At 40.1% G+C, this 125283-nt stretch overlaps 5 protein-coding genes, 1 long non-coding RNA gene and 2 pseudogenes across 17 annotated transcripts; 4 read left to right on the top strand and 4 right to left on the bottom strand.

The window, feature by feature from the left end:
- The first annotated feature begins 6754 nt into the window (after nucleotides 1-6754).
- On the top strand, nucleotides 6755-28925 carry cbfb (core-binding factor subunit beta). 4 transcript variants are annotated; one of them, XM_029154264.3, is made up of 7 exons: nucleotides 6765-7374; nucleotides 7859-7945; nucleotides 12131-12247; nucleotides 22021-22137; nucleotides 22510-22605; nucleotides 23525-23594; nucleotides 26980-28925. In XM_029154264.3, exons 1-6 carry the CDS (start codon nucleotides 7297-7299, stop codon nucleotides 23552-23554), a joined length of 525 nt encoding a protein of 174 aa, XP_029010097.1. In that variant the 5' UTR covers nucleotides 6765-7296; the 3' UTR covers nucleotides 23555-23594; nucleotides 26980-28925. The 4 variants fall into 4 exon arrangements, with proteins under 4 accessions (XP_029010095.1, XP_029010094.1, XP_029010097.1 ...); XM_029154263.3 differs by having other exon boundaries at nucleotides 6768-7374; nucleotides 26975-28925; XM_029154262.3 differs by lacking the exon at nucleotides 23525-23594 and having other exon boundaries at nucleotides 6755-7374.
- Nucleotides 28926-32382: 3457 nt separating this feature from the next.
- Nucleotides 32383-41421, top strand: LOC114857305 (phagosome assembly factor 1-like; annotated as a pseudogene).
- A 4279-nt stretch (nucleotides 41422-45700) lies between these two features.
- On the bottom strand, nucleotides 45701-48761 carry LOC114857412 (UDP-GlcNAc:betaGal beta-1,3-N-acetylglucosaminyltransferase 9-like; annotated as a pseudogene).
- Nucleotides 48762-50272: 1511 nt separating this feature from the next.
- Nucleotides 50273-51748, bottom strand: LOC114857413 (uncharacterized). Its single transcript, XR_003786199.3, has 2 exons — nucleotides 51604-51748; nucleotides 50273-51287 (listed from the first exon to the last, which is right to left on the bottom strand). It is a non-coding gene; the product is annotated as an uncharacterized LOC114857413 (long non-coding RNA).
- Nucleotides 51749-80899: 29151 nt separating this feature from the next.
- LOC114857846 (core-binding factor subunit beta-like) lies at nucleotides 80900-88097 on the top strand. 4 transcript variants are annotated; one of them, XM_029154723.3, is made up of 5 exons: nucleotides 80927-81084; nucleotides 81196-81312; nucleotides 81691-81786; nucleotides 82706-82775; nucleotides 86159-88097. In XM_029154723.3, the coding sequence occupies exons 1-4, from the start codon at nucleotides 81043-81045 to the stop codon at nucleotides 82733-82735; spliced, it is 285 nt and encodes a 94-aa protein (XP_029010556.1). In that variant the 5' UTR covers nucleotides 80927-81042; the 3' UTR covers nucleotides 82736-82775; nucleotides 86159-88097. The 4 variants fall into 4 exon arrangements, with proteins under 4 accessions (XP_029010554.1, XP_029010553.1, XP_029010556.1 ...); XM_029154722.3 differs by having other exon boundaries at nucleotides 80929-81084; nucleotides 86154-88097; XM_029154721.3 differs by lacking the exon at nucleotides 82706-82775 and having other exon boundaries at nucleotides 80900-81084.
- Nucleotides 88098-92337: 4240 nt separating this feature from the next.
- phaf1 (phagosome assembly factor 1) lies at nucleotides 92338-104669 on the top strand. 4 transcript variants are annotated; one of them, XM_029153453.3, is made up of 16 exons: nucleotides 92338-92808; nucleotides 92964-93046; nucleotides 93573-93656; nucleotides 93987-94030; nucleotides 94310-94389; nucleotides 94581-94675; nucleotides 97891-97955; nucleotides 98218-98330; nucleotides 98469-98602; nucleotides 98752-98835; nucleotides 99232-99314; nucleotides 99414-99457; nucleotides 99553-99602; nucleotides 99893-99951; nucleotides 100052-100124; nucleotides 100306-104669. In XM_029153453.3, exons 1-16 carry the CDS (start codon nucleotides 92745-92747, stop codon nucleotides 100399-100401), a joined length of 1251 nt encoding a protein of 416 aa, XP_029009286.1. In that variant the 5' UTR covers nucleotides 92338-92744; the 3' UTR covers nucleotides 100402-104669. The 4 variants fall into 4 exon arrangements, with proteins under 4 accessions (XP_029009286.1, XP_029009285.1, XP_029009288.1 ...); XM_029153452.3 differs by having other exon boundaries at nucleotides 97858-97955; XM_029153455.3 differs by having other exon boundaries at nucleotides 92338-92821; nucleotides 97858-97955.
- On the bottom strand, nucleotides 104657-107820 carry b3gnt9 (UDP-GlcNAc:betaGal beta-1,3-N-acetylglucosaminyltransferase 9). Of its 2 annotated transcripts, none has more exons than XM_029153450.3 (6): nucleotides 107569-107820; nucleotides 107357-107476; nucleotides 106943-107275; nucleotides 106319-106560; nucleotides 105965-106220; nucleotides 104657-105891 (listed from the first exon to the last, which is right to left on the bottom strand). In XM_029153450.3, exons 1-6 carry the CDS (start codon nucleotides 107674-107676, stop codon nucleotides 105553-105555), a joined length of 1398 nt encoding a protein of 465 aa, XP_029009283.1. In that variant the 5' UTR covers nucleotides 107677-107820; the 3' UTR covers nucleotides 104657-105552. The 2 variants fall into 2 exon arrangements, with proteins under 2 accessions (XP_029009283.1, XP_029009284.1); XM_029153451.3 differs by having other exon boundaries at nucleotides 104657-105843.
- A 1404-nt stretch (nucleotides 107821-109224) lies between these two features.
- On the bottom strand, nucleotides 109225-117567 carry bbs2 (Bardet-Biedl syndrome 2). 2 transcript variants are annotated; one of them, XM_029154658.3, is made up of 18 exons: nucleotides 117412-117567; nucleotides 116809-116938; nucleotides 116381-116608; nucleotides 115945-116070; nucleotides 115793-115855; nucleotides 115523-115600; nucleotides 115223-115327; nucleotides 113623-113709; nucleotides 113357-113492; nucleotides 113106-113245; nucleotides 112735-112864; nucleotides 112474-112645; nucleotides 112236-112365; nucleotides 111963-112082; nucleotides 111687-111824; nucleotides 111066-111178; nucleotides 110555-110703; nucleotides 109225-110238 (listed from the first exon to the last, which is right to left on the bottom strand). In XM_029154658.3, the coding sequence occupies exons 2-18, from the start codon at nucleotides 116923-116925 to the stop codon at nucleotides 110132-110134; spliced, it is 2139 nt and encodes a 712-aa protein (XP_029010491.1). In that variant the 5' UTR covers nucleotides 116926-116938; nucleotides 117412-117567; the 3' UTR covers nucleotides 109225-110131. The 2 variants fall into 2 exon arrangements, with proteins under 2 accessions (XP_029010491.1, XP_040927241.1); XM_041071307.2 differs by having other exon boundaries at nucleotides 117517-117550.
- Nucleotides 117568-125283: the final 7716 nt, after the last annotated feature.

The following is a 125283-nucleotide window of genomic DNA, read 5'->3' as shown; positions in this document are numbered from 1 at the left end:
TTGCAGTGTTTTCAACTTCCTTCCCTGCATTATTAAATCCAACTAGAATGAAGAAGAGAGAGGCAGCAGAGATCTGTTCAATAACAGGTGGTGAGGCAGTGATTCAGTCATTGATTTTTATTTTCATAGGGTGGCCAAGGTGGCACATAAAAAAGTAGTCATGGCCAAAAATATTAGCACCCTTTTAATAATAATAACAAAACATTAGATTAGATTCAACTTTATTGTCATTACACTTGTACAAGTACAGGACAACAGAATGGTTAACATCTAACTAGAAGTGCAGTAAGTGCAGAATATACAATGTCTACAGTTTATGGGACCTACTAAGATGACTCAGTATTACTTCTGATGGAGAGATGCTCTGTTGATAACAAACTCATCCTGTTCAGAGTCAGCAGGAAACCACTATGAAATGACAGCATATTAGAAAAGGGTGTTCAGAAAAAAATCCTGTTGTAGTAGTTCAATTACTATTATTCGCTGTCCCTATTGCCTTGTACAGTGTAGCGATACATGCGGTGTAGAGCTACATGCAGATGAAGGTTGTACAGTGAAATTATGATGTGGATGTCATGAGGAATAAAAGATTCTTCTCTCTGGTCACGTTCCTCTTTCATTTATATTATTCATCCTGAGCAGGGGAACACACAAAGAGCACTGCCCCTGGCTTTACACCAGGCCAGCCTCTCTGGCCTCTGTTCCCTACACTCTGTCCTTCTTGTTCTAACCCTTTGCTCTCTCTCTCTCTCTCTCTCTCTCTCTCTCTCTCTCTCTCTCTCTCTCTCTCTCTCTCTCTCTCTCTCTCTCTCTGTCATGGATTTTCTCCATGACAGTGGAACAGGTGACCCACCTTGTGGTGAGGCGGAGGCAGTGCACCACCACACCCATAGAGCTTGAGCTGCAGGATGAGTAGTCCTGTGTCACGTTGGCTATGTGGTGTGGAAACACAGACAGTAGCACATCCTCAGAGCTTTTGATGAGTGGCTTTGGATTTCATGCTATTACACCATGTCTGGATGGATGGATGGATGGATGGATGGATGGATGGATGGATGGATGGATGGATGGATGGATGGATGGATGGATGGATGGATGGATGGATAGATAGATAGATAGATAGATAGATAGATAGATAGATAGATAGATAGATAGATAGATAGATAGATAGATAGATAGATAGATAGATAGATAGATAGATAGATAGATAGATAGATAGATAGATAGATAGATAGATAGATAGATAGAGTCCCTCACACACACACTTAAAGGTATTTATAGCACTCGGGCAGCAGTCTGTTGGTTGCTAGGATACCAGCCGGCTCAGAATTCTCAGACACGCAGTTTAGCTTCGTTTATATAAATGAACATGTTCAGTATGTTTTGTCTGACTCACACAAAAACACGCACATCCACATACACTTCACAGCCTCACTGGATCACGTTGACCACTTACACCGAGGTGACAGAAAATGTAGTGGGAGTCCAAAAACATGCAAGCAAAAGCGGGTAAAATGCTGACAGTAATTATTCCATGCTCTGACAGTCTATGGTACCTGTCCTGGTTTGTCAGCAGGATCCCATGGGTAACGGGGGTGGAGGTGGGCAACCAGTGGCTCTTCATGTGGAACCAATTGCCCATATCGCCCTCTACTGGCCATGAGGGAGTTTAGCAGGGGTGATTTAACTTTTCTTAGAACTGGTGATACCAGCCACAGTCCACACGATCAAACCCTAAATGTTAGTTTATTTATTGAGTGTCTACACTCGTAGTTTGTATTTTTCCTCAAGGATTCTTGTTATATTTGTAGTAAAACTAATTTCTCTCATACTCTTAATCTAGTCTAGTGTTTTCAGTAGGATACTAACTAAGGACTAAAGTGATGCTCTTGCCATTTTGAAGTTGATCTTCTTGTGTTTATTACAAGCACTAAATGTTTCCATCTGCAGCCACGTCTGACTACATATTTGTGTGTGGTGTGTGTGTATTTTTTGCTGTCATGAGGAGTAGGAGACCCCACACGTCTCCTTGGTGGGCTGACGAGTAGACAGACAGACAAACAGAGCGGCAGACAGACAGGCTGGCTCACTGTAACACTGTAACTGATAAACTAAAATACTGGACCACGCGCCGTTCCAAATCTGTCCTCCAGCCACGGGATCCCGCCGTCTGACCAGGAATAAACACACACACATCCAGGCGTCTCCCTCTCGCCATACTGTACTCTCACGTGTGTGTGTGTGTGTGTGTGTGTGTGTGTGTGTGTGTGTGCGTGCGTGCGTGCGTGCGTGCGTGCGTGCGTGCGTGTGTGTGTGTGTGTGGGTACCACAGTTAGTGATGCAGGAAGGAGGCTGATTCTCAGTCGCTGATCTAAGCAGACAGGCAGAGTTGGGCCACGTGCAGCCTCTTTGTGGAGCCGCCTGGTAAATCCTGTCTGCTGCTAATGGTCATTTAATCCTAATGTTGTTGCAGTGTGGGTCCACTGAGCTGAACCTTTGTTGACCTGCTCTTCTAATCAAAGAGTTTGTTGTATAATTTGTTGAAGTCTTTAGTCCACAGTGAGTACTGTCAAAGGTGTTTTTTGTGAGGAGAAAGAGGTAAAGAGACATTGATTGTATGACTGAGAGAATAATAAACAGCTAAGATTCTGAACGGGCAATTTGTCTGGAATATCCTTCCCTCATACATGATGTATTTGCTTCTTTCCTTTTGCAAGGAGAGCACAATTGTGTAGATAAGTCAGATGCCTTTTCAGACTCACTTTCTCAGTTTTGACACACTATGGACAAACTTGCAAAGACTCTATTTCTGCGCTACGTTGCTTTTGAGAATTATTGAAGAGGACGACATCAGGCGCAGGCAGCTGCGCCAGAAATGAAAACTGAACTTACTTGCTCTTGCTCACTTCCTTTTTTCATACAAACATCAAAGAGATGAGCGGAGAACGGCGTCTCCAGTCTCTCCTCTCTGCACACGCAGATTGTCTGGAGTCAGCTGTGTTCCTGCAGCATCATTAGCTTTTCACGCTGTTCCTGCTTTATTGATGCATTTTAAATATTTATTAGACCACTTGCACTGCAGCAGCATCTCCGAACAAAGCCGTGATATATCTGTAAGTGTGTTTGAATAACAATGAGCAGGGACAAACCTACAGTGTGTGATATATGTTAAGTAGGGCAACGTTTCACTTAGCGTCTGACTTCATCCACAGAAAACTCAAGCTTTGTGTTTGTCTGGCTCCAGTCGGTTGTTGAACTTTGTCCGACCAACAGTCCACAAGCCATGATGTTTATTCACAATTATATAAAACAGAGATATCAGCAAAGTCCATTATTATTTAGAGAAGCAAAACATTATTCTTTGTACAAAAAAGGCAAAATACATCTTTAGGGCTCAATCAAAGCATGAGAGCTTATGTAAGAGATGTGTTACGTAAAAATCTGAGTTTCAACATAAATTGGGTGTTTGCAAGTAGGTGTGTGTCTAGAGATGCTGACATTTACAGATACATTTGAAAGGACAACACAAAACAAAATGTAAATGCAGGTTAACATTAACATTAACAGTTTTAGACATATTTAATTTACCCATTAAAAGGCCTGACTTATCAAACCAATAAATCAAACCATCTCTGTAAATGTGGGGCCTTTGCTAAAAGGAACAACTAAACATTCATTCAACATTCATCAATGTTTAGAATTAATCACTGACTGATTTTAGTTTCAATTATAATTTTTAAATTTTAAATTGAGCCAACAACTCAAAACATGCTTGTAAAATATTTAAATAACATCTTTGAGAATGACATCATTATCAGCATCGTCATTAGAAACAAGTGAAGGTGCCATGATTAGATTTTAAAGACGCACGGACCAAAAGCATAGTCAGACGCTGTCAAGTTACAACCTCCACTGCTTCATCCAGAAGAACATCTTCAAGCTGTTTAAGCAACGGATCAGATCAGTCCACATGGAAAAAATGAGAAACATGTACTGTAGACAGTGACAGTAGCAAAATAGTAGCATGGTTGTGACTTACAGTATGTGACTGGGATACAGGAAAAAGGCACCAAGAGCTGCAACCAAAAAGCTGCTGAGATTTCAGTACATACAGTACTACACGCTGAAAGTTTCCATGCCAGCATTCCAAGACATACATCACTAATAACTAAGAAGCACAAAAGAAGCTGACCGCAATATGCTGCAAGGCATATAATTAGGACTTAGAAGTTCTTGGATTGTGATCTGTTGAGTTCTGTGAACCAGTGTGGAAGCAGAAGGATACGCTGACCAGAACGTTCTGCCTACAGGGGTTGTGCTTGGCAGGAAGAAGACAATGGCATGCTCTCTTTGAAGAAGCTAAAGCCTGGGTGGACTTTTAACAGATTCAATGAACCCAAGGATACGTTACAGTCCACCAAAGGTTGGTTGGAGAAGACATCCGTCTGATTTGAGGTCCTTAGAAAACAGAGGGATTTCCAAGCAAAACTAGAGCAACGGGAGTCTGGTGCTCATGAGGAGTGGGAGATCCCCCAGGAACTCTGCCGTCTAGTGTATTTAGCAAAACATTAGAAATAAAATAAAACTATGGAAAACCACTGTGTCAAGCATGTTGAAACTTTACTACTCTCACTGCCTGGTCTACTTATCTGGGACATGTGCAGTTCAGTACACAGGGGCTGTTGACTGTCTCCTTGCAGAGGCTTCCTTTGTTGAAGGTTGACGAAGAAGATGAAGCAGGTACGCAAACACAAAGAGCAGACATTTCTCATGAGCATAACCTGACTGTCGAGTCAACGACTTGACTAAACGTCACACTTAGAAACAAAATGATGCAAACAGAGTTTACTGTGCTGTGTGAAGATGAGACCATGATGGCGTGTCAGAACAATTCGCCATGGCAACCACAGATTATCTGATTAATTAATGAACCTTTTACTGCGTCACCAGCTCCAGTTGTTAATCATTCACGCACTGTTTGGCCTGCAGCTACCACACATGCTCCACTGGCCAGTTTGAGGCAGTAGAGTGTGTGTGTGGTGGTGGTGTGTGTGTGTATGGGGGGGGGGGGGGGTCTGCAGGCTATGTTTGGTGGAAATCATTGACATGCAGTCATAAAAGGAGTATTTTATTTTGTAAAAAGGAGCATATGCCAGAGCCCCGAGCCTTGTTTCCCACTCTGGAGCCCTTGTTGAATGAAAAGTAATCATTTAAACATTTCCCCCTTCGTCCTCCACAGACACACTATAACTAGGTCAAAAGTGTTTTTCTTGTTGGTGTATCTGTATGATTAAAGTTATAAATTATCATTTTCTCTTGTTTTCATCTCAGGGGAACTTTGATGCAAATACATATTTCACTACAAACACAACCTCACAACCACCAACAAAGCAAACAACAAAACGTGTCACGGCAGCCAAACACAGTTTGAGAATGTAATCATGTGTACACTTCCAACCTGCAGGTTCTTGTTCATAGTTTAATTAAGTTCCATCTGGGTGATTATGAAACTCCTATAAACTCACACAGGAGTCTAATAATCCTATTTACTCAGTTCATTTGTGTGTAGGTGTGTTGACTTTGTGCTGCGGCACGTTTTTATCCTGCTCGTTTCATAATCATCCAGTCCTCATTATGTCGCAAATGCCAGTATGTCTCCGCTGTACAGCTGTAAACTAATCAGTGAAAAAAGTCACTAAACCATGTGATCATGCCACCTTATGCAAATTTCAAGACATAACTGCCTCTACTGTAAGAGTAAGTGCATGGAACATGGACAGTCCCCTGGTCCATGACAAAGCAACAATAATCCCTAATCACTAGTGATTATCTACACCTTCTATGAAGTGTCTGTCAAAGTTACAGCCTTGCCTCCAGCACATACACCACACCAGAACACCAGAAGGAATACTGCACTACACACACACACTTCTTGCATAATTTGCATAACAAGCTATTTCAAATTACCCCAACATTCTTTCATTTTTTTCAAATATTTGCAGAGGTTTCTGGAGAATCTTGGGATTTAGTTTAGCTACAAACACAAACAGTGTTCGGGGCCCACCTCTTCGGCCTCACCCTGTGTCTTACATGTCTCATTAAAGGATACTATAAAGTTTCTCTGGTCCAGATCAGACGCATGCGCAGTCGGTGTCGCGCGCGTGCCGTGTGTAGTAGTATTATTATTGTGAATGGGGGCTGGAGTGGTGGAGTGGGGGGTGTGGTGGGTGGAGAGGGAGGTATTTTGGGTGTACAGTCATAAGAGCGACTAGACGGAGCCAGGAAGTAGACTGCCGATGCATTCAAAGACTTACAAAAAATGTCGTAAATTTGAAGTTTGATACCCGTGTCAGAACAAAGGGACGGAGTGTCAAAGAAATAAAGAAAGAGCAAAACCTGAAGAAATTCATACTGTTTTGTGTATATTGATGCATTTATCTGCTAGTTTATTATTAAATTGTAATTAGTTTTTCATTAATATGTTTTTTTTATTTAAAAACCAACCGTATTTAAAACATGATGTATTTTGTTGTATGTTTATTTTGTAGCGTCCTGTTGAAACATATGTAACTTTTGAAGGGTGCGTGATAAAAATGCAAATTAGGCTGCATATGATCACGGTTGTATCCTTCCAATTTAGCAAACAGTTCTGAACCATATGATGCATTACTGTAATTGAAACGTACAGGAAGTTCACCCAGTGATCCAGTGCGTAAGTACCTGAGTCTCTCGAAATTACGACTGTTCTACGGGCCCACCGAAAATACTTACAGGTAGACTAAGAGAGCGAGAGAGAAAGAAAGAGAGAGAGAGAGCGGGAGAGAGACAGGGAGAGGGGGAGCTCGTTTGTTGCCACTCGTCTAAGATCACACGCCCGTCAGGAGAAAGAGAAAGAGAGACCTGAGAAGGAGGAGGAGAAAAGAGAGAGAGAGAGAGAGCGAGAGAGAGAGAGAGAGAGAGAGAGAGAGAGAGAGAGGTCGGTCAATTTTAGTTTTATCTTAGCAGTGGGTCATTTGATAAGATCCATTTGGAGCCAGGAGCGACCCGCAGCGCGCAGGAGCCGCAGCCACAGGCAGATCATCTTAATAAGAGCAGCAGTCATAATTTCAGAGGCCAGCAGCAGAGAGCACATTGCTCCACACAGGGAAAGAAAAAACACAGCGAGAGAGAGACGCGGAAGAGAAGTCAGTGAAAGAGGCTGAGTGAGGGACGAACGGCGAGACGCAACTCTTCCTGTGCGGGATCGTTCTAAAAAAGTAAAGTCAAACTGCGAAAGCTGGAAGAGCGTCGGTGAAGATGCCGCGGGTAGTCCCGGACCAGAGGAGCAAGTTTGAGAATGAGGAGTTTTTCCGCAAGTTGAGCAGGGAGTGTGAGGTGAGTCTGTGTTTGTGCTTCAGTCAGACGGAAACACTGTGTCGTCTTGAGTCCAGCCGCACGCTGGCGGCTCGAACGTCTCCAGGCTTCAGCTTATTTCATTCATTGCGCTCAGCGGGATCAAACCCTCGGAGGTGTGAAAGGCTGTAGCTCGCAGAGAAAAAGCTCACTCAGCTATTTTCTATTTTGTCTCATAATTCACTTCAGTTCAACATAAAGCTTAATGCTCTGTTTCCCAGTTTTAGCAGATTTATTTTTTCTGGTGGAGAGCAGAGACAAAGCCTGATGCTTTTTGCATTAAATCAAAATTCCTGTGGCTTATCTTTAAACTGCAGCCTTCTGGTGCCAGTGAGCATTACCGTCCATTTTCAAATGCATTTGAAGGATTCTCATGTATACCATATGTGATATAATCATTGTATTGCTATACATGTGTGGATATATACTGTATGCCTTTGTAAGGTCTGTTTTCTCTCTGCTGTAGATTAAATATACTGGGTTCAGAGACAGGCCCCATGAGGAGAGACAGGCTCGCTTCCAGAATGCCTGCAGGGACGGACGGTCAGAAGTAGTGAGTACAAACTGGATTTGTCTTTTCCCTGAGTGTTAGAATTTACTGTAGAGAGACTTGGAGCTAATGTCCTATTATGCTATTATTATTTGACACAAGTAGAAATAAATACATCATCTGTGTATTTGTAAGCATTTGCACATTAAGGAAACGGGAAAACTAGACAAAGTGTTTCATGTCTTCAATGATGGAGGCAGATGTGTGTTTCGGTAAATAAAACACACTGGAAGGAAACTTAAAAAAAACCCATAAAAGCCTCTGAGGCAGCAGACGTTTATCTCAAGGCTGTCTCCACTTTAACAGACAAGTGCGTCGCTTTGATGAGAAACTCTGCCTTCAGCTCATTGTGTGCGCTGGTGTTTTGATCTGTCCAGGAAGTAGACGTGTTATCAGACATGCAGACCCACTGTGCTTAACCTCACACACACACACACACACACACACACACACACACACACACACACACACACACACACACACACACACACACACACACACACTCATAGAACTTTTTTTCTTTATTTATTGTGCAGCTGCAGTCATTATTGTCTCTGCTTTGTTTGACAGAAGCATGAACTCACAATAGCCATTTAATGGTTAGAACAAACACTGCTGGAGCTGTAATTTGGGGCCTACACATAGTCACCTGCTGTGTGTGATCGTGAATATACAGTAACAGAATAATGATCAACACACAGCACTGTGATGATGAGTATGATGCCAGAACACAGTCAAATCTAAATGTCTTTATTTGTCTTGTTTCAAAGGTAACAATAGATCCTTCATGAACTTCAAAATAATGCAGAGCAGCCTTCTTTTGAATTAATAAAACAGAATGGCGTTTTTCTGGTAGTGGTTGCAGGCGGAGATAGTTTGTGGTGACAGTATCGCAGTTGAAGAGAGTCAGCGTGTTTCCCTCCATTTCCAAACCAAACTCCTCTAGCACCGTCTTCAAATTCAGATTTTTACCGAAGGTCTTCATCCAAATACAGGTTCACAATTTCACATCAGATTTACCTAAATTACTTCTCCAATACATTTAATTTACAGCTTGAGTTACTGGTTACTAGACTTTTTTAAAGTAAACCTATTCATCTCTGTGTCATCATCTTCACATTATTAATACTCTCACTGACGACCTAATTAAAATGTCGACAGTAGACACAGAATTGTTTTAAAAGTAAACTCATGTAAAATAATATTCAGATAGCAGAATGTTTTGCATTTGAATTTGAATTGAATTTTGAATTTGTTGACAATAACATTTTATTAATTTGTTCCTTGAAGTCATTTTCTCATTTGATCTACTTTATTTTGCATACTTCAAGCTGGTGTTTGTGAAGTTTATGAATGTAACGCAAGTCTGAACCCATTTATGTTTTCATTATGTACCTCCTGCACGCTTACATTATGAAATCTGTTTAATACATCTGAATCCTGCCCTCGACGTAAAAGCCCGCAGGCTCCCGGCACAAACGCAGGCAAACACAGGCCAACTTCTGCTGTCTTAGTCATCCTGGAGGTATTTTTCACAAACACACTGTCATCGTTGTGGGGGCTGGTGAGACATATCTAGTTTTACCTTCTTTTAGTAGGCCATGATGTGTCTGTCTGTCTGTCCTCACAGTATTTATAAGCAGCTCCTCTGCAGTGAGAATTGATGGGCATGGTTTTAATGGTTTGACAGCAGCCGTGACATCATGTTGCTGATTTATCCGTTGGCCAGACGCCGCTAAAGACCTTCTGCTATTTTAATGGTCGGTGTGAACAACGATCACACACAATGGTAGCTGACCGTGCCATCAAGGGTTGCATTTATACACGAGACGCGAGTGTGAAGTGTCCCACATGAGGCCGCAGCCTGTCGAAGTAAGACCAAACGAACATCATCTCCAAAGCTGCTTTGTGTGACAGTTTGTGCAGAGTTTTCACGTTTTTCTCTCTGCTCACCTCTAACAGCCCGTCAATGTGCCACGTGTGTTTGATGTGGAAACAGAAATACCCAACTCACACACACAAAGAATTGACCTTGGTGAAGTGGCAGATACAGTAGTAGACACACTTCTAATAAGACAACAAACTTGTGCTGCCTTTTAATAATAATATCTGTGCATTTCTAGGAATCACACACACACACACACACACACACACACACACACACACACACACACACACACACACACACACACACACACACACACACACACACACACACACACAGACAAGACTGTAAAATGTTCAGGATTCATTTGATAAATGGGACAATAATTCAAAGTAAATTATCTTTAGCTCAGCTCATTAGAGATGAGTCGTTTACTAAAGTGCTATTGATTTTCATGCTGCTTTGCTCCCATCCCTCTCGCTCTCTCTTTCTGTCTGTTGGCTTCATTTCCTTTCCTTCTGTTTTCTCTGTTTGTCTTGTCTGTAGTTGTCTTTATCTCCTCCACTAACATGCTTTCCTTCTCCTTTTTCTCTTTGTCTGATTAAGCTGTTTTCCTTCCTCTCTTCCTCTTTCTTACCCCCCTCCCCACACACACTTCTCTGTTTCCCTCTTTTTCATTTTCCTCCTTTGTCTGTCAGTTTCCCTCCATCCCTCCCCTGCCGCTGCCTCTCCGTCCCTCTTTTTTTTCTTCAGCAGTAGTAGGCAGCAAATTAGTGTCAGATGGTTGTAATCCAATACTTCAAATACAGCAGAAATGATGACTTGGGTGTTCTTTGAGCTCTCCTTTTTGTGTGCTTGTGTGTATTTTCCAGTGTTCGCTCGTTTTCTTTCTCTCCTTTCTTATTCTGTTTTTCTGCTCTTTCATTCACATCTTCTACCTCGTTCTCTCATGGTCTGATGAGGGACGCATTTAACGGGGTGCATAATTCATATGCTTCCATCGCAATCGCAGCCCTGATGCCCTTAGTATTGATCTTTCTCAGCAAAAACATTGTGGTTGTGTGTACACACACACACACACACACACACACACACACACACACACACACACACACACACACACACACACACACACACACACACACACACACGCAGATACTGGCAAAAACAAGACAACTTGATTTTCTGCCTCTCTTTAATTCCTTTCTTATTGCAGCACAGCAGAGAAATGCATTATGTTGATTCCCATATGTGCATGCATACAGTGTGTTTGTGTCTGTGTGTTTTATCTCAGCAGCATTGTCTTCCATTACAGCAAGAAGCCATTTCACAGAAATGGAGCAAAGCTCCAGTCTGTGATTATGTGTGTGTTGGTTGAGCAGGGCAGCGGTTCACTTCAGTTAAACCATAAAGAAACAGAAAGCAGCCTTGGGCAGGTTGAGAAAACAGGAAATAGAACAACAGTTTATCAAACATCTGCTTTTCAGGGTTTGATCCAGGCATTTAGGACTTGATCAATGACTCAATCGAGATATTTTTAATCAGTAACAGGGAAAATCATCCTTTCGTCAAGACCTATTGTAACTTAGACTCTTTGGTCAATGTCTCCTTTGAGATTTCCCCAAATTTCCCAGTGACTTTGATCACACTTAATTTAATATTGAATGAACTACATCTGCTGCTGTTGCTGTGTTTAAGGCTGAGCTGTGTTTCAGTTGATGTTTTAACTTCCAACGGTTATGAAGACAAGGTAATGGCGATAGAATAAAAAAACTTACCCTGGAATAATGAATGAGATGTGGGTTTCTCCTGTGGTATAAGTCCCGACAGTGAAGCTCACTACTTGCATGTTTCAATACTCCAGGAAATCCAAAAGACCACAGTGACCACTGTGATTGTAAAATAAATTTAACATTGTTGTTCTTGTTGTTCTGATTCGCTTTCACCTGCATAGTGACTTTGCTGACCTCACCTGCTGCACTGTAAAGTGAATGAAGTGTTTGTGTGCTCACATGTACCTGAGCACTTCCCGTGTGAAGTCTGCTTTTCTGTTGCATGGAATAAACTGATGCTCAAATCCAGTGGATGAGAAGCTGCTTGTGAAGAGGAGGCACTGATCTGTCTATACTGTATCAAGAATTTGACACTTTAGTGACTGACTAGAAACTTGGAGGAATAAAACAAGCAGGTGTTACAGGTTAGATGAGGCCAAGGCAGCCCAGTGAGAAGGACACACGGGTGCAGCTTGTGGATGTTATGATCTTAATGCTCACATCTGACTTGTCTTTGTTTTTTTTCTGCAGGCCTTTGTCGCTACAGGTACCAACCTCTCCCTCCAGTTTTTTCCAGCCAACCTGCTGGGAGATCAGAGACAAGTTCCTACGAGGGAGTATGTTGACTTTGAGAGAGAGACAGGAAAGGTAGGACAAGAGAAGAACATCCATCCACCTCCTCATATTCAGACTGTTGCTCTTCACCTGTTGCAGAGGTTTTATGATTCAGAATGGAAAAAGAATGGAAGAAAAAATTGAAGAAAATGTCATTTCAGACATTTGCTGAAAAAAACCCTCATTGCAACATCGGTTGGCCTGAAAACATGCTTGTCATTTGTCCTGCTTAAGTCATGTGCTTCCAGGCTGACTTGCTGTCACACAATAGAGTGTGAAACCTCTGTAGATTAGCAGAAGCACATGTGCTTTGACTCTTTCTGTTCCTGTTCCCTGGATCGGCGCTTGGTGTCCAGCCTGTTCAGTAACTCTGACAGTAAGTGTCAGGTTGAGCACAGCAGTAAAGAAATCATGAGCTAAAATCTGATATAAATGTGGCGTCACAGCATGCCTCACAACGTGCCCATCCTAGTCATAGAGGAGGAATTACAGCTCAGTAGTTCTCCTGGTCATTTAGGGTACGGTCAAAGTCAAAGTACTTTAAGAGCAAACATCCAAAGATGTTCATTTGGTGTCGTTGTCAAGGTGATCCACAGTACAGTGGTGCTGCTGCTGTGTTTACGTGTATGCTAATTGTCTCCCCTGGCGCTGAGAGTGTGTGTGTGTGTGTGTGTGTGTGTGTGTGTGTGTGTGTGTGTGTGTGTGTGTGTGTGTGTGTGTGTGTGTGTGTGTGTGTGTGTGTGTGTCAGAAGGCGCCGCACGGACACTGGCCAGCTGACATGAATGCCGACTGGCGGCTCATTAAAAATGCATTCTGGGGAATCGATGGACCTCCGTGCCCTAAGGCTGACAGACTAATCTCTCACTGTTAATTATTTAACACAAGTGCTCTGAAGGTGTGTGTGTGAGTGTGTGTTTGATGTGTGCAATTTTGTGTGTTATAAAAAAGGGAGTGTGTGTGTGTGTGTGTGTGTGTGTGTGTGTGTGTGTGTGTGTGTGTGTGTGTGTGTGTGTGTGTGTGTGTGTGTGTCTGTATGTGTGTGTGTGTGCGTTTGCAAGACGATATCTTCTTCTTTGTCACCTCGACGGTGCTCACAGATCTATGAAGTTTTAATGAGGCCAGAGCCGTCAATGCAAAGCAGTTTCAGAGTGTTCAGTGTTGAGGCCGGTGCGCACACACAAATCTGAGGCTCCACATAAACACGCTGACAATCTCCTATTCATCCTTTAAACTACAACACAAGTTAGTCTATACCAGCGGCCAGAATAACTTCAGATTACAACTGCTTTTCATGCAGCTTTAACGTACAAACACAAGTATTAGGTTTCAGCCTTCACTTTTCTGTAATATTCATTTATTCCCCAGGCATAAAAAAGACAGGCCAGTATAGAATGTGGTTTCCTCAGTGCAGAAGAGAAAAATACTGTTTAGAAGAAAATGGACAATTTTACCAACTGTTTTAATTATGTTGGCTTGCAGTGTTGGTCGAGCATGCATTTAAGAGACACACACACACCTACACACAGACGCACACACAAACACACAAACACCTCCTTATCCCCCCGGACCCTTCAGTAGAGTACAGTGTCAGGCCAAGGTAGAAAACTTGTGTATGCTGCAGCTTTTCCTCCTAATTACCGTCACAATAGTGTTATAACACACACACACACACACACACACACACACACACACACACACACACACACACACACACACACACACACACACACACACACACACACACACACACACACACACACACATGAATGCATGAATGATACAAATGACAAATGTACAGTGTTTAGCCAGCGCAGATGAGGACTAAAAGTCTGATTGAGGGCAAATAGAGAAGTGTGAAACCATATACAGTAACTAGGAATCTGGTGTAGGTTTCCAGTTTCTGCCCTGCTTCTTTGCTTTTATTACCATTGCCTTCATATTTTTTCTCAGCTCCGGCTCCTTCTTTTTCCTCTGTATGTTGTTCTTGTGGTATTTTATGTCAACATCCACGCTGCTTCTCCTCCATCCTTCCCGTCCTCCCCGAGTCCATTCCCAGTGTGCTGACTCGCATCCTCGCTCCTGCCATGCTCCCCCGTCCCACCATCCCTTCAGCTCTGCTTCCTGTGTTTTTAAACACAGACTGAGCCAAACCAAAAGGGCCGCGTTGCCAGGTTGAACTTGGCAGCTTCATATATATTTGTGTGTGTTTAAGGGAGAGACAGAAGAAAGAGCAGCAGTATAGACTCTCATTGCAGTCGAAGGTTAATAGAAACCATCTGTGGGTTAATTTCAGCATTCACAGCTGGTGTTAAATGTTTTATTCTGTAGCTGTACTTAAACCATGGACATGCACTGTATGTTAGCCTCCCAAATTCAAACATTCTTCTCTTTTATTTATTCATTGACTTCTTGCTTTTCTTTGTGGTTTTGTTTATGTGGCGGAATCTCTACCGTCCTCCTGATAACACACACTGGTCTTTCCTCACTTCCTGTCTTGCACTCTGTTCCTCCCAGTTGCCCAAACATGTCATGTGTGTGTAAAACAGAGAGAGTGAGTGCAATGCATGAAGCATCTTGGTTCCTTCAGATTTTCATTGATTCTCTTAATGACTGCTTTTTTTCACCCATTGTGCTTTGAAGTGTTGGGGTTTCGCAAACAGACACATACACCAAATAAAAGTTAGGATCAGACATGTATAGTTCTAGGAGAAACCTGAGGATGTGACTTTAGTTGAGTTCCAAACCACAGAAATTTCCATTGGAAGCTTCGCTTTGTGTGTCCGTCTGTTGGTGCACAACTCATGTATGCTGATTAGATGAGGCGCCATACTGATTGCTAAGCCGCATGCACGCTTGCACGCACGCACGCACGCACGCACGCACGCACGCACGCACGCACGCACGCACGCACGCACGCACGAGTAACTAAGTACAGTAAAGCTGAGAGAAGAGTGTAAATAAACTGAACGTGGTTGTTGAGGGGCTCAGTGTCACACGGATGCAGGATGTCTTCATCCATTCTCAGCATTCTTTTTATGTAAAGAAGTATGTTTGTATTGATTATGAGTAGTTTGAATTGTACAGCTTTTCTCAAATACAGCTTGACTTACACTGTACATCTAAACCTAAAGACAGCAAAGCATTTAGCTGTTTAGGTGCTCATTGTATTGGTGCTTGGTGCTAACCTTTGCTCCAATCTGAACCAAAACTCAATTCTAACCTCAGCCCTAAACTCACATCTTAAAACATCTGAAAACATAGGAAGATATGTTTTTGGTTGTAGCTTTGATGCAAGTGTGTGTGTGTGTGTGTGTGTGTGTGTGTGTGTGTGTGTGTGTGTGTGTGTGTGTGTGTGTCTGTGTGTACACACACACAACCTTTTCAATCGCTTACTTATCTGATGTCGTTTCCCTATAATTTAGTCATCAGCTTTAACCTTCCCATCGTGTGCGTGCGTGCGTGCGTGCGCGTGTGGTATTGCGTTTCTCTTTGAACGGAAGCTGTGCCATCAGTGCGTGACTTGTCAGTGACATCATCAAAGCCAGACCACTAATTGGTTCCCTCTGCTACTGCTGCTCTCCGTCTGAGTGTGTGCCGTTTGTGTGCTTCCCAGTTCACACAACCTGTGTGACTGTGTGACGAGCATTTTCGTGTTCGATTGAAAACCGTGTCAGTAAAATTTCTTTGGAGGCCTGCAGGCAGAGTCTGTGTGTTAGGAGACGTTAATACGTCCAAAACGTCTTCCATGTACATACACACATCCCTGCAGTATCGACGCTGCCTCCTCCCACAGGGTTTCATATTTCCTGCTCCAGGCTTTAGATCAATGGCCACACCCACTCCCATAATGCACTGTAGCACACACAGACAGGCTCCTTGGCTCATCTGCTCTTTGTGTGAGTCACAGTGTTTTTGTGTTTGGGTAAATGCCCACACAAGTTCATTTGTGCTTATTGTATAAAAGCAGGAAGAGAGTGTGTGTATTTGTTCAGATCAGATGTGAAGAAAAAGCAATGAGACTCCACTTTGGGATAGAAAACTGCAGAGTGAGAGATCAGGATGGTGAGAAATCCAGCATGTGTGTGTTAGTTCTCATCACTCTATTCTTAGTTCTCCAGCAACTGTTTGCTGGTCTGGACTGAAGAATGTAACACTGCTCACCTGAACGATCCAGCTCCCACAATGCCCTGATGTGCATGCATGGATAGTTATGAGTAAGGAGGCCAGTTTGTGGCAGGAATACTTACCTTAACATGGGAGCTATGAGCAAATAGGAAATTGCATGCCATGATGATGCTATAGGACAAATGGCAGCACAGATAGACATTGTTGTCATAGTAATAATGATACAATTGTAAGGGAGTGTTGTCAGGTTAAGCTGAAGAGACTTAAGACTTAAGGCTTAAGACTTAAAATACTAAGAGAATCGTTTTTACCAAACTGCACACTGACCCATCAACTAAAGCATAACTAGAGTTTGCACTATCCTGCTGGTAAAGAAAATGTATGAGATCACGACGGTCACCACAAATGTGTTCATAGTTATGTTTAGGCAACGAAAAGCACCCAACAAATCAACACATCAAATTCTTGACTGACACAGAAACACCCAGATTGTCTTAGTTGAGAGTCTGAAAGCAGAGTAATAATCTTAGGCAGGAGGAAGGAATGACTGTTTATCTGTTAGGACTCAAGTGAAATAGACAAATTCTGGCACTTTTCAGGTTTTGGCTATGAAGGAATCCTCGTAAAAAAAAAAAAAAAGCAAACACAGGAACACTGTTACACCCACTGCCACCCATATACTCTACCAGCCCTGTCTGGTCGTAATTCTATCTGTACCTGTGTGCGTATTTGCATGATATTTCCATGATTGTGCACCAAAGTGCCAGCAACCACTGCTTGTCCCTATGGCTCTCACAAAGAAAGGAGTTTGCATGGCAATGATGCACATTATGTATCTACAGGCAGTTAGAGACTCAGACAGGGTCAGCAACAATTTCATCAAGTCACGATGGAAATAAAATGGCCACTGAATAGAAAACACATGTTCTGACAAAGGTTTCCATTATTTTCAGTCTGAACATAAAAACAACTGACACGACTGAAAAATAAGACTTGAGTCATTGTGCTTTGTTGCTGCTAGTTCGCAATTATTTCAGTTAATCGTGGAGAACAAGTGATAACAAAGGATTATCTCCAAAGAGAAACGCACTAGTGTGAAGATGTAAAATGTTAAAATCACATCTGGCCATGAGCAAGCAGCATCAGCTTCTGTGACCTGACTGTCGCTGTGTGTCATGGGATGTGTGCATGTGGGCGTGTGTCTCATGTTGTTTTCCAGCCATTATAATTAGAGGGTGGGGAAGCAGAAGAAGGGAGAGTGATGATGATGTGGAGAGTACCGTGCTATTATACTTCTGCTGCTCTGGCAGGTGGTGTGTGTGTGTGTGTGTGTGTGTGTGTGTGTGTGTGTGTGTGTGTGTGTGTGTGTGTGTGTGTGTGTGTGTGTGTGTGTGTGTGTGTGTGTGTGTGTGTGTGTGTGTGTGAGTGAGCAGGTGGAGATAAAGCACGCTACTGGCCTTCTGTTCCTAATCTTAGAGTGAATACTGCCCAACGTCATATGGCCTTTTGTCACAAACACAAGAACAAAATTGTTCTTATATGGTGTTGAGTTGAAACAAATGAAGTTTCCACTAAGTGTAAAATTGTTTGGATGAACGTCATGTCTCTGTCTTTGCTCATTTATCTGACTCAACTACTTTTCTTTGAAAACCACACTGTTCCAGTGTGTGTGCTGCTTCACAGTTCATATCATAATTACATTTTTTTAAATTGTTTTTGCAAAATCGCTCTCTCTGTTTCTCTTCTCTCTCCTCCCTGATCTCTTCCTCTGTCTTTATTTTTATGTCTTTGTTGTTGGTCATGAAAGAGCCGCTGTGTGTGTGTGTGTGTGTGTGTGTGTGTGTGTGTGTGTGTGTGTGTGTGTGTGTGTGTGTGTGTGTGTGTGTGTGTGTGCGCACAGTGGAGGAGGCCACGAGTCAGGAATGATTAATATGATACACATTTGAATGCCATACTGCAGTTAGTCTGTTTGCAAAATGTTCAAGAAAGAAAGAACGAACAAGCGAACAGCCAAGCATGAGTCGTCTGTGACTGGGTACTGACTCACACTCAAGCCTTTTATCATGGGGATATAAAGTCACTAGAGCTCATCTGTGATCTAAATGGTGCTCACATGGCCTCTCAGACACATCAACAGCCACCACTGGATAATAATATAACTACTCCTCTTTCTTTGTCTTCCTTCCTGGCCATGACGCGTTCACACACACACACACACACACACACACACACGCACACACACACACACACACACACACACACACACACACACACACACACACACACACACACACACACACACACACACACACACACACACACACCAAGGTCAAACATACCTGTTTGAATTCTTTTCCAGTCTCTAGAGTTATTCTCGTGTGTGTGTGTGTGTGTGTGTGTGTGTGTGTGTGTGTACAGTACAGTACATCAGAGGGCAGTTGTGCTGACTAGATAGTTGGCACCATGCTGAATGAGAGGCTCTGTGCCAACACATCCCTCTACATCTGTGTCACACACTGTCGGCCAACACACACTCCGCATGTGTGTGTCTGTGTGTTTCTTCACACACCCACACAGTGTAGGAAGCATTTACACTTGTGTGTTAATGTCTTGGTTGCTGCTTTCAGATTAAATTTTATGCGTTAAGTCAAAGACAAAAGCATAGATGACCAGAACTCATATAGACACAGATGTGCAAACTCACTCAGAGTTCATTTAGAGTTTGAGACTCTTGGTAAAATTGGTCATAACTCAACTAAATAATATTGTGACAAATATTTAAAAACAAGGATGTAATTCTGATAAAGTTGGAAGACTGAAATCGCACTGTGTAGAAAAGCTGATGCACACAGTTGCACATAGGAATCAGGCCTTTACACTGGGTCACCTTTACACTGCAAACTATGGAATCAGTTTGACCTAATATTGTAAGCATCACAAACAGACATGAATGCACCAGACTGGTGAACACAAGCAGTACGATAACAGAAACCTTCCCGCGTGGCATTTGAGACTAAACCTGTGAGAAGTTTTCACGGCGTTTACGTGGCCTCTTCTCCTTATTCGCGGCGCTGCAGTGTGTTACAGAGTCATCCTGCTTTCACACGTGTGTGCCTGTGCGTCAGTAAATGGATGTGGGGGTTGACATGGTTCTCTCTCACAGAGGAAGTCTGTGGTTGGGCCGTTTCTACATATTTTCCCTTCACACACACACACACACACACACACACACACACACACACACACACACACACACACACACACACACACACACACACACACACACACACACACACACACACACACACATTTTTCTATAGTTGTAAGGACAATCACCATAACGCCATAACGTAGCATTCTGTATCTATTTAACCTCACTTTCACTATCACATTCAACTTGCAAAACCCAAACCTTTACCCCAACTTTAAGCAGATCTCATGAGCAAACCTCCTCCAAATGTTTGTATTGAACTATACTACACTACATAAGACCAGAAAGACATACACACAGACTCACACTTCCCCAAAATGAAGCTTTCTTTATAAATACAGCCCCACAGATGTGGAAGCTATCTCTCTCTCTCTCTCTCTTGCTCTCTCTCTCTCTCTCTCTCGCACACACACATAGAAAAACATTCACTCGAATAAACACCAAAAACCCACAGTCTCTTGGGGTGCGGTCTCCCCTGCAGCCCCGGTGCAGTGTGGGTAGCTGTGGTAAAGGACGTCCCTGTGAGAGGCTGTCCAAAAATAGCCTGAGTAAAAAATTCAGTAACGTGGCACTCGCCCACTGTCACACACAAAAAAAATCAGTCTGTGTGTGTTTATATGTGTGCGACTTTAGGGGCGTGTTTATTCCTAAATACTTGTTTATCTGGATAAAAATATCCCTTTAAAAACAAACCTCACTAGCTCACTCTTCGTGATGGAAATCAGTATTGTGGTACCAAAAAAAACACAAAGTGAGCAAATTTGATCTTAACTCAGTCACTTCACGTCTTCTGTGTTGTGTTTAATCATGCGTTTTAAAGTTTATTTTGTCACATGGTGCATGAAGATCCACCCAGACAGTCGAGTTCCAGATCATGTGCCAGATATTTGAGTGTATATTTACTCTCAAACAACCTTTTCGGGGTGTGTTCAATTCTACTTAAACTTCTAAGCTTTCTGTGGTTTCACATATGTAGGTAAAAGAAATGCGTTCACACATCAAAGGAGGATATTGAATCATATCAATACCTTTTAGGTTAATATGAACTGTTACAAAATAACCCCTCAAGCTGAGTAGTAGTAGTTTTTTTTTTTTGTGACAATGAGTGGGTTCTCCTGATTTTCTGTCTGGTCACTTTTGGTTCAATAGCCCTGAGGAGTTGGTGAAGGCCAAATAGGCCAAACTAACTGTATCAGTTTATAAATTGCATCTGCTCCTATTGGCCATGAATGACAAAAAATTTGACAAATATTGAGAAGAAGTGTAGCCTTTATTGGAGCAGATTGGATCTATGCTTAGCAGCACAAACAGTCTAGATCAGTAGATGTTACATGCTTATTTTAGAAGAGAAGTGCTCTCTCCCATCAGTCCATCGTTGTATTGTGTGAGGTGACGACACTAACGTACTATATGTGATCTTTCCACATGACTTTTGCAGTCCACTCTTTTAGATGTGTAATTTTGTTCACCTTGTGAACACAAGCACCCTAACTCACATTTGCTGGTCACACTGCTGGACCAGAGCCATACTCATGAAATAAAATCCGGCACTGAGGAAGACACTGACACTCCTCTGCCTGTGCAGCACTTTGACTGAGGGCTGACTGAGACATTTCTAGTTCTTTATTGTTGTTTCACATTCTCCCTTTGTCCTTCTGTCTGGACTACAGACAAAACAGCTGCTTAGAAAGGTCAAACGATGCAGTCTGATCTGTGAGCAGCTCATGTTGTTTCATTCTTTATCATCCTACTGAAAACAATCGGGGAACATTGCATCCATGTCCAGTAAATAAAACGCAGGCTGTAAGAACTGTACAGGCTGAAGTTGGTATCAGCTGCCAATGTGTCAGTAGGCCATTTAAAAAAAAACAGACCCTGGTCAACGGTCATTGAAACGACACACAACAATGACAGAAATCCTTTAGGCGTATGACATTTAGTTTGAGACACCCTGTTCAGTCACGCCATCCTCCACTAAAGCAGGAGCAACAGCCTGCAGCAACAACCAAGCTCACACACAAATAGCCCCAGTTGAGTGTGTGTGTGTGTGTGTGTGTGTGTGTGTGTGTGTGTGTGTGTGTGTGTGTGTGTGTGTGTGTGTGTGTGTGTGTGTGTGTGTGTGTGTGTGTGTGCGCTTGTGATTTATTAGTCCTACACTCTGTTGTGCTGCAGAGGTCTTGACGTACTTAGTGGCTTTTCCTCCTTCACAGCAGGCAGAGTGGGAGCAGGGAAACACAGAGCTTTTTATTTTCCGGAGATGCAAGCAGCTGAGTGTTTGATTTAAGAATTGTAATAGTGTACGAGCCTTAAAGTTGCATGAAGCTTCTTCCTTCCCTAAGGCACATGCAACACAAGCCAGTAAGTCATGGGAAATGACAACAGATACTTATTGTCGTACTTAATTTATCACTGTTTTATGCATGCTTGAGACTCACTGTAACATTTCCCTGTTTCTCTTTGTCTCTTCAGGTCTATTTGAAGGCACCCATGATCTTGAATGGGGTGTGTGTGATCTGGAGAGGCTGGATTGACCTACAGAGGCTGGATGGGATGGGTTACCTAGAGTATGATGACGAAAGGGCACAGGTAACGCAACACATCTGCACACAGGTTTAAGGCCTGACATAAGTATTAGTGTCAGTAATGCGCTTCTTTATTTTGTGAACCTTTATTTCGTGAATTTCGCTATTGTCCCATACACAACGATACCATCTCTTAAGATACTGGAAAATGAGAGTGAAAAGCTTACACAACTGTCCAACTATAAAGATAAAATAAGATATAGTAAGAGTAGAGAACAGAAACAATAATTAAGAATATCCAAAGAGAGTCCAAATCCTGAAAACTTTCACCAACAACTCCTCTATTTGTGCTTGCCAAACCTCTTTGCCATATTAGACATTTCTTTATATAGCAGAGACTACAGCTAAAAACGTCCCTCTGTCTGTGTGTATGCAGCATGAAGACGCTTTGGCCCAGGCAGCATTCGAAGAGGCTCGACGCAGAACAAGGGACTTTGAAGACAGGGACCGATCACACAGAGAGGATCTAGAGGTGAGGGGGCCTCGTTAAGGCATTGCACTGATTCTGCTCTGTCGTCTCAAGTATAGTAGTGAGGTGCCACACATGTAACTTAGTGTAAATGAAAACTTAACCACATGGGGCGTCCACTTAAATGTGAGAATGGATTCATGTCAATGTTTTTCAACTTTGGACTATAGAGTCAGACAAGTCTGAGCTTTGGCAGACGACAGTGAACTAAAGCTAGACTCTAGTTTGTCTGCTGGCTTTGCAGGACTGCACCAACCCAACTGAAAATTTGAAAATAATATTTTGAGATTTACAATTTCAAGAAAACACACAAAGCATGTTAATTTTTTTTAATATTTTATTTTGCCATTACAGTGAAAGATACACTGATTGGTCGTTGAAGGTCTAAGACTATGCTTCATTGAAGCCGCAGCTTCAAATTTCCAGTTGGATTTTCTTTGCTGAGTGCTTGAGTGGCGGGTCACGGTTGTGTGATGTGTGGTTGTGTGCTTCAATTTATTTTATTCAAATAGAATTTCTGCAGTTTAATTCTTAGGTTTAGTGCATGAACAGTTTGACAATAAATCTAATAATTTCATTTTAATCTAATCTGATTCATTTGATTCGATAATATTTTTTGTAATATTGAATGAGTGATTAAGTTTTGTCAGGTGTCCCGAAAGCCTCAGAGGGGAAAGTAGTTTATAGACTAAAATGCGAAATGTCTGATAAGAGCTGTTCTTACATTGCTCTCAGGTTTGCAGTGTCTAATGAAAGTATCAATTCAGGTTCACAAATTTGTGTAGGTTTGAATTACACACAACTGTCCCAACTGAAATTCCTTGACTTTTGACTTACTTTCCCAGCAAGGCTTTGGGGAGATCAGTGGCATCCTTCCTAAGTTCACACCATAAGAATGAACCCCAAATTGTTTATTTTTTAGGACCCTGTGGTTTCTAAAATCTGGGACTGATGACACACAGACAGACAGACAGCCAGCAGAAAAGAACAGGGTCTGTGTCCTTTGTTTCTCACCGTCTATCACACTGTCATGCACTAAACCACCCTGTATGTGTGTGGTTGTGCCCACCTGTTTCATTTATATGCGTCCTTGTGTTTGTTCTCTTCTGTCTGTGTTAGTCTATGAGCACAGGATGTAGTAATGTTTGTAATATACTGTGCATGTGTGTGTCTGTGTAAATGATGTGCATGCATATTTTATAAATATGCACTAGCAGTTCCAATAAATTATATGCCTTAAGACCGGCTCCGGGTTCTTTACCAGGTGAGTGGTAGAAAAAAACCAAACATTATTCCATAACTAGTTTCTCTCTCTCTCTCTCTCTCTCTCTCTCTCTCTCTCTCTCTCTCTCTCTCTCTCTCTCTCTATCTCTCTCTCTCTCTCTCTCTCTCTCTCTCTCTCACTCACTCACTCACTCACTCACTCACTCACTCACTCACTCACTCACTCACTCACTCACACACACACACACCACCGCCTTAGTAGCCCACAGTGCTTGACATTAGAGTAGGAAACTCAGCCGGTCAACAGGTCAGGTTTATACTTAAGGCCGTATTTTAACTGTCTATTTAGAAAGTGTGTCCCAAGTATTAAAAGCGTCCTGTTTTTACTAGGTCATACTATACTCTATTGTACCTGTCGTGACTGATGTCCTGGTTTGACAAGTTTTAAAAATATGCCTTACATAAAGCTTAATTTCATCGGCATGCAACAAGGCCTCAGTTGAGACCACAGAATGCATAATTAGCCTAGTTTCTCCACCTAAACATGTGGTTTTCTACTGAGCTGCTTCGAATGCTTGAAATACTTTATTTATTTACAGTGATTTAACGAGATAAAAGGTTAAAGAGGTAGGAGAATAACTTTAAGAACAAAAATGCTTCTGTTGTCTTACCAGTGATTAGCTGCAAGTTGCAAAACATGGTTCATAACATGAAGTCCATGAGAAGAGCATTTTTAGAGTTAGGATTGATGGAAACAGTCGCAGTGGGATACCGTAAATCTGCTCAGAGAGTTTGGGTGTGACTGACGAGCAATGCTGAATAGCTTTACAGACTCAGCCTCTGCATTTCTGTGGTGCGAACTCCACCTCTCCTCCTCCTTTCTGGCTTTATACAGTAACTGCTGATCTAGTTGTATCTGTGCCTAAACACAACGTCCACACTGGCAATCAAGTAAGATTAAGTATTCAACAATTGATGTTGATGAAATTATCACGTTTCTCTCTAACTTCAGTTTCTCTTAACGGCATTTTTTCTATTCAACACAGTAAAGCTTAGCAAAATAAAACTCTGATATCTACTTTCACGGGATGCTCACTGAATATGAAGCCACTTCTCCCTCTGCTGCTGAAGCCTTGTCATTTGACAGACACAACATTTTTCATCTAGAATCAGTGATAGTCCAGGTATTCAAGGTTATAAGGTATCTGTCAGAATGATGGATGGGGCAGGAATAGATCAAGAAGAAATGTATCTTTTAACTGCAGCCCACGCTAACACACACACATCTCTGAGTGCTCAGCAGAAATGATGAGCTGGCACTGAAAGCATTAATATATCATTAGTATTGATTGTCATCAGAAACCCCTGCTTTACCTTCCAGACACACACACACACACACACACACACACACACACACACACACACACACACACACACACACACACACACACACACACACACACACACACTGTGGGCACAGGGGTACACACCAGCAAATACGGTAATGTGCTTTATTTTTGTCACCCCACACATACGCTTGCACTGCCTTAGTGGTTGTGGTTAGTGGCCAAGCAGACTTCCATCTGTGTGTATATAGAGAAAGCTCTCCTGGTTGAAAGATCCCTCCCTGCTTCACAAAACAACTACTAAACACTAAGCGACAACAAAAATAATAATAATAATGATAATAAAAAATGGTGCAAAGAGGGAGAATATTACTTAAAATCTCTGTGACAAATTTCACTTTTTACATACTATACAGTAGGTAGGTAGATAATAGGTAAAACACCATAGGTCCTCAGTAAGACGTTTACGCTATATTGTTAGTCTAAGTCAGGCTGCTAAAGCATTATAATATATATTAATATTGCTAATTATTATTATTATTAATTATTATTACACTGCTTCCCCTCAAATGTTAATTTCAGGAAATACAGGAAAAGACAGTGTGAACAGGATGAAACATTCATCAGTGACAGGCGCACACAGGGCTCTTTACTGAACAATCAACCTTCACTCAAAACAAAGTAGTTCTGAGTGAAGGGCACATGAAATTTAATGGGAGCAGGTCTGATTTAAAAAAAAAAAACACAAAGAGGTTCCCTGAGGAGACGGAAGCTGGAGTCAGTCTGGCTGTGAGAGGTCAAAATGGTAGTATGACATACTGTGTGTGACTCTGTAGGTTTCTATTATGGTGAGTCACTGAGATGACACAAACTACATTCCAATTGACCTAAGCAACCCCTCCACTATCTCTGTCTGCATTTCTGTCTGCCTCACCTCTCCCAACACGTTCTCATGTCCCTCTCCTTTCTCTCCCCTTTCTCCCTCTCTTGCAACACTGCTAAATTCCCTCCACTATCACTTAGTCTGAGGGTAAACATATAACCACAAATATTTTTTACAGCAGCAGCAAGTCATTCCACAGGCACACGCACTACACCCAGTCATGAAATATATTTAAATGTCTTCTAACACTGACCTAACGATGCCCTTGGAACGTGTGAGTGTGTGTTTATCTGTGTCACCGTCTGTATGTCTAAAAGTTTGCATCTTGTAGACATACTTTGTCTTGTCTTGCCTCAAATATCAACTTCAGTGAAATGTATAAACAGCAACTCTAAGCTTTGTAAAAAAGCCAAAGTTCTCTGGCCTCCTCTACTGGTGGTGTGAGGAACCGCAGGTAATAATTTGCTTTGTCCCACATCAGCTTGTGCAAGTTTAAAAAAAACAGGAAAAAGCAAAGAGAATCAACTCTAGCTATACATTAACGAAGACATGAGTCAAATGAAAGTCGATTGCATTAGAGGATTGTTGTAATATTTTGGCCACAATAATAAAAAAAAAATGCAGGGGCCAAAACATTAGAACCCGCTACAGCGATTAGTGATGTGTGTGTGTATACATATTAGATTTCATCATTCCGGTTTACTACGCCTTTGGTAATTCTTTGCTTTATACAAGGTTTCAAAGTTTTCTAATTGCTTTATAATATCAGACGTTTTTAACTTAAAAAGTTGTACTTAACGTATTACTGTTTTCCCTCTGTCCCCTTTTCTGCTGTCCTTCACATCTTTATGTGTCACCTCTTGCCCATTCTCTCTTCTCTCATGCCATCTTTCATCCTTCCATCCCTCTCTCTCCCCAGTCCAGACGACAGCAGGACCCCAGCCCTGGCTCAAACATGGCCAACGCTGATGTGGAACACAAAATGCGCTGAGGATAAAAGGAAGGAGGAAGAGCAGTTCAGTTTCAACACAATCTGCTGAAAGTATTTACAGTTGTAGGCCAATTGTTCACTACTTTTTCCTAAAAAATATAATATTATTTGAATGTAGAAGAGAATAAATTTACAATTACAAATTGATTGATTTGAAAGTGAAGAAAGCCCCTGAATAGAAAGATCATAATGTTCAACCTGCTAAACGTAGCTTATTATTACTTAAATACAAAGGAAGGAACATAGTGGATTGAGCATTACAGTGTAAATGTGACACATCCAAAGTAAAAGTTTATGATTCAGTTTATAAAGAAATTATGGAGTTTGATATTTCTTGTCCATGTCAAAAAAGGATTATTATTATTATTATTATTATTATTATTATTATTATTATTATTATTATTATTATTATTATTATTATTATTATTATTATTATTATTATTATTAGCACAAGTAAAGTTTGCTCTAAATAAAAGATGTTATAATGGAGAGGGAGGCATTGTAAGGGGTGCAGATGTTAATAACATGTAGAACAAAAGGAAAGAGACATGTGTTTGGCTCAGGGTCACGACCACGGTTTTTTGGTCATGGTGCAGCGCTTCACATTTGTGAACATGGCCGTGTTAAGCCCACTGTAACGACTTCACTTCCTAAAACCTGCTGTTTTCTGAGACCAAAGTTCACTTTGCTGCGTGGGGGAGAAGGAGGGAGGGGGTCACTCAGACATATTAACACAATTGGACAGGTAGGATGAAAAGATCAGGAGAACATTCTGCCGATCGTGGGGTTAAGAACTGGTACAATAATGCTGTACAATAATATTCACAACCGCTTTAAAATATCGCTATCGTAAAGATCCAATCACAGGTTATGTAGCAACAACTTCATGGAAGGACGGTTATTAAAAAATTGCTAGAAACTCTGCTTTCTGTGGCTATGGGAGCAATCGGGGAAATGTTTTTGTAAGGGGGTGCTTGTGTGTTGGGGGGGCATTTAAAATGTCCTTTCTCTTACAAGGGGTTTTGCACTATGTGACACAATCTGTTGTGATCGCCACATGGATTCCCTGTAAATGCATGAAACCAAACAAAGGCCTACTTACAGCATGTTCCCTATGCAGCAGATTCAAAGCAGAGCTTGTGATTACAGAAGAGAAATATCTGGATGATTCAAGACTATAGTTTGATGCAGTAAAGTTCATCTGAGTTGGCCCCAAAACAACGTGTCCTTCTTATTTCTCATTTGACTTGGTGTCATTGCTTTGTTATGACTGTCAGCCAAAAAATGAACATGGCACATGTGAGTGCACATCTCTGAAACAAGAGTGCACTGATTGGGGTCAGTATAAGCCTCATGTCTCCAACATTGGTCCAGTATTTCAATCAAACTAAAGAACTTTTTGATTGATCAGTCATCCAGATATTACTCCTAATCCAACAACTGTAGAAGCCTAAATGCAATCTAAATTCTATTCCCTGTCCTGTTACAGCACTAGTGTGATGAAATGATACATGTTGTAATCTTATGATTTTGTTTTGTGAAAGTCATGATGTTTACTTTTTTATATTACTTCTCATCTCTTATCAATGTATCCATTTGTGTTCATCTTTCAGCTTTGTTACCAACTAGTAGTAGGAATTGGGAGCCTAAGGACCTTTGTTGCGTTTGTTGTTCATGTGTTATTAATCTTATTTTATTAAGGAAATCCACTTTCTGGGTTAAATGTATTGGATGTGGAATGACTCATGACCTGTTGCTAGGCGACATACGTGTTTTTATATTGTACATTCAAGGCTCATTTCATTTCCCAGTGTGTTTTACATTAGCTGAACGGTTTTATTATAATTATTAAATCTGTTGATGTTTTTCTTTCCTTTTAGCCTGAGTAGAGAATTCCATTGGGTTTAACATACGCAACATACATAACAAAATGTAGCAAATTTAAATTACAGGGTGTGTATGTAAAACATTGCATTGCATGATAAAGTGGATGAGAGACACACTACCTAATTAGTTGTTGTTAGGGAGAGGTTCAATTATTATTTTTTTAGATCTCATGGTGCCACAGAAGAAAACAACAAGAAATTATGAACCTGTCATTTTACATTGTTAAACCACTTCACTCCTAAGAATACAGAAAACTACGTAGGATTTTCTTCCTAATGCACATTTAAATTAGTTAGCCTAAGGTCTCAGAATTCCCCCTGTAATTGGCAGCTTTGGTTCATTATTTCCCAGAGAGATTTGCAAGACTGGGGAAAAAAGCTTAAATGTTCCCAATGTTTCTCAGAACGTACTGATCCCACTAAATGAGCTGACCTTGTGACTCACTGCTTAATTACTTAAAGAATGTGGAAAACATCCTTTTCTTCTCTGATTACCCACTGTATTTTCATTATTACATGCTGAAGGTGAGCATATTCAGCATGTAAAGATGAAAATGTGTTGAGGTCCAAAATGAGACTCAGTATTAAAATGAGCTGATAGGAGTCGGTTCTGTGGAACCAGTATGAAGGTAAATAGTAGATGGCTCTTCTAGGAGGAGCAGACTACACACTGGGATGTGTGACTGTGAGTCACCTGTTAGTCATCGGTGAGTGGTTTCATGTAATCTGCCATATTTACAGAACAGGCTCGAGTTGTGGGATCAAACTACATCTGATTAGTGGACTGAACTGGCAAAGCAACAGCAGCGCGCCCCCCATTCCCCCATTAGTTAGATGTTTGCCCATGTATAGTTAATACTCCAGACTCAATTTACTTAATGCCGACATTAGGACAGTACAAGGCCTAACTATTTATCATCCTATTTGTTATTTATTCTTTGATATTTCTGTAGAGATTCAAAGATTCAAAGAAGACCTACTGTATGTAGTATTAAGCTATCTACGCACTCTTTTCTTTTCCAGTGTGTGCTTGTATGTGGTCTATCTGTCCTTTTGTTTTAGGGTTTAGGTACTGAAATATGGGAAGTTCAGTTAAATAATGTTTTCTTAACTAACGTGACATATACACATATACATAAATACATACATACATATGCATATACATATGTTTTTTTTTGTTTCTGTTCATAAACAATGGAAAGGATCATAGCTCTAACACACAGGGGTTTATGAAAATGTGTCTGCTTGCATTTATCTCACCCTCCAATTAATTGTCTATCGTCTGTTACAACTCAAATACTTTCATTTTTGCCCAGCGTCAGTGCCAGCAGTCCTTCAGAATAAATGTCAGCATGTGTCCACGTGCGCTATACCTGGAACAAGCCCAGCATTAGTAACAATGGTTACCAGCAACCAATAACTGTGTGAAGTTGATCCGATATCAACAGACCAAAACACTGTTTCTTATCAATACTACAGATAAAATCATTGCTGTCATGGTATTATGATTGTAGACATTATCTCGAAGGTCACTAACAAATCACAGTATATTGAAGTAAAGTTCATTAAGAAATTATCTACAATTCATATGTGTATTATTTAGTATATGATCATAGGCACACAATGACTACACCAAAATATAAACAACAAATCATACTTTTTTTTCCAGGGTGTGCACAGCCTTTTGCAATGCCAACTGCTCAAATTACAAAAGTAACATTATTTCTCACAGGTATTTATAAAGAAGATCATTACCAAAGCACATTTGATTTATATATTTGGTTGCAGTATTGTAGATACTCAAATACAGCTTTACAACCTCCAAGCCCAAATGAAAAACATTATGTTCACTCAACTAAAAGCTGAGACGCACAATAAAAAGCTGTTGGCACTCACACACTACTTATGCTATTATGGAGATAGATTTTAATCAACCTAGACGACACTTTCTTGACTGACCTTTTGGGACTGTGCTGTGCTTTAGTGCCTTAAAAATGCTAAAGAGACCAAAACTAAAAATGAAAAACAGGCTTTTAAAAGAAGCTCTTAACAAGACACAGGGCAAAAGGTTATCTTAAGCTTCACCTGGGGCCAATCTGTGTTTGCTTTTGAAAGAAAATGTACCTAGAGTGGTCACACATTACATCAGCACACAGAGACACCCCCTTCTGACTGACAGAACATGAAAGAGGTTATCATTATTCAACTAGTTTAAAACAACTTTAAATTACCTTTTGAAGGCTAGAGAGCAGCCTTGTGAGACCCCCATTCCCCCATTGTGGGACTATTAAAGGCTTTCTTATTCTTATTCTTAAATGTGTGTAGTTACAGTAACCTATGTTGCGATTTGCAAGTGTTCATCTTTACAACACACACACAAAAAATGAGGTGGAAGTCAAACGGAACTTTTTCTATTGACTACACTCAAAGTTACTACATAATCTGTCAAACAAGCTTTTGCACACGCCTTCACAAACGTGGATCCTTTGTCAAAATGACCTTCAAAACAGTCACTGCTTCCTCTTGGCCTTGCTGCAGGATCTTTGTACACAATCAATTGTTACTTGCAGTGAACTGCTGCAAGGTTTTAATGTTGTTTCATCAGCAGCAATGTATTTTCATCTAATTTCATTTTAACATATAGTATCTGTACAGTGTACTATATGTACAGTGCTGCTTTGTGGTATTGGTCTGAAACCTTGATGGTGCTACAGTATGTGAAGAATTTCAAGTCAACTGTTTTTTTCTGTAAAAATAAATATAATAAAATAAATAGATAAATAGTTTACAACTTAGAAGGAAAACGTCATATTCAGATTTAACATAAAAACATTTAATAAACATTTAAAACATTTATTATTGATACCCCTGGCAAATTCTGACTTACTTTTATTCAATCAGCAAGTTTTTTTTGTTTGTCTGTTTTTTGACAGACCAGGCACATGCCTCTCCCAAAAGACAATAAGACTATGTCCAGGAGGCAACATTTTGGAAAAATTGTGTCTGTTTCTACAATATTAATCACTTCTCAATAAGCGATAGAAAAGCCTTTATTGGCTATTACTGCAATCAAACGTTTCCTATAATTGCTGACCAGCTTTTTATATGTCTCCACTGGTATTTTTGTTCATTCATCTTTATCCATGAACTCCATCCCTTTCAGACTGAAAGTGTCCTAAATAAAACATGAGTAATAACTGTTTTCACAATGATACCTCTTCTACATCGTCTTAAACATTGTATTTATATGATGCACATTGATAGAAGCCTGTGTCATTTCCGGTAAAAAATTAAAAAAAAAACTTTGTGAGCTATGCATATTCTAAAATATTTTGACATTGAGGATTCCTTAACAATAATTAAAACACGAATAATTTACATTTTGTGGAAAAGCTTAGTTTTGTTTTTATACAGCTACAGCGGCTCCTTCGTCGACTGATTCGGCCGGTGTCGTGAATACGTCATTACGTCACAGAGACCCTGCGTTCAACACAGGAACTTGAATATCAGCTGATCCTGCTGGCTGTTGTTGATGCCTGAAGTTGCTGTTGTTTGGACACTGTGTTGCTCTTATCTGCTTCTAGCATTGAATGCGCATTATAAACGACAACGGGACAGAGGGAGCATTTAGCGACTAACGAGTGACAAGGGAAACATGTCACAGCAAGGACTCTGAATTTACGCACCAGCGGCAGAAGAGCTAGCTCTAAAGCTTGAACCCTCGGTGGAAGAAGAAAAGAAAAACGGCACAGACAGTCGACGGCTTGGCGTGCTTTCTTTGTTTGTGTGCTCGCAGTCTGAAGCCCAATTTAAATTCTCTCTGTCTTTTTTGCACATACGTTAGTTATATTTACTTTATTACCATTACGCAGAGGATAGCTAACGCGTCCGCTAACATTAGCCAATAGCGCAAAGAAACCGTGTTGTTGTCAAGCTTTGATGCTTTCGTAACCGCCCGACAGTGACAGATAACGGCAGTTCACTGTGAGAACAGCCGGCTTTGGTCTTCTTTCTACTGGTTGACACGGGTCAGCTGCTGTCGGTCGTTTGGAGACTCAACACAGCACTGTAGCCGATCAAGTTGGTCTTCTGTCGTTTAATTAAACTCTGTTGGAGATATTTTGTTCTTCGACCGTTTATAGCCATGTTTGTGTATTATTAACTTTAAACTGACTTAATTTCAGGTTGTTTGTATCCGTATCGATTTTAAACCACACTAACAAGAGGTGAACTGAAAGCTGGCCTTGGACGTTTTAAATTTTTTGATAGGTTGCGTAAGTTGTTTATACGCAAGTCGTCAGCCTTTGCTTGGTAACTTGTTAAAGTGTTATTTAAAACTTGTGTGTCTTAGTAAGTAAGGTGCCGTACAGGATATCATTTTACATATTTTACACATCGTCTTTGATACATTTCTAATGTCGAAAACACGTGGCATGTGATACATCGGTTGATTAGTTTAATATTTGAATGAATTGGGTGGACGTGGAAAATAAAATAAATAGAGTTATGAATTAAAGTAGCCACCTGAGACTATTGTGAAGCAGTCTTGTGATCAGAGAGGCGGGTAGAGAGTAAGGGCCCCTTTTAGGGTCTCTGTGCGTCTTGAGGTGAGGTGAGCTGCTCCCTACTTCTTGCCAATGCTGGATCTGGAGGTGGTGCCTGAGAGATCATTAGGAAATGAGCAATGGGAATTCGCCTTAGGTGGGTTTTCAAGGTATAAAGACATACCTCACACATATGGAAGAATAGAATGAGTTTTAGATGGATTAGTGTTAACTTTGACTAATAAATAAAGACACTAAAGAGTAGGATAACTTCATTTCTCTAACTGTGTTATTGCATGTCTTGGTCTTCAGGGATGCCATTGGCCCAGGCCATCTCTATTTTGCAGAAACACTGCCGCATCATCAAAAACGTCCAGGTTCTATACAGTGAACAGGTAAAATGGGCTGATGTTTTTATGAGTCTTCACATTTTCACTGGAAAAATGTTAATCATCTTATTTTAGGCTGTATTATAGTAATTATACAAAATTTACAAATGCACCTGTTGGTATTTTTAGAATATTTAGGTTGCATTTAATATTAAATGCAACTCATCATGTATCTGTCTGTGTTAATAGCTTATACCATCTGCTAAAAAATTACAAGCTTTTTGAAACATTATTGCTCAGTCCACTAGGGGTCACTAAAACGGCTTAAATGATAAAGATAGTCACAATTCTTTTATGTATTTTAAATGTGCTGTGTGTATGTAAATGACATGTACTGTAAATATTATTATCAGATTTTTTTAAATGTACATTTCCACAAGTTGAATAGTTGTTAATCATTATTCATGGAGTTTGATTTTAAAACACTGTAGGTCAGATATGAGATTGATCTGAGGGCTGCATAAGGGTCATCTTCAAAATCAGCGTATTCTCGATGTCTTTGTCAATACATTTGTTTATCTTTCCCCTTCAGACACCACTCAGCCATGACCTCATACTGAACCTGACTCAGGATGGGATTAAACTGCTGTTTGATGCCACAAATCAGAGACTCAAGGTGAAAATGGTTGATTTTAGGTAATTTCTGGTTGATTTGACAGAAGCACTTTCCACCACATGTAAAAGCAGAACCTGTGTGGGCAGAGGGCACTGAGACTAGGATCGGGAGATATGTGACATCCTTATAGTGTCATTTTCTGGGTGTCGCCAAAATACAATGAAAACTTCCAAAGGGCTCAGTGGCCGTTGAACAGAAGGTTGGATTTTAGAATTTAATGAAATATATATATATATCTAACTCTATATACTATAAAATATATCTAACTAGATATTCTATAAAAAATATCTAACTGATAATTTGTGGTGTAACTTATCTTTCTGTGTTACAGGTGATTGAAGTGTATGACCTAAGCAAAGTCAAATTGAAATACTGGTGAGTAGAAATATATTGACATCTACATGAACATGGGATTTCTATCTAAGCTTTGGATAGACTGGTTATATCTAGTAAGTTCCTCAGGCTACCCCAGTGTATCTTTGAGATTGTGCTTCATGTTATTGCCAGTTGAGAAGCCCTTCACTGCATGAAACATGATATGTTTATGTTTTTCTTAAACTCTGTGCTTATGCGATAGTTTCTCAATTAAAACAGGATAAACCTGGTTAAGTATGAGATTAAGTATTGGCTGTGTGTGTGTGTGTTGTGTTTCAGTGGAGTTCATTTCAACTCTCAAGCCATCGTACCCACCATAGAGCAAATAGACCAGTCTTTTGGAGCCACGCACCCTGGAGGTACTTTCCAAACTACACCCACAATGAAATAGTTTGACCTCACGAATATCTCATTACCACCCCATAAATGTGAAAACATGGCCAATAATGATGCAGACACACATGTTTTTATATTAAATGTTTGATGTTGTGTGAGCCCACATTTGACCTAGCGTATCCCTGTGTCTGATGTTTTTCTTCTGCCCCTCCAGTTTACAATGCTGCAGAGCAGTTGTTCCATCTTAACTTTCGAGGACTCTCTTTCTCTTTCCAACTGGACTCATGGAACGAAGCTCCAAAATACGAGGTCAGAATGGTTTCATTGATTTGCTTTGAGGCCACTTAGAAGTGCTGAAGCACTGTATTTTCTGGGCGCATCCAAATTTAAGTCACACCCATTAGATTTTAATTTAAAAAAAAAAAATTTCATATATATTTCAATAGGCCGCACCTGTCTATACGCCGCAGGGGTCCATGGTAAAACATGAGATATTTACGCAGAGAGATGATACAAAGAAAGATTGTTGTAACTTTTAATTAAATATGGTAAATGTTTTTTCCTCAATTGTGACTGAATGCCCCGCTGGTTAAACATGCAGCAGCATGTCACAAAAGTAACTGAACTAGCTATTTATTTAAGGCAGAAAGAATGATTCGCTTCGTCGGCTCTGTCCATCTGACGTGGTCGGCAAGTCAATCACATATGGGTGCGTCCTTAAAAAAAAAAAAAAGAAACCAAAAGATCTGTAATGTAACACCAACAGCAAGATCTACACAGTGTAAACATCTTGGCTGTGTTCGTCGGCATGAAGCTTTTAAGCTGGTAAAAATCTACAAATTAGCGGCACTGTTGTTTAAGACACAGGGTTCGCCAAGTAAGCTACGATGCTTAATAATGTAGCGCTGAATAAAGATGCCTAGACCATCAAAAGTCATGCTGCTTGTTTAATGTTGTGCTTAAATAATTTTTTTTATAATACAGTATGTGGAAATGTAATCATTAGGGAGGAGCACACCAGGATGCAAAACATCTCAAGCAACCTTGTATTATCCGTTATGCAACAGTTCGTAATTAGTGCCTCCAAAACGACACAGAAGCCACCGGCTCATAAATCACATTTTCAATACCGAAGGGCCCAGTCAGGAAATCTGCTAATTTATTTATTTATTTATTTATTTATTTATTTATCTATCTATCTATCTATCTATCTATCTATCTATCTATCTATCTATCTATCTATCTATCTATCTATCTATCTATCTATCTATCTATCTATCTATCTATCTATCTATCTATCTATCTATCTATCTATCTATCTATCTATCTATCTATCTATCTATCTATCTATCACATACTGTGTTGTTGTGGAATGTGTTGGAGGGCTGTGTAATTAGTACTTATGGATATTCAGCTGCTCTGTTCCTGCTTCTCTCAGGTACAGATGTCATCATTGCGCTGTCTCTCATGCTTATTTTGATAGACTCCATATCCTGCTGTTACTTGTTTTGTTCTTGTCCTAGTTTCTGTTTTGTCTTTAATGCTTCATTGCTCACTTCATGAAGGTTATTATTCTTGGTTTTATTGGTATAAGGTTTATTGAATGATAGTGTTTATATTGTATTTGATATTGCATTATACACCATATATAAATCTTTTTAGAGGACAACACTGCAAAAACAACTCTTTGACACAAAAAATAGTCAGTGTAAAGTTTGTATGGGTGTAAATTTAGTCCCCTCAAAATAACTAAAAATACAGCCAATTATAGCTGAACCCCTGGCAACAAAAGTGAGTACACCCCTAAGTGAAAATGTGAAATGTCAATATTTTGTGTGGCCACCAGCCAGTACGGCTTGAATTCTCTTGGCCATGGAGTTCTTCACAGGTTGCCACTGGAATCCTCTTCCACTCCTCCATCACAACATCAAGGAGATGGTGCACATTGACACCTTGTGCTCCTCCACCTTCCTTTTCAGGATGCCCCAGAGGTGTTCTATGGTGTTTAGGTCTGGAGACATGCTTGGCCAGTCCATCACCTTTACCCTCAGCCTCTTTAGCAAGCCACTGGTCATCTTGGAGGTTTGTTTGGGGTCATTATCATGCTGGAACACTGCTCTACGGCCCAGTTTCTGGAGGGAGTGGGATCATGCCCTGCTTGAGTATGTCACAGTACATGTTGGAATTCATCTCTTCCTCAATGAACTGTAGCTCCCCAATGCCAGCAGTACTCATGCAGCCCCAGATCATGACACTCCCAACACCATGTTTGAAGGTAGGCAAGACACACTTGTCTTTGTACTCACTCACCTGGTTGCCGCCACACACGCTTGACAGCATCTGAAATAGGTTTATCTTGGTCTCATCAGACTACAGGACATGGTCCTTAGTTTGCATGTCTGCAGCAGATTGTTTGCGAGCTTTCTTTTGCATCATCTTTAGAAGAGGCTTCCTTCTAGGACGACAACCGTGCATAGCAAATTGATGCAGTGTGCAGCATACTGTGTGAGCACTGACAGGCTAACCTCCCATCCCTTCAATCTGTGCAGCAATACTGGACGCACTCATCCGTCTGTTTTCCAAAGCTAGTCTTTGGATTTGACGCTGAGAACATGGACTCACCTTCTTTGGCCGACCATGGCAAGGCCTCTTCTGAGAAGAACCTGTTCCCTTAAAGCGCTGGATGATTTTGGCCATTGTGCTGCAGCACAGTTTCAGAGTGTTGGATATTTTCTTATAGGCCTTGGCCATCTTTATGTAAAGCAAGAATTTGTTTTTTTAGGTCTTCTGAGAGTTGTTTGCCGTAAGGTGCTTTAAAATGACTACTTTTCATTGTGTCAAAGAGTCATTTATGCAAGTGTTGTCCTATGAAAAGATATAATTAAATATTTGCAAGAGGTGTGAGGGGTGTACTCACTTTTGTGACATAATGTAGTTGTTTGCTTAGTTCAGCCTAGTCTCATGAATGTTTGAACGTTTGAATCAGACTTATTTCTCAGCCGTAGCATATTTTCTGTAAAAAAAAAAAAAAAACTTTTACCCACTTAGAATTTTGACTGACAAACACACTGTCTCAGTCACTAAATATGCATTCATATTTACATTTTTCTAGTAAACAATGACTGAGAGAAAATATATACATATATATGTTTTGGCAGTCATTTCATTTCTGACCATATATCAGTCTCTGCAAGAACTGCCAGCATTACAGCAACTAATTGCTGCTGATTGGATATTGAACCTCAGTCAGATTAGGTATTTCTATGTGACACAGGTCCAAGTGGGATCAAAATCCAGTATCCTCAACCAGACAGAATATTGTTGAACATGGGAATTTAGGTCATTTACTGGCTTGTAAGAAGATTAATTATTTTTTACTTGACCAAATATCTCTTCGGTGTCAGTTGTCTTCTCAGTATGTGTGTTTAATGTTCACGTCCAGCACACAGTGTATATGAGCCCAGTTGTTTTGCCTTGGCAGCCTAACTTATGCCCTGGGTTTGGCCTCCCTGCAGATACCACATGGGGCCATGGTCCAAGAGGATGCACATCTACACTGGCAACAACCTCCAAGAACAAAGTAATGTTCATAGACTATTATTTGAGCCAAAGGAAACAAGGAGACTGTGTGGATGTTATTATTACTTGGTTAAAAAATATATTTTTATTGTATTCATATTGGTCAAGAAGTACAATCATGCTTCCAAGAAAGAATTTATTATGATTTTACTTCAAATATTGATATAACTTCGCAGAGTGTAAAGAAATCACTAACACAAACCTTTTAATAATAAGAAAAACTATTAAAGCACATACACACACTCCCATCTCTGTCTTTAGAGCTCCAGCCATGCCATTAGCTTGTTCCTTGGCAACATCTATGCAGAGTGCGTGGATGTCCTGAGAGATCAAGCTGGACCACTGGGGCTCAAACTCCGCCTCCTCACTGCAGGTAATATGCACTGACCGTAGTTCATTCTTTCTCTCTTAATCTCATTCCACTTGGTTTGTGTGTCTTGTTATGACTATTTCTCATGTCACGTCTGGAGGCTGAGTGACTTATTCTTATGTGTTTTGGGTGGTAATGCAGGTTGTGGTCCTGGTGTGATGGCTGATGCTAAAGTGAAATCTCTAGAGAGGAGCATCTTTTTTGGAGATTCCTGTCAGGATGTCCTGGGTGCTCTGGGTTCACCACATAAAATCTTCTACAAGTCAGAGGACAAGGTTGTGGCTTCTTTAAGCTGTTGTTGCACTTAGTCATTAGCATTGTGAAAAGCACACTGACTCAGATAATTATATATTTTTTATTGTGTTAGGTTAAGTGTTAGTTCTTTCTCAACAACATCTGATGTCACCAATATTTTTCATTTTAGATGAAGATCCACTCTCCTTCGCCTCATAAGCAGGTTTCCGTCGAAATTGTAATGATACTCTTCAACTACTTCACACTTGGAAGTGGTATGTTCATGTCTCTAATCTGTGTGCCCACAATTGTGTATTTCTGTGATGATAGTATTGTACTTGCCTAATTTTTTTTTAATGACAATTAATTAACTTTGGAGACATTGGTGCCTGTGTAGTTCAAAATTAGTTGCTGAGAGATAAGAGCAAACGTAGATGTGACGTACTACATGAATTAAATTGGTCGATATTTAGATACTGTAAGATTTCTTTTATATAAGTGTGACTGATACTCCCAGCAGTACCTGTATGACTTAAGTGAATGTAACAATAGCAGTGTAGCCCAGAATAGAGTTCAGTCATAATTTTAAATAACAGACTGTTGGATGGGTTTCAGTTTTGGGGGTCGACTTTCAGTTTTCAGTCATGCTGAAGAGACTCTTTTTGGGTTACTAACTAGTTCTCCAGACCTGTCTGGGTTTTGAAATTGATAAGTTCTTCTGTCGCTAAACGGTAACTATTTAAGGTTTATCTCAAAGCTCAGAGAATGAATTAAACTTTTGTTTGATGAGTTTATTTTCTATTTCCTCAATTGGGACTGAGCTGCTGTGGTTAGGTTTTGCACAAAGAGTGTTGATGATTTTGGCATCTTGTATTTCAGGATATCCTGTTTGACTCAACAACTCACCTAGTTAAAAAGTTCGTCCTCCATACCAATTATCCTGGACATTACAACTTCAATATGTACGTAAAATACACAATAATATGCTACAAATTATTTTTAGGCATTTTTAATTCATTAGTTGTCATGTTGTGTTTGTGTTGTGCCTTCTCTCTCATTAGATATCATCGATCTGACTTTAAAATTCCACTTGTCATTAAAAAAAGGTAAGATGTGTTGTCAGACATGACTCTGACTCGATAATTAAAAAATAATTTTATTAATTGATTTATATCTCCTCTTTTTGTCATGTTTCACCCTAGAGGGCGTTGATTCTCAGACAGAGGACTGTGTGTTAACTACCTACAGCAAGGTCAGTTCCAGAAATATAGAAACATTCATTGTCATGGGACTCAGTTTGTAAATCCAACAGGTGGCGCTGCGTTGCAATCTGCCTGTAATAGTAATGATACTGAATATCTCACTTGTGTACTCTATCCCTGGAGGATCTGCAGTAAATACAGCAATAAATGCAAAACAAAGATGTGTTATTATTCCTCTGATCAGCTAAAATCAGTTGCTTAACAAACCTTCCTGTCATGCCTTACTGCTGCTTACTGGTACATGACACTTCCACAACTTTTTACTTTTTGATTCTCTGCCAGTGGGATCAGGTTTCAGGAATTGCTAGGTCACCCGATGGAAAAACCTGTTGTGCTCCACAGGTAAAGTCCTTGTACGCACACTGCTACATGGCAGTTTCATAAATCTAAGATTATTTTAGTTTTTAAGTCGTGTTCTCCCATCTTGATGACATGTTTGACAGGTCCTCGTCAGCCAACAACACCAACCCCTTTGGTTCGACCTTCTGTTTTGGACTGCAGAGAATGATATTTGAGGTACGAACATCATTGGTAAATAGTGAGGTTATTTGGAGGTTGAGTTATTGAAACTGGACTTCTTTTTTTGAAAAATCAAACACTACTCATCCAAGGGACTTCATCTGGCTGGCATTATATATTTGCCATATGAGGTGGTCTTGTTGACTTCATTTGAAATGCTTGTATTTTCTTTCTCAGGTGATGCAGAATAACCACATAGCATCAGTGACCCTCTATGGTTGCTCCTCGGACCACCGGTCAAGCACGACCTGAAGTCCAGAAGTAGTTCCCACTGAACAAGTAATAAGAATCATGTTCCATTCTGGCCTGTCCTGAATCTAGTACCTAGACTGACTGAACTTCTAACCCAGAACCTAATTTATAGCCAATGCAAATCTAACCAAGAAAAAAATTAGGCAATTCCCACCAATTTAGATGCTACATGCTATTAAACAGGAACTCAAGATAATCCAGAAACAACCAAGTCAACGTGTCAATAATTCACTCTTCCATGTGGATCCTAAGAAACGCTTTCAATCAGACACAGCTTGGCACAGTAAACCCCAAAAATAGAGCATGCCACGTCTTTGAGCGCGGATGTGTGTGACATAGTTGCATTAACCTGTAGAATCAATCAAATGAAATCATTTATTGGCTGTGTGGGAAGATCACAGTAAGATGAAGTCGTCTGCATTCTGCCATCAGCGACAAAAGACAGTGAGACAAAAATGCAAGATTTAATGCTGAACATAAGGTAGAGTTACTGCAATAGCAAAACCACGCTCGGACTGAATGAGAACACATCAATCAACACACACTGCCAGCCAAACAGAGCCACTCGTCTTCCGCCACCGCTCACAAACCAGACCCAACTACTTATGTCAAAGACTGGATTTAAACCAACAAGAACCAAACTAAACCAGCCCAGAACAGTGTATCAAGCCATGAGAAACTACAGAAGACTGAACCAGAAATGGAAAAACCCCAGAATTTAGCTTTTGTTGTGTAGGAGAAGAATCACATAATCTAATGACTGGGTCAGTCCAACCACAATGAAGTCTCTGACATCTAACAGTCCTCACCTCACTTGATTAATGTCTCCGTCTTTATCTTCAACTTTTATCAGCGGTCCCCATGAATACGGGCGTAATAACATCAAACACTCACAGCTGTGTGTCGTTTGCAGGTCTGAATCGTGCTGTGTCGGTGTTATGCTTACACACACCCAGAGTTGCATAAATTATGAAAAACAAATCTACACGCTCTTTTCACAGATGTCACATTTCAATATTTTCAGTAATTTCTTTATTCAGTTTGCTGCATTTCTGACCACAGAGCGTTTTTTTTTTTCAAGGACAAACCAGGAGACATGCAGGCATGGCACAAAGATGCATGAACCCGGTCCAGCATATTTGAATCAGAGGAGGAATCATTACAAGCAACAAACTGGCAGTCTGTTGCATTTATGATTCCGTGAGGGGCTTCGTCACAGTTCCCTTGTTTTTTGACTGCCCTCCCTCTCACTCACACCATGTCAATTTTTAATGTTCATTTTTTAACATTTGCACTAATGCACACCTTTGTACTTTGATTGGTTGATCGTACCCTGTCCCTGGAGAGTTGTGGGAAGGCTGGCGTGACAGATTGTTGAGTTGTGTTTGTGAATATGTGATTTCTCCATTGTGAGGACAGAGGAGAGGAAATTGTGTTTTGTCACATTTCTTTCCATCTACATGTTACCATGTCTGCTTTTATCTCCACAAAATATTGATGCGTTGCAATTCCCGAGCAATGTCTGCATTTATTTTTTTGTTGAATTGCCAAATGCTACAGCCAAAGACATTTCATTGATCTGCTGACATTACCACTGTAATCTCTTGCCTAAACCTATCCCTGTGTCACATGTTGGCACTATATTTCTGTTACATTTTTTCTTTTAAACTTAAGTGTCTTTTTAATTTTTTTTTAATGTAAATCCTGTTCAGTGTAACTGTTGGCAGTAATCTGCCATTTGGATTAGATTGCTTATGAACAATAGAGAGAGTTTCCCCAGGTAGCGTTGGTGTCTAATTATTCTGGGGTTATTGTTTTCAGACAGATACAATTCAAGGAAATACCATAATCTGCTTCTAGATTCTATTAATTTTAACATCAGTCATTTCTTTTAACATGTGAGTGCAGTTTGCTATTTACACAATTTTATCTGTTTAAAGTATTTTTTAATTAACTATGTATTAGCTTTAATACATATATTCTTTTCAATTGTCCCTTGACAAAAATGCCAGTTGTTGTTTTTTTTTTTTGGTCACTTTTGCTAGGCAACGCTTTTGATAGCACCATCGCAGACATCAGGGTCCGAGACAAGTTTGTATCCATCAAAAACGGAAATTAGGAGCTATCTGATTACAGGTTGCAGTCAATTGAACTGTTTATTTATTCAGTGTGTGTTAAATACTGTGAATATTAGTAAGTGATTAAATTGAGTAAATCAAACATTTCTTTTACCCATCAGCGAAAACAAAAAGCATCAAATATATATTGTATTTCTGACCAGGATTATATTTTATATTAACAAAAAAAAACTAACTTCTATTTCTCAATCTGTTCCCAATCAGTGGTTATCTTTATTTGCATCCGGCCTGATGTTTACAATCTGTGTTGTGTTGTTGTGGTAACGAGGTGAAATGCAGTAAATAGCTGTATTATAATGTCCTCTTCTTTACACAGTGTTTAATAGATTATCACTGACTCAGTTGTTGGCCGAGTATCTAAACATTCCCTCATTGATTCTATTAGATTTGAAACTCAGGAGGAGGCATCTGCACACATCCAACACATTAACAGTCATTGAACCTAAAATTCTTTTTTCAGACCTCACAGTATTCAAACCTTTACACACAAGTCTAAACTGCACAACTGCTCTTTAAACACAAACAGAGAAAACAATAACCCTTCTTTACATTTAGACATTTTCTTAACTGGGACCCCCAAGAGATACAAACTGTTTTCAATTCCAGCAAGTTCACCTCATGATGGGACTCCCAGTTGTAAAGGGTACGATAATGATGGCCCATAAGCACTCTGTTCCTTATTTCTTTTTTTGGTTGATCCACATCTCAAGTTAAATGGGGAACCAGATGTGTCCATCCCTACTCGTGCTATATTCAGGCATTTTAATATCTCTTGCTTTTGTGCAAGTACGTACTAGAAAATAATATGTAAAACAATACTGTTGAACATTGTGCCTCATCTCCCACCGACTTTCTTTGACTTCTGTCTCTTTCTCCTATGTAAAAAGAATCCCCTTGTACATATGATATGAGAATGCATTCTGAGCTGCATCATTGTCCAATATTTATGTGTCACTCAGCATTAGAAATGAGCCAGTGTATTATTATGGCTGTCTCAAGTCATTTAAGCTTCCTTGTTACCTGCAGAAAATGGCGAGTTGGGTTGGGTTTCCTAAAACAATGTTTTGAAAGAACATTTTCAGTTTGACATGTGTTGCATGTGTTTGCAAGTAATCCAGAACTGCAGTATATGTTCCTGAAAACCAATTATAGTCAACATAGAATAGATTATTTTTGCCAAAGTTAGGAGCTGCCCAGAGGTATATATCTGTTGGGCTGATTGGTTTAAATTCAATCCTTAAACATAAGTTCTATCAATTTAAATCAAGTAATCAACATAACAATGAGCTCACAAGCTCTGACCCAAAGGAAAGTAGATAAGTCAAAAAACAATACTTACGAATGTTAAATGACTAAAGGACAGTGAGCCCACATGATGCAGGGCTCAGACCCTAGTTTTGGTAAGCCCAGCCCAGTGCTGTGGATGCATTGTTGCTGGGAGAAAACACAGTGAGCTGTAGGGTGCTGGGTAGTTTATCTCACCCAAACTCAGGTGGTCATATCGCATCCTATTGCTGATTTTCAGCTTTGCTTATTTCAATTTGTACAGGAAAAAGAAGTGACAACTTTAAACTATGAGTCTGAGCAGCTTTCAAATTTCACCTGATTTTTTACTGCATAAAATGAAGGATTGAGTGACTGATGATCAGATTGTTGTAATTTTTAATGGGACAGCTTCGGTTCAGTGTAATGAGAAACTTATATTAATGCTTTTTATTGTCTGTTCTTGGTATCATATGTTCTGTTGCCCATCTCCATTTTTCTCCTCAGAATATTTGAGGACTTGTTTTAAGCCCAATTCTGGAAACTGGGCAGCTAAACTTAATTAAAACTTGTGGAATTCATTGGTATGTGGTATTTTTATATTTTGAATACTATAACTTTGTGTATGAAGATCTATTCAGCATGTCCACTGAAAAGGCAATAACAATAACATGTAGTGCAAAGAGAACGATTAGGGTTGACTCAGCGCTTTGATCCAACCAATTACGTTTGACAGTGTTTGATGATGGTTGTTGAGATGTGCTACAGCTGTTGCACTCTTCAACTCCAATGCAACATTTGGACCTTTATGAATCCAGTGCTCACTGTTCTTTGACATCAAAGTTCATTGTCTGTGTGTGCAACCAGGATATGAAAATAATAAAAAATGTGGATGTGAAAGAGATCAGGAGGTTTTTATTTCAACCTTGAACCTCTTGACTTCAGAACAGACAGAGTTGTACTGGTGGCAAAACTTAAAAGGGGTCACAAGTACAAAGCACATTAGAGACACAAACAAGGTCTTTCTGACATTAAACACCTTATGAAAACAAATTAGGACGAAGAATTGGAATTATTTTACTAAAGTAAAACCTAATGTTTTGTTTTGTTGCTGCGTGATATGGTTCCCGTGCAGCTGGTTTCTATTTAGACTCCTTTTGTTGTTACTGGAGGGAACAGATAATGTGTCCATCCGTTTGTACTTATGTCCAGCATTAGGAAGAGAGGAGAATCTCTGCTATTTATTCACATCAGCACATGAGAAAAATACTAAACATCACTGCTGTCTTTTCCATCAACCCAGTCTTGTCTGGTCTTAGCTGCCACTGACCCAAACAAAAGACAAAATCTTAACATTCTGATGACCTTAGATGGATGGGGTTATACCAGCTAACCACATTTAAATATATTGTCCCTTCTAATGTGAAATATTTGTGTACATAATCAAAACCAATGACGTAAAAAAATACTTTAAAAAATCTAGATATTCAATTCATTAAAAAATCTTTGCCAAACAAAATTGTGCACCTTAGTTGTTAACAATGTAGAAACAGAGAAGCTCTGATGCTAAAAAACAGAACTTCCTTCCTTCCTGTCTGAAAAATTTAAAGCACAATTGATCTCTGCCAATTAATTTCCCCCAATGTAGTTTTCCAACTTGGATCAAGTCCCATATGACTCAGCTGTGCTTATGTCTGAAGCCTTTCAAATTGGCCACAGATCCTCGATTATGCTCATTTTGTATTTATAGGGCTCTGGCAGATCCCATTTGGACGTGCAGGAGATGACTAATGCGTGACCTGCTTCTCACTATAGTCCTTCTCCATCTCTGTCATCTGTCCCATCGTTCCCCTCCACTTAAATGGCCATGCTGTTGCACTGGCTCGTTTACGGCAGCTCAGTTTGGGATCATGCAGGAGGTTCCACATCAGCCAGATCTGGGGAACACTGAGACTGTGAACAACCATGAGTTCTCGGTAGAAACAGGGATCAAATGTCTGAAGATGAGGCGCTGAAGACGGTCGGGGAATTCCAAAAGTGCGAAAGCCCTGGTGCCGTGACGGTTTTACACCAATAACCTGAAGGCACATTCCCAGAAAGACATCGTCAATGGGAAACAAACTCCACCTATGACACAAAGAAACCCACTGTAGTTCAAAGATCTCTGAAAGAAGACATTTTCTGATTCGTTTTGATGTACCTGTTGACAGGCAGAGCTAAGTCTCCGAGCTGTGTATCCTGACATTACAAACCCTCCTCCACCAGCGTAATTTGGGTACAAACCTCCTCCATACATAAACTCTGGCACATAATACTTAGAACTGCGCCGGCGAATGGGTTTGGCATGGATAATAATATCACCAACAAACAGATCCTCATCTGGCTTTTGATCTTGTAGCATCTCTAATATGTTTTCCACATTAACATACACGTCAGCATCACCCTTAAAGATGAACCTGCATTAGAATACAAAAGATAAAATCAGCAACAGCAGGACACATTTATAAGTGGAAATAAGTTTGACCTCACTTAATACAGTTTTATAACTACTGACTTGACATCAGGGCAGCTCTTGTTGATCCATTTCAGAAAATGTGTTTCTTTAAGTGTCAGATTAAAAAAGGTGTCCTCAAAATCCAGAGCAAGATATCCCCAAAAGTTTGACTCTCATAGGACAAGAGCCGATCCCACAAAGGCAGAGCAGTTTGATTTCGGGGAATACCCAGAAGAAAAACTGTACGTATGGAAACGCCACTTTGAGAACGCTCCTCCTTGCCCCATGTCCGACGTACTACCTGAAATGAGGTCAGAGAAAAAAGGCAGTATGAATGCAACACTAGACCTGAAGATAAACAAACGTAGGGACAGTACTTTATCAAACCAATATTTATCTAAACACTTAAAAGAAAAAAGAGCAACATTATCTTTAATTTGGAGTTGTGTAGGAATGTAACTCTCCAGGGAAATATGAGGCTATTTAATAATATACTGTACACCCTGATGTGTTCATTAGCTCCTTACATTACTCTGCAAATAATTTACAAACAGTTTTACAAACACCGGGTAAAGCTGAGGGTCAGAAAGCGAAAACATTAAGCAGAGATGAATTATGAAGGTATCAATGGAACAATGAGGTGAGTCTACAAAGGGCTACAGTACATGAAACAGCATATTTACCTGACGTTTATCAAAATCAGCAGCAACAGATTTTACTGCGATTAGCATGTAGGGAGCACTGAAATGATCTCCTTCGCCTGCTGCTCCTGTCATGTGACACTTTTCTGGCTGGTCAATGATCAGATTGAAGTTCCTGTTGTCCTTGTCTCTCAGATAACCCTTGAAATCAAATGGTGGCATCGTAGGAGGGGCCTTGCCCGTGACCTTGGGTGACACAGCATTCTTCCGTCGCAACTTGGATTTCACCTGAGATTTGTTCTTGGGCTGAGATTTCTTTAGACTTGAACTGAGGCTTGCAAGGGGACAGGCGTAGGTGTGATGGGTTGGCTACAGACTGATCATTAGAAGACATGTTGTGTGACTAAATGCCTTGATTCATATATAATATGTAAGATTAGTTGGGAACAGGTCATACCTCTGGAGACTGTTGGCCCACCTTCAGCCCAGTTGGTTTCCAGCAGAGTCCGGCTGGAACTTGTAGAGCTGTGAATCTCAAACTTCCACAGTGGCTTGTCCCATCCAGAGGAGACTACAACCTGGAATTCATCGGAAAATGTCAATAACACATTAAATACTTTACAAAACAAGTATTACATCGTAATTCTGTGCTGTTTTATTCCATTCTCACCTGGTGGGCGTAAAGCAGTAGACAGAAGAGTGTCAGTAGCAGTATTGTGCACAGCACATCTCTCTTCACATGGAGGATCCTCCTCATTGTCACCATCTTTCGCACCATCTTTATAAACGTTTTTGTAAAGTACAGAACTAAAGTGCAGGTGTGTGACACTGCTGCAGTTCATCCTGTATCGCCACACAGCCGGAAACTAATGCAGCACCTTGGAGGCATCGACCAGCTTCATTAGGATTTACTGGCTGCTCTACAGAATCTGACAAGGAAACGTACTTTAGGGCTCATTGTCACAGGTGAATACCATGCCAGACTTCACATGCTGGCGGTAACAATTTATTGCCATAAAAAGAGCTGTTGATAAAAATACAAGTTCTGTGTACATGCCATTTAAATCACTGGAAGTACGTTCATTCCTGTGACCAACATCCAGCCCTTGTCCTCAGGCTTTAATGGGTGGAGACGTTCAGGACAACTGCAACAACAATCATCAGCATTTTAGGATCAAACACTAGACGTTGTCTGCATGTAGACAGTTTCCCTGTATGTGCTCACAGTACTGAAGCGTCACATGTTGTCCCAAGATCTGTGCCATGACGAACAAATATGTCTAAATGTTGCTGATAAAAACCTTACAGAGGACTTTCTCTACACGTATCCCTGTCAGACTTCGCACGTTCCAGACATGACATTCACAAACTAATAGAGCAATTTACACCGTATTTTCGCAAACTGTTTTTGCGTTTTTTACCTTATTACTAACAGGACTTTCTAGCAGTTTAACTTCGTAAATGTTTTGCAGGTGATTTGAAACTTACCAAACAAGACGGAGAGACAGAATGAGATGACGCTGAGGTCCGTGGATAGTCTTTCACACGAAGTAAACCATTTACAAAGTGTCGGTTAAAAGTTTTTCAGATGTTCTCAAGAGCGCGTATCTGGTAAGAAAATAGCACTGAATGTGAAACAACCTCTACCCTCTGTCCGAGCCTCTTAATGAAGTTCTGCGCTATGCTGCCTTAATGTGCTGTAGGAAATTTAACAAGCTGTTATATGAAACACTATTTTTTGCGTTGATTCATGAATGAATACCCTAATGTTGACGACCCTGAGGGTCGAAGAGTTTAGAATCCTCTGGTTTCTCTATTACGCGTTAATATTAGACACAAATTATCAAGAACAGAAAGGAGGTGGAAAAGAATCGGAGGTAAACTATCAACCGCTATCTCACAAAGGGGTTGCGATTGTGTGAATTCATATTACCTTAGATTTAAAAGCGTCATTATCACATCCGCTATAGAGGGCTTTTCGAACTGTGACAAACGTGCGGTACTTAAACTTAGTTCTACTTAATGATGCTGATACCAAGTAGCCATTTGTAGGATCGAACTTGAAGCACATGAACGCAACACCTTCGTTCTTTGACTTCGTCACGTGACCTAAACTGAAAAGGAGAAACTTCAAGCCAGATGCCAACACAGCAACTGAGGAGCATGGAACAAGCAGAAAGCAGAATAAATAAAAGTAAGTGCTGGAGGAAAAGTTATAACATGAGTCAGATTTCTGTTTTTGAATTCAGGGCACACCACAATGCCAGGTTACATTTGTCATTATTAGGCCTGTAGCTCCAGGTAGAAGAAACATCAGATAAAGCAACCTTTTCTGAAAAGAAATCAGTTTTATTTGATTACAACAACAAAATCAACAGTTACACAACCCAAACAATTTTAAAACAGTTTCTGACACAAACAAACAATTACAAGCTGTGCTCAGACTACAAACGTAAATAAGTTATATACACAGTGTAAGTCTGTGATATTTGTTCATTTATTATAGTTCTTTGGCTAAACAAATGCAAACACACAACGGCGGTAAGACCTGAGTCTGAGTGAACTGTCACTACACAGTGATCTGGGCCACTGGTGAATTCACTGGCACGGCTCTTATATGAGCGGTGGCTGCTCTCTCCGTTTTGTTCTAGGTATGCACTCTCTAAACATCACGTGTCAGCTGAATTAAGCAGAATGCTGACACTCAAATCATTGCTGAAGCAGTTGTTCTTATGACAACCGTGCAACATAATCTAGAACTTCCATTACACATTCTTAACATCTTGGACCTTTTAAATCAAAGTTAGAATCCATTTTTCCCCAGCATCACCATGTTAAGGCAATTTTTGTTTCATCGCCTTTGAGAAACGCCACTCCCAGTTTTGGTCCAGCTGTAGTCTAGAAATTGTTTAGTTTTTAATGGCGGCTAACCTCTACTCTAATGTCAACAGTTGACAGTCCTAAAAGCCACATAGCTAAACTAACTTTTTTCCCCCAGTATACTAAATCTGTGCTCAGCATATTTTTGTGCTTGCAGAATGTTATGTTTGAAGAAGCTGGTGTCAAATGTAACAGCTAGTTAGTTTAAGGCTACAACAGCGTCTCAATTACACAGTGCAAGGTTGTATTCCTGCACCAGGCTCATGATTCTGCAGTATATCCAGTGTTACAGTGCTTGTGTCGACTATGCTTGTGTGCATCTCTTCCTCTATTCTTGGATCCCCTTTCTTTCACCATCAGGAAGATGCAGTGCCAGCTCTCATGGTCCTGAACAGTGCATTGATGTTATTGCTCTTGATGGCGTCTCGACAGGCAGAGATTACTTGGTTCTTGGGCTTACCCACTGACAACACATGGACAGAGAGAAACAGAGAAACATAAGTATGTGACAGAGAAAATACTTGTTTCTAAATGTCACCTGACTTGTACATACAAATCCTGTTGTTTTCTGGAAAATAACAAAATGATAATTTAGATAATTCAAATATGCAGGGATTCAAAAACACACATATAGTACATTTCCAAAACTCCCCGTTGTCAACACAGATTCTTGACAAACAATCCTTACTTCCAAACAGTGGAAGTCAGTTGGTCTGTACTGTAATAGTGTACTTTAGGAAATTGCAGTTACACAGTAATTTGCACACAGTAGTGCCTACCTCTGAGTCTACCAACCCGCTGTATAGCCTGATTCACTGACTTGAGGCAGGCCAGCAGGGCACTGTGATTGTTGGAGCGGATTTTTATACTCGTTGATAAGATCTCTATTTAGATCATACAGCTCTCTGTAACGCTTCTTCATTGTTGTCCTACAAAGGTCAGAAACAAGATAAAAAAAAATACGATAGCAAGAGAGGCAGAGTCACACAACTCAACAGTGGGATTGTTCTTTGGTACTGTGGTAAGGAAAAACCTGGAGTCATTATAAACAAATGTTTAAAATATACTGTACAGTATCAGATGATTCAGGTGTCACACATTTCTTTTCACAATAGTAAGCATTTTTACATTGACATAAGTATTAGTGTCAGTAATGGCTCTTTAATTTTGTGAAACTTATTCGTGAATTTCGCTATTGTCCATACACAACGATACCATCTCTTAAGATATCGGAAAATACGATATGCAGTGAAAAGCTAAACCAATGACAACTATAAAGATAAAAAAGATATAGTAGAGTAAAGGGGAAGAACGAAACCATAAGGAAGAAACGCCAAAGAGAGTCCAAATCCTGAAAAACTTTCACAACCAACTCTCTATTTGTGCTTGCAAAAACTCTTTTGCCATATTAGAACATTTCTTTATATATGAAGAGACTACAGCTAAAAACGGTCCCTCTGGCTGTGTGTATGCAGCATGAAGAGCTTTGGCCCCAGGCAGCAGTCGAAGAGGCTCGAAGCAGAACAAGGGACTTGAAGAAGGGGACCGATCCACAGAGAGATCTAGAGGTGAGGGGGCCTCGTTAAGCATTCAATGATTCTGCTCTGTGGTCTCAAGTGTAGTGAGGTGCCACATGTAACTTAGGTAATGAAACTTACCACATGGGGCGTCCACTGTAAATGTGAGACATGGATTCATGCAATGTTTTCACCTCGGACTATAGAGTCAGGACAAGTCGAGTTTTGGCAGACGACAGTGAAATTAAGCTCGACTTAGTTGTCTGTGGGCTTTGCAGGACGCACCACCAACTGAAAATTTGAAAATTAATATTGTGAGATTACAATGGTGCACAGAAAACACACAAAGAGGTAATTTTTTTAATATTTTATTTTGCCATACAGTGAAGATACACGAAGTGGTCGTTGAAGGTCTAAAGACTCTGCTCCTTGAGCGGCAGCTTCAATATTCAGTTGGATTTCTTTGCTGAGTGCGGGAGTGGCGGGTCGACGGTTGTGTGATTGTGTGGTTGTTGCTTCAATTTATTTTATTCAAATAGAATGTTGAAGTTTAATTCTAGGTTTGTGCATGAAACAGTTTGGACAATATTAATTAATTTCATTTGAATCTAATCTGATTTATTTGATTCGTAAATTTTGTAATATTGAATGAGTGATAAGTTTTGTCATGGTGTCACCCCGAAAGCCTCAGAGGGGAAAGTAGTTATAGACTAATAAATGCGAAAATGTCTGATAAGAGATGTTCTTACATTGCTCTCAGGTTTGCAGTGTCTAATGGAAAGTATCAATTCAGGTTCACAAATTTGTGTAGGTTTGAAATTAACACAACGTCCCAACTGAAATTTCCATTGGGACTTTTGACTTACTTCCCTAGCAAGGCTTGGGGAGATCAGTGGCATCCTTCCTAAGTTCACACCATAGAATGAACCCCAAATTGTTTATTTTTTAGGACCCTGTGCGTTTCTAAAATCTGGGAATAGACACGGACACACAGGGTGAACCAGACAACAGCAGCAGAAAAGAACAGGGTCGTGTCCTTTGTTTATCAACGTCTATCACACGTTAATGCACTAAACCACCCTGTATGTGTGTGGTTGTGCCCACCTGTTTCATTTATATGCGTCTTGGGTTTGGTTCTCTTCTGTCTGTGTTAGTAGGAGCAAAAGGATGTAGTAATTGGGAATATACTGTGCATGGTGTGTCTGTGTAAATGATGTGCTGCATATTTTATAAATATGCCATGCGTTCAATAAATTATATGCCTTAAGACCGCTCCGGGTTTTTACCAGGTGAGTGTAGAAAAAAACCAAGAAAGGGATGCAGAAAGAGGTGAGTAGGAGATGAGAGATGAGGAGAATCACGACTCTGTCCGGCTATATCATCCTCTGCTAGCTGTATATAGCGCTGTAGTCTCGATGCTCTCGCGCTCTCTCGCTCTGCTCTTCTCTCACTCACGCAGAATCACTACTCAACACTCACTCCACAACTCACTCACTCACTCACTACTCACACACACACACCACCCCGCTTATGTAGCCCCACAGTGCTGACATAGAGTAAGGAAACTCCGCGGTCAAACAGGTAGGTTTATAATTAAGGCCGATTTTAAACGTCGATTTTTTGAAAAGTGTGTCCCAAAAGTATTAAAAGAGTCTGTTTTTACTAGGTAATACTAGACTATAGTGTAACTGTCGTTGATGATGTCTGGTTTGAAGTTTTAAAAATAGCCTTACATAAAGCTAATTCATCGGCATGCAACAAGCCTCAGTTGAGACCACGAATGCTAATTAGTAGTTTCTCCCCTAAACATTGGTCGTACTGAGCTGCCGAATGCTTGAAATACTTTATTATTTACAGTGAGTAACGAGATTAAAAGGTTAAAGGGTAGGAGAATGGTAACTTTAAGAACAAAAAGGCTTCTGTTGTCTTACAGGATTAGCTGACAAGTTGCAAAACAGGTCATAACATGAGTCCATGAGAAGAGCATTTTAGAGTTAGGGATGATGAAAACAGTAGAGGGGATAACGTAAATTGCCTCAGAAGAGTTGGGTGGGACTGACGAGCAATGCTGAATAGGGAGTTACAGACTCCAGCCTCTGCATTTCTGTTGCGAACTCAACATCTCCTCCTCCTTTCGGGGCTTTAACAGTACTGCTGATCTAGTTGTATCAGTGCCTTAAACACCAACGGTCCACACTGGACATCAAGGAAGATTAAAGTATTCAACAATTGAGTGGTTGATGAAAATGATCACCGTTTCTCCTAACACTTCAGTTTCTTAACGGATTTTTCTATCAACACAGTAACGCTTAGCAAAATAAAACTCTGATATTACTTTCACGGAATGTCACTGAATATGAAGCAACTTCTCTTCTGCTGCTGAAAGCCTGTCATTTGACAGACCAAACATTTCATCTAGAATTCAGTGATAGTCCAGGTATCAAGGTTATAAGGTATAGGCAGAATGATGGATGGGGCAGGAATAGATCAAGAAGAAAAAGGTACTTTACACTGCAGCCCCACGCTAACACACACACATCTCTGAGTGCTCAGCCAGAAATGATGCGCTGGGCACTGAAAAGCATTAAATATCATTAGATTGATGTACATCAGAAACCCCGCTGTACCTCTCACAGACACAAACACACACACACACACACACACACACACACACACCAACACACACACACACACACACACACACAAACACACACTGTGGGCACAGGGTACCACCAGCAAATACGGAATGTGCTTTATTTTTGTCACCCCACACATACGCTTGCACGCCTTAGTGGTTGTGGTTAGTGCCAAGCAGAATTCCATCTGTGTGTAATAGAGAAGCTCTCGCTGGTTGAAAGATCCATCCTGCTCACACCAACAACTACTAAACACTAAGCGGGACAACAAAAATAATAATAATAATGTATAATAAAAAATGGTGCAAAGAGGGAGAATATACTTAAAATCTCTGTGACCCCCAAATTTCACTTTTACATTTATATACAGAGTAGGTAGATTAATAGGTAAAACACCATAGGTGTCCTCATAAGAAGTTTGACGCTAAGTTAGTCTAAGTCAGGCTGCTAAAAAGCATTATAAATATATTAATATTGATAAGTATATTATTATTAATTATTATACACTGCTTCCCCTCAAATGTTAATTTCAGGAAATACAGGAAAAAGACAGTGTGAACAGGATGAAACATTCATCAGGAAGGCGCACACAGGGCTCTTTATGACAATCAAACCTCCTCAAAACAAAGTAGTTCTGAGTGAAGGGACTGAAATTAATGGGAGCAGGTTTGATTAAAAAAACAAAACACAAAGAGGTTCCCTTGAGGAGACGGAAGCTGGAGTCAGTCGGGCGTGAGAGGTCAAAAAGGGTAGGTATTGGGACATAAGGTGTGGATCTGTAGGTTCTATTATGGTGAGTCACTGAGATGCCACAAACTAAATTACAATTGAACCTAAGCAAACCCCTCACAATATATATGTAGGAATTTCTGTCTGCATAAAATTCTTCCCAAAAACGTTAGAAGGTCCAAGCTATTTCTATAACTCTTGTATAGAATCTCATGGAAACAACTAGCTGAAATATAAAGAGGCTATAAAGTGAGTAGTGTGAGGGTGATTACTGAGGGTAAACATATAACCCCACATATTTTTTACCGCAGAGCAAGTCATTCCACAGGCACACGCCAAGACACAGTCATGAAAGTAGTATTGATAAATGTCTTCTAACACTGACACTAACGATGGCCCTTGGAACGTGTGAGTGTGTGTTATGCTGTGTCCACGTCTGTATGTCTAAAAGTTGCATCTTGTAGAATTACTTGTCTGTGTCGGGCCCGCAAATATCAAACTTCAGTGAAAGGGTATAAACCAGCAACTTAAGCTTTGTAAAAAAGCCAAAGTGCTTGGCCTCCTATTAACTGGTGGTGTGAGGAAAACGCAGGTAATAATTTGCTTTGTCCCACATCTAGCTTGTGCAAGTTTAAAAAAACAGGAAAAAGCAAAGAGAATCATAACTTAGATATACATAACGACGAAATGAGTCAAATCGTAAAAGTTCGATTGCATTAGAGGATGTGTAATATTTTGGCCCAATAATAATAAAAAAAATGAGGGGGCCAAACATTAGAATCCCGCTCACAGCGATTAGTCGATGTGTGTGTGTATACAAAGATTTCATATTCCGGTTACTACGGCCTTGGTAATTCCTTGGCTTATACAAGGTTTCAAAGTTTTTCTAATTCTTTATAATATCAGACGTTTTTAACTTAAAAAAGTTGCTTACTTAACGTATACTGTTTCCCTCTGGTCCCTTTCTGACTGTCCTTCACATCTTTATGTGGCACCTTCTTTTTTACCCATCTCTCTTCTCTCATGCCAATCTTCATCCTTCATCACTCTCTCTCCCAGGTCCAGCGACAAGCAGGACCCCAGCCCTGGCTCAACATGGCCAAAGCTGTATGTGGAAACACAAAATCAGCTGAGGGATAAAAGGGAAGGAGGAAGAGCAGTTCAGTTCAAACAATTGCTGAAAGTATTACAGTTGTAGGCAATTGTCACTACTTTTTCTAAAAAATATATATATTGAATGAGAAGAGATAAATTACAATTACAAATGATGATTGAACGTGAAGGAAAGCCCCTGAATAGAAAGCTCATAATGGTAACCTGTAAACGTAGCTATTATACTTAATACAAAGGGAAGGAACATAGTGGATGCGAATTACGTGTAAATGTGACAAATCAAAGTAAACAGTTTATGATTCAGTTGATAAAGAAATTATGGAGTTTGATATTTCTGGTCAATGTCAAAAAAGGATATATTATTTACTATTATTACTCTTATTATATCTAGGATTATTATATTCTTATTATTATTATTATTATTATTCTATTATTAGCACAAGTAAAGTTTGCTCAAATAAAAGAGTCTAATGGAGAGGGAGGCATTGTAAGGGTGAAGACTGTGACATAAAACATGTAGAACAAAAGGAAAGAGACATCGTGTTGGTCTAGAGGTCACGAACACGGTTTTTTTGTCATGGTGCAGCGCTTCAACATGTGAACAGGGCCGGCCGTGTTAAAGCCACTGTAACGGACTTCACTTCCTAAAACCTGTGTTTTATGAGACCAAAGTTCACTTTGCTGCGGGGGTGGAGAAGGAGGGAGGGGGTCACTCAGACAGATTAACACAATTGGACAAGAGGAGAAAAGATCAGGGAAAACATTCTGCCGCTCGGGGGTTAAGAAATAGGTACCAATAATGCTGTAACAATTAATATCACAACGCTTAAAATTATCGCTATCGTAAGATCCAATGCACAGGTTATGTGCAACAACTCATGGAGGACGGTTATTAAAAAATGCTAGAAATCTGCTTTCTGTGGTATGGGAGCAACGGAATGTTTTGTAAGGGGGGCTGGGTGTTGCTGAGGGGGGGCATTTAAAAGTCCTCTCTACCAGGGGTTTGCACTATGTGACACAATCTGTTGTGATGCCACATGGATCCCGTAAAGGCATGAAACCAACACACAAGGCATCTTAAAGCATGTTTCCATGCAGCAGATTCAACGCAGAGATTGTGATTACAGAGAGAAATATCGGATGATTCAAGACTAGAGTTTGATGCAGTAAAGTTCATCTGAGTGGCCCCAAACAACGTCCGTCTTATTCTCATTGACTTGGTGTCCATTGCTTTGTTATGACTGTAAGCCAAAAAATGAAAACAGGGCAAATGTGAGTGCAATCTATAGAAACAAGAGTGCACTGATGGGTCAGTATAGGCCTCATGTCTCCAACATTGGAGACAGATTTCAATCAAAACTGAAATGAACTTTTGATTGATCAGTCTCAGGATGTACTCCTAAATCCAAAACTGTAGGAGCCTAAATGCAATCTAAATTCTATTCCCTGTCCGACAGCACTAGTGTGATGAAATGAACATGTTGAATCTTATTGATTTGTTTGTGAAAGTCATGATGTTTACTTTTTTATTTACTTCTATATCTTATCAATGGATCCATTTGTGTTCAGCTTAGCTTTGTACAAAACTCGTAGTAGAATTGGGAGCCTAAGGACCTTGTTGCGTTGGTTGCATGTGTTATAATCTTATTTATAAGGATCCCCTTCTGGGTTAAATGTATTGGATGTGGACATGAGCTCATGACCTGGTTGCTAGGCGACATACGTGTTGTTTAATTGTACATTCCATAGGCTGCATTCTTTCCAGTGTGTTTTAATAGGGAACGGTTTATTAGAATTATAAATCTGTTGATGTTTTTTTCCCTTTAGTCTGAGTAGAGAATTCCATTGGGTTAAACATCGCAACATAACATAACAAAATGTAGCAAATTAAAAATGACAGGGGGGTATGTAAAAACATTGCATTGCTGAGAAATGGATGAGAGACCACACTACCTAATTGTTGTTGTGTAGGGAGGGTTCAATTACTTTTTTTAGATCTTCATGGTGCACAGAAGAAAACAAAAGAAATTAGGACTGTCATTTTAACTGTTAAAACACTTCCACTCGCTAAAGATACAGAAAACTACGTAGGATTTTCTTCCTAATGAACAGTTTAAACTGTTAGCCTAAGGTCTCAGAATCCCCCTGTAATTGGCAAGCTTTGGTTCATTTAGTTCCAGAGAGATTGCAAGGACTGGGGAAAAAACGCTCTTAAAGTACCCACAATGTTCTCAGAATCGAGCTGGATCCACTATGAAGATGAGACTGACCTTGTGACTCAAATGCTAATTACTTAAAGAAGGGGAAAACACTCCTTCTGCATGTCTGAAACCCACTGTATATTTCATATACACATGATGAATGGTGAGCATAGCAGCATGTAAAAGGAAAAGTGTGAGGTCTCAAAATGAGACTCAGTATTAAAAGTAGTGATGAATGTCGGTTCTGTGGGAACAGTTGAAGGTAAATAGTAGATGGCCTTCTAGGAGGAGCAGACTTACAAACTGGGATGTTGTGGTGAGTTCACCTGTTAGTCTCGGTGAGGGGGTTCATGTAATTGCTAATTACAGAACAGCTGAGTTGTGGGATCAAACTACATTGATTAGTGGATGAAACTGGCAAAGGAACAGCAGCGCGCCCCCCAATTGCCTGTCCCCATTAGTTAGATGTTTGCCCATGATAGTTATACTCCAGACTCAATTTACTTATACTGCCGACATTAGGACCGTACAAGGCCTAACTATTATCATCTATTTGGTATGTATTCTTGAAATTTCTTGTAGAGATCAAAGATTCAAGAAGACTACTTGTGAGGAGTATTAAGCTTCTACGCACTCTTTTTTTTCCAGTGTGTGCTTGTATGTGGTCTATCTGTCCTTTGTTAGGGTTTAGGTACTGAAATATGGGAAGTTCAGGTAAATAATGTGTCTTAACTAACGTGAATCTACACCATATAAATAAAAATACAACATATGCATATAATAGGTTGTGTTTTGTTCTGTTCATTGAAACAATGGAAAGGATCATAGCTCTAACAAACAGGGGTTTATGAAAATGTGCTGGCTTGCATTGATCTCACCCTCTCATTAATGTCCTCGTCTGTTAAAACCACATACTTTCATTTTGCCCCAGACGTCAGTGCCAGCAGTCCTTCAGAATAATGGTCAGCATGTGTCCACGTGCGCGCATACCTGGAAACAAGCCAGCAGTCGTAACAATGGTTACCAGCAACCAATAACTGTGTGAAGTGATCCGAATCACCGACCAAAACAACGGTTTTCTATCATACTACAGGATGTAAAATAATGACTGTCATCATGGATTATGATTGTAGACATTATATCGAAGTCACTAACAAATCCACAGTATATTGAAGTAAAGTAATTAGAAATATTCTACAATCATATGTGTATATTGTATATGATATTAGGCACACAATGCCTACACCAAATATAAACAAAATCATACCTTTTTTCCAGGGTGTGCAAGCCTTTGCAATGGCACAACTGCTCAAATTACAAAAGTAACATGATTTACAGGTCTTATAAAGAAGATCAGTACCCAAGCACAATTGATTTAATATTTGGTTGCAGTATTGTAGATACTCAAAATACAGCTTTACAACTCCAAGCCCAAAGACAACATTATGGTCACGCAATAAAAGGCTGAGACGCACAATAAAAAGCGTTGGCACTCACACATACTTAGGCTATTATGGAGAATAGATTTAATCAACCTAGACGGACAATATTGGCCATGCTTTTGGGGACTGTGCTGTGCTTAGTGCCTTAAAATGCTAAAGAGACCAAAATACAAATGAAAAAACAGGGCTTTTAAAAAGAAGTTTAACAAGACACAGGGCAAAAGGGTTATATAAGGATTCCCACCTGGGGCCAATCTGTGTTTGATGTGATAAGAAAATGACCTAGAGTGGTCACACATTACATCAGCAACAGAGCCACCCCCTTATGACTGACAGAACATGAAAGGTTTATCATTATCAAACTAGTTTAAAAACAACGTTCAATTCCATTTTGAAGGTAGAGAGCAGCCTGTGTGAGACCCCCATTCCCCCATTGTGGGATATTAAAGGCTTTCTATTCTTAGTTCTTAATGTGGGTTAGGTTACAGTGAACATATGTTGCGATTTGCAATTGTTATCTTACACACCACACACAAAAAATGACGAGTGGAAGTCAAACGGAACTTTTATATATGACTAACTCAAAGTGTACTACATAAATCTGTCAAACAAGCTTTGCACCGCTTCACAACCGTGGATCCTTTGTCAAAAATGACATTCAAAAAACAGTCACTGCTTTCCTCTGGCCGGGCTGACGGATCTTTGTACACAATAAATGTACACTTGCAGTGAATGCTGCAAGTTTTAATGTTGTTTAATCAGCAGCAATGTATTTTCATTAATTTCATTCACATATAGTATCTGTACAGTGTACTATAGTACAGTGCCGGCTTTGGGGATTGGTCTGAAACCTTGATGGTGCTACAGTATGTTGAAGAATTCAAGTCATGTTTTTTCTGTAAAAATAAAATCAAAATAAATAGAGAAATATTACAAATTGAGAAGGAAAACGTCATATCAGATTTAACATTAAAAACATTAAAAACATTTTAAAAACATTTATATTGATACTGGGCAAATCGGACCTTACTAGTTATTCAATCAGCAGTTTTTTTGTTTGTCTGTTTTCGACAGACCAGGCACATGCCTCTCCCAAAAAGACAATAAGACTCGTCCAGGAGGCAACATTTGAAAAATGTGTCTGTTTATACAATATTTAATCAATTCTCAATAGCGATTTAGCAAAAGCTTTATGGCTATTACTTGCAATCAAACTTCCTATAATGCGACAGTTTTTAATGTCTCCACTGGTATTTTGTTCATACTTGGATCCATGAACTCCATCCCTTTCAGACGAAAGTGTCCTAAAAAAATAAAAATGAGTATAATAACTGTGTTCAAATGATACCTCTTGCTACATCGTCCTTACTTAAACATGGATTAGTATGATGCAAATGATAGAAGCCTGTGTCATTACCGGTAAAAAATTAAAAAAAAACTTGTGAGCTATGATATTCGAAAATATTTTGACATTTAGGATTCCTTAACATAATATAAAACACGAATAATTACATTTGGTGGAAAAGCCTTGTTTGTTTTTATTACAGCTACAGCGGCTCCTTCGTCGGACTATTCGGCCGGTGTCGTGAAATACGTCATACGTCCACAGGACCCTGCGTTGTCAACACAGGAACTTGAATATAGCGATCCTGCTGGATGTTGTTGATGCCTGAAGTTGCTGTTGTTTGGACACGTGTTGCTCTTATCTGCTTATAGCATTGAACTGCGCATATAAACGACAACGGGACAGCGGGAGCATTTAGCGATAACGAGAGTGAAAGGGAATAACAGTCACAGCAAGGACTTGAATTGACGCACAGCGGCAGAGAGCTAGCTCTAAAGCTGTACCCTCGGTGGAAGAAAGAAAAGAAAAAACGGCACAGACAGTCCGACGGCTGGCGTGCTTTCTTTGTTGTTGTGTGCTCGCAGTTATGAAGCCAATTTAAATCTCTCGTCTTTTTTGCACCTACGTAGGTTATATTTACTTTATTACCATTACGCAGAGGATAGCTAACGCGCTCCGATAACCTAGCAATAGCGCAAAGAAACCGGTGTTGTTGGCCAAGCTTGAGCTGTCGTAACCGCCCGGACAGGTGACAGATAACGGCAGTCACTGTGAGAACAGCCGGCTTGGTCTTCTTTCTACGGTTGACACGCGGTCAGCTGCTGTTCGGTCGTTTGGAGACTCAACACAGCACTGAGCCGATCCAAGTTGGTTTCTGTAGTTTAATTAAACCTGTTGGAGATATTTGTTCTCGACCGTTATAGCCATGTTTGTGTATTATAACTTTAACTGACTGAATTTCAGGTTGTTTGGATCCGTATCGATTTTAAACCACACTAACACGAGGTGAACGGAAAGCGGCCTGGACGTTTTAAAGTTTTGATTAGGTTGCGTAAGTGTTTATACGCAAGTCGTCAGCCTTTGTTGGAATGTTAAAAGTGTTATTTAAAACTGTCTATGTGGTCTTAGAAAGGTAAGGTGCCGTAAGGATTCAGTACATATATTTTACACATCGGCTTTGATGATAAATTTCTAAGTCAAAACACGTGGCATGTGATACATCGGTTGATAGTTAATAGTTTGAAGAATTGGGTGGAAGTGGAAACATAAAGATAAAATAGAGTTATGAATTAAAGTAGCCACCTGAGGACTATTGTGAAGCAGTCTTGTGATCGAGAGGCGGGTAGAGAGTAAGGGCCCCTTTTAGGGTCTATGTGCGTCTTGAGGTGAGGTGAGTGCTCCTTACTCTTGCCAATTGTGATCTGGAGGTGGGGCCCTGAGGCGATCATTAGGGAAATGAGCAATGGGAATTCAGACGAGGGTGGGGGGGTTTGTCAATGTTATAAAGACTTACCTCACAAATATGGAAGAATAGAATGCGTTTTAGATGGAATTAGTGTTAACTTGACATAAATAAAGACACAAGAGTAGGATAACTTCAGTCTCTAACTGGTTATGATGTCTTGGTCTCAGGGATGCAGTGGCCCAGGCCATTCTATTGAGGAAAACAGCCGCATCATCAAAACCGTTCAGGTTAATACAGTGAAAGGTAAATGGGTGTGTTAGGAGTCTTCACATTTTCACTGAAAAAATGTTACATTTATTTTAGCCTGTATTATAGTAATTATCAAAATTTCAAAGCACCTGTGGTATTGTAGAATATTTAAGGTTGCATTTATATTAATGCAACATCATGTATTGTCTGTTTTAATAGCTTCTGACCCACTGCTCCAAAAATTACAAGCTTTTGGAAATTATTGCTCAGTCGACTAGGGGCACTAAAACGTCTTAAATGATAAAGATGAGTCACAATTTTTATGTATTTTAAATGTGCGTGGTAGTAAAGATGACATATACTGTAAAATATTATTATGCAGATTTTTTTATGAAAAAACAATTTTCCACCAAGTTGAAGAGTTGTTATCATATTCATGGAGTTTGATTGAAAACACGTAGGTCAGCAGAGAGATTGATCGAGGGCTGCATATAGGGTCATCTCAAAATCAGAGTATTCTCGGTCTTTGTCATAATTGTGTATCTCCCCTTCAGACACCACTGCCATGCCTATACTGACCTGCCTCAGGAGGATTAAACTGCTGTTTGATGCCACAAACAGAGGACTCAAGGTGAATTGTGAAAAGGTTGATTTAGGTAATTTCTGGTTGATTTGACGAAGCCACTTTCCACCACTGTAAAGCAGAAACCTGTGTGGGAGAGGGCACGAGACTAAGGATCGGGGATATGTAACATCCTTATAGTGTCATTTCTGGGGTGTGCGCCAAAATACAATGCAAAACTTCCAAAGGGCTCAGTGGCCGTTGAACAGAAGGTTGGATTTAGAAATTTTAATGAAATAGTATATATATATATACAACTCTGATATGACATAAAAATATAACTAACTCGATAATTCTATAAAAAATATCTAATGATAATTTGTGGGTGAAATATCTTTCTGTGTTTACAGGTGATTTGAAGTGTATGACCTAGCAAAGTCAAATTTGAAATAATTGTGAGTAGAAAATATATTGACATTACATGAACATGGGATTTCTATCTAAGCTTTGGATAGGCTGGTTTATCTAGTAAGTTCCTTCGGTACCCCAGTGTATTCTTTGAGATTGGCTCATGTTATTGACAGTTGAGAAGCCCTTTCACTGCATGAAACATGATATGTTATGTTTTCTTAAACTCGTGTATGCGATAGTTTGCTCAATTAAAAACAGGATAAACCTGGTTAAGTATGGAGATTAAGTAGTGGCTGTGTGTTGACCGCTTCCGTTGTGTGTGTGTGTTTTCAGTGAGTGCATTTTCAACTCTCAAGCCATCTAACCACCAAGAGCAAATTTAGGAAACAAGTCTTGGGAGCCACGCACCCTGGAGGGGTACTTTCCAAACTACATAACAATGAAATAGTTTGAACTCACGGAATATCTATTAACACCCATAAATGTGAAAAAAATGGCCAAAAAAATGTGCAGACACACATGTTTTTAGATTAAATGTTTGATGGTGTTGTGAGCCCACATTTGACCTAGCGTATCCCGGTGTCTGAGTTTGTCTTCTTGCCCCTCCAGGTACATGCTGCAGAGCAGTTGTTCCATCTTAAAATTCGAGGACTTCTTCTCTTTTCCAAAGCTGGACTAATGGGAACGCAAGGCTCCCAAAATACGATGGTCAGAAGGTCATTGATTTGTTTGAGGCCAAACTTAGAAGTGCTGAAGCACGGTATTTTGGGCGCATCCAAATTTTAAGTCACACCCAGTAGATTTAATTAAAAAAAATTTTTCATATATATTCAAAGGCGCACCCGGTCTATACGCCGCAGGGGGTCCTGGTAAAAAATGAAGATATTTACGAGAGAGCGATTACAAAGAAAGATGGTTGTAACTTTTAATTAAATATGGAATGTTTTTTCCTCCCCCATTGTGAACGAATGCCCCGCTGGTTAAACATGCAGCAGCATGTCACAAAAGTAATGAATAGATATTTATTTGAAGGCAGAAAGCTGTTCGCTTCGTCGGACTCTGTTCCATCTGACGTGGTAGGCAAGTCAATCACATAGGGGGGCGTCCCTTAAAAAAAAAAAAAAAAGGAAACCAAAAGATCTGTAATGTAACACAACAGCAAGATTCTACACAGTGTAAACATATTGGCGGGTCGTCGCATGAAGCTTTTTAAGATGGAAAATCTACAAATAGAGGCACTGTTGTTTAAGACACAGGGTTCGCCAAGTAAGATACGATGCTAATAATGTAGCGCTGAAGTAAATATGCCTAGACCATCAAAAGTCATGTGTGTTTATGTGTTGTAAATAATTTTTTTTTTTGTTATAATACAGTAGGTGGAAATGTAATCATTAGGGAGAGCACACCAGGATGGCAAAAATTGCAAGCAACCTTGTATTACCCGTATGAAACAGTTCGAATTAGTGCCTCCAAAACGACACAGAAAGGCCACCGGCTCATAAAATCACATTTTCAATACGAAGGGCCCAGTCAGGAAAGCTGCTAACGTATATTTATTGATTATTTATTTATATATTATCTAGCTATCCATCTATCTATCATTCTATCTATCTATCGATCTATTATGATCTACTATCTATTAATCGATCGATCTAATTATCTATTATCTATCTATCTATCTATCTATATATATATACTATTATCTATCATCTAGCTATCTTCTATCTATCTATCTATCATATATATCGATCACAACGGGTTGTGTGGAATGTGGTGTCCCCCGGAGGCTGTGTAATTAGTACTTATGGATATTCAGCTGCTCTGTTCGCTTCTCTCAGGTACAGATGCGTCATCATCTGCGCGGGGTCTCTCTGCTATTTTGATAGACTCCATATCCTGCTGGTTACGTAGTTGTGTTATTGTCCTAGTTTCTGTTTTGTCTGTAATGCTTCAGTTGCTCACTTACATGAAGGTTAGTATTCTGGGTTTATTGGTTAAGGTTTATTGAATGCTAGTGTTTATATTGTATTTGATATTGGATTAACACCATATAAAATCTTTTGAGCGGGAACAACACATGCAAAAAACAACTCTTTGACACAAAAAAGTAGTCACGCTGTAAAGTTGATAGGGTGTAAATTTAGTCCCCTCAAAATAACTAAAAATAAGCCAATATAGCTGAACCCTGGCAACAAAGTGATACACCCCGTAAGTGGAAAATGTGAAATGTCAATATTTTGTGGCCAACAGCCCAGTTACGGCTTGAATTCTATTGGCCATGTAGGTCTTCAACAGGTTGCCACTGGAATCTCTTCACTCCTCCAGCACAAACATCAGGAGATGGTGCACATTTGACACATGTGGCTCCACCTCCTTTTCAGGATTGACACAGAGGTGCTTAGTTTGTGTTTGTTTAGTCTGGGAAGACATGCTTGGCCAGACATCACCCTTTACCTCAGCCTCTTTAGCAATCCACTGGTCATTTGGAGGGTGTTTGGGGTCTATCATGCTGGAACTGCTATACGGCCCAGTTTGGAGGGAGTGGATCATGCCTGCTTGAGTATGTCACAGGACTGTTGGAATCATCTCTTCCTACAATGAACTGTAGTCCCCAATGCCAGTCAGAGTACTCATGCCAGCCCCAGATCATGAACACTCCCAAACACCAGTTTGAAGGTAGGCAAGACAACATGGTCTTTGTTACGCAATCACCTGGGGCGCCACAAACGCTTGAACAGCATCTGAAAAGGTTTTCTTGTCTCATCAGACTAAGGGACATGGTCGTAGTTGCATGGTCTGCAGCAGATGTTTGCGAGATTTATTTTGCATAATCTTAGAAGAGGCTTCCGTCTAGGACGGACAAAACCGGCATAGGCAAATTGATTGCAGTGGTGCATCAGACGGTGCGCACTGTGACAGGTACCCCCATCCCTTCCATTGTGCAGCAATAATGGACCGCAATCATCCTGTCTGTTTTCAAGCTAGTCTTTGGATTGACGCTGAGAACAGACTCACTTCTTTGGCCCGACCCTGGCAAGGCCTCTTCTGAGAAGAACCTGCTCCCTTAAAGCGCTGGATGATTTTGGCCTTGTGCGCAGCACGTTTCAGAGTGTGGATTTTTCTATAGCCTTGGCATCTTATGTAAAGCAAGAATTGTTTGTTAGGTCTCTGAGAGTGTTTGCCGTAAGGTGCTTTAAATGGAATACTTTTCATTGTGTCAAAGAGTCATTTAGCCAGTGTGTGCCTATGAAAAGAATAATTAATATTGCAGAGGTTGTGAGGGTGTTACTCACTTTGGTGACAATGAGTTGTTTGCTTAGTTCAGCACTTACTAGTCTCATGAAAGGTTGGAACTTTTGAATCAGACATTTCTCAGGCCGTAGCAGATTTTCTGTAAAAAAAAAAAAAATAACTTTTTACCCACTTAGATTTGAGACAAAACACGGTCTCAGTCACTAAACATGGCATTATATTTACAATTTTTCTAGTAAACAAGACGGAGAGAAAATATATAATATATGTTTGCAGTCATTTATGCGACCATATATCAGTCGCTGCCAAGAACTGCCAGCATACAGAAACTAATGCTGCCCTGATGGATATGAACCTCAGTCAGATTTTTTTTGTGAGGTATATTCGATGTGAACACAGGCAAGGGGACAAAAGCCAGTCTCTCAACCCGGACAGAAAAATTGTTGAACACGGGAATTAGTATTTACCTGGCTTGTAAAAGATTAATATTTTTTACTTCTGACAATATCCTCTCGGTGTCAGCGTCTTCTCAGGTAGTGTGTTAAGTCACGTCAGCCCACAGTGATATGAGCCCAGGTTTGTTTTGCCTTGGCAGCCTAACGTTGCCCTGGGTTTGGCCTCCTGCAGATACCCACATGGGGCCATGGTCAAGAGTAGCAAATCTACACTGGCAACAACCTCCAAGGAAACAAAAGTAAATGTTAATAGGACTGTATTGAGCCAAGGAACCAATGAGACTGTGTGGATGTTATTATTACTTGGTTTAAAAAATATATGTTTATGTATCTATTGGTAAAGAAGTAACAATCATGCTTCCAAGAAAGATTATTATGATTTTTACTTCAAATATTGATATAACTTCGCGCTAGTGAGAGAAATCACTAACACAACCTTTTAATAATAAGAAAAACTATTAAAGCCCTACACAACACTCCCAATCTGTCTTAGAGCACAGCCATGCCATTAGTGGTTGCATTGGCAACATCTATGCAGAGTGCGTGGATGTCCTGAGAGACACGCAGGGACCACTGGGGCTCAAACTCCCGCGCTTCCTGCAGGTGAAGATGCATGACCGTTCAGTTCATCTTTCTCTCTTATCTCATCCACTTTTTTTTTTTTTTTTTTTTTGTTGTGTGTCTTGTATGAATTTCTCTGTCACGTCTGGAGGCTGAGGGGACTTATTCTTATGTGTTTGGGGGTTTAATGCAGGTGGGTTCTGTTGTGATGGCTGATGCTAAAAGTGGAAATCTTCTAGAGAGGAGCATCGTTTTTTGGAGATTCGTCAGGATGCAGGGATGGGTGCTCTGGGTTCACCACATAAAATTCTCTACAAGTCAGAGGAAAGGTTGTGGCTTCTGTAAGCTGTTGTTGCAACTAGGTCATTAGCAGTTGAAAAAGCACACTGACCAGGATAATAATATTTTATGTGTTAGGGTAAGTGTAGTGTCTTTCTCACAACATATGATGTCACCATATTTTTCATTTTGATGAAGATCCACTCTCCTTCGCCTCAAAGCAGGTTCCGTCGAAAGGAATGAGTACTCGTGTCACTACTTCACACTTGGAGTGTATGTTCATGTCTCAATCTGTGCTGCAACACAAATGGTGTTTTCGTGATGATAGTAATTGTACTGCCTAATTTTGTTAATGACAATAATACACTTTGAGACATTGGTGCAGGTGTAGTGCAAAATAGGTGAGTTTTTTTTTTTTTGACTGAGAGATAAGAGCAAACTAGAGGTGACGGTACTACATGAATTAAATTGGTCGATGTACGATAGGTTTCTCCATGGACCTGTCTGGGGTTTTGAAAATTGCTAAGTCTTCTGTCGTACGGTAACTTATTGTAAGTTTATCTCAAAGCTCCGAGGAATGAAATAAACTTTGTTTGATGAGTTTATTTTATATTTCCTAAAAATGGATGAGCTGCTTGTGGGCTGTGGTTAGGTTGTGCACAAAAGAGTGGAATGTGATGATTTTGGCATCGTATCAGGATATCCTGTTGACTCAACAAAACTCACCTAGTTAAAAAGTTCGTCCTTCCATACAAATTATCCTGGACATTACACGTCAATATGTACGTAAAATACCACAATAATATGTCACAAATGATTTTAGGCATTGTACTGATTAGTTTGTCATGTTTTGTTCGTGTGTTGGGGCCTTTTTGTTTTCTCTTCATTAGATATCATCGATCTGACTTTAAATTCCACTTGTCATTAAAAAAGGTAAGGTGTGGTCAGACAGACTCGACTCGATAATTAAAAAAATAATTTATAATTGAATTTATATCTTCCTCTTTGTATGTTTCACCTAGAGGGCGTTGTTCCAGGAAGAGGGACTGGGTGTAAACTAACTACAGCTAAGGTCAGTTCCAGAAATATAGAAAATCATTGTATGGACTCGTTGTAAACAAACAGGTGGGCGCTGTGCAATCGGCCTGTAAGTAGTAATGATACTGACATCTCACTTGTGTACCTCTATCAAGGAGGATCTGCGAGTAAATACAGCAATAAATGCAAAACAAAGAGGTGTTTATTCCTTCGATCAGCTAAAATCAGTTGCTTCAACAAACCTCCTGTCTGCCTTAACTGCTGCTTACTGGTAAATGACACTGTCCACAAACTTTTACTTTTTGATTATCGGCCAGTGGGATCAGGTTCAGGAATTGCTTAGTCACCCGATGGAAAAAACCTGTTGTGCTCCACAGAGTAAAGTCCTTGTACGGCACACTGCTAATGGCAGTTAATAAATCTAAGATTATTTTAGGTTTTAAAGTCGTGTCTCCCATATTGATGAATGTTGACAGGTCCTCGTCAGCCAACAACACCAACCCTTGGTTCGACTTCTGTTTTGGACTGCAGAGAATGATATTGAGGTCCGAAATCATTTGGTAACATAGTGAGGTTAGTTGGAGGGTGAGTTATTGAAAACTGGACTTCTTTTTGAAAAATCACACACTATCATCCAAGGGACTTCATCTGGCTGGCATTATATTTTTTTATTGCACATATGAGGTGTGTTTGTTGACTCATTGAAAATGCTGTATTTCTCTAGGTGGATGCAGAATAACCACATCGCTATCAGTGACCCTCGATGGTGCTCCCGGACAACCGGTCAAGCACGCCCTGCAGTCAGAAGTAGTTCCCCACTGAACAAGTAATAAGAATCATGTTCCATCTGGCTGTTTCCTGAATTCTAGTACGAGACATGACTGAACTTTCTAACCCAGAACCTTCTATTAGCCAAGCAAATCTAACCAAGAAAAAATTAGCAATTCCCACCCAATTTAGAGCTACATGGCCTATTAAACAGGAACTCAAGATAACAGAAACAACCCAAGTCAGACGTGCAATACATCACTCCCATGGGCTCCTAAGAAACGCTTTCAATCAGACACGCTTGCAACAGTAAACCAAAAAAGATGCTGGCCACGTCTTTGGACGCGATGTTGGGACCTAGTTGCATGAACTGTAGAATCAATCAAATGAAAGAATTTATGGGTGTGTGGAAGATCACGTAAGATGAAGTCGTCGGCTTCTGCAATCAGCGACAAAGACAGTGAGACAAAAAAACCACAAGATTAATGCTGAACATAAGGTAGAGTTTACTGCAATAGCAAAAAACGTCGACTGAATGAAGAACACATCAATCACCACACTTGCCAGCCACCAGGCCACTCGTCTTCCTGCCAACGCTCACAAACAGACCCAAATAAACTTCGTCAAAGACTGGATTTAAACCAACAAGAACCAAACTAACCAGCCAGAAACAGTGTAGGCAAGCCATGAGAACTACAGAAGACTGCAACAGAAAATGGAAAAAAAAACCCAGATTAGCTTTTGTTGTGGTAGGGAGAAGAAATTCACATAATCAATACTGGGTCGTCCAACCACATATGAAGGCTCGGACATACTAAACAGTCCTCACCCAACGTGATTAATGTCTGAGTCTGGATCTAAAATTTATCAGAGGTCCCATGAATACGGGACGTAATAACATCAAACAATCACAGCTGTTGTGTTCTTGAAGTCGAAGAGTGATGTGTCGGTGTAGCTTACAAACTACCCAGGAGTGGAATAAATTATGAAAAACCAAATCACACGCTCTTTTCAAACAGATGTCAATTTCAAATTTTACTGATGTAATTTCTTTATTTAGTTTGCGCATTTCTGAACACAGAGGGTTTTTTTTTCAAGGACAAACAGGAGACATGGCAGGCAGGCCACAAAGATGCATGAAACCCTGTCAGCATATTTGGATCAGAGGAGAATCATTGAAAAGCAAAAACTGGCAGCTCTGTTGCAATTTAGATTCAGTGAGGGGCGTCGTAACAGTTCCCTTGTTTTTGGACTGCCCTCCCTCGCACCAACCCCATGTAAGTTTTAATGTTCCTTTTTACAGGTGCACTGAATGCACACCTTTATTGATTGGTTGACGACCCCTGTCCCTGGAGAGTGTGGGACAGGCTGGCGTGACAAAGATTGTGAGTTGTGTTTGGGAATATGTGATTTCAATTCGGAGGACAGAGGAGAGGAAATGTGTTTGACATTCTTCCATCTACAGGACATGTCTGCTTTTATCTCCACAAAATATTGATCGTGCAATTCCGAGCATGTCTGCATTTATTTTTTTGTGAATTGCCGAAATGCTACAGCCAAAGACATGTGTCATTGATCTGCTGACATGTACACTGTAAATCTCTTGCCAAACCTATCCCCTGGTCACATGTTGGCACTATTGTTCTGTTACATTTTTGCTTTTAAACTTAAGTGTCTTTTAATTTTTATTTTACTGTTAAATCAGGTCAGTGTAACTGTTGGCAGTTTAATCTCCATGTGCGATTTAGATTTGCTATGAACCATAGTAGAGTTTCACAGGTAGCTGTGGTGTAATAAATTCATGGGGTTATGTTTTCGACAGATACATGTCAAGGAATAACCAAATCTGCTTCTAGATTTCTCTTTAATTTAACATCATCATTTCTTTTAACATGTGAGGTTGCAGTTGCTATGTACACAATTTTTTTGTTTAAAGTATTGTTTTAATTAACTAATGTATTCAGCTTTAATACATATATTTTTCCAGATTGTACCTTGACAAAAATGCAAGTGTTGTTTTTTGTTTTTGGTCACTTGCTAGGGCAAAGCGTTTGATAGCACATCGCAGAAATCAGGGTCCGAGAACAAGTTGCGATCCATCTAACAACGGAAAGTAGGAGCTATATGATTACAGGTTGCAGTCAATGAACTGTTTATTATTCAGTGTGTGTTAAATACTGGAATATTAGTAAGTGATTAAATTGAGTAAATAAAACATTTCTTGACCTCATCAGCGAAAACAAAAAGCCATCAATATATATGTCTTTATGACCAGGATTATATTTTATATTAACAAAAAAAAAACAACTCTATTCGCAAATCTGTTCCAATCAGGGTATCTTACATTGTGCATCGGACTGATGTTTGACAATCTGTGTGTGTTGTGGGGTTAACGATGGTTGCTGGTTGACTGTGAAAAATGCAGTAAATAGCTGTATTATAATGTCCTAGTTCTTTACACAGTGTTACATAGATTATCACTGACTCAGTTGTTGGGACCGGAGTATCAAACATTCCCTCAGGTGATTTTCATAGATTTGAATCAGGAGGAGGGCATGCGCAAACATCCAACACAATTATTAAAAGTTCATGAACCTAAAATTTTTTTTCGAACTAACAGTACAAACCTTACACACAAGTATAAAACTGCCACAATGCTCTTTGTAAACACAAACAGAGAGGAAAACAATATACCCTTATTTACATTTAGACATTTTCTTGAACTGGGACCCAAAGGGAAGATTACAAACGGTTTTCAATTCCAGCAAGTTCACCTCAGGATGGGACTCCAGTGGTAAAGGTGTACGATAATGATGGCCACATAAGCACTCTGTCCTTTCTTTTTGGTTGATCCACATCTCAAGTTAATGGGAACCAGAGTGTCATCCCTACTCGTGCTATATTCAGGCTTAATATCGTTGCTTTTGTGCAAGTACGTACTAGAAAAATAATATGTCAAAACAATACTGTGAACATTGTGCCTAACTCCCAACGGAGCTTTCTTTGACTTCTGTTATATTTTTCCATGTAAAAGAATCCCCTGTGCACATATGATATGAGAATGCATCTGAGGCATCATTGTCCAATATTATGTGTCACTCAGCATTAGAAATGAGACAAGTGTATTATTTGGCTGTCTCAGTGCATGTTAAGCTTCCTGTTACCTGCAGAACAGAAAAATGGCGAGTTGGGTGGGTTTCCTAAACAATGTTTTTGGAAAGAACATGTTCAGTTTGACAGTGTGCATGTGGTTGCAAGTAATCCAGACGCAGTATAGGTTCCTGAAAACCAATTATAGTCAACATAGAATAAGATTATTTTTTGCCAAAGTGTAGGAGCGCCAGGGATGTATATCTGGTTGGGTGATTTGGTTTAAATTCAATTCCTTAAACCTTCAAGTTCGATTCAATTTAAATCAAGTAATAAAAATAACAAGGAGCTCCACAAGCTCGACCTCAAAGGAAAAGTAGATAAGTCAAAAAAACAATACGCTACGAATGTTAATGACTCTCAACGACAGTGAAGCACACATGATGCAGGGGTGCAGAACCTATTTTGGTAAGCCCAGCCCAAGTGCTTGTGATGCATTGTGGCTGGGGAGGAAAAAACACAGTAGGCTGTAGGGTGTGGGTAGTGGGGTAGTTATCCACCCAAAAATCAGGTGGTCATTAGCATCCTATGTGATTTTCAGCTTGCTATTTCAATTTGTACAGGGAAAAGAAGTGCCAATTTAACCTATGAGTTGAGCAGCTTTCAATTTCAACTGATTTTACGCATAAATGAAGATTGAGTGATGATGATCAGATTGTTGTACTTTTTATATGGGACAGCTTCGGTTCAGGGTAATGAGAAACGAGCTATTATTTATGGCTTTTTGCTTGTCTGTTCGTGTATAAGATGTTCTGGTTGTCCATCTCCATTTTTCTCTCAAGATATATTTGAGGAACTTGTTTTAAGCCCAATTCTGGAAAACGGGGAAGCTTAATATAATTAATAAAAATTGTGGAATTCATGGTATGTGGTATTTTTATATTGTGGAATACTATCACTTTGTGTATGAAGATCTATTCAGCATGTCCACCTGAAAAGGCAAAACAATAACATGTAGTGCAAGAGCAGATTAGGTTGATTCGCGCTTTGACCAACCAATTACGTTTGACACGTGTTTGATTGATGGTTGTGTGAAGAGTGCTACAGCTGTGCACTCTTCAACTCCCAAGGCAAACATTTGACCTTCTTATGAATCCAGTGCTCACTGTTCTTGACATCCAAAGTTCATGTCTGTGTGGCAACCAGATCTGAAAAATAATACAAAATGGTGGATGGAAAGGAGATCAGGAGGTTTTCATTTAAACCTGAACCTCTTGACTTCAGAAACAGACCAGAGTGGTACTGTGGCAAAATTAAAAGGGGTCACAAGTACAAAAAAGCATCATTAGAGACCACAAACAAGTCATTTCTGACATAAAACACCTTATGAAAACAAATTAGGACGAAAGAATTGGAAGTGATTGTATAAAGTTAACACATAAGTTTGTTTTGTTGCTGGTGATATGGGTTCCGTGAGCCTGGTTTCTAGTTAGACTCCTTTTGTTGTTATGGGGGAAAGAAATGTGTCCATCCGATTGTAAGTTATGTCCCGCATTAGGAAGAGAGGAGAATCTCTTGCTATTTATCACATAAGCACATGAGAAAAATACTAAACATCACGGCTGTCTTTCCATCAACCAGTCTGTCTGGTTTAGGCCACTGACCTAAACAACAAGGCAAAAATCTTACCATTCTGAGACCTTAGCTGGATGGGGTTATAGCCAGCTAACCACATTTAACAAATATATGTCCCTTCTAATGTGAAAATATTTGTGTACATAATCAAAATACCCAATGACGTAAAAAAATAACTTTTAAGAATCTAGATATTCAATTCATTAAAATCTTGCAAACAAAATTGTGCACCTTTAGTTGTTAACAATGTAGAAACAGAGAAGCTCTGTGCTAAAACAGAACTCCTTACCTTCCTGTCTGAAAAAATTAAAGCACAACTTGCATGCTTGACAACTAAGTTCCCCAAGTCGTTTTCAACTGGATCAAAGTCCCATAGACTCAGCGGTGCTATGTCTGAAGCCTTTCAATTGGCCAACAGATCCTCGAGTATGCTCATTTTGTATTCTTAGGGTCTGGCAGACCCATTGGGTGCAGGAAGATGACTAAGCGTGACATGATCTCACTATAGCTCTTCTCCATCTCTGTAATAGTCCCATCGTTCCCCTCACTTAAATGGCCTAGGCCTGTCTGCACTGGATCGTTTACGGCGCTTCAGTTTTGATCATGCAGGAGGTTCCACATCAGCCAGATCTGGGGAACAATGAGACTGTAACAAACCATGAGTGCTCGGTAGAAAACAGGGATCAAAGGTCTGAGATGAGGCGCGAAGACTGGTCGGGGAAGGGGAATTCATAAGTGCGAAAGCCCTGGTGCCGTGGACGGTATTTGAACCAATAACTGAAGGCACATTCCCAGAAGAATCGCAATGGGAGGAAAACATAAATCCACCTATGACACAAGAACCCACTGAGTTCAAAGATCTCTGTGAAAACATTTCTGATTCGTTTTGATGTCCCTGTTGAAGGAAGAGCAAGTCTCGAGCTGTGTATCCTGACATTACAAACCCCTCCTCCACCAGCGTTAATTGGGTACACAAAACCTCCTTCCATACATAAAACTCTGGCACATAATACTAGAACTGCGCGGCGGAATGGGTTTGGCGAATGGATAATAATATCCCCACACAAAAGATCCTCATCTGGCCCACTTTGATCTTGTAGCATCTCTAATAGTTTTCCACATAACATACACGGCAGCATCACCCTAAGAGATGAAACTGCATTAGAAACAAAAGATAAAATAGCAACTAGCAGGACACATTTATAAGTGGAAATAAGTTGACCTCACTTAATACAGTTTTATAAATACGAATTGACATCGGGCAGCTTGTTGATCCTATTTCAGAAAAAATGGGTTTTCTTAAGGTCAGATTAAAAAAAAGGTGTCCTCAAAATCCAGAGAAAAGAATCCCCAAAAAAGTTGGACTCTCATAGGACAGAGCGACCCACAAAGGCAGAGCAGTTGATTCGGGGATACCCAGAAGAAAAAACTGTACGTATGAACGCCACTTTGAGAACGCTCTCCTGCCCCATGTCGAGTTACTACCTGAAATGAGGTCAGAGAAAAAAGGCAGTGCAATGCAACACAGACCTGAAGATAAACAAACGTAGGGACAGTTACTTTATCAAAACCCAATAATTTATGCTACAACACTTAAAAGAAAAAAGGCAACAGTATCTTTACTTTGGAGTTGTGTAGGAATGTAAAACAAACACATTCTCCAGGGGAATATGGAGGCTAATTTCAATAAAATACTGTACACCCGGATGTGTCATTAGCTCCTTACATGACTCGCAAATTAATTACCAAAAACAGTTTACAAACACTGGGTTAAAGCTGAGGAGTCAGAAAGCGAAACATTAAGCAGAGATGAATTATGAAGGTATCAATGGAACATGAGGTGAGGTCACAAAGGGCTACAGTACAGATCAAAAGATATTTACTGACGTTTATCAAAATCAGGCAGCAACAGATTTTTATGCGATTAGCATGTAGGGAGCACTGACAATGATCTCCTTCGCTGGCTTGCCCTTGTATGTGACACTTTCTGATGGTCAATGATCAGATTGAAGTTCCTGTTGTCCTTGTCTCTCAGATAACCCTTGAAATCAAATGTGATCGTAGGAGGGCCTTTGCCGTGACGCTTGGGGACACCAGCATCTTCCGTCGCAACTGGATTTACCTGAGATTGGTTCTTGGGCTGTGCGATTCTTTAGACTTGTGAACAAAACTGGCGGCTTGCAAGGGGCACAGGCGTAGGTAGGATGTGAAGGGGGGCTACAGATGATCATTAGAAGACGTTGTTGACTAAATGCCTTGATTCATATATAATATGTAAGATTAGTTGGGAACAGGTCATACATGGAGACTGTTGGCCAATTCAGCCCAGTGGTTTTCAGCAGAGTCCGGCTGGAAATTTGTAGAGCTGTGGAATCTCACACTTCCACAGTTGGCTGTCCCATCCAGAGGAGGACTACAAACCTGGGAATCATCGGAGGAAATGTAATAAAAATTAAATACTTTACAAAACAAGTATTAAATCGAATTCTGTGCTTGTTTTATCCCATTCTCACATGGGGGCGTAAGCAGAGCCAGAAGAGTGTCAGTAGCCGTTTGTGCCAACAGCACATCTCTCTTCACTGAGGATCTCCTCATGCACCATCTTTCGCACCATCTTTATAAACGTTTTTGTAAAGTACAGAACTAAGGTGCAGGTGTGAAACTGCTGCAGTTCATCCTGTATCGCCACACAGCCGGAAACTAAGCAGCACCTTGGAGGCATCGACCAGCTTCTTAGGATTACTGGTGACTCTACAGAATCTGACAAGGGAAAGTAATTTAGGGCTCATTGTACGGTGAATACCAGCCAGATTCACATGGCTGCGGTGGGTACAATTTATTGCCATAAAAAAGAGTGTTGATAAAAATAACTAAGTCTGTGTACATGCCTTTAAAATCACTGGAAGTACGTTCATTCCTGTGACAAAATACAGCCCGTGTCCTCAGGCTTTAATGGGTGGAGGACGTTCAGGAAACTGCAAACAACAATCCTCAGAATTTAGGATCAAACCAATAGCCTGTTGTCTGCTGTAGACAGTTTCCCTGTATGTGCGTCACCAGTATGAAGGGGCACATGTGTTCCCAAGATCTGTGCCATGACGAACAAATATGTCTAAAGGTTTGTGATAAAAAAACCTTACTAGAGGACTTCTCTATCACGTATCCCATGTCAGGACTTCGCACTGTTCCAGACATGAATTTCACAAACTAATGAGCAAGTTACACCGTATTTCGCAAATGTGTTTGCGTTTTTACCTTATTACTAAACAGGACTTTAGAGTTTACTTCGGTAAAATGTTGCATGGATGATTGTTGAAAACTACCAAACCAAAGACGAGAGGACAGAATGAGGCATTCTGTATCTATTTAACCTCACTTTCACTATCACATTCAACTTGCAAAACCCAAACCTTTACCCCAACTTTAAGCAGATCTCATGAGCAAACCTCCTCCAAATGTTTGTATTGAACTATACTACACTACATAAGACCAGAAAGACATACACACAGACTCACACTTCCCCAAAACGAAGCTTTCTTTATAAATACAGCCCCACAGATGTGGAAGCTATCTCTCTCTCTCTCTCTCTTGCTCTCTCTCTCTCTCTCTCTCGCACACACACATAGAAAAACATTCACTCGAATAAACACAAAAACCCACAGTCTCTTGGGGTGCGGTCTCCCCTGCAGCCCCGGTGCAGTGTGGGTAGCTGTGGTAAAGGACGTCCCTGTGAGAGGCTGTCCAAAAATAGCCTGAGTAAAAAATTCAGTAACGTGGCACTCGCCCACTGTCACACACAAAAAAAATCAGTCTGTGTGTGTTTATATGTGTGCGACTTTAGGGGCGTGTTTATTCCTAAATACTTGTTTATCTGGATAAAAATATCCCTTTAAAAACAAACCTCACTAGCTCACTCTTCGTGATGGAAATCAGTATTGTGGTACCAAAAAAAACACAAAGTGAGCAAATTTGATCTTAACTCAGTCACTTCACGTCTTCTGTGTTGTGTTTAATCATGCGTTTTAAAGTTTATTTTGTCACATGGTGCATGAAGATCCACCCAGACAGTCGAGTTCCAGATCATGTGCCAGATATTTGAGTGTATATTTACTCTCAAACAACCTTTTCGGGGTGTGTTCAATTCTACTTAAACTTCTAAGCTTTCTGTGGTTTCACATATGTAGGTAAAAGAAATGCGTTCACACATCAAAGGAGGATATTGAATCATATCAATACCTTTTAGGTTAATATGAACTGTTACAAAATAACCCCTCAAGCTGAGTAGTAGTAGTTTTTTTTTTTTGTGACAATGAGTGGGTTCTCCTGATTTTCTGTCTGGTCACTTTTGGTTCAATAGCCCTGAGGAGTTGGTGAAGGCCAAATAGGCCAAACTAACTGTATCAGTTTATAAATTGCATCTGCTCCTATTGGCCATGAATGACAAAAAATTTGACAAATATTGAGAAGAAGTGTAGCCTTTATTGGAGCAGATTGGATCTATGCTTAGCAGCACAAACAGTCTAGATCAGTAGATGTTACATGCTTATTTTAGAAGAGAAGTGCTCTCTCCCATCAGTCCATCGTTGTATTGTGTGAGGTGACGACACTAACGTACTATATGTGATCTTTCCACATGACTTTTGCAGTCCACTCTTTTAGATGTGTAATTTTGTTCACCTTGTGAACACAAGCACCCTAACTCACATTTGCTGGTCACACTGCTGGACCAGAGCCATACTCATGAAATAAAATCCGGCACTGAGGAAGACACTGACACTCCTCTGCCTGTGCAGCACTTTGACTGAGGGCTGACTGAGACATTTCTAGTTCTTTATTGTTGTTTCACATTCTCCCTTTGTCCTTCTGTCTGGACTACAGACAAAACAGCTGCTTAGAAAGGTCAAACGATGCAGTCTGATCTGTGAGCAGCTCATGTTGTTTCATTCTTTATCATCCTACTGAAAACAATCGGGGAACATTGCATCCATGTCCAGTAAATAAAACGCAGGCGGTAAGAACTGTACAGGCTGAAGTTGGTATCAGCTGCCAATGTGTCAGTAGGCCATTTAAAAAAAAACAGACCCTGGTCAACGGTCATTGAAACGACACACAACAATGACAGAAATCCTTTAGGCGTATGACATTTAGTTTGAGACACCCTGTTCAGTCACGCCATCCTCCACTAAAGCAGGAGCAACAGCCTGCAGCAACAACCAAGCTCACACACAAATAGCCCCAGTTGAGTGTGTGTGTGTGTGTGTGTGTGTGTGTGTGTGTGTGTGTGTGTGTGTGTGTGTGTGTGTGTGTGTGTGTGTGTGTGTGTGTGTGTGTGTGTGTGTGTGTGTGCGCTTGTGATTTATTAGTCCTACACTCTGTTGTGCTGCAGAGGTCTTGACGTACTTAGTGGCTTTTCCTCCTTCACAGCAGGCAGAGTGGGAGCAGGGAAACACAGAGCTTTTTATTTTCCGGAGATGCAAGCAGCTGAGTGTTTGATTTAAGAATTGTAATAGTGTACGAGCCTTAAAGTTGCATGAAGCTTCTTCCTTCCCTAAGGCACATGCAACACAAGCCAGTAAGTCATGGGAAATGACAACAGATACTTATTGTCGTACTTAATTTATCACTGTTTTATGCATGCTTGAGACTCACTGTAACATTTCCCTGTTTCTCTTTGTCTCTTCAGGTCTATTTGAAGGCACCCATGATCTTGAATGGGGTGTGTGTGATCTGGAGAGGCTGGATTGACCTACAGAGGCTGGATGGGATGGGTTACCTAGAGTATGATGACGAAAGGGCACAGGTAACGCAACACATCTGCACACAGGTTTAAGGCCTGACATAAGTATTAGTGTCAGTAATGCGCTTCTTTATTTTGTGAACCTTTATTTCGTGAATTTCGCTATTGTCCCATACACAACGATACCATCTCTTAAGATACTGGAAAATACGATATGCAGTGAAAAGCTTACACAACTGTCCAACTATAAAGATAAAATAAGATATAGTAAGAGTAGAGAACAGAAACAATAATTAAGAATATCCAAAGAGAGTCCAAATCCTGAAAACTTTCACCAACAACTCCTCTATTTGTGCTTGCCAAACCTCTTTGCCATATTAGACATTTCTTTATATAGCAGAGACTACAGCTAAAAACGTCCCTCTGTCTGTGTGTATGCAGCATGAAGACGCTTTGGCCCAGGCAGCATTCGAAGAGGCTCGACGCAGAACAAGGGACTTTGAAGACAGGGACCGATCACACAGAGAGGATCTAGAGGTGAGGGGGCCTCGTTAAGGCATTGCACTGATTCTGCTCTGTCGTCTCAAGTATAGTAGTGAGGTGCCACACATGTAACTTAGTGTAAATGAAAACTTAACCACATGGGGCGTCCACTTAAATGTGAGAATGGATTCATGTCAATGTTTTTCAACCTCGGACTATAGAGTCAGACAAGTCTGAGCTTTGGCAGACGACAGTGAACTAAAGCTAGACTCTAGTTTGTCTGCTGGCTTTGCAGGACTGCACCAACCCAACTGAAAATTTGAAAATAATATTTTGAGATTTACAATTTCAAGAAAACACACAAAGCATGTTAATTTTTTTTAATATTTTATTTTGCCATTACAGTGAAAGATACACTGATTGGTCGTTGAAGGTCTAAGACTATGCTTCATTGAAGCCGCAGCTTCAAATTTCCAGTTGGATTTTCTTTGCTGAGTGCTTGAGTGGCGGGTCACGGTTGTGTGATGTGTGGTTGTTTGCTTCAATTTATTTTATTCAAATAGAATTTCTGCAGTTTAATTCTTAGGTTTAGTGCATGAACAGTTTGACAATAAATCTAATAATTTCATTTTAATCTAATCTGATTCATTTGATTCGATAATATTTTTTGTAATATTGAATGAGTGATTAAGTTTTGTCAGGTGTCCCGAAAGCCTCAGAGGGGAAAGTAGTTTATAGACTAAAATGCGAAATGTCTGATAAGAGCTGTTCTTACATTGCTCTCAGGTTTGCAGTGTCTAATGAAAGTATCAATTCAGGTTCACAAATTTGTGTAGGTTTGAATTACACACAACTGTCCCAACTGAAATTCCTTGACTTTTGACTTACTTTCCCAGCAAGGCTTTGGGGAGATCAGTGGCATCCTTCCTAAGTTCACACCATAAGAATGAACCCCAAATTGTTTATTTTTTAGGACCCTGTGGTTTCTAAAATCTGGGACTGATGACACACAGACAGACAGACAGCCAGCAGAAAAGAACAGGGTCTGTGTCCTTTGTTTCTCACCGTCTATCACACTGTCATGCACTAAACCACCCTGTATGTGTGTGGTTGTGCCCACCTGTTTCATTTATATGCGTCCTTGTGTTTGTTCTCTTCTGTCTGTGTTAGTCTATGAGCACAGGATGTAGTAATGTTTGTAATATACTGTGCATGTGTGTGTCTGTGTAAATGATGTGCATGCATATTTTATAAATATGCACTAGCAGTTCCAATAAATTATATGCCTTAAGACCGGCTCCGGGTTCTTTACCAGGTGAGTGGTAGAAAAAAACCAAACATTATTCCATAACTAGTTTCTCTCTCTCTCTCTCTCTCTCTCTCTCTCTCTCTCTCTCTCTCTCTCTCTCTCTCTCTCTATCTCTCTCTCTCTCTCTCTCTCTCTCTCTCTCTCACTCACTCACTCACTCACTCACTCAACTCACTCACTCACTCACTCACTCACTCACTCACACACACACACACCACCGCCTTAGTAGCCCACAGTGCTTGACAATAGGTAGGAAACTCAGCCGGTCAACAGGTCAGGTTTATACTTAAGGCCGTATTTATAACTGTCTATTTAGAAAGTGTGTCCCAAGTATTAAAAGCGTCCTGTTTTTACTAGGTCATACTATACTCTATTGTACCTGTCGTGACTGATGTCCTGGTTTGACAAGTTTTAAAAATATGCCTTACATAAAGCTTAATTTCATCGGCATGCAACAAGGCCTCAGTTGAGACCACAGAATGCATAATTAGCCTAGTTTCTCCACCTAAACATGTGGTTTTCTACTGAGCTGCTTCGAATGCTTGAAATACTTTATTTTATTTACAGTGATTTAACGAGATAAAAGGTTAAAGAGGTAGGAGAATAACTTTAAGAACAAAAATGCTTCTGTTGTCTTACCAGTGATTAGCTGCAAGTTGCAAAACATGGTTCATAACATGAAGTCCATGAGAAGAGCATTTTTAGAGTTAGGATTGATGGAAACAGTCGCAGTGGGATACCGTAAATCTGCTCAGAGAGTTTGGGTGTGACTGACGAGCAATGCTGAATAGCTTTACAGACTCAGCCTCTGCATTTCTGTGGTGCGAACTCCACCTCTCCTCCTCCTTTCTGGCTTTATACAGTAACTGCTGATCTAGTTGTATCTGTGCCTAAACACAACGTCCACACTGGCAATCAAGTAAGATTAAGTATTCAACAATTGATGTTGATGAAATTATCACGTTTCTCTCTAACTTCAGTTTCTCTTAACGGCATTTTTTCTATTCAACACAGTAAAGCTTAGCAAATAAAACTCTGATATCTACTTTCACGGGATGCTCACTGAATATGAAGCCACTTCTCCCTCTGCTGCTGAAGCCTTGTCATTTGACAGACACAACATTTTTCATCTAGAATCAGTGATAGTCCAGGTATTCAAGGTTATAAGGTATCTGTCAGAATGATGGATGGGGCAGGAATAGATCAAGAAGAAATGTATCTTTTAACTGCAGCCCACGCTAACACACACACATCTCTGAGTGCTCAGCAGAAATGATGAGCTGGCACTGAAAGCATTAATATATCATTAGTATTGATGTCATCAGAAACCCCTGCTTTACCTTCCAGACACACACACACACACACACACACACACACACACACACACACACACACACACACACACACACACACACACACACACACACACACACTGTGGGCACAGGGGTACACACCAGCAAATACGGTAATGTGCTTTATTTTTGTCACCCCACACATACGCTTGCACTGCCTTAGTGGTTGTGGTTAGTGGCCAAGCAGACTTCCATCTGTGTGTATATAGAGAAAGCTCTCCTGGTTGAAAGATCCCTCCCTGCTTCACAAAACAACTACTAAACACTAAGCGACAACAAAATAATAATAATAATGATAATAAAAAATGGTGCAAAGAGGGAGAATATTACTTAAAATCTCTGTGACAAATTTCACTTTTTACATACTATACAGTAGGTAGGTAGATAATAGGTAAAACACCATAGGTCCTCAGTAAGACGTTTACGCTATATTGTTAGTCTAAGTCAGGCTGCTAAAGCATTATAATATATATTAATATTGCTAATTATTATTATTATTAATTATTATTACACTGCTTCCCCTCAAATGTTAATTTCAGGAAATACAGGAAAAGACAGTGTGAACAGGATGAAACATTCATCAGTGACAGGCGCACACAGGGCTCTTTACTGAACAATCAACCTTCACTCAAAACAAAGTAGTTCTGAGTGAAGGGCACATGAAATTTAATGGGAGCAGGTCTGATTTAAAAAAAAAAAACACAAAGAGGTTCCCTGAGGAGACGGAAGCTGGAGTCAGTCTGGCTGTGAGAGGTCAAAATGGTAGTATGACATACTGTGTGTGACTCTGTAGGTTCTATTATGGTGAGTCACTGAGATGACACAAACTACATTCCAATTGACCTAAGCAACCCCTCCACTATCTCTGTCTGCATTTCTGTCTGCCTCACCTCTCCCAACACGTTCTCATGTCCCTCTCCTTTCTCTCCCCTTTCTCCCTCTCTTGCAACACTGCTAAATTCCCTCCGCTATCACTTAGTCTGAGGGTAAACATATAACCACAAATATTTTTTACAGCAGCAGCAAGTCATTCCACAGGCACACGCACTACACCCAGTCATGAAATATATTTAAATGTCTTCTAACACTGACCTAACGATGCCCTTGGAACGTGTGAGGTGTGTGTTTATCTGTGTCACCGTCTGTATGTCTAAAAGTTTGCATCTTGTAGACATACTTTGTCTTGTCTTGCCTCAAATATCAACTTCAGTGAAATGTATAAACAGCAACTCTAAGCTTTGTAAAAAAGCCAAAGTTCTCTGGCCTCCTCTACTGGTGGTGTGAGGAACCGCAGGTAATAATTTGCTTTGTCCCACATCAGCTTGTGCAAGTTTAAAAAAAACAGGAAAAAGCAAAGAGAATCAACTCTAGCTATACATAACGAAGACATGAGTCAAATGAAAGTCGATTGCATTAGAGGATTGTTGTAATATTTTGGCCACAATAATAAAAAAAAAATGCAGGGGCCAAAACATTAGAACCCGCTACAGCGATTAGTGATGTGTGTGTGTATACATATTAGATTTCATCATTTCCGGTTTACTACGCCTTTGGTAATTCTTTGCTTTATACAAGGTTTCAAAGTTTTCTAATTGCTTTATAATATCAGACGTTTTTAACTTAAAAAGTTGTACTTAACGTATTACTGTTTTCCCTCTGTCCCCTTTTCTGCTGTCCTTCACATCTTTATGTGTCACCTCTTGCCCATTCTCTCTTCTCTCATGCCATCTTTCATCCTTCCATCCCTCTCTCTCCCCCAGTCCAGACGACAGCAGGACCCCAGCCCTGGCTCAAACATGGCCAACGCTGATGTGGAACACAAAATGCGCTGAGGATAAAAGGAAGGAGGAAGAGCAGTTCAGTTTCAACACAATCTGCTGAAAGTATTTACAGTTGTAGGCCAATTGTTCACTACTTTTTCCTAAAAAATATAATATTATTTGAATGTAGAAGAGAATAAATTTACAATTACAAATTGATTGATTTGAAAGTGAAGAAAGCCCCTGAATAGAAAGATCATAATGTTCAACCTGCTAAACGTAGCTTATTATTACTTAAATACAAAGGAAGGAACATAGTGGATTGAGCATTACAGTGTAAATGTGACACATCCAAAGTAAAAGTTTATGATTCAGTTTATAAAGAAATTATGGAGTTTGATATTTCTTGTCCATGTCAAAAAAGGATTATTATTATTATTACTATTATTACTATTATTATTATTATTATTATTATTATTATTATTATTATTATTATTATTATTATTATTATTATTAGCACAAGTAAAGTTTGCTCTAAATAAAAGATGTTATAATGGAGAGGGAGGCATTGTAAGGGGTGCAGATGTTAATAACATGTAGAACAAAAGGAAAGAGACATGTGTTTGGCTCAGGGTCACGACCACGGTTTTTTGGTCATGGTGCAGCGCTTCACATTTGTGAACATGGCCGTGTTAAGCCCACTGTAACGACTTCACTTCCTAAAACCTGCTGTTTTCTGAGACCAAAGTTCACTTTGCTGCGTGGGGGAGAAGGAGGGAGGGGGTCACTCAGACATATTAACACAATTGGACAGGTAGGATGAAAAGATCAGGAGAACATTCTGCCGATCGTGGGGTTAAGAACTGGTACAATAATGCTGTACAATAATATTCACAACCGCTTTAAAATATCGCTATCGTAAAGATCCAATCACAGGTTATGTAGCAACAACTTCATGGAAGGACGGTTATTAAAAATTGCTAGAAACTCTGCTTTCTGTGGCTATGGGAGCAATCGGGGAAATGTTTTTGTAAGGGGGTGCTTGTGTGTTGGGGGGGCATTTAAAATGTCCTTTCTCTTACAAGGGGTTTTGCACTATGTGACACAATCTGTTGTGATCGCCACATGGATTCCCTGTAAATGCATGAAACCAAACAAAGGCCTACTTACAGCATGTTCCCTATGCAGCAGATTCAAAGCAGAGCTTGTGATTACAGAAGAGAAATATCTGGATGATTCAAGACTATAGTTTGATGCAGTAAAGTTCATCTGAGTTGGCCCCAAAACAACGTGTCCTTCTTATTTCTCATTTGACTTGGTGTCATTGCTTTGTTATGACTGTCAGCCAAAAATGAACATGGCACATGTGAGTGCACATCTCTGAAACAAGAGTGCACTGATTGGGGTCAGTATAAGCCTCATGTCTCCAACATTGGTCCAGTATTTCAATCAAACTAAAGAACTTTTTGATTGATCAGTCATCCAGATATTACTCCTAATCCAACAACTGTAGAAGCCTAAATGCAATCTAAATTCTATTCCCTGTCCTGTTACAGCACTAGTGTGATGAAATGATACATGTTGTAATCTTATGATTTTGTTTTGTGAAGTCATGATGTTTACTTTTTTATATTACTTCTCATCTCTTATCAATGTATCCATTTGTGTTCATCTTTCAGCTTTGTTACCAACTAGTAGTAGGAATTGGGAGCCTAAGGACCTTTGTTGCGTTTGTTGTTCATGTGTTATTAATCTTATTTTATTAAGGAAATCCACTTTCTGGGTTAAATGTATTGGATGTGGAATGACTCATGACCTGTTGCTAGGCGACATACGTGTTTTTATATGTACATTCAAGGCTCATTTCATTTCCCAGTGTGTTTTACATTAGCTGAACGGTTTTATTATAATTATTAAATCTGTTGATGTTTTTCTTTCCTTTTAGTCTGAGTAGAGAATTCCATTGGGTTTAACATACGCAACATACATAACAAAATGTAGCAAATTTAAATTACAGGGTGTGTATGTAAAACATTGCATTGCATGATAAAGTGGATGAGAGACACACTACCTAATTAGTTGTTGTTAGGGAGAGGTTCAATTATTATTTTTTAGATCTCATGGTGCCACAGAAGAAAACAACAAGAAATTATGAACCTGTCATTTTACATGTTTAAACCACTTCACTCCTAAGAATACAGAAAACTACGTAGGATTTTCTTCCTAATGCACATTTAAATTAGTTAGCCTAAGGTCTCAGAATTCCCCCCTGTAATTGGCAGCTTTGGTTCATTATTTCCCAGAGAGATTTGCAAGACTGGGGAAAAAAAGCTTAAATGTTCCCAATGTTTCTCAGAACGTACTGATCCCACTAAATGAGCTGACCTTGTGACTCACTGCTTAATTACTTAAAGAATGTGGAAAACATCCTTTTTCTTCTCTGATTACCCACTGTATTTTCATTATTACATGCTGAAGGTGAGCATATTCAGCATGTAAAGATGAAAATGTGTTGAGGTCCAAAATGAGACTCAGTATTAAATGAGCTGATAGGAGTCGGTTCTGTGGAACCAGTATGAAGGTAAATAGTAGATGGCTCTTCTAGGAGGAGCAGACTACACACTGGGATGTGTGACTGTGAGTCACCTGTTAGTCATCGGTGAGTGGTTTCATGTAATCTGCCATATTTACAGAACAGGCTCGAGTTGTGGGATCAAACTACATCTGATTAGTGGACTGAACTGGCAAAGCAACAGCAGCGCGCCCCCCATTCCCCCATTAGTTAGATGTTTGCCCATGTATAGTTAATACTCCAGACTCAATTTACTTAATGCCGACATTAGGACAGTACAAGGCCTAACTATTTATCATCCTATTTGTTATTTATTCTTTGATATTTCTGTAGAGATTCAAAGATTCAAAGAAGACCTACTGTATGTAGTATTAAGCTATCTACGCACTCTTTTCTTTTCCAGTGTGTGCTTGTATGTGGTCTATCTGTCCTTTTGTTTTAGGGTTTAGGTACTGAAATATGGAAGTTCAGTTAAATAATGTTTTCTTAACTAACGTGACATATACACATATACATAAATACATACATACATATGCATATACATATGTTTTTTTTTTGTTTCTGTTCATAAACAATGGAAAGGATCATAGCTCTAACACACAGGGGTTTATGAAAATGTGTCTGCTTGCATTTATCTCACCCTCCAATTAATTGTCTATCGTCTGTTACAACTCAAATACTTTCATTTTTGCCCAGCGTCAGTGCCAGCAGTCCTTCAGAATAAATGTCAGCATGTGTCCACGTGCGCTATACCTGGAAACAAGCCCAGCATTAGTAACAATGGTTACCAGCAACCAATAACTGTGTGAAGTTGATCCGATATCAACAGACCAAAACACTGTTTCTTATCAATACTACAGATAAAATCATTGCTGTCATGGTATTATGATTGTAGACATTATCTCGAAGGTCACTAACAAATCACAGTATATTGAAGTAAAGTTCATTAAGAAATTATCTACAATTCATATGTGTATTATTAGTATATGATCATAGGCACACAATGACTACACCAAAATATAAACAACAAATCATACTTTTTTTTTCCAGGGTGTGCACAGCCTTTTGCAATGCCAACTGCTCAAATTACAAAAGTAACATTATTTCTCACAGGTATTTATAAAGAAGATCATTACCAAAGCACATTTGATTTATATATTTGGTTGCAGTATTGTAGATACTCAAATACAGCTTTACAACCTCCAAGCCCAAATGAAAAACATTATGTTCACTCAACTAAAAGCTGAGACGCACAATAAAAAGCTGTTGGCACTCACACACTACTTATGCTATTATGGAGATAGATTTTAATCAACCTAGACGACACTTTCTTGACTGACCTTTTGGGACTGTGCTGTGCTTTAGTGCCTTAAAAATGCTAAAGAGACCAAAACTAAAAATGAAAAACAGGCTTTTAAAAGAAGCTCTTAACAAGACACAGGGCAAAAGGTTATCTTAAGCTTCACCTGGGGCCAATCTGTGTTTGCTTTTGAAAGAAAATGTACCTAGAGTGGTCACACATTACATCAGCACACAGAGACACCCCCTTCTGACTGACAGAACATGAAAGAGGTTATCATTATTCAACTAGTTTAAAACAACTTTAAATTACCTTTTGAAGGCTAGAGAGCAGCCTTGTGAGACCCCCATTCCCCCATTGTGGGACTATTAAAGGCTTTCTTATTCTTATTCTTAAATGTGTGTAGTTACAGTAACCTATGTTGCGATTTGCAAGTGTTCATCTTTACAACACACACACAAAAAATGAGGGTGGAAGTCAAACGGAACTTTTTCTATTGACTACACTCAAAGTTACTACATAATCTGTCAAACAAGCTTTTGCACACGCCTTCACAAACGTGGATCCTTTGTCAAAATGACCTTCAAAACAGTCACTGCTTCCTCTTGGCCTTGCTGCAGGATCTTTGTACACAATCAATTGTTACTTGCAGTGAACTGCTGCAAGGTTTTAATGTTGTTTTCATCAGCAGCAATGTATTTTCATCTAATTTCATTTTAACATATAGTATCTGTACAGTGTACTATATGTACAGTGCTGCTTTGTGGTATTGGTCTGAAACCTTGATGGTGCTACAGTATGTGAAGAATTTCAAGTCAACTGTTTTTTTTCTGTAAAAATAAATATAATAAAATAAATAGATAATAGTTTACAACTTAGAAGGAAAACGTCATATTCAGATTTAACATAAAAACATTTAATAAACATTTAAAACATTTATTATTGATACCCCTGGCAAATTCTGACTTACTTTTATTCAATCAGCAAGTTTTTTTTGTTTGTCTGTTTTTTGACAGACCAGGCACATGCCTCTCCCAAAAGACAATAAGACTATGTCCAGGAGGCAACATTTTGGAAAATTGTGTCTGTTTCTACAATATTAATCACTTCTCAATAAGCGATAGAAAAGCCTTTATTGGCTATTACTGCAATCAAACGTTTCCTATAATTGCTGACCAGCTTTTTATATGTCTCCACTGGTATTTTTGTTCATTCATCTTTATCCATGAACTCCATCCCTTTCAGACTGAAAGTGTCCTAAATAAAACATGAGTAATAACTGTTTTCACAATGATACCTCTTCTACATCGTCTTAAACATTGTATTTATATGATGCACATTGATAGAAGCCTGTGTCATTTCCGGTAAAAAATTAAAAAAAAACTTTGTGAGCTATGCATATTCTAAAATATTTTGACATTGAGGATTCCTTAACAATAATTAAAACACGAATAATTTACATTTTGTGGAAAAGCTTAGTTTTGTTTTTATACAGCTACAGCGGCTCCTTCGTCGACTGATTCGGCCGGTGTCGTGAATACGTCATTACGTCACAGAGACCCTGCGTTCAACACAGGAACTTGAATATCAGCTGATCCTGCTGGCTGTTGTTGATGCCTGAAGTTGCTGTTGTTTGGACACTGTGTTGCTCTTATCTGCTTCTAGCATTGAATGCGCATTATAAACGACAACGGGACAGAGGGAGCATTTAGCGACTAACGAGTGACAAGGGAAACATGTCACAGCAAGGACTCTGAATTTACGCACCAGCGGCAGAAGAGCTAGCTCTAAAGCTTGAACCCTCGGTGGAAGAAGAAAAGAAAAACGGCACAGACAGTCGACGGCTTGGCGTGCTTTCTTTGTTTGTGGCTCGCAGTCTGAAGCCCAATTTAAATTCTCTCTGTCTTTTTTGCACATACGTTAGTTATATTTACTTTATTACCATTACGCAGAGGATAGCTAACGCGTCCGCTAACATTAGCCAATAGCGCAAAGAAACCGTGTTGTTGTCAAGCTTTGATGCTTTCGTAACCGCCCGACAGTGACAGATAACGGCAGTTCACTGTGAGAACAGCCGGCTTTGGTCTTCTTTCTACTGGTTGACACGGGTCAGCTGCTGTCGGTCGTTTGGAGACTCAACACAGCACTGTAGCCGATCAAGTTGGTCTTCTGTCGTTTAATTAAACTCTGTTGGAGATATTTTGTTCTTCGACCGTTTATAGCCATGTTTGTGTATTATTAACTTTAAACTGACTTAATTTCAGGTTGTTTGTATCCGTATCGATTTTTAAACCACACTAACAAGAGGTGAACTGAAAGCTTGCCTTGGACGTTTTAAATTTTTTGATAGGTTGCGTAAGTTGTTTATACGCAAGTCGTCAGCCTTTGCTTGGTAACTTGTTAAAGTGTTATTTAAAACTTGTGTGTCTTAGTAAGTAAGGTGCCGTACAGGATATCATTTTACATATTTTACACATCGTCTTTGATACATTTCTAATGTCGAAAACACGTGGCATGTGATACATCGGTTGATTAGTTTAATATTTGAATGAATTGGGTGGACGTGGAAAATAAAATAAATAGAGTTATGAATTAAAGTAGCCACCTGAGACTATTGTGAAGCAGTCTTGTGATCAGAGAGGCGGGGTAGAGAGTAAGGGCCCCTTTTAGGGTCTCTGTGCGTCTTGAGGTGAGGTGAGCTGCTCCCTACTTCTTGCCAATGCTGGATCTGGAGGTGGTGCCTGAGAGATCATTAGGAAATGAGCAATGGGAATTCGCCTTAGGTGGGTTTTCAAGGTATAAAGACATACCTCACACATATGGAAGAATAGAATGAGTTTTAGATGGATTAGTGTTAACTTTGACTAATAAATAAAGACACTAAAGAGTAGGATAACTTCATTTCTCTAACTGTGTTATTGCATGTCTTGGTCTTCAGGGATGCCATTGGCCCAGGCCATCTCTATTTTGCAGAAACACTGCCGCATCATCAAAAACGTCCAGGTTCTATACAGTGAACAGGTAAAATGGGCTGATGTTTTATGAGTCTTCACATTTTCACTGGAAAAATGTTAATCATCTTATTTTAGGCTGTATTATAGTAATTATACAAAATTTACAAATGCACCTGTTGGTATTTTTAGAATATTTAGGTTGCATTTAATATTAAATGCAACTCATCATGTATCTGTCTGTGTTAATAGCTTATACCATCTGCTAAAAAAATTACAAGCTTTTTGAAACATTATTGCTCAGTCCACTAGGGGTCACTAAAACGGCTTAAATGATAAAGATAGTCACAATTCTTTTATGTATTTTAAATGTGCTGTGTGTATGTAAATGACATGTACTGTAAATATTATTATCAGATTTTTTTAAATGTACATTTCCACAAGTTGAATAGTTGTTAATCATTATTCATGGAGTTTGATTTTAAAACACTGTAGGTCAGATATGAGATTGATCTGAGGGCTGCATAAGGGTCATCTTCAAAATCAGCGTATTCTCGATGTCTTTGTCAATACATTTGTTTATCTTTCCCCTTCAGACACCACTCAGCCATGACCTCATACTGAACCTGACTCAGGATGGGATTAAACTGCTGTTTGATGCCACAAATCAGAGACTCAAGGTGAAAATGGTTGATTTTAGGTAATTTCTGGTTGATTTGACAGAAGCACTTTCCACCACATGTAAAAGCAGAACCTGTGTGGGCAGAGGGCACTGAGACTAGGATCGGGAGATATGTGACATCCTTATAGTGTCATTTTCTGGGTGTCGCCAAAATACAATGAAAACTTCCAAAGGGCTCAGTGGCCGTTGAACAGAGGTTGGATTTTAGAATTTAATGAAATATATATATATATCTAACTCTATATACTATAAAATATATCTAACTAGATATTCTATAAAAAATATCTAACTGATAATTTGTGGTGTAACTTATCTTTCTGTGTTACAGGTGATTGAAGTGTATGACCTAAGCAAAGTCAAATTGAAATACTGGTGAGTAGAAATATATTGACATCTACATGAACATGGGATTTCTATCTAAGCTTTGGATAGACTGGTTATATCTAGTAAGTTCCTCAGGCTACCCCAGTGTATCTTTGAGATTGTGCTTCATGTTATTGCCAGTTGAGAAGCCCTTCACTGCATGAAACATGATATGTTTATGTTTTTCTTAAACTCTGTGCTTATGCGATAGTTTCTCAATTAAAACAGGATAAACCTGGTTAAGTATGAGATTAAGTATTGGCTGTGTGTGTGTGTGTTGTGTTTCAGTGGAGTTCATTTCAACTCTCAAGCCATCGTACCCACCATAGAGCAAATAGACCAGTCTTTTGGAGCCACGCACCCTGGAGGTACTTTCCAAACTACACCCACAATGAAATAGTTTGACCTCACGAATATCTCATTACCACCCCATAAATGTGAAAACATGGCCAATAATGATGCAGACACACATGTTTTTATATTAAATGTTTGATGTTGTGTGAGCCCACATTTGACCTAGCGTATCCCTGTGTCTGATGTTTTTCTTCTGCCCCTCCAGTTTACAATGCTGCAGAGCAGTTGTTCCATCTTAACTTTCGAGGACTCTCTTTCTCTTTCCAACTGGACTCATGGAACGAAGCTCCAAAATACGAGGTCAGAATGGTTTCATTGATTTGCTTTGAGGCCACTTAGAAGTGCTGAAGCACTGTATTTTCTGGGCGCATCCAAATTTAAGTCACACCCATTAGATTTTAATTTAAAAAAAAATTTTTTCATATATATTTCAATAGGCCGCACCTGTCTATACGCCGCAGGGGTCCATGGTAAAACATGAGATATTTACGCAGAGAGATGATACAAAGAAAGATTGTTGTAACTTTTAATTAAATATGGTAAATGTTTTTTCCTCAATTGTGACTGAATGCCCCGCTGGTTAAACATGCAGCAGCATGTCACAAAAGTAACTGAACTAGCTATTTATTTAAGGCAGAAAGAATGATTCGCTTCGTCGGCTCTGTCCATCTGACGTGGTCGGCAAGTCAATCACATATGGGTGCGTCCTTAAAAAAAAAAAAAAGAAACCAAAAGATCTGTAATGTAACACCAACAGCAAGATCTACACAGTGTAAACATCTTGGCTGTGTTCGTCGGCATGAAGCTTTTAAGCTGGTAAAAATCTACAAATTAGCGGCACTGTTGTTTAAGACACAGGGTTCGCCAAGTAAGCTACGATGCTTAATAATGTAGCGCTGAATAAAGATGCCTAGACCATCAAAAGTCATGCTGCTTGTTTAATGTTGTGCTTAAATAATTTTTTTTATAATACAGTATGTGGAAATGTAATCATTAGGGAGGAGCACACCAGGATGCAAAACATCTCAAGCAACCTTGTATTATCCGTTATGCAAACAGTTCGTAATTAGTGCCTCCAAAACGACACAGAAGCCACCGGCTCATAAATCACATTTTCAATACCGAAGGGCCCAGTCAGGAAATCTGCTAATTATTTATTTATTTATTTCATTTATTTATTTATTTATTTATCTATCTATCTATCTATCTATCTATCTATCTATCTATCTATCTATCTATCTATCTATCTATCTATCTATCTATCTATCTATCTATCTATCTATCTATCTATCTATCTATCTATCTATCTATCTATCTATCTATCTATCTATCTATCTATCTATCTATCTATCTATCTATCACATACTGTGTTGTTGTGGAATGTGTTGGAGGGCTGTGTAATTAGTACTTATGGATATTCAGCTGCTCTGTTCCTGCTTCTCTCAGGTACAGATGTCATCATTGCGCTGTCTCTCATGCTTATTTTGATAGACTCCATATCCTGCTGTTACTTGTTTTGTTCTTGTCCTAGTTTCTGTTTTGTCTTTAATGCTTCATTGCTCACTTCATGAAGGTTATTATTCTTGGTTTTATTGGTATAAGGTTTATTGAATGATAGTGTTTATATTGTATTTGATATTGCATTATACACCATATATAAATCTTTTTAGAGGACAACACTGCAAAAACAACTCTTTGACACAAAAAATAGTCAGTGTAAAGTTTGTATGGGTGTAAATTTAGTCCCCTCAAAATAACTAAAAATACAGCCAATTATAGCTGAACCCCTGGCAACAAAAGTGAGTACACCCCTAAGTGAAAATGTGAAATGTCAATATTTTGTGTGGCCACCAGCCAGTACGGCTTGAATTCTCTTGGCCATGGAGTTCTTCACAGGTTGCCACTGGAATCCTCTTCCACTCCTCCATCACAACATCAAGGAGATGGTGCACATTTGACACCTTGTGCTCCTCCACCTTCCTTTTCAGGATGCCCCAGAGGTGTTCTATGGTGTTTAGGTCTGGAGACATGCTTGGCCAGTCCATCACCTTTACCCTCAGCCTCTTTAGCAAGCCACTGGTCATCTTGGAGGTTTGTTTGGGGTCATTATCATGCTGGAACACTGCTCTACGGCCCAGTTTCTGGAGGGAGTGGGATCATGCCCTGCTTGAGTATGTCACAGTACATGTTGGAATTCATCTCTTCCTCAATGAACTGTAGCTCCCCAATGCCAGCAGTACTCATGCAGCCCCAGATCATGACACTCCCAACACCATGTTTGAAGGTAGGCAAGACACACTTGTCTTTGTACTCACTCACCTGGTTGCCGCCACACACGCTTGACAGCATCTGAAATAGGTTTATCTTGGTCTCATCAGACTACAGGACATGGTCCTTAGTTTGCATGTCTGCAGCAGATTGTTTGCGAGCTTTCTTTTGCATCATCTTTAGAAGAGGCTTCCTTCTAGGACGACAACCGTGCATAGCAAATTGATGCAGTGTGCAGCATACTGTGTGAGCACTGACAGGCTAACCTCCCATCCCTTCAATCTGTGCAGCAATACTGGACGCACTCATCCGTCTGTTTTCCAAAGCTAGTCTTTGGATTTGACGCTGAGAACATGGACTCACCTTCTTTGGCCGACCATGGCAAGGCCTCTTCTGAGAAGAACCTGTTCCCTTAAAGCGCTGGATGATTTTGGCCATTGTGCTGCAGCACAGTTTCAGAGTGTTGGATATTTTCTTATAGCCTTGGCCATCTTTATGTAAAGCAAGAATTTGTTTTTTTAGGTCTTCTGAGAGTTGTTTGCCGTAAGGTGCTTTAAAATGACTACTTTTCATTGTGTCAAAGAGTCATTTATGCAGTGTTGTCCTATGAAAAGATATAATTAAATATTTGCAGAGGTGTGAGGGGTGTACTCACTTTTGTGACATAATGTAGTTGTTTGCTTAGTTCAGCCTAGTCTCATGAATGTTTGAACGTTTGAATCAGACTTATTTCTCAGCCGTAGCATATTTTCTGTAAAAAAAAAAAAAAACTTTTTACCCACTTAGAATTTTGACTGACAAACACACTGTCTCAGTCACTAAATATGCATTCATATTTACATTTTTCTAGTAAACAATGACTGAGAGAAATATATACATATATATGTTTTGCAGTCATTTCATTCTGACCATATATCAGTCTCTGCAAGAACTGCCAGCATTACAGCAACTAATTGCTGCTGATTGGATATTGAACCTCAGTCAGATTAGGTATTTCTATGTGACACAGGTCCAAGTGGGATCAAAATCCAGTATCCTCAACCAGACAGAATATTGTTGAACATGGGAATTTAGGTCATTTACTGGCTTGTAAGAAGATTAATTATTTTTTACTTGACCAAATATCTCTTCGGTGTCAGTGTCTTCTCAGTATGTGTGTTAATGTTCACGTCCAGCACACAGTGTATATGAGCCCAGTTGTTTTGCCTTGGCAGCCTAACTTTGCCCTGGGTTTGGCCTCCCTGCAGATACCACATGGGGCCATGGTCAAGAGGATGCACATCTACACTGGCAACAACCTCCAAGAAACAAAGTAATGTTCATAGACTTATTATTTGAGCCAAAGGAAACAATGAGACTGTGTGGATGTTATTATTACTTGGTTAAAAAATATATTTTTATTGTATTCATATTGGTCAAGAAGTACAATCATGCTTCCAAGAAAGAATTTATTATGATTTTTACTTCAAATATTGATATAACTTCGCAGAGTGTAAAGAAATCACTAACACAAACCTTTTAATAATAAGAAAAACTATTAAAGCACATACACACACTCCCATCTCTGTCTTTAGAGCTCCAGCCATGCCATTAGCTTGTTTCCTTGGCAACATCTATGCAGAGTGCGTGGATGTCCTGAGAGATCAAGCTGGACCACTGGGGCTCAAACTCCGCCTCCTCACTGCAGGTAATATGCACTGACCGTAGTTCATTCTTTCTCTCTTAATCTCATTCCACTTGGTTTGTGTGTCTTGTTATGACTATTTCTCATGTCACGTCTGGAGGCTGAGTGACTTATTCTTATGTGTTTTGGGTGGTAATGCAGGTTGTGGTCCTGGTGTGATGGCTGATGCTAAAGTGAAATCTCTAGAGAGGAGCATCTTTTTTGGAGATTCCTGTCAGGATGTCCTGGGTGCTCTGGGTTCACCACATAAAATCTTCTACAAGTCAGAGGACAAGGTTGTGGCTTCTTTAAGCTGTTGTTGCACTTAGTCATTAGCATTGTGAAAAGCACACTGACTCAGATAATTATATATTTTTTATTGTGTTAGGTTAAGTGTTAGTTCTTTCTCAACAACATCTGATGTCACCAATATTTTTCATTTTAGATGAAGATCCACTCTCCTTCGCCTCATAAGCAGGTTCCGTCGAAATGTAATGATTACTTCTTCAACTACTTCACACTTGGAGTGGTATGTTCATGTCTCTAATCTGTGTGCACACAATTGTGTATTTCTGTGATGATAGTAATTGTACTTGCCTAATTTTTTTTTAATGACAATTAATTAACTTTGGAGACATTGGTGCCTGTGTAGTTCAAAATTAGTTGCTGAGAGATAAGAGCAAACGTAGATGTGACGTACTACATGAATTAAATTGGTCGATAGTTCTCCAGACCTGTCTGGGTTTTGAAATTGATAAGTTCTTCTGTCGCTAAACGGTAACTATTTAAGGTTTATCTCAAAGCTCAGAGAATGAATTAAACTTTTGTTTGATGAGTTTATTTTCTATTTCCTCAATTGGGACTGAGCTGCTGTGGTTAGGTTTTGCACAAAGAGTGTTGATGATTTTGGCATCTTGTATTTCAGGATATCCTGTTTGACTCAACAACTCACCTAGTTAAAAAGTTCGTCCTCCATACCAATTATCCTGGACATTACAACTTCAATATGTACGTAAAATACACAATAATATGCTACAAATTATTTTTAGGCATTTTTAATTCATTAGTTGTCATGTTGTGTTTGTGTTGTGCCTTCTCTCTCATTAGATATCATCGATCTGACTTTAAAATTCCACTTGTCATTAAAAAAGGTAAGAGTGTTGTCAGACATGACTCTGACTCGATAATTAAAAAAATAATTTTATTAATTGATTTATATCTCCTCTTTTGTCATGTTTCACCCTAGAGGGCGTTGATTCTCAGACAGAGGACTGTGTGTTAACTACCTACAGCAAGGTCAGTTCCAGAAATATAGAAACATTCATTGTCATGGGACTCAGTTGTAAATCCAACAGGTGGCGCTGCGTGCAATCTGCCTGTAATAGTAATGATACTGAATATCTCACTTGTGTACTCTATCCCTGGAGGATCTGCAGTAAATACAGCAATAAATGCAAAACAAAGATGTGTTATTATTCCTCTGATCAGCTAAAATCAGTTGCTTAACAAACCTTCCTGTCATGCCTTACTGCTGCTTACTGGTACATGACACTTCCACAACTTTTTACTTTTTGATTCTCTGCCAGTGGGATCAGGTTCAGGAATTGCTAGGTCACCCGATGGAAAAACCTGTTGTGCTCCACAGGTAAAGTCCTTGTACGCACACTGCTACATGGCAGTTTCATAAATCTAAGATTATTTTAGTTTTTAAGTCGTGTCTCCCATCTTGATGACATGTTTGACAGGTCCTCGTCAGCCAACAACACCAACCCCTTTGGTTCGACCTTCTGTTTTGGACTGCAGAGAATGATATTTGAGGTACGAACATCATTGGTAAATAGTGAGGTTATTTGGAGGTTGAGTTATTGAAACTGGACTTCTTTTTTGAAAAATCAAACACTACTCATCCAAGGGACTTCATCTGGCTGGCATTATATATTTGCACATATGAGGTGTGTCTTGTTGACTTCATTTGAAATGCTTGTATTTTCTTTCTCAGGTGATGCAGAATAACCACATAGCATCAGTGACCCTCTATGGTGCTCCTCGGACCACCGGTCAAGCACGACCTGAGTCCAGAAGTAGTTCCCACTGAACAAGTAATAAGAATCATGTTCCATTCTGGCCTGTCCTGAATCTAGTACCTAGACTGACTGAACTTCTAACCCAGAACCTAATTTATAGCCAAGCAAATCTAACCAAGAAAAAATTAGCAATTCCCACCCAATTTAGATGCTACATGCTATTAAACAGGAACTCAAGATAATCCAGAAACAACCAAGTCAGACGTGTCAATAATCACTCTTCCATGTGGATCCTAAGAAACGCTTTCAATCAGACACAGCTTGCACAGTAAACCAAAAATAGAGCATGCCACGTCTTTGAGCGCGATGTTGTGACATAGTTGCATTAACCTGTAGAATCAATCAAATGAAATCATTTATTGGCTGTGTGGGAAGATCACAGTAAGATGAAGTCGTCTGCATTCTGCCATCAGCGACAAAAGACAGTGAGACAAAATGCAAGATTTAATGCTGAACATAAGGTAGAGTTACTGCAATAGCAAAACCACGCTCGGACTGAATGAGAACACATCAATCAACCACACTGCCAGCCAAACCAGAGCCACTCGTCTTCCTGCCACCGCCTCACAACCAGACCCAACTAACTTAGTCAAAGACTGGATTTAAACCACAAGAACCAAACTAAACCAGCCCAGAACAGTGTATCAAGCCATGAGAAACTACAGAAGACTGCAACCAGAAATGGAAAAACCCCAGAATTTAGCTTTTGTTGTGTAGGAGAAGAATCACATAATCTAATGACTGGGTCAGTCCAACCACATATGAAGTCTCTGACATCTAACAGTCCTCACCTCACTTGATTAATGTCTCCGTCTTTATCTTCAACTTTTATCAGCGGTCCCCATGAATACGGGCGTAATAACATCAAACACTCACAGCTGTTGTCGTTTGCAGGTCTGAATCGTGCTGTGTCGGTGTATGCTTACACACACCCAGAGTTGCATAAATTATGAAAAACAAATCTACACGCTCTTTTCAACAGATGTCACATTTCAATATTTTCAGTAATTTCTTTATTCAGTTTGCTGCATTTCTGACCACAGAGCGTTTTTTTTTTCAAGACAAACACGGAGACATGCAGGCATGGCACAAAGATGCATGAACCCGGTCAGCATATTTGAATCAGAGGAGAATCATTACAAGCACAAACTGGCAGTCTGTTGCATTTATGATTCCGTGAGGGGCTTCGTCACAGTTCCCTTGTTTTTTGACTGCCCTCCCTCTCACTCACACCATGTCAATTTTTAATGTTCATTTTTACATTTGCACTAATGCACACCTTTGTACTTGATTGGTTGATCGTACCCTGTCCCTGGAGAGTTGTGGGAAGGCTGGCGTGACAGATTGTGAGTTGTGTTTGTGAATATGTGATTTCTCCATTTGTGAGGACAGAGGAGAGGAAATTGTGTTTGTCACATTTCTTTCCATCTACATGTTACCATGTCTGCTTTTATCTCCACAAAATATTGATGCGTTGCAATTCCCGAGCAATGTCTGCATTTATTTTTTTGTTGAATTGCCAAATGCTACAGCCAAAGACATTTCATTGATCTGCTGACATTACCACTGTAATCTCTTGCCTAAACCTATCCCTGTGTCACATGTTGGCACTATATTTCTGTTACATTTTTTCTTTTAAACTTAAGTGTCTTTTTAATTTTTATTTTAATGTAAATCCTGTTCAGTGTAACTGTTGGCAGTAATCTGCCATTTGGATTAGATTGCTTATGAACAATAGAGAGAGTTTCCCCAGGTAGCGTTGGTGTCTAATTATTCTGGGGTTATTGTTTTCAGACAGATACAATTCAAGGAAATACCATAATCTGCTTCTAGATTCTATTAATTTTAACATCAGTCATTTCTTTTAACATGTGAGTGCAGTTTGCTATTTACACAATTTTATCTGTTTAAAGTATTTTTTAATTAACTATGTATTAGCTTTAATACATATATTCTTTTCAATTGTCCCTTGACAAAAATGCCAGTTGTTGTTTTTTTTTTTTGGTCACTTTTGCTAGGCAACGCTTTTGATAGCACCATCGCAGACATCAGGGTCCGAGACAAGTTTGTATCCATCTAAAAACGGAAATTAGGAGCTATCTGATTACAGGTTGCAGTCAATTGAACTGTTTATTTATTCAGTGTGTGTTAAATACTGTGAATATTAGTAAGTGATTAAATTGAGTAAATCAAACATTTCTTTTACCCATCAGCGAAAACAAAAAGCATCAAATATATATTGTATTTCTGACCAGGATTATATTTTATATTAACAAAAAAAAACTAACTTCTATTTCTCAATCTGTTCCCAATCAGTGGTTATCTTTATTTGCATCCGGCCTGATGTTTACAATCTGTGTTGTGTTGTTGTGGTAACGAGGTGAAAATGCAGTAAATAGCTGTATTATAATGTCCTCTTCTTTACACAGTGTTTAATAGATTATCACTGACTCAGTTGTTGGCCGAGTATCTAAACATTCCCTCATTGATTCTATTAGATTTGAAACTCAGGAGGAGGCATCTGCACACATCCAACACATTAACAGTCATTGAACCTAAAATTCTTTTTTCAGACCTCACAGTATTCAAACCTTTACACACAAGTCTAAACTGCACAACTGCTCTTTAAACACAAACAGAGAAAACAATAACCCTTCTTTACATTTAGACATTTTCTTAACTGGGACCCCCAAGAGATACAAACTGTTTTCAATTCCAGCAAGTTCACCTCATGATGGGACTCCCAGTTGTAAAGGGTACGATAATGATGGCCCATAAGCACTCTGTTCCTTATTTCTTTTTTTGGTTGATCCACATCTCAAGTTAAATGGGGAACCAGATGTGTCCATCCCTACTCGTGCTATATTCAGGCATTTTAATATCTCTTGCTTTTGTGCAAGTACGTACTAGAAAATAATATGTAAAACAATACTGTTGAACATTGTGCCTCATCTCCCACCGACTTTCTTTGACTTCTGTCTCTTTCTCCTATGTAAAAAGAATCCCCTTGTACATATGATATGAGAATGCATCTGAGCTGCATCATTGTCCAATATTTATGTGTCACTCAGCATTAGAAATGAGCCAGTGTATTATTATGGCTGTCTCAAGTCATTTAAGCTTCCTTGTTACCTGCAGAAAATGGCGAGTTGGGTTGGGTTTCCTAAAACAATGTTTTGAAAGAACATTTTCAGTTTGACATGTGTTGCATGTGTTTGCAAGTAATCCAGAACTGCAGTATATGTTCCTGAAAACCAATTATAGTCAACATAGAATAGATTATTTTTGCCAAAGTTAGGAGCTGCCCAGAGGTATATATCTGTTGGGCTGATTGGTTTAAATTCAATCCTTAAACATAAGTTCTATCAATTTAAATCAAGTAATCAACATAACAATGAGCTCACAAGCTCTGACCCAAAGGAAAGTAGATAAGTCAAAAAAACAATACTTACGAATGTTAAATGACTAAAGGACAGTGAGCCCACATGATGCAGGGCTCAGACCCTAGTTTTGGTAAGCCCAGCCCAGTGCTGTGGATGCATTGTTGCTGGGAGAAAACACAGTGAGCTGTAGGGTGCTGGGTAGTTTATCTCACCCAAACTCAGGTGGTCATATCGCATCCTATTGCTGATTTTCAGCTTTGCTTATTTCAATTTGTACAGGAAAAAGAAGTGACAACTTTAAACTATGAGTCTGAGCAGCTTTCAAATTTCACCTGATTTTTACTGCATAAAATGAAGGATTGAGTGACTGATGATCAGATTGTTGTAATTTTTAATGGGACAGCTTCGGTTCAGTGTAATGAGAAACTTATATTAATGCTTTTTATTGTCTGTTCTTGGTATCATATGTTCTGTTGCCCATCTCCATTTTTCTCCTCAGAATATTTGAGGACTTGTTTTAAGCCCAATTCTGGAAACTGGGCAGCTAAACTTAATTAAAACTTGTGGAATTCATTGGTATGTGGTATTTTTATATTTTGAATACTATAACTTTGTGTATGAAGATCTATTCAGCATGTCCACTGAAAAAGGCAATAACAATAACATGTAGTGCAAAGAGAACGATTAGGTTGACTCAGCGCTTTGATCCAACCAATTACGTTTGACAGTGTTTGATGATGGTTGTTGAGATGTGCTACAGCTGTGCACTCTTCAACTCCAATGCAACATTTGGACCTTTATGAATCCAGTGCTCACTGTTCTTTGACATCAAAGTTCATTGTCTGTGTGTGCAACCAGGATATGAAAAATAATAAAAAATGTGGATGTGAAAGAGATCAGGAGGTTTTTATTTCAACCTTGAACCTCTTGACTTCAGAACAGACAGAGTTGTACTGGTGGCAAAACTTAAAAGGGGTCACAAGTACAAAGCACATTAGAGACACAAACAAGGTCTTTCTGACATTAAACACCTTATGAAAACAAATTAGGACGAAGAATTGGAATTATTTTACTAAAGTAAAACCTAATGTTTTGTTTTGTTGCTGCGTGATATGGTTCCCGTGCAGCTGGTTTCTATTTAGACTCCTTTTGTTGTTACTGGAGGGAACAGATAATGTGTCCATCCGTTTGTACTTATGTCCAGCATTAGGAAGAGAGGAGAATCTCTGCTATTTATTCACATCAGCACATGAGAAAAATACTAAACATCACTGCTGTCTTTTCCATCAACCCAGTCTTGTCTGGTCTTAGCTGCCACTGACCCAAACAAAAGACAAAATCTTAACATTCTGATGACCTTAGATGGATGGGGTTATACCAGCTAACCACATTTAAATATATTGTCCCTTCTAATGTGAAATATTTGTGTACATAATCAAAACCAATGACGTAAAAAAATACTTTAAAAAATCTAGATATTCAATTCATTAAAAAATCTTTGCCAAACAAAATTGTGCACCTTAGTTGTTAACAATGTAGAAACAGAGAAGCTCTGATGCTAAAAACAGAACTTCCTTCCTTCCTGTCTGAAAAATTTAAAGCACAATTGATCTCTGCCAATTAATTTCCCCCAATGTAGTTTTCCAACTTGGATCAAGTCCCATATGACTCAGCTGTGCTTATGTCTGAAGCCTTTCAAATTGGCCACAGATCCTCGATTATGCTCATTTTGTATTTATTAGGGCTCTGGCAGATCCCATTTGGACGTGCAGGAGATGACTAATGCGTGACCTGCTTCTCACTATAGTCCTTCTCCATCTCTGTCATCTGTCCCATCGTTCCCCTCCACTTAAATGGCCATGCTGTTGCACTGGCTCGTTTACGGCAGCTCAGTTTGGGATCATGCAGGAGGTTCCACATCAGCCAGATCTGGGGAACACTGAGACTGTGAACAACCATGAGTTCTCGGTAGAAACAGGGATCAAATGTCTGAAGATGAGGCGCTGAAGACGGTCGGGGAATTCCAAAAGTGCGAAAGCCCTGGTGCCGTGACGGTTTTACACCAATAACCTGAAGGCACATTCCCAGAAAGACATCGTCAATGGGAAACAACTCCACCTATGACACAAAGAAACCCACTGTAGTTCAAAGATCTCTGAAAGAAGACATTTTCTGATTCGTTTTGATGTACCTGTTGACAGGCAGAGCTAAGTCTCCGAGCTGTGTATCCTGACATTACAAACCCTCCTCCACCAGCGTAATTTGGGTACAAACCTCCTCCATACATAAACTCTGGCACATAATACTTAGAACTGCGCCGGCGAATGGGTTTGGCATGGATAATAATATCACCAACAAACAGATCCTCATCTGGCTTTTGATCTTGTAGCATCTCTAATATGTTTTCCACATTAACATACACGTCAGCATCACCCTTAAAGATGAACCTGCATTAGAATACAAAAGATAAAATCAGCAACAGCAGGACACATTTATAAGTGGAAATAAGTTTGACCTCACTTAATACAGTTTTATAACTACTGACTTGACATCAGGGCAGCTCTTGTTGATCCATTTCAGAAAATGTGTTTCTTTAAGTGTCAGATTAAAAAAGGTGTCCTCAAAATCCCAGAGCAAGATATCCCCAAAAGTTTGACTCTCATAGGACAAGAGCCGATCCCACAAAGGCAGAGCAGTTTGATTTCGGGGAATACCCAGAAGAAAAACTGTACGTATGGAAACGCCACTTTGAGAACGCTCCTCCTTGCCCCATGTCCGACGTACTACCTGAAATGAGGTCAGAGAAAAAAGGCAGTATGAATGCAACACTAGACCTGAAGATAAACAAACGTAGGGACAGTACTTTATCAAACCAATATTTATCTAAACACTTAAAAGAAAAAAGAGCAACATTATCTTTAATTTGGAGTTGTGTAGGAATGTAACTCTCCAGGGAAATATGAGGCTATTTAATAATATACTGTACACCCTGATGTGTTCATTAGCTCCTTACATTACTCTGCAAATAATTTACAAACAGTTTTACAAACACTGGGTAAAGCTGAGGGTCAGAAAGCGAAAACATTAAGCAGAGATGAATTATGAAGGTATCAATGGAACAATGAGGTGAGTCTACAAAGGGCTACAGTACATGAAACAGCATATTTACCTGACGTTTATCAAAATCAGCAGCAACAGATTTTACTGCGATTAGCATGTAGGGAGCACTGAAATGATCTCCTTCGCCTGCTGCTCCTGTCATGTGACACTTTTCTGGCTGGTCAATGATCAGATTGAAGTTCCTGTTGTCCTTGTCTCTCAGATAACCCTTGAAATCAAATGGTGGCATCGTAGGAGGGGCCTTGCCCGTGACCTTGGGTGACACAGCATTCTTCCGTCGCAACTTGGATTTCACCTGAGATTTGTTCTTGGGCTGAGATTCTTTAGACTTGAACTGAGGCTTGCAAGGGGACAGGCGTAGGTGTGATGGGTTGGCTACAGACTGATCATTAGAAGACATGTTGTGTGACTAAATGCCTTGATTCATATATAATATGTAAGATTAGTTGGGAACAGGTCATACCTCTGGAGACTGTTGGCCCACTTCAGCCCAGTTGGTTTCCAGCAGAGTCCGGCTGGAACTTGTAGAGCTGTGAATCTCAAACTTCCACAGTGGCTTGTCCCATCCAGAGGAGACTACAACCTGGAATTCATCGGAAAATGTCAATAACACATTAAATACTTTACAAAACAAGTATTACATCGTAATTCTGTGCTGTTTTATTCCATTCTCACCTGGTGGGCGTAAAGCAGTAGACAGAAGAGTGTCAGTAGCAGTATTGTGCACAGCACATCTCTCTTCACATGGAGGATCCTCCTCATTGTCACCATCTTTCGCACCATCTTTATAAACGTTTTTGTAAAGTACAGAACTAAAGTGCAGGTGTGACACTGCTGCAGTTCATCCTGTATCGCCACACAGCCGGAAACTAATGCAGCACCTTGGAGGCATCGACCAGCTTCATTAGGATTTACTGGCTGCTCTACAGAATCTGACAAGGAAACGTACTTTAGGGCTCATTGTCACAGGTGAATACCATGCCAGACTTCACATGCTGGCGGTAACAATTTATTGCCATAAAAAGAGCTGTTGATAAAAATACAAGTTCTGTGTACATGCCATTTAAATCACTGGAAGTACGTTCATTCCTGTGACCAACATCCAGCCCTTGTCCTCAGGCTTTAATGGGTGGAGACGTTCAGGACAACTGCAACAACAATCATCAGCATTTTAGGATCAAACACTAGACGTTGTCTGCATGTAGACAGTTTCCCTGTATGTGCTCACAGTACTGAAGCGTCACATGTTGTCCCAAGATCTGTGCCATGACGAACAAATATGTCTAAATGTTGCTGATAAAAACCTTACAGAGGACTTTCTCTACACGTATCCCTGTCAGACTTCGCACGTTCCAGACATGACATTCACAAACTAATAGAGCAATTTACACCGTATTTTCGCAAACTGTTTTGCGTTTTTTACCTTATTACTAACAGGACTTTCTAGCAGTTTAACTTCGTAAATGTTTGCAGGTGATTTGAAACTTACCAAACAAGACGGAGAGACAGAATGAGATGACGCTGAGGTCCGTGGATAGTCTTTCACACGAAGTAAAACCATTTACAAAGTGTCGGTTAAAAGTTTTTCAGATGTTCTCAAGAGCGCGTATCTGGTAAGAAAATAGCACTGAATGTGAAACAACCTCTACCCTCTGTCCGAGCCTCTTAATGAAGTTCTGCGCTTATGCTGCCTTAATGTGCTGTAGGAAATTTAACAAGCTGTTATATGAAACACTATTTTTTGCGTTGATTCATGAATGAATACCCTAATGTTGACGACCCTGAGGGTCGAAGAGTTTAGAATCCTCTGGTTTCTCTATTACGCGTTAATATTAGACACAAATTATCAAGAACAGAAAGGAGGTGGAAAAGAATCGGAGGTAAACTATCAACCGCTATCTCACAAAGGGGTTGCGATTGTGTGAATTCATATTACCTTAGATTTAAAAGCGTCATTATCACATCCGCTATAGAGGCTTTTCGAACTGTGACAAACGTGCGGTACTTGATCTTAGTTCTACTTAATGATGCTGATACCAAGTAGCCATTTGTAGGATCGAACTTGAAGCACATGAACGCAACACCTTCGTTCTTTGACTTCGTCACGTGACCTAAACTGAAAAGGAGAAACTTCAAGCCAGATGCCAACACAGCAACTGAGGAGCATGGAACAAGCAGAAAGCAGAATAAATAAAAAGTAAGTGCTGGAGGAAAAGTTATAACATGAGTCAGATTTCTGTTTTTGAATTCAGGGCACACCACAATGCCAGGTTACATTTGTCATTATTAGGCCTGTAGCTCCAGGTAGAAGAAACATCAGATAAAGCAACCTTTTCTGAAAAGAAATCAGTTTTATTTGATTACAACAACAAAATCAACAGTTACACAACCCAAACAATTTTAAAACAGTTTCTGACACAAACAAACAATTACAAGCTGTGCTCAGACTACAAACGTAAATAAGTTATATACACAGTGTAAGTCTGTGATATTTGTTCATTTATTATAGTTCTTTGGCTAAACAAATGCAAACACACAACGGCGGTAAGACCTGAGTCTGAGTGAACTGTCACTACACAGTGATCTGGGCCACTGGTGAATTCACTGGCACGGCTCTTATATGAGCGGTGGCTGCTCTCTCCGTTTTGTTCTAGGTATGCACTCTCTAAACATCACGTGTCAGCTGAATTAAGCAGAATGCTGACACTCAAATCATTGCTGAAGCAGTTGTTCTTATGACAACCGTGCAACATAATCTAGAACTTCCATTACACATTCTTAACATCTTGGACCTTTTAAATCAAAGTTAGAATCCATTTTTCCCCAGCATCACCATGTTAAGGCAATTTTTGTTTCATCGCCTTTGAGAAACGCCACTCCCAGTTTTGGTCCAGCTGTAGTCTAGAAATTGTTTAGTTTTTAATGGCGGCTAACCTCTACTCTAATGTCAACAGTTGACAGTCCTAAAAGCCACATAGCTAAACTAACTTTTTTCCCCAGTATACTAAATCTGTGCTCAGCATATTTTTGTGCTTGCAGAATGTTATGTTTGAAGAAGCTGGTGTCAAATGTAACAGCTAGTTAGTTTAAGGCTACAACAGCGTCTCAATTACACAGTGCAAGGTTGTATTCCTGCACCAGGCTCATGATTCTGCAGTATATCCAGTGTTACAGTGCTTGTGTCGACTATGCTTGTGTGCATCTCTTCCTCTATTCTTGGATCCCCTTTCTTTCACCATCAGGAAGATGCAGTGCCAGCTCTCATGGTCCTGAACAGTGCATTGATGTTATTGCTCTTGATGGCGTCTCGACAGGCAGAGATTACTTGGTTCTTGGGCTTACCCACTGACAACACATGGACAGAGAGAAACAGAGAAACATAAGTATGTGACAGAGAAATACTTGTTTCTAAATGTCACCTGACTTGTACATACAAATCCTGTTGTTTTCTGGAAAATAACAAAAATGATAATTTAGATAATTCAAATATGCAGGGATTCAAAAACACACATATAGTACATTTCCAAAACTCCCCGTTGTCAACACAGATTCTTGACAAACAATCCTTACTTCCAAACAGTGGAAGTCAGTTGGTCTGTACTGTAATAGTGTACTTTAGGAAATTGCAGTTACACAGTAATTTGCACACAGTAGTGCCTACCTCTGAGTCTACCAACCCGCTGTATAGCCTGATTCACTGACTTGAGGCAGGCCAGCAGGGCACTGTGATTGTTGGAGCGGATTTTATACTCGTTGATAAGATCTCTATTTAGATCATACAGCTCTCTGTAACGCTTCTTCATTGTTGTCCTACAAAGGTCAGAAACAAGATAAAAAAAAAATACGATAGCAAGAGAGGCAGAGTCACACAACTCAACAGTGGGATTGTTCTTTGGTACTGTGGTAAGGAAAAACCTGGAGTCATTATAAACAAATGTTAAAATATACTGTACAGTATCAGATGATTCAGGTGTCACACATTTCTTTTCACAATAGTAAGCATTTTTACATTTCACAGCAGGCATCCCAGATACTGTAGCTGTATATTGCTAATGATATTTTTAATTAAATTACATGACTATAAACGGATTTGGCCATAAATACACAATGGCATAAGTATATCAGCTGATACAAGTCTGTAAAAAAGATTTAAAGCAGTTTGATGAACTCACATGTCACCCATAAGGCGAGCGTCCTCTGCTTGCACCAGCATGTTCCTTATGTAATTAGAGTGGTCAGCCAAAGCTGCAGTTAACTTCTGATGGACGGAGTGGAACTCATCTACCTGGCACACAGAGGGTAAAACTTACCTTAATTAATTAATATTCTTTAAAATTAATATGTTTCTTTAAAAATGCAATTAATTTTTTTCAACTAAATCAGATATTGTTTAACAAGTCGAAACACATGTTCACAGCTTACAGTCCTGTGCTGTATGTTTCCACTCAATATGCTCATGAACATGGCCTCAACATTAAAACGCAATATTCAATTTTATACTAAAAGTTTCTAAATATTTACACATATTATCACTACTCATTATATAATACAGTAACACATACATTATAGGAACCTAGGTATCCTAAACATTTTTGTTTAGTCCCAGTGGCCACTTTTTAGAGTTGTTTTACCAGATGTGGGTTGTAACCTCTGACCAAAGACAATAGGCACTAAACTTGCACAGTTTTGAAACCACACTGCCAGTGTAACTACATCCAGCACAATTGTTCAATATAAAACAGATAGTTTGCCTGGTATATTTATCAACTATCAGTTCAGCAATTAATAAAGACCTCAGTGAGTGTAGTGCGTAGCTCCTCAAAGTATCCTGGGAAATCTGCCTCTGCTGACAAGTCCTCTATTGCTAGAAAGGAAGCCAGTGACTGGATCAGATCTCCTGACAGGTCAATGTCATCTGTTCTTAGAGTCATCTATATGGACACATTAAAAAATAAAGTAATTATTGATTGGTGTTGCAATTTTATACAACATCTAAAAAGTATATTTATATATTTATATATTATAGCTTAAGCACATGACAGTGTTTGTGTGCGTCTATCTGTTTGTACCTGTCCGTTGCTGGCCATGCTGATGGACAACAGTCCCCCTCCTCTTAGTAAATTAAAAGTCACATCAGGGCTGTCTATCCCTTCTGGTAGCAGGAAGTTTTGATTCAGCCACATGACCACCTGCACACACATGCACAAAAACAATTACATAGCATGACAGAAAGATAAGGTCAGATTATAGAATATATTTTGGAATGTCACTGCAACTCTGTGAGACTGATAAGGACTGAATCCTGCTGGTCGGCCTCCCAGCAAGATCCTCTGACAGCCTACCCTCTGTGGTCGATCACTGATGCTGAAGGTAACCCATCCGGTGGGTGGAGCGGCAGAGGAGTCAGTGGTGATGTCATACATAGAAAAACGTGGCAGGTGACGAGTGATTTCAAACACATGAAACTGGGTGCTGGAGAAGACAAAAAGCAAAGGTCACAGATTAGTAAAATATAAGGATTCAAATTTGAACAAACATTCATTCATGTATGCATGCCTGGTTTACTCACACACAGCCTACCTAGTTTTCCCTCCAACAAATGCTTTGATGTGCAAATCTACTGGTATGTCTTTTGGAGGAACAATGGGCACTCTGATACAGCCTGACAAGTTCTGGGCACTGGGGTGGACAACGTGACTCTCTCCTTCAAATATCCCTTCTGCAAAGATGAGCACTGCGCGAATGATCGTTTCTGAGGAAAATAGGTACGACATTAAGAAACTGTTATACTTTTACTCTGACATGTTAAAAACTCTCATATAAAATCCTTTTAAATTCTACCATTTGGTGTTGAAATGCTCAGTTCAACATGAGCCTTCTGGTCCTCTGTAGCAGGTCTCACTGACAGCGCTGTCTGGAGTTGAGTGTTAGCTGGTATGACGCCCATTCCACTATTTGTCTCAGCCACACCCTGAAACAATAATAGTCTGTGTTTTTAAATCAGCCCTAACTAGAGAATCTTACATTAACCCTTTCATGCATTAATTATGAAAGCCACAGTCAATCTTTTTTTTTTTTTTATCACTTTGGGCATACAAAAAAAAATAGAAACAGAACTAAACTTCAGACAGGGCAATCACAAAAATAAATTTAAAAAATCCAGTAATTGGATACTACATTTATTATGGAAAAAAATCATCATATTTACTTACCTTGGCATTTTCTTCATAATTACGTAGCTCAAGCAGCAGATTCTGTCTGCGCTGGCTGAGCTCTCTAACAAGGTCCTGTTCAGCACTCGAGTCCATAAGATTCCCTTTCAGTTCCTTACTGGCTGGAAGGTAACCACGGACTAAAGGATATATACATACATACAAATTACCTTTATACCATCCTATTTAACTCTAAAGTACATTCAACTATGTTATGTACTTTACGTGTCACAAACAGATGCACAACATACCCTCTCCCTCTATAGATGTGCAAATGAGTTGTTTCTGTCCGTCCAACCTGTAGTCTCCCTCCACCACTCCGGCCACAGAACTAGATAGATTGTCTTTGAAAATAACTTCGCCCGTCCGGTCACTGCGAGCATCAATCTGCAACAGAAGGACATTGTGTTGCAGCAATAACTAGCAAGATAAACTAAATAAATAATACACTTTAGGTCCAGAAACACAAAAACACATCCATGAATGAGAAATCTGGCCTGCAAGGTTGAGCACTGACCTTTCCATTGGACCAGCCAGTGATTAGCTCCACAACGCCATCAGCATTCAAATCAAAGGCATGTATGCTCATCGCATGATTTTTAGACTGAGTAGGAAAAAAGAAAAACCTTTATAAGAAGGACAAGTAAGACTAGTTAGACTAAGCTTATAGTTATCCTACTTTATTTTCTAGGATAGAGAGGAGTTTGACAAGCATCCTCCTCTCAGCTACAGCATGTAGGGGGTCCAGCGCCACCCCCAGAACAGAACCAGTCCTCCTGATTAGTTTGTCCAGTGTGTTACTGTCTGCTACATTCATGCTGCTGCCCCATTAGACCACAGCATAAAATACTACACTGGCCACCACAGACTCATAGAACATCCTCAGCATAGTGCTGCAGACGGACCTGAGCCTCCTCAGGAAGTACATCCTGCTCTGAGCCTTCTTGTACACAGCTGAGGAGTTCTTTTTTTCAGTCCAGTTTATTGTCCAAGTACACTCCCAGGTATTTGTACTTGGTCACAACCTCCATCTCTTCATTTTTAATAGTGAGAGGGGTGACAGAACTCCCAGATTTCCTAAAGTCAATCACCAGCTCCTTAGATTTGCTGATGTTCAGTTGGAGGTGGTTCTGTCCACACCAGTCCACAAAGCTGTCCACCCCTCCCTGGTACTCTGTGACGTCATCACCATGGATACATCCTACAATAGAAGAGTCATCAGAGAACTTCTGGAGATGACAGGACTCTGAGTTGTACCTGAAGTCTGAGGTGTACAAGGTGAAGAGGAAGGGAGACAAGACTGTCCCCTGTGGAGCTTCTGTGCTGCAGGCCACAGTGTCAGACATACAGTTCTGCAGGCGGACGTACTGGGGGCGGTTGGTGAGGTAGTCCATGATTCATGAGATCAGGGGGGGGCTCCACCTGCAAGTCCTTCAATTTTTATCCCGGTAACGCAGGCTGGATGGTGTTGAATGCACTGGAGAAATCAAAGAACACGATCCTCACTGAGGTGCCAGGCTTGTTCAGGTGGTTGTAGGTGCGATGGAGCAGATGTATGAGGGCGTCATCCACTCCCAGATGAGTTGATATGTGAACTGGGGGGTCGACTGAGGGTTTGACGAGAGAAAGCATGGAGTCCAGGATCAGCTTTTCATAAGCGTTCATGATGAGAGGTCAGAGCCACGGGTCTGTAGTCATTGAGGACTACAGACCCACTGGCACAATGCATTACTTTTTCCAACCAAGAGGAACTCTCTCCAGCTGCAGGCTCAGTTTGAAGATGTGTTGAAGGACACAACCTAGCTGGGGAGCACAGACTTTGAGCACCCTTGGGCTGATTCCATCAGGTCCTGCAGCCTCTGTTGGATGAAGCTTGTTCAGCTCCTTTCTCATCTGAAGCCACACTAGCTTCCAAAATACAGATCCGTTTACATAATAAACTAAAGATATTTAACAGAGAATTTGTGCTTTTAAACGAAAATGCTCATAGAAAAATACTATACCATGAAATACCATAGGTAGTTTTATTAACTACAGTACAAATGCCCACAAAACCTTTCTTACAGACATTCACCCATCTTGTTTAAAATAAATAACATTGTAAATGATTGTGGTACCTTGATCCTCCAATAGCGAGCGGTGTGATCATAGACTCCTACGGTGCCATTAGCCAAAGCATAGCCGAACCTGCTGCCATGCATATGGCACAATGAAGTTACTGTCTATACAGAGTAAGACACACAAAAAAAATGTCAAAAAAAATGCTGCTCTTCTACAGTCAAGCAGTGCGAACCAATCATTTTTCTATTACTGTCCTGTGTAGACAATATAATATAGAGAGTATAACGTGATTATGCAAAAACTTTTTTTATCATCATCATCATTATGGTTGGACAGAATGCACTGCATCCACTTACCTCATTTTCAGTCATTTCAGACACAAGTTCATCCTCTTTAAATACCCTGATATCAAAGTCCTCAGATCCTACCAGGAGCTGAAAATTCATAATAACACAACAATATATGAAATATTAATTTTATTCAAATTTCTGTCAATGCTGTTCACAGAACAACAAACATTTTAATGTATTGTACACAACTATAAAAAATTGGTAAAAGAAAAAAAATAAGGAGGAACACAGGGGACTCCCTAAGCTCCCTAATACAAATCCTCAGCCAGGGCTTACCTCATTTTTTCCATCCCCAGTAAAGTCACAGAGCACCAGAGATCTAACATTATCTCCAGTTACCTAAAAACAGGACACGTGGTGAAGCAACCCATAGAAATGGAGAAGTCAATGATATTAATAATCTGAATGATAATAAAATGTTGTCATACTGTCCAAAAGTGGTCATTGCCCTCAAAGTCAAAGCCTTGTAAGGCGCAGTTCCCTCCAATGATTGCAAGTGGAGTTGGGATGCTCCCGAGACTTCCCAACACAATAGCATTGGCTCCATCTGTCACCTACATTTGGATAGAAGAGAAGAAAAGATGAAGGTGAAGTACTGTACATCCTCATTTACATAGCTAGCTCCTATTCTATGTGTAGACCATTTCTATGTAAATATTTTCCCTTTAACATTCAGCATAGATGGAGGAGGTAATATTTTCAATAGAATTTATTAATTGTTATTAAAACAATTCAATACCAAAACGTTGTACCTAATAACATATATGTATGTTTCTATATAATGTACCCAATTTGATTAGCTTGTTTTACACTCTGCCCCTGATGTCGACATCATAATAAGCCACCTCCTTATTCATCACCTACCTCTCTGTAGAATATATCAGCATTGTCATGGACATCATAGGCCAGCAAGTTAGTCTGGGAGCCAACTAACAGAGTATCCCCTGTGGTATTTGGTCGCAATGTTCCTGCCGTCAGGCAAGTGACGGCCTGGTTTATGTTGAGCAGAGAAATGTCAGAATCCTGGGTGCTCTGGCTGAGTCGATGAGCTACAGGTCTCTGACCACGTGTGTGAGGGTTGTGAATAAAAACCTTTGAAAAAGAAAGGGCAAACAGTTAATGATGCAACACTAAACAGTATAGTAATAAAATGCAAGAATGTAGTCAAAATAGTATTAAATGTGAATTAAATTAATGACAAGGCAAAAACAAAGATGAGATTTATATCTGGTAACTGGTTTGTGATAACTACTGAAGAGAGCATGTGCATTATGATTCTCAATTTTTCTCACCTTGCCAGCCTGTGTAGCTGCAGTAAGACATGGATGGACTCCATCAAACTTTCCAATAGTTACCATGCGAGGGTTAATCTTGTGGTTAAGTTTAAGAGTGAATATGGGCACCAACATGTTGCTTCCGTCACTAATCAAAAAAACCCAAAACAAAAATGATGCAGTTTATTAGAGATGTTCTTAAGCTGTCATGAGAACACAGCTAACTCACTCACACGAACAAGGTGTCAATCAGTGATTTTGCTACACTAATGTAATTACAGGCTTTGCCTCCGACAGCCATTGGAGGGTTCTGTTGCCTGGCAACACAGAGAGAAGCTAAAGCTTTTCATCTAGCTAATCCCCTTGTCGTTTGCTGTACAACCATGGCATCTATTCAACTATACCACACCCGCCTGTCTCTATAACATATGGTTAACCTTATATGAATGCCTACTAGGAAACACATCTCTCGAAGTGAATTAATGTGCCTTTATTTAAGCCTAACAACCAACAGATAGCAGTTAGCCTGCTTTACATCGCGAACACAATTCTAAATTAATGACAAAACTAGAAAAGCTAACAGCATCGTTTCGAGAACCACAACAACGTATGCAATCTCACCTGGACCCCTTGTCAGCTATAAATTGTGCTTAATTAAATGGAGTAAGCCTGAACTAACGAGCTAACGCTAGCTGCATGGTACGACAACAAGCCAATGAGAAGTACCTCGATTGCCCCTAACAAACAGCATTTCCTGTCTGCAGTTTTCAAAATAAAACTGCAGACAGACGATTACTTGCTGTTTTTGTTTTATGGTTGGATTATTAATTACATATTATTAGAATCCTATGCACAGACAGGAGAAGAGGTCCCTACTCGACCAGAAAAATAGTACTGTATCTTCCTTATTCTATACGGTTATTATGTGATTTATGACTTATGTTCTGCAATTAATATCTTGTGCTTTGTCTTACACCTGTTTTATGTATTTGACATTTCCCCTAGATCAGGGGTGGGCCCACTTGGTCCTCGAGGGCTGCTGTCCTGCAGGTTTTCCAACTCTCCCTGCGCCAGTTACTGCTGATTACCTTGACCAGGTGTGTTCAGTCAGTTGAAAAAGCTACTGACACAACTGGTCAAGGTTATCAGCAGGGACACCGGCCCTCGAGGACCAGGAGTGCCCACCCCTGACCTGGATTGTTCAATGGTTGTCTCTGCCTAAACCCAGACCGGGGAGTTGTGTCTCCCTGTCTGTTGAGACTTAGCGTTCCTTCCTCTCTGATAGTCAGACGCCAGTGATGTAGGTGTGAGAATGTAAACATCTCCACACACACGGCGACAGCGATGAGATGGTGGATGCAATTTGATTGGACCAGACAGCCATTCCACTGTAGTTGGACAGAGGGGTTAAAAGGTTTGTGCGCTCTTGGTTTGTTGATGTGCACGATCAACATCCAAATTTTAATTTGCTTTCCCTATTATTTTTATTTTCCTTTATTTTATAATAAATCACACAAAAGACAACTCTCTCATCTGCTTGTTTATGTAAAATTTCCACCACACAAATCATTTGTTTTGTTTGGTGTTTGTTTTCCATTAAAATGAAACTTTCAGTCAGTATTTTTTAGTTTCAGTACCAATAATTATCTAATAACACAGATTATTACTTAAAATATGACGTGACATTAAAACTGGGAATACCCTACATGAAGCATGTCATAAAAATGTATATTTACCTTTACATATAACTGGTCTTAATCCTATTTTAGTTGAGATAACATTGCTAGTTAATCCAAATAATCTAAATTTATGATCATCTTGGAGTTTTATTTAAAAAAATAGTCATAATAGTAAATGAATAGTTAGTGAATACAAGTAGCTACTAACTAATTTCTTAAGTAGTGTAATTTTGGCGCTACTTTATTGTACATTTTCCAGTTACTTCTTAGTCATGAAAACAGGGTACCATTACTGTTACTAAGCATCAAACTGTAAGGTAAAAACTTACATTTTACATACAAATTTAAACTGGGTAAAGGTCTTGCAAGGTCAAATACACAAATTTCAGTAACATTCATTGATATTTAGACTTTCAACACAACCGACAAAGTTTTCAATATTTTGCATTTTTAAGGTAAGTATGAAATGTTTTAGAACTGCATATTGCTGCTATCTTATAGTTAAAATAGAATAACTTAGTTGCATGTGACACACTGATCACGAAACCACTGGGATGGGCCCTGGTATAAAAGAGTCGAGCTTTGCTCTCTGCTCTTGCTCTAAGACAATTTTGGCTGTTCAAACTGTATCACTGTTATAATTCATGCACCAAAATATCTGGCCACTGCTTTGAAACTTGACCAAAACACTTTTGTGCTTGCTTGCAGGTTCATCAGAGGGCAGCATGACCTAGGTCAGCATTTTTCAATAGCTGGACCCTGCATGAGATTAAAGGTGCCTGCACATGTAAAGTTCACTTTTTGGGTATTCTGGTACGTTTATTTGACTCCCTGGGTCACATTAAGACACTCCTGGTGTGTTAGAAGTACGCCCCCTACTTATTTCACATTTTTGAGATCCAATCCGGTTCAAGAACCATCGTTTCAAATTTGGCGGACTGGATACGTCTGCATTTGCTTGACCAATCACAGAACCAGCTTCGGCCCCCCCAGACAAACCTGGACCCCTAAATGTACCTGAAACATTTCGTTTCAGTCCCTCCAGTCACAGACAAAAGAAGAAAAAGTCACTCACTGCGCAGTCTACCATAGGACGTGGCGCTAATGCACCTTTCAGTTGGTTGCCACCTGCCATTTAAAAGACAAAAAGAAGAAGTCACTCAGGTTGAAGAAGCGCCCTGTTCCTCAAGACGTGATCCACCTGCTGCTTCCCCAAACGTAAGTACATGCTTGATACTTATTGGATGTATGTACTCCAGAAGTTTCCTCGTTTTTGATGTAGCTTCCCACCTGTGTAAGGAATGCTAATTGCTAGAACCGTTGAATCTAACAGCTACGGCGACAGAGAGAGACAGTGTTGCAAGGTGCTGACACGCAATTTGGATGAGTCCAAGCCACTCCAGCATTTATCCGGTTCGAATCGTGTGATATATGGTACTGAGGTCATTCACTCAGCTCACATTGTAGCTGCTAGCGTGATGGTAGCGCAGCGTTAGCGGCTAGTGTTAGCAGCTAGCGGCTAGCACTAGTAAGTTATGAGAGTCAGCTGTGTTTCTAATTACTACCGAGCCTGTCGTGTGTATGTTGTAGCCCAACTAGACCCTTGAATTTGGGTTATTGCAAGTTCTATCTAAGTCTAACATGTGTGTTGTTGCTTATCTAGTCAGCTACTTTAGGTGTAAACGTGACGTGTTTTCTTATACAAGCTAACGCATGCCAGCTACCGAAACGCGAGGAGGTTGCTTCTTAAACTGATGCCACTGCAGGCAGTGGACACACGGCTACCTTGTGAAAGAGTTGTTGCTCACCTCAGGAACCAAGGTATGTACATTTAACAGCAGTATGATAATTTTGGCAGTTTTATTTGACAGAGATTTTGGATTTCACATTTTAGTAGTAGTAGTAGTCAATATATATAATATGGCAGACATCCAACAAAGAGTCTCAGGTATGAAAAACTGGACAGCACCCAGCCCTGACATGATCCACGCCTACTGGCTAAAGAAGCTCACTGCAATCCACGAGCGCCTGGCAGCACAAATGAACCAGCTGCTAAGGGATGGGACTCACCCTGAATGGCTAACCGAAGGGCGAACGATCCTGATAGTGAAGGATCCCTCAAAGGGTGCAGTCCCATCCAACTACCAGCCAATAACCTGCCTCTCCATAACATGGAAGCTCATGTCAGGCATCATCGCAGCTAAGATAAGTGGGTACATGGGTCAATACATGAGCGAAGCACAGAAGGGCATTAGTAAGGATACCAGAGGAGCCAAACACCAACTCCTGGTAGACAGAACAGTCGCCCAAGACTGCAGAATGCGACACACCAACCTGTGCACAGCCTGGATCGACTACAAGAAAGCCTATGACTCAATGCCACACACATGGATCACTGAATGCTTGGAGCTGTACAACATCAACAGAACTCTAAGGGCCTTCATTGCAAACTCGATGAGGTTGTGGAGAACCACCCTTGAAGCCAATGGGAAGCCACTTGCCCAAGTATCCATCAAATGTGGCATATACCAAGGAGATGCACTGTCCCCACTGCTGTTCTGCATAGGTCTGAACCCCCTCAGCCAAATAATAAACAAGACTGGCTATGGATACCGACTCCGGAACGGGACCACCATAAGTCACCTCCTCTACATGGATGACATCAAGCTGTACGCCAAGAGTGAGCGAGACATCGACTCACTGATCCACACCACCAGGATCTACAGCTCGGACATCGGGATGTCATTCGGGCTCGAGAAATGTGGGAGGATGGTGACAAAGAGAGGCAAGGGAATCCACACAGAAGGGGTCTCACTCCCAGAAGGAACAATAGCAGACATTGAGGACAATTACAAGTACCTTGGAATACCACAGGCAAACGGCAACCTTGAACAGGCAACAAGGAATGCGGCAACAGCCAAATACCTCCAACGAGTAAGGCAAGTCCTAAGAAGCCAGCTCAATGGCAAGAACAAATCCCGGGCAATAAACAGCTACGCTCTGCCAGTGATCAGATACCCTGCGGGAATAATAAGGTGGCCAAAGGAAGAGATACAGACCACAGATGTTAAGACACGAAAGCTCCTCACCATGCATGGAGGGTTCCACCCCAAATCCAGCACCCTGAGACTGTACGCTAGCCGCAAGGAAGGAGGCCGAGGACTAGTGAGCGTGAGAGCCACTATCCAGAATGAAACATCCAAGATCCATAAGTACATCAAGGATAAGGCCCCGACAGATGACGTGCTGACTGAATGTCTCAGGCAGTGGAGAACAGAGGATGAGATGCTGGAAGAGGGACCATCATGGGAGGACAAGCCCTTGCACGGGATGTACCACCGGAATATAACTGAAGTGGCTGATCTCAACAAATCCTACCAATGGCTTGAAAGGGCTGGGCTGAAGGACAGCACAGAGGCACTCATCCTGGCCTCACAGGAGCAGGCCCTGAGCACCAGAGCCATAGAGGCCCAGATCTACCACACCAGACAAGACCCAAGGTGTAGACTGTGCAAAAAGGCCCCAGAGACGGTCCAGCACATAACTGCAGGGTGTAAGATGCTGGCAGGCAAAGCATACATGGAACGCCATAACCAAGTGGCTGGCATAGTATACAGGTACATCTGCGCGGAGTATGGACTGGAAACCCCAAGGTCAAAGTGGGAAACACCTCCCAAGGTGGTAGAGAACGAGCGAGCCAAGATCCTGTGGGACTTCCAGATCCAGACTGACAGAATGGTAATGGCGAACCAACCAGACATTGTGGTGGTGGATAAAGAGCAGAGGAAAGCCGTAGTGGTGGATGTGGCAATACCAAGCGATGGCAACATCAGGAAAAAGGAACATGAGAAACTAGAGAAATACCAAGGGCTCAGAGAAGAACTGGAGAAGGCTTGGAAGGTGAAGGCCACAGTGGTGCCTGTGGTGATCGGAGCACTAGGGGCTGTGACCCCCAAACTGGAGGAGTGGCTACGACAGATCCCTGGAAAAACATCCGAAATCTCAGTCCAGAAAAGTGCAATCCTAGGAACAGCAAGGATACTGCGCAGAACCCTCAAGCTCCCTGGCCTCTGGTAGAGGACCCGAGCTTGGAAAGTGGATGAGACCACCCGCGGAGGGTGAGAATAGAGTGTGTATATATAAAACTCCCTTCTCACCCCACTTTGACCTTGGGGTTTCCAGTCCATACTCTGCACAGATGTTCCTGTATACTATGCCAGCCACTTGGTTATGGCGTTCCATGTATGCTTTCCCTGCCAGCATCTTACACCCTGCAGTTATGTGCTGGACCGTCTCAGGGGCCTCTTTGCACAGTCTACACCTTGGGTCTTGTCTGGTGTGGTAGATCTGGGCCTCTATGGCTCTGGTGCTCAGGGCCTGCTCCTGTGCGGCCAGGATGAGTGCCTCTGTGCTGTCCTTCAGCCCAGCCCTTTCAAGCCATTTCAAGGCACTTTCAAGTCCCACAGCGGGGAAATTCCCATCAGCAGCCAGGTTACCCGGCGCTAGTCCGACAGTGGAAGCAAATTGCAGTACAAACAGTAATAAAACGCACACACATACAGTATCACACAGTACAAGTGGAAACCTTGCTGGAATTTTTTCTTGGGTTCATCAGGACAGATAGATAAGGTCGGAGAGCAGACAGTGAGACTGTAAGGAGGGGAGGGGGGGGGGGGGTGTATCTGAATCAGTGTAGTGAAGTGTTGTTTATAGAAGTATGACCGAGGCCGACCAAGATGTTTACAGGTCAGTCCAACAGTTGTCCTTGAAGGGAGTCACAATAAGGGGAAGAGGATAGATAGAGGCACAGCTGGTGAGCTAGATTGGACCCGGGAAGGGAGGGGTGAGGGAGAAGGGACAGAGTAATACACAGCCAAATTTAATACATTTTAACAATCCATGACTAATTTGTCTAGATCAGTACTCCAATCGGTCAGAACTCAGGGCTTCTTCGCCTCTTGTGGGACCATGGGTCACCCGTGACATCTCCTCAAGCCTGTCAGACAAGGCTGTCACCATATTCACCAAGTGTTCAGTCTGTCTGCAGATGTTATCCCTCTGTCTCTTGTCTTCCTCCGTACGGGCTGAGATCTTATTAGTCAGTCCTGTGATCCGGGCATCCGAACGGGCTGAGATGATCCTCTGGTGTAATTCCGTCAGCCGAGTAACCATGGCCCCCGTCGGCGTTTGCAGCTCCACAGCCGGTGGACACGCCAATGAGCCGGCCACAGATTTTCCAATCTTTCCAATCTTCCGATGAAGCAGGGCACCACCAAAGCCAATCATGAGTAGCCCAGTTATCAAAGTCCAAAATATGAATAGATCCTCTGCATCCTCGATGGACAGAGGCTCCAGACACAGGGGGCACCAGGAATCCCACGCGTCCCGCACGTAGCCGGAGGCAAAAGTCCCCAAGGGGCAGAGGGGTTCTCCTGGAGATTCTTTCCTTTGTGAAAACATTTTGTCCAATGCGCTGAGTGACCAGTTGATTAGCTCCATGTTCAAAAATGTTATTCCAGAATAGCAGATCAGGGTGCTCAGAAAAAGACAAGACAAGGACACTGCAAGCAAAAGCAGAGTGGGAGCAGAGAGAAAACACGTCTGCACTCCTCGAGAGGCGGAAGTAGAAGGACACAGGAAAGATTAAAGGACACAGATAGCAGATAGGCTGAAAGTAACAGGCAGGGTGCAACTGAGGGATGTAAAAGCAAGACAGTATGCTACCTGGGACTGCAAGGAGCCGCGTTTAAAGTGCCATCTATATGAAGAGATCCGGCTCTGAAAGAGACCCGCTCATGAGCACTGCGCCTGGGGGACCCAAAACCCTGCATCACAACATACAGCAACTGCCCTTACCTGTAGCGATTTCACACGAACACACCCCACCACTGCAGCCACAGATAAACCCAAAGCAGTACAGAAAGATGAATGATCTCTCTGATAGCTGGAATTTGCTATAATCTCAATTTGCCCACAATCCCTGGCCTAGGAAGCCAGTGCCTTATCCAGTAGGCCACTAGGGCTTCACATTGAGCACTGCTTTTTTCACACCGAGCCCAAATCCAGAGTGTCTTTGCAAAATTCAAAGTGTGTCAGGTTTCAGTAAGGGACATATTAAAAAGTGAATGGTGAGCTTGGCCTGGGTGGATTAAAGCCCCACAGTGGGCGCTGAGCTTTGATTTTCGGCCGTGCCTTCTTCTATAAAGTACTTCACTTTTGCAACACCTGCTACTTCCAGTTTTTGTATTTACACACTTACCACAGATGGCGCTGTGTTTTTTTCACACCAAGCCCAAATTCAGACTCTCTTTGCATAATTGAAAGAGTGTCAGGTTTTAGTAAAGAACATATTAAAAAGTGAATGGTGAACTTGGCTTGCGTAAGTTTTCAATTCATTCTATTATCTTGCTCTGTCCCTAATGGACACCAGGGACAAGTGAGTGATGCCTGTGTAAGTTGACTGGTCTGAAATCATAGACTCAAGAGTCACATTCATCTTGCAGCCTGATGTAATGCAATAATAATTCTGGGTCTTGTCTATCTGCTCATTTGAACCTGTGTCCAGGTTGTCACGCTTTCTAATAGCATTAGGCAGTTAGTGCTTGTCGATAAGCTTTAGGAGAGGATGGTTTTGATCCATTGACCTCTTGAACGCAGGCTCAGCACTCTATGGTGTAAGCTCAAGACATATTAGAAAGTGAATGTTGATGTTGAATTGTGTACGTATCCTACTCCTCCAAACAGCGACAGATGAGTGACTCCTGTTTAAGCTGATTGGTCTGAAATCACAGAATCAAGAGTTACACTAATTCTG

This window comes from Betta splendens, chromosome 6 (genome assembly GCF_900634795.4).
Source record: "Betta splendens chromosome 6, fBetSpl5.4, whole genome shotgun sequence".
Classification (NCBI taxonomy): domain Eukaryota; kingdom Metazoa; phylum Chordata; class Actinopteri; order Anabantiformes; family Osphronemidae; genus Betta; species Betta splendens.
Note: the sequence above shows the minus strand (reverse complement) of the source record. Positions and strands in the feature narration are given on the sequence as shown.

Bases quoted from the DNA above. Each gene is read 5' to 3' on its own strand.
- LOC114857846 (XM_029154720.3), top strand. From the start codon at position 81,043: ATGAAGCTTCTTCCTTCCCTAAGGCACATGCAACACAAGCCA. The intron at 81,085-81,195 runs GTAAGTCATGGG...TTGTCTCTTCAG, and splicing joins GGCACATGCAACACAAGCCA to GTCTATTTGAAGGCACCCAT. The intron at 81,313-81,690 runs GTAACGCAACAC...GTGTGTATGCAG, and splicing joins ATGATGACGAAAGGGCACAG to CATGAAGACGCTTTGGCCCA.
- cbfb (XM_029154261.3), top strand. From the start codon at position 7,297: ATGCCGCGGGTAGTCCCGGACCAGAGGAGCAAGTTTGAGAATGAGGAG. The intron at 7,946-12,130 runs GTGAGTACAAAC...TTTTTTCTGCAG, and splicing joins GGGACGGACGGTCAGAAGTA to GCCTTTGTCGCTACAGGTAC. The intron at 22,606-26,974 runs GTGAGGGGGCCT...CTCTCTCCCCAG, and splicing joins CACACAGAGAGGATCTAGAG to TCCAGACGACAGCAGGACCC.
- bbs2 (XM_029154658.3), bottom strand. From the start codon at position 116,925: ATGTTGGTGCCCATATTCACTCTTAAACTTAACCACAAGATTAACCCT. The intron at 115,856-115,944 runs GTATGACAACAT...TCCTGTTTTTAG, and splicing joins GCAATGACCACTTTTGGACA to GTAACTGGAGATAATGTTAG. The intron at 110,704-111,065 runs GTGAGTTCATCA...TGACCTTTGTAG, and splicing joins GCTCGCCTTATGGGTGACAT to GACAACAATGAAGAAGCGTT.
- phaf1 (XM_029153452.3), top strand. From the start codon at position 92,745: ATGCTGGATCTGGAGGTGGTGCCTGAGAGATCATTAGGAAATGAGCAA. The intron at 94,031-94,309 runs GTGAGTAGAAAT...GTTGTGTTTCAG, and splicing joins AAAGTCAAATTGAAATACTG to TGGAGTTCATTTCAACTCTC. The intron at 94,390-94,580 runs GTACTTTCCAAA...CTGCCCCTCCAG, and splicing joins TGGAGCCACGCACCCTGGAG to TTTACAATGCTGCAGAGCAG.
- b3gnt9 (XM_029153450.3), bottom strand. From the start codon at position 107,676: ATGGTGCGAAAGATGGTGACAATGAGGAGGATCCTCCATGTGAAGAGA. The intron at 107,276-107,356 runs GTATGACCTGTT...TCTAATGATCAG, and splicing joins TGGGCCAACAGTCTCCAGAG to TCTGTAGCCAACCCATCACA. The intron at 106,221-106,318 runs GTCAGTAGTTAT...ATTCTAATGCAG, and splicing joins AAGAGCTGCCCTGATGTCAA to GTTCATCTTTAAGGGTGATG.